The 114,468-nt window shown below is 40.4% G+C and overlaps 1 protein-coding gene across 2 annotated transcripts; it reads left to right on the top strand.

The window, feature by feature from the left end:
• The first annotated feature begins 4,562 nt into the window (after positions 1-4,562).
• On the top strand, positions 4,563-110,130 carry METTL15 (methyltransferase like 15). 2 transcript variants are annotated; one of them, XM_044425837.1, is made up of 6 exons: positions 4,563-4,617; positions 9,422-9,751; positions 45,918-46,054; positions 86,972-87,163; positions 89,448-89,626; positions 107,515-110,130. In XM_044425837.1, the coding sequence occupies exons 2-6, from the start codon at positions 9,488-9,490 to the stop codon at positions 107,958-107,960; spliced, it is 1,218 nt and encodes a 405-aa protein (XP_044281772.1). In that variant the 5' UTR covers positions 4,563-4,617; positions 9,422-9,487; the 3' UTR covers positions 107,961-110,130. The 2 variants fall into 2 exon arrangements, with proteins under 2 accessions (XP_044281772.1, XP_044281771.1); XM_044425836.1 differs by lacking the exon at positions 4,563-4,617 and adding an exon at positions 4,686-4,792.
• Positions 110,131-114,468: the final 4,338 nt, after the last annotated feature.

Below are 114,468 nucleotides of genomic sequence, written 5' to 3'. Positions count from 1 at the left end.
AAGTAAGGGATTCTTCCCTTCGCCTCCCCGAAAGCAGCTTCCGTGAGTTCAGTGGAAGTTATTCTCAAGAATGTGTAAGCATGCAGGAATAAAGATGAGGGGGAGGGAATCTTTCTAATGCAGTTTAAAATTCTCGAATAACGTAACATTCCCGTAAAAAGATCGACAGACAAGTCGACGAAAGTCCCGCGTATAAGCAGCGACATCATGCCATCGCAATCCCTTCCTAAGGATATTCTATAGAAGCGGGGCTTAAAATACTCTTTGGGAAATGCAGGCAGCCGGCCCTCCCATTCGTAATCCCGCAGAACTGGGAAGTAAAAGTACGTCCCTCCTCATTCCAGCAGCAGCGGGGCCCTCTTTATCCCATCGAGTTCAAGGGAGCTTTACTCTCTAGTAAAGTGCATATAATTACTTACCCAGGAGCATCGGAACCTTCTTTGTCGACCGCCAGCCTGCACCGCTTCCTAAGGCGTAACCGAGCTCGTTCGGTTCAGCCTGCTACCAAATTCAAACGCAAGCGGCTAGTCGTTCTATGGATTCCGATTGGCTCATGCCTGTGAAACGTCATAAACAGTAGCGGGCCGCTGGTGCGTTAAGGAAGGTATTTTGGTCTAAACGCGGACCCGTCCTCCTTCCTCGCCTTAGTAGGGTCTTTGCGGACTTTTAAGTGGAGGAAAAGCGAATTTTGATGTTCTATTCGGGGCATCGTAACAGGCAGGCAGACGAACGGGCGGGCTCCCTCGCCCCTCAGGGCTATTCAGACGGGAGAGGATACATCTGTTCGAAGCAACGCGGCTTTCTACCGTTTTTGCAGCGAGCTGGCACGAAAATAGACCATGTCTGGCAACTCGCAAAGAACAAACAGAGGATGTGGTGGCATTTTGGGGAGCAAATTTAGCAAAAAGATTATGAAGTGAGGACGTGCTGCCATCGCGTAAATTTCAGATTGTAGTAGACGGGCATCTCGTAGGGTACGGCTTTGACTGTGGCTCTGAGGCAAAGGTTGATCTCCTTTCATTCGTTTCGAGACGCCTCATTTGCACCAGCAACTACAGCATAGTGACTCGAACCCAACCCTCCTTGAACTCAATGGAAATTACTCCCGACTGTGCGCATGGAGCGTGGTAGCCGAATTTTGCTTCAACGTGCCCCTGATGCCAACTGCCTGGCTTATGGGCTCGGCGCCTGCTTGTAGACGGGGCTAACTTGGACTTAAAACTTTTTGTCAACCACCAGCTGAGGTGGCTCCTGTTTCCTTAGGAGTTGGACGTGCCGCCGCTCAGGCTGCTTCGTAAATAATGCCTTTAAAAAATCCTTCAGTAGCGATGAGCGCATACGGTCAATTTTGATCCTTGCGCAAAACAAGGGTTCATGCTTTTTTGTTTGTTTTTGAAAATACACATGCTCAAAGTTACACGGTTGAAGCCTTTGTTGCTGCAGCGGCGGATATATTAGGCGTTTCCTCGGGAGACTCGCTCATAAGCCTTATAAAGGATGTCTGGTTTTTTGTTTTAGAGATAAAATGAAAAAGCAGGAGGCGGCGGCTGCGATTAGAAAGGCATCGTGGATTTAACCCTTTGCCCTTTACTCGTTTTCAGCTCAAATCGTCCGCCCTCTTCACTCCCACTCCCCAGCTGCGCTTCTTTCGAAGGGGTGGAGGATGCAGATGTTGTTCAGGTCATAATGTACAACTGGCAGGGAAGTTACTCTGGCATTGAAGTGGTGAATGGAATATGGAAAACTGAACGTCTGTGGACCTTGCGATTCCCCAGGGCTACTCCCATCGAGTACAGTTTCTCTGGGAGACTGTGTAAAAGCTGGAATGGTCCCCTTATTGAAAACAACCATGTTAAGAGACACCTGAAAGCGATGTTTTAGGATTGAACTTGCAATGGTTATAAGTAACCTCATCCAGAATAGATTGGGCAGGAATGCCAACTTCCAACTGAACCAAACCAACGAATTTCACCAATCATACATGACTAGATGGGAGGGATGTAGTAAACTATGGAACTTCACAGAAATGATTTTCCTGTACCTTTCCCAGGCAATCAATATTCAGAGAAACAGTCTGAAACACCAATTTCTGAGTGAACTAAACCAAGAAATTAGTATAGTTACATTCTTTAATGCTTTGAGGATTAGGCCCATAGGATGCAAACCTGTGTATGAGAATGTATACATACTTACGCAAATGTGGAAACAAGTACAGTAAAACCAGCCAATTTCTTTGCCAAATATTCTGAATGAATTATTTAATTTGTACTCCCACATCATCCCAGACCAGTGCAAAGCAGTTTTCCTTCCTCAGCTTGATTCTCTAATTGAGAAAGCTTTTGTTACCTCACTGGGGAAGGGGAGAGAGTTAACCCTTCCCTCCTCACTTGCAATCCCTCTTGAAAATCGCCCCTAAGCTAAGTGGCAAAGAGCTTCTAGTAATACTAAGAGACACCCACAGTTCTGTGGAATAGGTATAGGGCCCTAAGAAATAGATTCAGAGCAGAATCTTGGTGATGACCCTGCTGGAAGAGCTGTCAGAACCATGATAATTACACATAAACCATCTTCTGGAGGTAGTTCTAAGCAATAAATTGTATTACTAGGAAATGGTCTGGAATATCAACCACTGAGTGAGCCAGATCAAAAATATTCATGAGTCACATAGAAATGGATAGGTGTAATGCAGTCAGACATTAAATGTCCAAAGAAATAATTTCTGTATGTTCCAGGCAAAAACATGGTATTCTGGAAAATGGCCCAGCATTTTTGCACTAGCCAAACCAAATTTGCATGCAAAATGACAAAAAAATCTTCAAAAAACACATTCTGGTATTTGTTGTAGGCAATGTACTATATTCTGGAAAAAAAATCTGGAACAACAGTTTCCTATATAAAGCCAACAACATGTATTAGACTGAAAATTATCTATGATTTTAAATTGTTTTGGATAATAGGCATTTTAGAAGGTCTCTTTCATATACATCATTGCCATTAAAACTGACATACTCAAATAGGAAAAAAAACTGCCTGAAATGTTCAGGATTAAAAGCTTCCAAATATTTAAACTTACCACCGTCTCATGTAGATACCCAGAAAAGGATTAAGGCTACACACTGCCTTCATTTTCAGCAGTACATTAGTTGGTTTTAAAATTTAATTGATGCTGATAAATCTTATCTGGTAAGGTCAAGAGTTGAAGGTGCATTTCTGTGAAAATTTTAGAGCTGATTCTGTTATTGTAATAGACATTAAAGATGGCTATTTTAAAAAAGAGTGGCAGTATTTTTCATGGCTTCCTGCATCACATAATCATATTTAACTGGTTAATTTGCTTGGTCTGTCTCACTCAGAAGTTAGTGTTCTGGGCTGTTTTCTGGAATGTGGACTTATTGCCTGAAGTGGGTACTGGAAGTTGGTTTCCATGTAAATTTCATAGTTTATTAAATCATTCCCATCTAGTTAGGTGGGACCAGTTAATTTCATTGGTTTGACTCATTCAGAGGTTGGTGTTCTGGGTCATTTTCCCTAGATACTGTTTATTGCCCAGAAGAGGTACTGGAATGTAGTTTCTGTGGAAGATTTGTGGGTTATGCTATCCCTTCTGTTTAGTCACACATTACTCTTGAACTGGGTGGTTGACTCATTGGGAAGCCTTTTGGTCAGTTTTTGGAATGTAGACTCTTGCTTAGAGCAGGTTTCAGAAGGTAATTTCTGCGGAAGTTTCATAGCTTATTATATCATGTGTGACTGGCAAATTTGGTTTGATTAGGATCACTTAGAAGAGGTTATTCCAGGTCACTGTGTTCTGTCCTGGATGGTGTGCATGCATTTAAGGCCTAAAATCTTATTTTCCAGTCTCTTTAACACATGCCTCTGTTTCCAGCATGGTCATTTGAAATAAAAAGGACCATATTTCCAGCATGGTCATTTGAAATACCAGCCCATTTGAGTCTGTCTCGTCCTTTAAATCATCCCAACACAGATGGCCATTGAAGAATCTTCTCCTTCTGCCAGAAAAGGACAAATACACATTTTCTTTCTTTTAATGCTTCAGCATTATTGATGCCCCTTGAAACAGATACCACTTGCTCTGTGGGCTCTGTCTCTTAGTGGTGAACAGCAAAGATGGGATAGCTCCATTAAGTAGAAGAATGAAAGGTGTGCGGACTTGTATAGATAATGGAAAAAGGAGACCCCCTGCTCCGTCCCAAAAATAAAAAATCCTGTCAGTATTACTGGGAAGTTTGTGTAGCGCGGTGCTACACATACTTTGTTCACTGATGCTTATACCTACCCAAATACATATGCGGAACTGCAGCTTATGACCCAAGTCTGTTGAAACCAAGGCAAGCGCGCTGTCTCTTTTTCGGCATAGATTCAGCACTTACCAGAGGGGCATTGAAGAAGGGTTAATAGGGAACAGTGCGTCATAACGTGTGGGTCTATTTCACCCAGACCCATCCCTCCTCGCATTACTGCTATCCTTAGGGAAAAGGGACCTGAGCGGAACTAGAAGCGGTGGCGCCTGGTTGCAGGGGGGAAGCCTATTGGCGGCGCTCCTGGCGCTGCGGGCGGCAACGCGGGACTTGCGCGGCAGCGGCCTTCTCGAGCGCTGTGAGTACCGCCTCAGACCGAGTGTCCCCAACGCCGGGACAGGGGTGGTCAAGTGAGCAGTTGGGGAGGGGAGGGCTCGTGCTGTTCTCCGGATACTCAAACTTCCAGGCCCTCAATAAATCGGCTTCTCTTGTGCTCCCGCCCACGAGGAATCCTGGTTGCTAAGGAAATGGAGGTGATGGTCAGGTATTCCCCACCCTCCTCTTCGCCTCGTCCTCCAGTGTAAATGTTGGGCATTGCTTCTGTACGATTACGCTAAAGGGCTGCTTTTGGGAGACCTTGTATGCGCAAATGCAAAATTAAAAGTCACTTTAAAAATCATAGGAGACGTAGGCGGACATACAGTTGTGTCCAAAAGGTCCTTAAGCCGAAAACAATGAACTCCCCCTCCCTCAACCTCTTCCGTTTGTGTTGTCTTTTATTAATTGCATGATAGGTTTCGGGTGTGACAGTGCTGCGCAGTGTACTCAGCTGTGGGTGAGATGAAGCCGATTTGGCAATCATTTTCGAGGCTAATGAATATAAATCAGATTTAACTTAGACGTAGAAGACAGTTGACACAACCATGAATAAACCATCCCAGCCCTGCACAAAATGACCTAACTTGTAAGTTATTGATAGCATGGCTAGGTGAATAGTTGCTTCTGTCATAGCTACTGCAGTCGTTCAGTTCCTGTTGCTGCTTGTACACTTTTCTCCCTGCCCCCACAACATCTGCTTTGTCCTTGTAGTGTTTTTCCTTAGGTATCCTTTTAGTAACTTTTGTAAAAGAGAGCCTTTTTGGCTAATTAATTAAATAATAAACTTCCTTCCTGATAACAAGTGAATAACTCCACCATCTTTCCAAATATTCTTGGAGCCTCTCTTCACTTGGCCTGCCTTTGTTGACTTTGTTGGATTTGGAATTGCATTAAAATTGCATTCCTGGAGAGAGGGAGGTCTACTGGAAGAGTGCATGAGGATCCATACAACCTATAGGAAAGAATGCTGTGAGGTATGATGGGATGCTTTGTTGCTGGGATGATGTTTATCGGAGTTGTGGGAAGAAATTATTATTTGTGCTTAGTGGACACTGAATGCAGACAGCCTATCTGTTTTCTCCATGCTTGAAACGTGAAGATTTGAAGGGGAGGGAAAACCTGGAAGAATGTCACAAAGCCTAGAGGTGACTACATTGGAAGATGAACATTTTGGTCCCTCAGTACATCTTACTTCTACAGAAGACATGGGGCAACTGGAGGAGCCTTGGATGTCTCACTTGTGGTTCCATAGCTTTCCTGTGGTTCCTGGCCTGTTTTGCTCCACTGTTTCTTGGAGCAATAATTCCAACAGAGTCTTTCTTTACTGCAATAATTACAAAAGGCACTGAATATTACTGCTTTTTAAAGCATTGCTTGCCTTTTTCCCCTTTGATGCATCATAGGCTATTTTATTGGTAAACAGTTCAGTGTATTTAAGCCTGTTTTAATTATTAATATTATGCCTTTAAAATATTTATCTGTCAATAAAATAACATAAAATCACAAAAAATAGAACACAGCTAGAAGTATACCAGTGTAATATATGAGCCAGGACAAATATTACTAATAAAAATTCTTATGGAACAAGTGTGGAGCTGCCACAGAGAAGTCCCTGCCCTTGATACCTACCAATATGAATTTTGCTAATGATAGATCAGGAAGCAGGGCTACAGCTCTAACAGCTCACTTAGGTTCATAAGGAAGCAAGTGGTTCCTCAGATAACTCAGTACTAAGCTGTTTAGGAGTTTGAAACTGAACAGCAACATTTATATTAAACCTGAAAGCAAAGTACCATCAGCTGTGATTTGTGTACTATATGTTGACTGTTGTGCTTCTAAAAACATTCTGGTACTTGTGTTTGAAACAAGTTGTAGTTACTGACCTTACTGTAAGGCTGTCAAGTGTAAAGAGCATTATATAGATGTAACAATGCATGGGTGAATGATGGTAAGTTTGCCTTCTTCAGACAGGGTTGTACCTGATGAACCAATTGATGTTGGTAAAAGGTAGTCTCTCAGATGGCATACTTGCAATTCCCTGAAGAATCAGTTTGATCTAAAACCGATGTATATGTCCATCCAGATCTACAGAGTCCCAGCTGTGACAGCACCTTATATTTGTCTGAATTAAGTTTCAATTTGTTTGCTCTCATCAACATCAAAACTTTCTGCAGGCACTGATGCTGAGTGTCTCTTTCCTTTAAGAAATTAGTTTATAGAAGTGAGAGAGAGTGGAGTTCAAACATTTTGATGACACCTCCCAGCAGTTTTCTGTAGAACCTACAGGGCACGGGGGACAAGAAAGAATGCTGAGGCACACAGTGTGGTGAAGACTATGCAGTGCAATAGTATCATCGTGTGGAAAAGTCCTTCCAGAAAGGACTGGAACCATCAGAGCACCATGCTTTGAAATCCCACTGTAGTGAGATGACTTAGAGAATATAAAGTTGAATAGAGATCCAGAAGGAAAAAAGGGCCACACTCCCCCTTTCTCTGCAGGATGTTCATACTGACAGAAGTCCACTGGCACAATGGAACTTACTGTCTTGCAGTCCTCTGTGCTGCACTAGTGGATTTTCTAGCCTGGGAAGGGAGAAAGGATCTCCCTTTCAGATCTTCTGATAGAAGCAGAAGAGTCTACAGTGTCTCCATCCATGGAGTCTACAGTGGAGTGCATATAAACCAATGCATTTGTAAAAGGCATGGCAAACTCATTACCATGGATTTTTTTATTTTTATTTTTTTATTTTTATTATTTTATTAAAACATTTTTATGCCGCCCCATTCACCGAAGCCTCGGGGTGGCTTACAACAATAAATTAAAACATCATAAATAACATTTTAAAATATATACATTAAAATAAAATACAAATATACAATATAAAATAAGCCGCCCTGGCCCGATAAAATTCAATAATATTAACATTTAAAATGCTGCTTAAATAAAAAGGTCTTCGCCTGGCGCCGAAAAACAAATAACGACGGTGCCAGGCGGGCCTCTCTGGGGAGCGCATTCCATAACTTAGGCACCACCGCTGAGAAAGCCCTCCTCCGAGTAACCACCCTCCTAACTTCTTTCACGGAGGGCTCCCGGGGAAGGGCCTCTCCCGCCGATCTCGGGGCGGCTGGGCATATATGGATGTAAGCGCTCCTTCAGGTTTGTCAGGAGATTCCGATTTTCTGGATATGAATGCAGTAAACCTCTTAACTGCTTGAAAAAATCTGCTTGCTAACACCATGTGGATGTTATAGTGGTGGCAAAATGTGTGCAGTGAATCATAGTTGAGTGGTAAACTACATGCCTTGCATGTAGAAGGTACCAGGATCAATCCTCAGCATCTCTAGATAGGACCGCAAAAATTCCAACCTGAAACCTTGGAAAGCTGGTGCCAGTCCGTGTTGACAATACTGGGTTAGATGGACCAGTGGTCTTGACTCAGCTTTTTGTGAGGCTGCTTCCTATGTTACCGAACCACAGAGAAGCCCCAATATGGGATCCACCCTGTATTTGTTTGGTTTTATCATACTGTCTCCTTGTCTGTGCTCTCTAGCTGGTTATCCCCATGTTTAATTCTCATTCCAAAGAGAGACAAGAAGGTTGGCAGGATCACCAACAGTATCTATAGAAAAATTCTTCATAGGTGCCAGGACACCATCCTTAAAGAAATCACTAGACTTAAGTGCTCTAAGTATCAGTTGGATTGTGACCAAAACAATTTTTTGTTTTAATTATTCCTTTCTATTTGATATTTTCTATTTAGGAGAAATTATTTGAATTAATTGTGTCCTAGTCTGGCTTTTTCAAAAAGGACCTCTGTTCATGCAAGTTGTCTGATTGCTCTTGATTTGCACTGTCCCATGGCAGCTCCTTGCCCCACATCCTAGGCTTTTCTTTAGGGTCTTAGAAGTGGATTTGGGGGGAGGAAGGCTCAGGTAATTCCTTTTGAATAGGTCCTTGTGTTTGTGCTTCATTGGCTGCAACCCAAGGATTTCAGAAGAGGTTTGAAATGAAAAAAGTACAATTTATGGTTGAAAAATTGTATCTCTTTTCAAGAACAGTCATGTATAATAGGAATGATGTGTATGGGAAACAAGGATGTAAACAGTTAAAAGGCAATTATTTTACAGTTTTAAGTCAGTGCAGAACCTCTGGCCCATGGGCCTTGCTTGGTTCTCCAAGTAGCCTTCTGTGCCTCTGAGGTTCCACAGATGGTTAAGACTGCTTTCTCCTTATTGCTGTGATTTGGTGATTTCTTGCCTTATGGCTATAAAGTTTAGTCTAATGGAGACATTAGAAATTGTAGAATGCAATAATGTTTTTAATGACATATGTCACATAGCATCATACAATATTTACAATGTAATCCCATATGTGTTTATGCACTGAATTGAAGAGTACATATTCCCAGATAAGTTAGGACTGTAGCTTGGTGGTACTAAAATATTTTTATTGTAAAACAATTGCTGTTGGTTTCATTATAGGTCTCCTTTCTTCTTATTATTTTGCATTTATATATTGCCCCTTGTCTTCTTGTGAAGAACCCAAAGCAGCTTACATAGCTCCATTTTATCCTCACAACAACCCTGGGTGATAGGTTAAGCTGAGAGTGAGTGACTGGGCCAAAGTCACCCAGTGAGTTTGATGGATGAACAGGGACTAGAGCTCAGATCTCTCAGGTTTCCAGTCCAACAGTTAAAACACTACATTACATGGGCTCTTCTGGTATTCTACATATCAATTTGAACATGCTACATTTGACTTGTGGTACATTTTTCTTTTACAGGTTGGCTTATTTGTTGTTGTTTTTTAAAGACTTGCACCCTGTCCTTCAATCAAGCTTATCTACAACATGTATCAACTTTCATATTCATGTAAGATCTGCAAAAAAAATGTTTTTCACAATGTAATTAGATCCAGTGCAAATTGCTTAGATACATGGGTCAGAAAAATCCACTCTTCATTAGTAAACAAAGGTGGAGCTGGAGAAAAATCATTGCATTCGTATGATGATGAAAATGTAAACTACAAAATAGACGATGAAGATGGTCAAGAATTGCACATACCTGTTATGCTGACAGAAGTTACTGATTTTTTAGCACCTCGGAAGGGACAGGTAAGCTTGAATTTCTTTTCAAAACAGGTAATATGTTTCTTAGAAGTTATTTGTTAGAGTTCTAAGGTAATAAATCATAGGCAACTAATGTTTTTTAACATCTGTTGAGGTTCTTATTGTACTGGACTGATTTGTGATATTAAAGTCTTATGTTTGCATTAATAATGCTGCATATATTGGTTCATTTTTATAAGGAACAGATTAAATGGAAAACAACCTTGAGCTTAATTTTGAGTGAAGCCTGGGATGTGATGTGATATGTAAGTGAAAGCAGCTCCAGAAAATTCAGTATGGTCAAAGTATCAAACATTGCTAAAAGTCCAGCATGATTAACAGGGAAGCTTTTTTAACCTAGGGTGAGGAAAGAGATCATGCAGTTGGCTTTTAAAGCATCTCCTGCTGTGTCCAAGTTGGAAACTGGCTTGAAATTGATAAAGGATGAAATGTTTTGTTACCCAGGAATGTATGGAGATGTTCAGTTACTGCATGTCCTGAAAAAGAAGAATAGGAATGGTCCTACACTATCCAGTCCCTTTGAAGTATTTGATTATTTTAAAGTAGGCAGATCACTGCCTCTTAGTACTGGGAAAATCCTACCCTCTTCCTGGGATGTGCTAATTATCTGAATCAGCTGCCCATCAATTTCTTCTTTGCTGTCTTTCACTGGCCGGAAAGTGCAACCATCCTAATTTCCTATGGTGCATCTCATAGCACTTGTCCACTTCCTTGAAGAAGAACATATCAAGTTGGTTGAAGCAACTGCAACCATCAATTGATTCTGAAACCCCCAGTGTGATTTGGCACTAACAGTGGCTTCTGAGAAACTCAGAAAACCACAATGATTTGTTACTGAGAACAACAAATAGTTCCATCTTCTAGTAGGCACATCTTGGGTTATTATAACCCCCATGCCAGATGGAAGGCCTCAGCTGGACTCAATTTCACTGATGCAATATTGGTGAAGAAGAAAGATGACACGGCGGCCAGAGCTGAATAGGTTCCTTGGTATACCTTGAAACTGAAGGAAAGGAAGCAAGCCAGATGTCAGCTGTTACACAATTGCAGACAGGCTTGTGTTGACTCTAACAAAGCATGGTTATTAAACCTGTTATCAAGCCTGCTCTACAAGTAAAGGTGGCAAAAAATAAGTTCTTTTCCACACACTTTGCATCTTCACATTGTTGTTTGACAGCGTGCTTTTGGGTGATAAAGAGATTGTTTTCATCACTTTGAAGGTAAAATTGCAAGTATCCAGCATGACTTGGACTGCAGTATTAGTGCAGTCCCATTAACCTCTCTACTGGAAGGGATTCTGTGGTTGAAGCAAGAAGATGCAGACAAATTGTTTGGATGATTTCAGTCAATGACTTGTATGCTTGACTCTTGCCCTTCTTGGCTTATTACATCTAATAAGGTGGGAAATGGCCAGTTGGTACAGAAGGCTATAACTTCTTGAGAGAGTGAGCAGTACCAGTCTCTTTGAACAGTTATCAAGTTGCTCTTGAAGAAAGCAACCTAGACCTAGAATCAGAAGGCCTGTACAATCTGATTGGTAACATCTATTTCTTGAGCAAAGTACGCAACCATATGGCTTCAGATCAACCTGCATTCCCTCCTGGATTAAGTAAATTTTCAGGTACCTAGGTACCAGGAACAACTTTTATCAGTTGAGGTTGATATACCACAGGAGTCCTCAAACTTTTTCAATAGGGGGCCAGTTGAAAGGCTGCGGTAACCATTGCGGGCTGTTGAGATGCCAGCGGGCGCGCGTGCGTGGCAGCATCGGGCGCACGTGGCAGTGGCTCGCTCGCTCGCTCAGGGATCTCCCAGTGAGTCCAAAACCATCTCCGAGCAAGCCACCACCTCCCCGTCTGTGCTACGGGGCAGCGGCGGCTTGCTCACTCGGAGACCAAAATTATGTAGAAATAAGAACTTTAAGTAGGGATATGGAACACTGGATGTCAAAGGTGTAAAAAAGGTTATAGAAGAATGATGGGGTCTACAATGAACTTGATATTGTAGGTGCTATATATTTGGCTAACAGAAAGTTTGCATGTAAACTTTCTTTTTTGTGGGCATTCAGACAGCAAGCCTGGCCATGTATGTACGAAAAAGTAATGTATCTTCCTCAATAAGTTACCTTGTAAAATCTTGAATTGTTATTGCATGATAATGTATTAGAGCAAGTTCCATGGATTTCAGTGAGATTATGATGAATCATAACTATATTGCTTGTTTATTGTTGCAATGATAAACCATCCTATTTGTGTCTACTTAGAAGTAAGTCTCAAACTAAAAACCAGATATGCAATGCACCAGAGTCCTAAACTGGTTATAGGCCAAGATAAACAGATGAGACTATGAAGCTTGTTTGGAGACCTATAAGATTAGTGGGCACATAGATTAGTGGGCACATATAGGTTTGTAGCCTAAGTCTCACAATATGTGCAGATTTCATGGTGAAAGCATCTGTAGAAATACTTAGAAACACAAACACACACACACTTGAATAACATGGGATTTGAGCATCTTGTTTCTTGGGATGGATGAAATTTCCGTTTACTTCTTGGTTCAGTGTTACTGTATACCACCACAATCTTATGTGTGCCTATGCAGAAGTAAAATTCAGTGGAGTTCAATGGAATGTATTCCAAGGTAAGTGTGAAAAGGATTTCAGGCTAAGCTGCAAAAACTTCTCTTTACAAATAGTTAATTGTTAACAAAGCAAATTGTGGGATTCCAACTGGCAAAAGATCACCAGCATTTTAATTACATCTATCCTTTAAACACAAATAATGTCATTATTTTAAAAATGAAGTAGTATTATTTCCTTCAATTTCTTTTCATTGTCTGGTATTTATAGCATTCAGGAATGTTGCTTTCATTCTTTGAAATTTAAACTTAAAGGGATACTTAAATGTCTGTGGTCAAAAGTCACCGATTATGGTCAGGTCAGAATTGTTGCACTTTAAAGTATCTTATGGCCACTTTGCGGTATGGTTTCAGGATGACCGTTAGCTGAGAGACTGCTAGTTTGCAACTTTGAATGTTACTTCATAACCACAAATGGCTGCTGCTTTTGCACTCTAGGTAAATGATAGTATCTTTATTACCCACTTGTAGATTTTTCTTACGCCTTTTTCCAATATGGTCCTACTGCTGTGACAATGTAATAGGAAAGCTGATGCTACTTTTCCATTGCCATTTAATCATGCTACCTTAGGAATGGTTATAGTGATTTCCAAATGGAAGGGAGTGTATGTGGATAGAGTTGCGCCACCAGCCATTATGTTGAGCAAAATGTTGCATTATTGATATTATTTGGCCAGAGTTGAGATCTTAGGTGAATGGTCATCATTCTTGCCAGTTATAGTTGCTTGCAGCAGTTCTTGCCCTTTGACTAGGATATGAACACGTCAGTAGAACAAAGGTTTTACTAAATGTAAAATGATTCTTTTATATCAGAGAGAGGTGGAGCTTGCAAGTTTCATCCATTTCTTCACCCCATCTAGTCTAGTTTAGTACAGTGTTCCCTAGGTAGAGAAGCGGCTTTATGTACATTGGCCCTGAATAATCACAGAACAGCATTTGGGCCGGAGGTTGATAAAGGTTGCATTGTCTAAGAAAATGAGGGGAGGGAGGATTCCTGACTGGTTCAGATGATGGGAGATATCTAATACAAAGATTATCCTATCCTCATTCTTCTTGCTTCTTACCTGTGAGAAAACTGTCACTTAGTGATAAGGGATGGTTTTCCAGGCAAACTGTTAAGTATCTTTCCATTGCTTTTGAACACTTTTTCTTGAATTCCTTTTGTGCGGTATTCTCCTAAGTGCATTGTATAAATGAGTCACTTCCTTTTTAGTACATTTTCTTTTCAATGAAATGCCTGTTGCAATAAATCTGCAGAAACTTATTTTCTGTAAAACTTGTTGTATTAGCTAACTATCATTTTAAAGTATTTTTGGGTATTTCAGTTCATGAAAGGTTTTGCACTGATATGTCCATAAATGTTATAAATTACGCAAAAGGTCACAGAACATGACCTTTAATACTCCATGTCTAGATTAGTGCCTCTTCGTCACTTTCAGTCATCTGGAAGGTCCTATTGCTAAATTTTTGCAGGACATTTATTTTTATTTTTTGCTGTGATAACAGAAAGTAATGGGAGAAGTAAATAAGTGTAGGAGGGCTGCAAAATAATTGATGAAGTGTAGGCGTGCTGAGACTGAAAAAGGGCTGGCAACATTGGTCTTACAATTGTACAGCCTGTACAATGAGATGCTTATATTGAAGACTCTTGACCATTATTTATTTCTCCCCCAGTGTTGCTGTTAACAGAATGACTCGTTTCTCTGGGAGGAAACTACATGTGGTCCTTAGTCACATGTAGTTTCTTCTTGACATTTTGTTTGCATTTACAAAATGCTGCTGGGGCAGCTGCAGTCTTCCACAAAAGACCAAAAGGGGTGGGGAAAGTTTCTTAGATCTTTCCCCTAATGGCATCCATTTTGGTGAAAATTACTTCCACTCCCAAAGCTGTTCCTACTGCACAGGAGAAAAAAATACAGGTAGCAATCTCTCCCCACCCCTTTCAGGAGAAGAAATGGAACTAGGGATCTTTGGCAGCTTCTTTCTCCAGATCTTGTATTGCAGGCAAGCAGAAAAGCCTCACATCTGGTCATTTGCTTTCGTATATACTTCCCTTTGCTTTCTCCCAACTGGGTAATAAGTTCTAACTTTCTGAAAGCACCAGTCATCTGTGAAGCAAAACCGAAGACTGGAAGGAGCAGCAAATGCAGTGGCAGACACATTATCTTCTACTGTGTTCCGTATCTCCTGGACTGTGATGAAACTCCAAAATTTGGATACCATTGCTGCAGTACATAGACTGTATTCCAGATGTGCTTCTAATTGAACTAGAGAGTGTGTATGAATACTATACACTGCAAGAACTTTTGGGAGTTCCAGAATGAATTATCAGTTGACATATCTTTATCTTATTTATTCTCCAATTAGTTTATACAAGTCTTCATTTGTGTATCAGTCAGTGTAAAAATGGTAAAAGATCTAGCTTGGTGCACATGAATTTTGAGGGGCTGTACTAGATTCACATTGTTACACCATTTTGCAATATAGTGGAAGCCTTCAATGTGTACCTGTAACTTTATTTCAGCAGACAAAAGCTTGTTTTTTGTTACAGTTTTGTTAATAGTTCCCACCGGCTCTCTCCCCATGTTTGTTTCTACTGAAGGAGAGCTTGCAGTTGTTAGAAGAAAAGAACAGTATGGTACTTAGTTTGACTGCTGAGAGCCATGCAGTGTATGCACCAGATCTCATTTTCCTTTGGTACCAAGTTAGTTTGCTGCTATCACTATGTATCACATAACAAATGATAGTATTTCTGGAGCCTATTTAAGGCACTACATTATAATAAAAAAGATTCAGTACTTTTGGGTGACTCAGCTTGTAAACGACACTGTGTACATTTTCCTTCTGTGTTATAGCATTATTCTTTTTGCTTCTTTAGCAAAACTAGTCACATGAAAGTAATCTATGACCTTTGAATGAGACACTGGTCCCAGAAGTAGTGATAGAAATAAGCAGTTATATACTCTTCCTTGTATTGGCTAACTTTATAAATATTTTAATACTAGTTTGCACACAGTGATTTAGATTTTTAGTTTTCTGTTGCACCAAATAGTATTGGGGCATTAAACTTATGTCATGATGGTAGATGACATGGCTATCTCTTAAGTAAAATGATGCTAGAATTAAAGCAGTTGGAAAGTACACCTGAGTTCATGATAGCTATGTTTTTATAGCTAGACAGATTTTCCAGTATTGGTGTGATCATGGTGCAAGTAAAGTCATTTGTTGTTAGGTGTTTCTTATTCCTTTATATTCTTTCTCTTGTATTGGTTAAGATTGAGATTCGTGAGTCATTCTTTCAAATCCTGGAATAGGCTTAAAATGCATGAAAAACCTGATGAGTTAGAGATGGAGCTGCAAAGTGTGGAACTGCATTAATTCAGTGGTACTTAACGTGGTTTATGCAAGTGAGGGTAGTGATTTCTGTCAGTTCCCCCTCTTTCTGCTCTAGGAGATTGAAGACTCTAGAACAACCTGTGAGATGGTGTTTGTGGCTTCAGCGTGAAAATCACCACTTTGCCTGCTTTCTTTGATGCATTGTGTTTTGCTCTTCCTGTAGAAAAGAGCCCTTTTGGTAACAGAAGGTCTGGTTTGGACCCTGCCAGAGTATGCTGATAATTCTGATATATTCTTGTTTGGCTTGTACTTTTCTGGTCCTTGATTACCGTATTTTTCGCTCTATAAGACACACTTTTTTCCCCCTCAAAAGTAAGGGGAAATGTCTGTGCATCTTACAGAGTGAATGTGTGTGTGCCTGACGCCCGGGACACTGCCAGCCGCCTGTACCACGTGACACCACCTGGCCGGCACGTGCTCGGCGCATCCTGTGCCGCTCAGGGGGAGGCGTGCGGAGGAGGAGGAGCCGCGGCCTTTAACCCGCCGGCTGCATGGAGAGCACGGAGAGACGGACTGCTCACCCCCACCGCCCAGGAAGACCTGCTGCTGCCACTGCGCCGCCTGGAAGACCATCGCCGGCATGCTGCTGGCCGCCTGCACCACATGGCACCAACTGGCCAGCACGCACTCAGCGTGCCCTGCTCCACCCCACCCCTCCGGCGCAGGTGAGAGCTGTGCCGCTCAGGGGGAGAGGTGTGGAGGAGGAGGAGCAGCAGGCTTTAACCCGACGGCCGCACAGAGAGACAGACTGCTCACCCCCACCGCCTGGGAAGACCTGCTGCTGCAGCGCCCGGAAGACCACCGCCGGCACGCTGCCGGCCCCACGTGGCACCACCTGGCCGGCACGTGCTCGGTGCGCCCTGCTCCGCCCCCCTCCTCCGGTGAGAGCTGTTAATCACAGGTCGGTGTGTGTTTTCAAATGGCAACCCATCTTTTAATGAACCCCATGGGGAAGTGATGGGCAATGTGCCTGTGATTAGCAGGAAGCTTTCCATGGATCAGTTATCTGTTAGTTGATCAGACACATCTTTTTTAGGATCAGTGGATATTTGAACAGCATTACCTTCGTGTATGAAGTTTATTCTTCAAAGGCTACTTAGTCCGCAGTGTGTTTGATTTACCGTACAATATCTCATCTTTTGTCAGAAGTTTTTTTTCTATTATTTACTAGTAGGGCAGCGTGGACATTACTGGCTTTTTTAGATTTCTTATTGAATTGTCTGCAGCAGCTCTTTTATAACTGGTGTAGATTGTGGATTCCTTCAATAATTCCACTACTGACTAAGAAAGTGATGTCAGTGATTGTGAGCAACAGAGCTTCATAAATTCTGACTCTAGTGATGATGAGTTCTATGGGTTCAACGAAAACTAGAAGAGTACTCGAACTTTAAAGTCTCTCTTTTGTTAATGACAGTGATGATGGTTCTTAATGCCACTGTTGACTGCTGTTCACTTTACAAGGTTGAAATACGGTATTACTGTATTCTGTTATAGTTTATTAAATAGTTTAGTAAACCATTTGATTCAGAATATTTTTTTTTTGTTTTCCTCCTCTAAAAACTAGGTGCGTCTTATGGTCAGGTGCATCTTATAGAGCGAAAAATACGGTACTTAAAGGTATGAAACTATCAAACTCCCAGCCAGTGTCACTGGAAGCAATTTTTTCCAGTGTTTATTTTTTATCTGAGATTTTTCTCTTGCTTCTCCAAAAATGGCTTACAAATAGAAACTTAATACAGTAATTAGGGAAGTATTTCTAAAGCATCATGAAACTTCCATTCTACAAACAGTGGTTAGAAGAAAAGCATAACTTCTCAAGTGACTAGTAAATAATCTTATATATACCTACCTGGAAGTGCATCCCATAGAAATCAGTGGTATTAACTTCTGAATAGATCTGTGCAGGATTGCAATCTAAATCTTTTAAATTCATAGACACCTCACCAATTGTCATACTCTAAGTAGCTTCAGATAGCTAAATATGTAGGTTAATATTTCATAAGTGATTGTGTAATGCTACTTACTTGGGAATACCCTTGTTAAAACTGTAATAGTATTAAGGATGAATACCAACATTAGTGTTTCAGTCTTTAAAGAAATGGCTACCAACTTAGTTACTTTTTCAGCTAGGTGATACCTTTCTCTTAGTTTAATAATGCTTACCACCTCTTTTCCATGAAAATCACACTTTTGTCATGGTAAACATGTTGTCATCCTTTAGGTGGGATGTAAAGAAGGAACAGGGTGACAGCAAGTCTCTTCTAGTGTGTGAGGTTACCTGTAGTTTCTGACCAGGGAGCTTAGATTGATGAGGCTTGATCAGTATGGTAACTTTGTAGCATACCCACTGGACCTCAACTTCCACTTTTTTCAAGTGCTTTTTCTTTTGAATCCATGCCATGTTCACTGCTTGAAGTTGGCCCCATGCTGTAGTGCTAACTTAGCTGATGGTTTCCTTCTTTCTGGATACTAACATGCTGATTCAGTAAATCAGGGTTAGATGAAGTTCCCCATCTAGGCACTATCCAGACCAAACCTAGTACTTTCACCAGGTTGCTGTATCATGTGACCTGGGAACATATAGACTTCAAATCAAAGTTGGGAACCATTTGTAGCTTCCAGTCCCTTGGAAGCCTGCCTGCTTTTATAGCCCTTGCTAGTTTCCTCCAACTCTTACACAAGTTATTGTACATCTGAGCAGAACATAAGTGTTGCTTGAACCAGAATAGGTACTTTTTCCATTAGCCTAACACTGAATACAACCCAGTGTTCTGGTTGTGCTGAATTTATTTTTAAATATTTCCTAAATGAATCTGAAAATATGCAATGTAACAATTGATTGTCACCCATGAAAATAAACTAATACAGTACAGATTTGTATGGTTAAGATAATTTAGGAAAAAAGGCAAAGGGTTATGGTAAAGATTGATCAAATTAGGCATAGTGTGGAGAAATCACCCCCCCCCCCCCGTAACGCTGGAACTTGGGGTCATCCAATGAAACTGACAGGCAACTCATGGCAGACAAAGAAAGTACTACTTCAATCAATACAGTCAAATGAATTAAATATGTATGTGGAATTTGCTGCCATCTGCTCTGGTAATTGCCTCTAGATTCCATGGCTTCAATGGGTATTAGACAGATTTAGGGAGATTAAGTCTATCAAAAACTACTAGTCATTTTGACTTTTCTGTAACTTCCAAGTTTGGAAATAGTATGTCACTGGATATTAGCTGCTGATATGAAAAGCAGGGAAACACTATAATCATCAGCTCATGGGACTCTCATTGGCATCTGATTGACTATTCTGGGAAAAGGAATGCTGACTTGGATGGCTGGTTGGTTTGCTGATCAGGACTTACCTAGTTATGGTGGTAAGAAAGCATCACCATGATATTTTCTCTCTATTTTGGGCAATACATGTGTTTATTTTTCTCATGTTTTAAGCTATGAAATGAGTATAATACTATTTATGTGAAATTGTTTAAGATGGGACAAGGTGAAATATAGGAAGGGATGTTACTTAATTGGTATGGTTAAAGAGAAGAGCTGTGGCAGTGGGGCTATCATATTTGCAGCACTAGGTAATGTTGGGAAATATATAGGAAATATGTGAAAAGAGGTAGGAAAGCATGGTGGCAGTTCCTTATCCTGTTAAATGGGATTTGGATTTGAAAACAATATACCTTCATATAAAGAACAATTAAAACAAGTTGCCTAAAAACAAAATACTTCCATGGGATTGTCAATCAGTAATCTGAGCTGACAACTCTGCTTTAATTAAATTTGAGACTGTTACCAATTAGTCTATAGCACTACAGGCTTCAAGCTGACTGTGACTCAGTGCACTGACTCATCCAGCAAAACTTTTCTTACTAAAGTAATATCCAAGCATCCACAAGGATGAAAGATCAAAAGCAAGGCCGGTTCATTGACCTTCTTTCAGAAACCTTTTTATTAAACTTCAATTACCAGAAGCATACAATGTCTCTTCCCACTCCCCTCCCCAATGTAGTTTAGTGGTCAAAGCAATAGCAGAAGCATTACTTCTTTATTACTGAAGAGAATATATTTCATTTTGGCTATATATTTTCCACCAAATTCCAATTATTGTTAATATTTGCTTTTGTCCAAAATGAAGCTCAGTGGCTGGTAAATGTGCTATATATAGTTTGCTAATATTTCCAATTACCTGACCATATCTTTTGCACTCTTAGGTGTTTCTTTGTCAAGAGTGCCACCCTTTGAGAGTTCACTGGGGGAGTATGATAAAAAAAAACATTTACAGTTTATTCAGACATACAAGAAGTACATGCAGCGTGAATGCAGTCCCTGAAGAGACTACAAAGGTGGAATCTGTAATATGCTTTTGTTACCTATTAGTTTAATACACAGTTTGGAAGGGGTTGGGGATCAGGTGGGGGATCATGTACATAATATGCTAAAGGCACATTAGAATAAAAGAAATGGGATTAAGGCAACTACAATACAAAGAGAACCTTCAGGACAGGTAAATGTCAGCATGTCTCTTGCATGTCCAAAGGACAGGCAAGCATAAGCATCTCTAAGGTGGATGTGGGAAGCAAAACATAGAGACCTGATTTGATCATGAATTTCATCTTAAGTCTAAGGCTGTTCTTACAGTGTCAGGCTTTTAGCAGCCATATTATGGCAAAGCTTTTGCTCATTTTGGCCTGACTTCTTATCCTGGAGAAATAGGTAAGATACTGCTAAATTTGTTAGTACATTTCCATTTAAATTACATGGAAACTTGTTCACTGCCTCCTTTCCTTATGCTCTTTATGGGTCAATATGAAAAAGAGACAGAAGGTTCAGAATATTATTAACTACAAATTTAGTATCATATATTAAAATAAGTATGTCAAGCCTGACTTTTCATTAAAAATAGGATCGAATTGGCTGGCTCTGGGCCCTGCTTGCTTGTACAGATTTATTTTATTTTTATTTCATATATCCTGCCTTTGTCTTGCAGGGACCTAAGGTGGCTTTCATAATCCTCTTTCCCCTCCCCATTTTTATCCTTACACCAACCCTGTAAGGTAGATTAGGGTCAAAGATAGTGAGTAGCCTAGAGTGATCCAGTGAGCTTCCTTGCCAAATGGGGACTAGAGCCCAGATCTTGTGAGTTCAGTCCTCTAACAACTATACCATACTGGCTTTCTTTGCATTGAATTACTACTATTTTGGCCCTATACAGAAACAAGGCTTAACTTGTTTGTGTGGAAAAATTGGTTGTATGCTAATTTTATTTTAATTCCTCAGCCCTTTATTCCTCTTACAACAGGGGAAAAAATAAAGTCTCCTTAGGAACACCAGCAATATTACAGTTGTTGAGGTATATATTTTAGGCATGGGATGAACAGATATGTGGAAGATCAAAAAAATAAAATTGTGTGTGTGTGTGTGTGTGTGTGTGAGAGAGAGAGAGAGAGAGAGAGAGAGACTATGCTTATAGTATATAAGATTGGATTTCATCCATATGTTTCAGCACTTATGGTATTAAACACACCCAATCACTTTAAGAAATGACTCTATATCCTTACTCATCTCCTCTCCCCTCCCCCCAAAGCCCCCACCCCTATGTCAGCTATTTTCCTTAGCTCCACCTCAGCTGCTTTACAATGACACACAGGAGTAGACTTGAAGTATGGACACTGGTTCTGGAGTTACTAAAAGGATGCAAGAATAACCAAGTTCTCTCATTTTTAGGGTCAATGAATCCTTAGTTTTGTTTTATTTTGTTTTTTGGCAGCTGATGTCCTTTCATCAGCTGCCAGTTTAGTAAAGGCTCACTTTAGCTTCCCCTGGTCTAGGACTTGGGGACCAGAACACAATTAACAAGATGTCACAGTTGCCACATCTGAAATTAACTTGCTTCCTGAGGCCAGCTGCCTACTATTCTCCTTTGGAGCAGGAAAAGGTATCAGTGATGTGTCGGATTGGCCTTGCACAGTCACAGCACAACAGGTTCCCTGGCAGTGTAACAGCCAAACAACCCCTCGCTTTCTTCCTAACTGTGGAGCTGAGTAATGGCAGTGGGAATCACCATACCTCTGTGTGTAACCATAATATTGGGAGAAAAATGGGTTCACCAGGGGGTGGTAGCAGACTCACCAGAACGACCACACCTAAGGGGAAGTTGTTTTTCCTTTGTTCCTTATGAGGAAGATGGCTAAGAACAATTTTTGAGTTTGTGGATATAAAACAGAAAATATTTAGTGTGCTAATTGTATTTAACATTATGGAATATCCCTGTCATATAGTTGCTTATCCTACAATATGAATTTCCAGTTTTAACAAGTAAATTGGGAACTTTGGCTTACTGGCTAATTCTTGGCGACTGGAATATTTAATTCTAGATAATGTGATGATAGTGATCTGTGGTCCTAGACAGAGGATAGGATGCTTCAAAGTTCCAGATGCAGCACTGGAAACAGTGGTTGAACCTCTAAGCTGGGCACTGCACTCAGTGTTTCCTCCCCAGCTTGAAGCCAGCGTGCAAAGAACAGTGCCGGCTACCTCTCTGAAGTTGGAAACTCAGCCTTGGAGAGCATTTAAAGAAGCATTCCAAGAGGCAGGAACGGACTGCAGAGGACATTGGATACGAACTCAGAGGCTGACAATCATCCAGTGCAGAGCAGGCGGAGTAGCAGAAGCAATTTTCACCTCCCTGTTCCTCCACTCAGCATTGACAACCCTGTTCAACCATCTTCCAGGGACATGTTGGGGGAAGGAAAGGAGACTGCAGAGGACTGGCTACAGTGTACCCTGTGTTCTCTACAGCTTTCTTGCCTCCCCTTGTCCCATCTGACAACCCACGTCTGTGCAAAGTGGGAGGAACAGGGAGGTGAAGATTGCTTCTTGCTCCTCCTTGCTCTGCATTGGATGATTGTCAGCCTCCTGCCTCATTTGGATTGCATCCTTGAGAGTTTATTTGAAACAAACCAATGGAAATCTAAATGCACACTTAATATTATAAAGTGCAGAAGGAATTTTACATAATCTAAACATGCTTTTGATAAATAGATATGTGGATTGTATAAAGACATACAGTATTTCTCTTTGTCCTCAAGATGACTAAGGCTAGTGATGACTAATATGCCCCTCAAGGTGTTTTTGCTCATTAGTTTATAATGCCAAGCTCAGTTTGCAGACTTTTACCCGCTAATTTGAAGTTTAAGAAAATGAATTTGAAAGACTAATTGGAAGTATGCAATTTGCCTTTAAATTTGTACTAGGAGTAAGCAAGGCTGAAAAGTTAGGAAATATTGTGCAAATGGACTGCAATTACTGTGTCACTCAAAAGTAAATAAACTAGCTTTAATTTGCATAACTGGTATGCTCATTGGAAGAGCGTGTTTTGAATTATGGTAGGTGAGAAGTTTATTATTTACAATATTAAAGATAGCAAAACATCTGAACACAGTAAGTCAGATGAGCTTTTTTGGCATGTGTTTGAAATATTTGAGTTGGAGTAAAAAAAGTAAACATTTAATAAACTCTGTACTTTATTGGCTATATATAAGGAAGTTAGCTTGTTTCCCAGATGCTGTATATGCAAGGGATTCCAGCTGGATTAAGATACCACAGGAAAATTTCTTAATAATTTGTTCAGATTTGATCTTTCAGTAAGTATACCTTGTAAGTACAACTTTATAACAGGAACCAGCCATAATGAAATTAGTTCTGTTTATGGTCATGAAGTAGAGTGGCCCATGTGCCTTTAAACACAATCAGAGCTTAAAAGCAGCACTGCAGTTTGCATGGTACTTCTGCAGTATATTTATTTTACCTTTGCTCTCACATTATAAGAGATCACATAGTTTGCTTGTATTGCAACAAAATTGTCAAATGAGATATGGCATAGTGTGGAAGTGTCTACGTGGTTCATGTGTCTCACCTAGTACATAAAGTATATGCATTATTATTATTATTATGACATGGAAGCTGACCTTGGCGAGACTGCATCAGACATGTAATACAACCCATTTGGAGTTAAATCATGCTTGTCTTTGGAGCTGAAGAAGACTTGCATTTATGCAGTGTCAGTTAATATAGGAATTGCCAAACCCAACCATTTCTAATAATCTCTATGTATTTATATGCTGCCTCTCAGGTTAAAGACCTATCAAGGCAGTTTACCTGAGGTAATTACAACCATAAACAAAAACAACAATCTACTTGTTCCTAGTGCTTAACTGCTACATTCCAGTAATTGTTCTTTGGTGTTTGTTTACTTATGTGTATATGGCTGTGTTGTTATAATGTATCTTAGAAATGGGTGGAAATGGTCAAGAAATCCTTGAACTTTAAAAGCTTGCAAATACTCACTAGGGTAGAGTCAGTAAAAAACATTGCCATACCACATTTCTTTCCACGTGAATACATTGGAGGACTTTAAGTGGATAAAGAAAAAGCTCTTCACATTACTAAATGTAATTATGTACTTAAATTTTAATTTTATACAAGGGTTCTGTAGAGGCCTTAAAAAAGACATCCTAGTGCTTTTGAATTCATGTTTATATTGGCTCATTTAGAAGCCATAGCTGTAAGCTGACAGAAGTGGTTGGGAATAACTAATACTTCCCGGACCAATTGAATACTGAGGCCATAAAGCAATAGAGTACAGGTGCTTGTATCAGCAGGCAATAAATGCTCTTTTATGATGTCATGAGGCAAAATATACTCTCCCACTTTTTTAAACTGCTAATATTCTGTGATCTGATTATTTTCTAAACTCAGTGAAATTTGATTCTGTTTTTCATACTAAAATTTTGCTGTTAAGGAAATAGTGTCAATTTTTGTAATGTTCCTATAATAGATTTAAAAAAAAAACCCTCTCTTTAATCTGATGAGTCATTCAGAATTCCATTTCAAGCCAAATGTTAGCACTGAGATGAGGAGCAGCAAATACTGACTGGAATTCCAGATTTAAATAGATCTCAGTGAGCAAATTCTAGTAGCTTGCATCTGGTAGGAACATGTAGTTTGTGAACAGAGAGAGAAGGTTGGTATAGGGTTGGTATGGGGAACTTCCAGCCTTTGAAGTTTCCCTATCTTTTACTATGAGAGGATATCTGCTTTGATCTCCAATCACTATGCAAGATAAGAGCAGGTATCCTTCTTCTAGTACTGGGTCAGGCAATAAGGGGTCACAGATAGCAATAAGACTTTCTTCTTGCAATGCTAGTGAGAGGTTCCATTTTTCTGTTGTTGAGAGGAGTTGTTCTTTTTCTGTATCTATTTTTTATTATATCTATAGCCTGCTTTGTTTTCCTTCCAAGAAACTTAAGGTGATGTACATATTTCCCCTTCTCCTATCAGTATTATCCTCACAACCACCACCACCCTGTGAGTTAGGTTAGACTGGGAGTCTGCAACTGACCCAGAGTTACCCAGTGAACTCTATGACTGAATGGGGACTGGAACCAGACCTGTACTCTTAACCACTATACCACACAAACATGATTGCTCCGTGCTTCTCTCTGCATGAAGAAACGGACCACTAAAGCACATCTGTCAGCAGGTCTTTCAGAGGGGGACGTTTTATTCCCTGCTATTGCCCAGCCCCTGGGGAGGTGAGCCAAAAATAATCCAACCTTGGAACAGTTTCCCTCCCTGTTCAGCAAAATTCCAAACTTTCTCTTAATTTCCTGAACCAGGCCGTAGTTGTCTTCAATATTTCAGTTCCGCCTACCAACTTCAAGTTGATCCAAAAGCTGAAGGAAGAGAAAATTCTTCTTAAGAAAATGTTAAGGTGCCGTTGGGGTAAATTAAATTTTGCTTACTCTGGCTAGCTTTTATGCTCATGTTTTTAAAATAATGGAGATGATCCAGACCTGAGTGTAGTTTTAATTCTTATTTGGATGCACTGAATACATTTCATGGCTGAAAGATGATGTGCAATACTACTCTGTGGTATTCCTTATCAAATTAAGCTTATGATACCAGACTGCTTTGAAGACTGAAGAGTAACGGAAAACATCCACTAGCTTTCAGATATAATAGCTTTACTGAGATCGTTTGAATGCTTTGCCTTTTTAGAGGTAAATATGCTCTGTTACAGCTCCATGGGATTTCCTTTCAAATAACTGTTTTGCAATAAGTGTATACAGATATAATCTGGAGCATTTAGCCTTTTCAGAGAATGAAAAGTACATGTTTGGAAGTAACTAGTATGCTGGGGGATGGTGTTTTGATGATGATGATGATGATGATTATTATTATTCACAAGTTGCAGACTGGCTTAGGCTCAAACAGCACATTATACTGAGGATTATTCTTGCCTTCATATACTTTTCTTTAAAATCCATGACCAAAAGAATGACTACATAGTAGTTGGTTTTCAGCTAAAAGTTTCTCCTTCTAACTGTCCTTCACTCCCAAGGGAACAGATATAAGTGGCCCTTTCTGTTACAGGTGACTTCCGGGAAATAGATTTGAAGAAGTCAGGCGAGGTGCAGTGGGCACTGCATGACATTTGCAAGGACAGAGAAAAACACTGATTCTCAGATATTAATCCTAGATTTGAATGTCAAAATCAGGCTTCATGGATCATGCAAGAAAATAAACAACTATTATTGTTTGTTAACTGGAAAGTAGTGTAACTTAAACTGATCCATGTGTAATATAGTATCATCATTCAACTCAGCCATACTGGAGCATTTCTACCTAGTAAATGGGCCTAGAATATATTTCGGGATAACATAGTGAGTGTGAGTGATGACAAGCTGGAAGTTTTGCTTTTGGGCAAAAGGGGATTCTGGGTTCCTGCATAAGGGCTAACAAATTTGATTATGCAACACTTCAGTCACATATTTCAAATTTGAAAGCACTTTCATGATATATGCACTTGGTTGGCATAAATGCACTATTGTATTGTCACAGCCTCTTGAATATCAAGCCTTAGTAAAGAGCAGACAAATACATTCTGTTGCAAGCAGAATGAGCCATGTTTCTCTGCAAGTATTTTTAAAGCTCAAATTATTGGTTCAAAACCAAGGATTAGCACAAAACAAGATTGGATAAATTTAAGACTGTGTGTGTATGTATGTATTTAAATATAGTAATATCTTTGCTAGAGATATAAGTAATAATAGTGGTGGTATTGGTAAACTTATAGACAAGTTTATCATATATCAGTTTGTTAAATTCTGTCATGTGCTTAAATTCCTCATTTACGAAGTGTTGTATGATTTGTTACAGATGTTGTGAATCTTGTGCGTGAAGAAAAATACTTTGTGGATACTGAATGACAAAGTAACCTAAGTAGTTTTTCAAGGATTTGGCTTCTGTGGATCCCTTCTGTGCTATATTCCAGTGTAGCTATGCTATACAATTGATATTTCTACACTAGCCTTTGGAATCTTTAGATATCTGTTAGTGTGCTAAATATGGATATGGAATAATGGTTCGTTTGTAACTGTTGAATATTGAATTTTGTATAATTCAGTTAGGCCAGATATTGCACACTTTTTCATCTCAAGCAAGTGCTAACAAAGGCAAGCAAAGTGATCTCATCAGTTTGCAATACGATATCACAGATAGGGCTTGCCTTAGAAACTGCTGTCAAAAAGTGAAAGACTAGGTAAGCTGCCTTCTGTTCTCTGGTTTTTGAGAAGGCAAATGATATGATAGTGTCTTTATTATGTTGAGTTAAAACGATAGGTTAGAATGCATACGTACTTTAGAAAACCTTCTTTAGCAAATAAGTTGAGAATGCAGTGGTAGATAGCATTCCAAAATATGCACTCATGTACTTTGAAAGACATCTGATTTATTCGAAAAGATGTTGTGATATACCCTTATTTGAATAGCTTATGATAAATCTAACAGATGACAAAATGATTTTCAAACTATGTCTGATAAGTAAAACTTGAATGTCTTTTTGTTAGGGGCTACATAATTACTTTCCTTGGAAAACTAATGGAGACAATGCTTTTCTGTTGCACGTATTTCTTCTGTTAGAAAGTTCTCATTTGGAAACTTGTGTTCATTTGGGAACATTTTAAAAAGTTATCAATTTGCGTAGTTTGGGCCATCTTATACAGTGTTACCTCTGTTTTAATATACATGATATATCTACTGTATTTGAACACTTGATGCAGACTCATTTTTCATCTCACTGTCAATATGTAAGATTTTAATATTTTCAACAGAGCGTTTGTTAGTAATGATGGGATTATTATTTTGTAACAAATTTAAGCTTCTGTGGTAAGAAATTAGCTTAAGAAATTAATTTTATTGACTTTCCCTGTGAATCTGAAATATTCTTCTTTTTATCAAACTGACCTCACATAAATATAAATCACAATAACTGCATGTTTTTTAATTATGTATTAGTGTATTGTACCTGCTATCTAGATGAGAATGTGAGCATCTCAAATTACATTGTTTCAGAGGTCATTATATCCTCCCTTCTCAGTGATGCTTACAAGCATTGCATTTCTAATTACTAAAAATGTACTAAATATTCAGTATTCACTGTTACTTTGTTTAGTTGTGGTGAGATGATCACCTAGCTTAAATTTGCACACACATTTCTGGCATCTTAGGAAGAGCATGATTGAAAGGTACAGAGCAAAGAAGAATTGGCATAGTGGCAAAAAGAGCAATGGTTCAGTTACTTGAAGACATGTTGGACAGCCTGATGGTGCTACTTTGATTTACTGTGGTCATTGAACATTGGATAGTATTTTGTGGAGTTACAGCTATGTCCTTTTACTACTGTTCCCTTTCTCTTTCTTTGGCCAAATTCGCACATGGATTTTAAAGGCCACCAATAAATAACCTATGGGCACACTTCCCTTGATTTTGTAGTGTTGCATGTGAGCCCAGTTTATCTCCCTTTTGACAAACTAAAGAAATAGCCTGTGTTGCATTCTTGAGTTATTTTTACAGATGAGTTAGTTTTGATGTAATGATGAACAATCCAGGGATGCCTTTTATACAGCAACCGTGGGTTTAAAAAAAACCCCAAAACTGGCCTGGTGTATAATGTGAACCAGAGCTTTCTGGTTAGCTTAGAGTAGAAGCTATAAGCTGGGGGTGGGATGGGTTGTGACACACACACCTTCTTGTGTAAACTGCATTTTCATTGGCAGTTTAGTTGTGATCCTATTATACAAACAATTGTTGTGAAAGCAAGATAGACAGTGTTGTTTAACATGCCACATCTTGACACCAAAGATGGTTACCTTATGTATCCTCAGGTATTGCTTAGTGCGGTTCCAATAGTTAAGCAGTCAGAAAACCTTTTTTGCCTCACCAGCTGACTTCCTCACTGATGGTTGGAACCATCTATTTTACAATAGAAAAATTTACAAAAATAGATCACTTACTGACAAGCTTGTTTGGGATATTATATAAAAACAAAAGCATGAGGAGTGATGTAGCATCAAAGCCTGTGATATGTAATATTTCACTGTATTTCCCATTATGAGCAAAATTACAGTTCTCCAGCCCATATTGATTAACATTCTGGAAGGCCATGAGGAGCCAAATAAAATTATTTTGGGGCTGTTCCTAGATCTGAACTGCCAGTTAACTACTTTTTAGCTATGCTGTGACCATTAGAGTGATTTGTTTTATGTATACATAAAGTTGTTACATCAGTGCAGTTATCTAGATCCTAGCATAGACAATCACAGGCTGAGTAATATGGCCATCCTTGGTACCTCTGCTACTGTAAGACTGGTGCTGCATGACTTAAATGTCATATGTTGTTGTAAAAACAAGGTAGTTGTACAGGTGCAAATGAAGAAACTGCAGAATATTAGTATAAGTGGATTTACATCTGGTCCCATTCCATTCATGCTATTTAGTCATTTAAAAAAAACCTGCTTGTTTAAAACAGATAAAACTACCTTACATTGGTCCAAATTCCAAAAAGCCAGCTAAGGCTGGTGCCCTAATTGACATGACTTCTGATTATATTTTGTAATGCCACAGATTGTGCTTGTTAACAATCAACTCTCCATACACCCTTGCCCTAAATCCAAATGGGGAGGATAGAATGCCTGGAACCAGTGAAGTTGTCTTTGTGTTGTCTTGGTCCTGTATTGCCTTAGGTAGTATCTGAGCCTTTCTTTACTGCTAGAGGAGTCCTGTGAGCTGACCCATGCCTCTTCATTGCTTGCATTAGTAGTAATGAATGTGTCAGTCCTCTTTTAGCAATCATCATCATCCATTTACAATTTCTTTGTGGTACTGTGGTAACACTGAGTTACATAAAAGTTCAAGTTTCTTAGTCAAGTTTGTACCGTGATGAATGAGCATAAAAATTACTGACCACCACACTGAGATTTCCACTGACATGAACATTGTTAAAATATTTGGTGTTGCTTTGGAATGCTGGACCACTCTGTTGGGAAAGATGGATTTGGGATATGGAAGAGAAATGCTCATTCTCTACCACATGAGATTGACACCAGCATACATGCTATAGGGTCTATGTAACTGTTTGAGTCTTGAGATGTTTGTTGAGGGTAAAATGGTTAGTGTTATGGTTTTGCATTAAAAAGAAATTATAAAAAATGAAGGGTTAAGAACCTTCTTCCAACACACTAGTTGTTTGCTTCAGATTACATTCTTGCATCCTTACAATATCGTTTCACACCAGAAAAGATGTGTGGGCTTTGGTATATGAGCTTAATTTCTAACTTCATTCTCTATGTAAATCTCTGTAAGTACCTTTTGGGAGGGGAAAAGGCTCTGGTCTACAGATGCACTTTAATATAAGTAATGAAACAACTCCTTCTTGCTTGAAATCAATATGCTTCCTACCTCCACGCTGTCAAGATGCACTTTTCTGAGGGTGCCTCTTGAAAATCTATGGAACAGGCCTTGGTCCCCCCCCCCCCCCAAACAAAACAAAAATACAAGTAACCATGCTGCCAGTCCCATCAGTCACTAAGATACTGGGAAAAACAACTACAAGCACTCCAAGTCATTACTGGTAGTGCCACTCTCAGCCCTGCTGCATCAAAGAAGTTCCCCATCTTTCACTGTCAGCCTACTCAGTAAATGCATGGCTGAACTCATAGAATAATAGTATGAGTCAACTTACAGGAGGATTCCTCTAGTAGTAGGGGAAGGCTCACATGTTTCACAGGACAATATAAGACCAAGAGAGCACCAAGTATCTTGCTGGTCACAGGTACTCCGTCCTGCCCACCTGGATTTGGATCTGAAAGACCAAGAACCAATGTGGGTGCATGCAGGGTAAGCTGTAAACAAACACAATTCCTGTATTGCACAACATCTTCTCTGGTTATCGAGTATGTCAGTTAAGGCATCAACCTTAGCTTCCAATTTCCTGGCTTTTTAGAGTTCAGACAAAGATAACTGTTATTGTTCCCTTTTAAACAGACCGTGCTATCCCAGTGATTTATTATATTTATATTCCACCTTCTTTCTTTTGAGGAACACAATATAGCTTACATAATCCTCCTTTCCATCTAATCCTCACAACAACACTGTGAGGTGGGTTAAGCTGAGAAGCAGTGATTGGCCCAAAGTAACTCAATGAGTTTTGTGGCCAAGCAGGAACTTAAAGCCCAGACCTCCTGGTTCCCAATCCAACACTGTCCACTATACTACACTGCATATCATTTTTATCATTAATCATCCTTTGTTTTTGAAAGAAAAGTTCCTCCCCAGCACATTACCTTTTGGATTTGCCACTTGAGGCACTGTATGAACTGCTGTATCTCACTGATTATGAGTTCAAAGTATCTCTGCACAGCACTGCTAAAGTGATGCATTGATCATGTGTATAAAGATTTCACATATCTTTGTTTCATGATCATATGATTTAATCTAACTGATGTGCTCATCACCTTTTTGAATGTGCCATGCTGCAGTCGTATCTTATTGTGCTCCAGAAACTGCCTGGGAGGCATGGGGTGGTGCAGAACCCCACCATGACTCTAAACAGAGCTAAGATTGAAGAGGTAGCTCTGCTTGTGGCACGTGCACATTCCTAAGAGATGTTAGGGTATGTTGGTAGGAAGGCCAGAGGCCAGAATCTTCAGGATCTTAAAGCTTCTCCATTACCTTTCGCACAAATCAAGAAATAAGTCATCTGAAAGATCAGAGAGACTTGTCTAGCTGTAAATAAAGAAAAGAAGGAACAGGTTAGTGTTTGTTTGTTTGTTTGTTTGTTTGTTCTGCTTCTCTTCTCCTCCCAACTAGCCTGGACATAGGATCCAATTCTGGAAGCTTCTGTCAAAAAGCAGTTCCTTAGGACTACACTTGAATGATGCAATCTGTGGCCTCCTAACATGGTCTTGGAAGGCTGTAAGATAGGTTAAGGTTATAATTGTGCCATCAGAGAGAGACTTGGTGGTTAGAGTTGATACTCTGACCTCAGATAGACTTCCTTTTCTGCTCACAGTTTTTTTCCATGATGACTGGGCATTCAAGACAGAAGACAGTCTTCAGAACTGGCCTGGATACATCATGGGGCAGCCAGGAAGAGGAAGAAGCATAGCAGTGTCTCAGCCTCTTGTATTCACAGGGAAAGGAAAAACATTTAGATGGCCAAAACTGGCTGTGTAAATGTTTTGAAGTGCAAGAAGGAACATGGAGCCTAACTTCTGTGCTATTCCTGCCTTCCATTGCCTTCCACAATGGATGGCCACATTGGCTGGAGACCTGTATTACATTTTGTAATACTTTAATCTGAATTCCTGTCCAGACTTCATTCCTAGATGTAATAGCCTTTGAAAGAAAAGGGTAATACATGCTATCTCAGAAACTAAGCGGAGCATTCTTCCTTGTTTTTTCCAGAGAAAGATACCACAAAGCACTGCTGCTTCGATTTCTCATTCATAATTTCTAGTGCATGAATACATATACATTGAATATTGATTTTTAAAGAGCATGCTAATTTGGGGTAGGTTATATCCAAGATATTCATAGAATAGTATCTATTTTGAGAGCATGGGTCTGATTGCATGATGAATTTCTCTCTCCTTCTCTTCCCATGGAGGTTTCAGGGAGGAGGGACAATCTGTATACCGGACAGGTACCACTTCTTTGTAGGAAGTCCTTGTCATGTATGCTAGTCAGATACTTTTTAAAAGTATTGATTAAAAGAAGCCTCTTTAAAACATTTCCTATATTTTCAAGTGATTACACTTGGCTTTAAATATTACAAATTTGAACATAACAAATTAATCTGCTCTCCTGCTTCTTCAACGTATGTCATAATATAGTTAAATCACCAGTATGCCTCCAAACTGATAATCTCATTTTTCCAGTTTGGACAAAAACCATTTTGTAAATATTTAGAAAATATAATTTATGTTTTGAACAATTGGTATTAAATTATCATCCTAATTTACAGGGCATGTATCTGACAAATTGATATTGCTTTGAAGAGCAGATTAACAGAGAGCATGTATTTGCTCAGGTTTGCTTTCCTGAAAGTGTATTTATCATTCAGCAGAGAGACTGTTATTTGCAATCATGATCTCAGTGTTCCAAAGCAATGTACTATCATCTGCTGATGAAATTTATGCTATGATAACTTTATATATGTTGGACTCAGCTGAATTGTAAGTCGAGTCCAAACTTGAACTTTAGTTGACAGGAAAAAGACTCCATATGTGTCCCAGACGAAAAGTGATACCGCTTCTATTAGTCTCCTTTAAATAGATTGAGTGTTGCCATAATAAGTCATTCTACAGTTGACACTGACATTTAGAATTAGACTTGTGTTGATACTTGGATGCAGAATAGCAAAATAACCTGCATAGAATAGTAAGAGAATGCACATAAATTCAAGTTTTCATCAAAAATAGCTAATTATAGATTAATTCTATTTAGATGATTTGCACATTCTGCTGTGCAAGTGAATAATAGTCTGTTGAAACTTTTGCTGCATTTTATCTTCAATAAACAAAGCAATGGAAAAAGCAACAAATGATAGATATTGGGAAGATTTGTGATTGTGTTAATAGAAAGGGAAGCTGAGATGTCTCTTTTGACTATTCGGTATACTTTGAGCACCTTTCCAATTATTTAGACCTAATATTTATATTACAGGTTTTGTTATCTTCTGGGCTATGTTGTTGCTTAGTATAACTATTATATAAGAAATTCTTCTTATCTGACTTCTGTTCTTCAGATTCTAATGGTCTCTCACTTTTTCCATGGGATATTGGAACTATGGGTTCCTCTTATAGCCAAGTAACGTTTGGCCTGTAATAGAAACAAGAGGGTCTTCTAGAATCTTTTTTTGAGAAATTTTGAGTTCCTAGGCATGTTTACTTGCTTGCTCTCATCACACCTTGGAAGGGATTATGTGACTTCCTTTGGGCTTCTTTTAGGGTTCCTTGTCCCTCTTCTTCTGCATACAACATTGATTCACCTGCTTAGTGTGAAGTCAAACATTTTATATCCAGCTTCTTTTACTGGCTTCCTCTTTAATATTCCTAGTCTTCAAGAACCCATCCTGTCTCATTGAAAGTCTCTGTGGCTGGCATACCTGCTCTCTGGCAGAAATCCAGTATTAATCTTCTGCCTGTTGTCCTCATCAGACATCTTTTGACAGCCTTAACTGGCTTGCATGTTTGTTGCCAGCTGACTTTCAGAAAGTTTATTGGCCTACTCCAGATTTTCCAATGCATTGCTCCTGTGATCTATTTCTATCTCTTCTTCAAGGTACCAATGTAAGAATGTAACTACATACCCTTTTAAATAGAGAAATATGGTAAAAGGTGTCAACAAGAATTACTTATGCATTATTTTTAGTTGTACAGGTGTTCATTGGTAACATTTAATGGCTTTGTAGAATACCAGGAAAAAAATAAATTTGGCATATTTTCCCATACAAATGTACAGTATGTTTTCCATTCCATTCAAGGCTACCTGTGTAATAAAATGGAACATCTCAATTCACAGCTTTCACAGTTGAACAGTTAAAAATACTGCATAATGCTACAGTGCGGGATAGATGAAAGCATCTTCCAGGGAATTCCCCAAAGCCCTGGACTGTCTATAACTAGGTCATACATAATAATGAACTTAGGGCACAATCCTGTGCATGTTTAGAAATAAAAAGATGTACAACTTCCAACATCCCTATAGCCAGCCATGCCTAGGATTGCAGTCTTAGTTGCTCAAGGGAATAATTGAAGCTATCTAGGAGAAAGGTGGGGCTCTACTATAATCAATTATTTTAAACCATTGGCTTTTGCTCCATTATGCTTGTTTAATTGTATCATATCTTCATGTTGTTTGTTTTGTTTTGTCAAGCAGTTCAGTGCATCCAGAAAGGTGAGTTAGCAATCTTTTATGTAAATAATAAAACTATAAATGCTCTACTTTACTCCTCTTCTTTGGAGTCAAGAATTCCCTCTTGTTCAACCAACAAAGGTCCCAACCATAATATAAACCTTTGCGGCAGAAAGCATGTTTCCTAAATTGCACTTACCTGAACTCTGAAAGTTGGTGTGGATAGCCTGCTGCTTGCTCCTTTGAAGCTTAGCTTCCCTATGGGATTGGAGAATTCTTAGACTGGGAGAGGAAAAGTGAATATACTAGGGTTAAATATACTAAGTTATAGGCTTGGAAGTTAGTAGCTGCTCACAGATGAAGGTATGAGGTCATCCCATAAATTCTGTTATCCATGGAGAGGAGTGGATTGAATTAACAGTAGAAGCAGAGAGTAGCAGAAGAAAGGCAAAGAGTTGATGGAGAACTTCCTTCCACTTTCCTTCATGCCCTGTCTGTCATGGATTATAGTTTTATACATTTACCTATGTTTAAACATGTATTATAGTCAGACATGACTGAACAGCTGAACAACAAGACATGTATCTTGTTTCTGTGACCGTTTATTCCCCACTGTCATAATACTTACTCTTCCTTGTAATTATTAAATCTTTATGACCAGCCCTATGTGGTACCCATGGAGCTAAAGATGCGGTAGTTTCATATACTGTTCTGGATAGTGGTGATCACAATGGTGTTGCATTGAGAACAGCAAGAGTTTAACTGATAGCACTGTGGGGGTTTTCAGACTTACTCCCCACTTGCCATGCTCTCTTGCACCTTCCCTTTAAAGTCACTCTTGAGAGTCCAGTGACATTTGAATGGTGTGGATGCAGTCCAGGGGAGCTGCAGTAGGAAGAACAGAAAGAAATTGGAGCAGGTTTCTTGTGTGAGTGGAAGTGCCTTTGTGCCACAGTTTTGGCTGGTACAACAACTATGCCTGTTCAAGAATTGTGATAGCATAATCACTGTAGTCTGTGTGCTGGTAACCACATGATTAGACTATTGTAATGTGGGCTGCCCTAGTTTGAAAGCTGCAGCTAGTGCAGAATACAGCAGCTAGGATGCTCAGTAGCATACCAAGTTATATGCATATTATATCTGTATTAAAAGAACACTGGCTGCCTATTTGCAACTCAGAACCAGGATACCTAGCTGACCACCTTCCTCCTTGCACATCCAGCCAGTCCCTGCATTCTTCTGAGGAGAACTTATTGGTCATTTCATTACACACAGCACGTAAGTGAGCCTTCTAAATAATGGCACCCAGCCTCTGAAATGACTCCCATGCATTGTTGGAGCGGCAGAAAGCATGTTACGCTTAAAACATCTCTTGAGCTCGCATTTGTTTATCCTGACTTGTAATGGATTATGACAGTGCTCTGTTTTACGATTGTCGTTCTGTTATATTTATCTGTATGCATTGTTTTTCTTGTCCTTTCACTGATTAAATGTTGGTTTTAAATTGAACCTTATATAGAAATAGACTAGGGATGGTCTACTATAGGCAAGTCTTCTAGAACTAGCTAGGCATCAGTGTGTGAGGAGAAATATAAATTGCTTGCATGCTTTCTTGATTGCTTATGACTTAAAGCCTATAAATTCTTAAGGCTTGGGCTTTTTCATTTGTAGCTCTTGTCAGCTCAGGAAAATATATAGGAGCAATGGTTCACAGAATAATTTCTGCAGGATTCCTTATAAAGTTACTGCTTCCATAGTCCCTTGCACCTGCATGCTGTTGCAAGCATGACAGATAAATGAACAGGGAAAGAAGAGGGGAAGTAATACTTGGTCTGTGCTCCTTGAGAAATGCCACTGCCATTACTTGTGGCACCACTACCCAAATAAGGGAAGGAGCAGTACATTTTGGGGGTCATTGGGGAGCAGAGGCAAGTTGGGGGCGACAATGGTTTGGTGGGCCCATTTTTTGATCCCTTCTGTTGGGCTCAGGAGGTTTATCTGGGTTTCTCTGGGTTTTCTGGGAAACCCAGGTATATCCAGAGCCAGTTCAGAGAGAATCTTAAGGCCTCAAGTAGTATGCAGTTTTCAGTGAACTCAGACGAGATGAAGAAGCATGGAAGGAACTAAATTAAAATTAGGAAAATAGTATTAAAATTATTTATTTTCTATAAATGAGCCTGACAGTGTGATCACAGATTACATTGCTAAAAAAGGGGCTATGCCAAAGCATTGACATTTTGCTTCTGTATCTGATAAACATAACACTTTTTAGATGTGAAGAAAGTAATTTGAAGGAAGAATGCCCATTTATTTACTGGATGCACTTCAAGGTCATCAACATACAGTATTTGCATCTCAGCAAAATGGCTGCCACTATTTATTTATTAGATTTATATTGCATCCTTTTCTGATGTGCTCAAAGCAACTTACATCATTCTCTTTCGCCTGCTCTTAATATTATCCCCACAACAACAACCCCATGAGGTAGGCTGGGCTGAGTCTGTGACTGGCCCTAAGTCACCCATTTGGTTCCATGACTGGGCTGATTCCCAGTCCTGCACTCTTAACCACTACACCACCCTGGACTTTATACTGTTTACTCTGTTTTTGGACTCAGTCCCCTAGTCTTCAGGCAGGTAGGTGACCAACATTTTTAACTTGTACATCACTAGCCAGCTGTGGTGTACTTCATGTATTTAATGAATGTTATTATGTCCTCCTCCTGTGCATGGTCTTTTTCTGTCATTACTCTGATACCAAGAAATTGAATTCATGTAAGAAATATGTGGCTTAAGTTATCCTTGCATAAATGCGACTGATCTAAAATATTGTTAAGTTTACCAAATTAAGCCAAAGGAGTGACTGACTTTGGCATACATGATAGCTCTGTCTGCCTAGCAGTAGCAATCTGTTCAACAAAGGCAGATGCAACAACCATATATCCTTGTTTGAAACTGTATATGAGAAAATTGATTGAAATTGCGCATACTACACCTACACGTGTTATGGTAGATCCCATGGTAGGGGTCTGTGCCCATGGTTCTAGTTGGAAGGCCAGGACCATATTAATGGTGACTGCTCCAGAATAAGTTGATTCCCTCCATGATCAATTTTTATACAGATAAAATAATAGAGTGAACTCAAGTTCGCAAAAGCCATGTCTTGATCTATTTCTTAGTCATCCAAGATGTCACTGCTCCCCCACCTTTTAAAAAGAGATCAGTTGTAGAAAAGGTATATTTCACCACAGTGGGAATTGGGGAATTACAAATTCTTTAGCAATGTCATTTCTATCTCATGTAGCAGATGTTGTGTGGGAGAAGGGAGAGCTTACATTAAAAACAAGAAGCTCAAGCTGGATTTAACTAAAAGCCATAAATATGAATCCTACACAATGTGTATATGTGGAGATTCCCTTAAGAAAATATTGTTAGAAGCCTCAAACAATGTAATCGCTAACATTTTATACTACGTTTGCTACTGTACCTGAGTCATATAAAATACTAGGCAGAGCAATCATATGGCCCGGACACCATGTCTAGAGGGCCATAGGAAGCTTTGGATTCTCAGCTCTGAAGTCAGAAAAGAACTCCTCCCTCAGATCTGAGGATTCACACTTAAATACCTCTCTTCCACTTTGTAGCTGTCATGGAACTGGATAAGACTTGACCTCAGAGACAGGTAAAGAGGAAATTTCAGGAGGAGCGGGGAGAAGAGGGAGGGAGGAGATGGGGTCCACCAGGCTACAATATATCCCAGTGGCATTGCAGCCTCATTTCCTCTTCCTCCAAAGGTAGTCACGGATAGACATCTGATATTGGCCACCTAGCTGATTTTGCCAGGCAGGAGGAGTGGGAGAGTGAAGAGAACCTCCATGCTCCTCCTGCCCTTTCATAGAATGCTTGTACTGCTCTGAACTTGTATCATCCCTATTGGAGTGTGCCCTAAGTAAATGAATATTTGTCATGTACAATGATAAACTTAATGTGACAACATCTTGTAGAAAGCCATAACAAAAATCTGTGAGATGCCAGTTATGAAAAGGTGAACTATTTAATCTAATTTCTGTGAACTAAGAGTTTAAGTTTGAAAAGTGGCTGAAAACAGTTTCTACATTGAAGAAGGGCAATTTTTGCACAGTAAAACTTAATAGACTAAGTATTTGCAGAGTTGAGATAGGATGACTCATCCTAGTAACACCACTGATCTTGGTAAAATGGAGGGAAAATGAAATATATAGCAATGCATTGATTTGATTTATTTTGTATTTATAGCCTCTCCCTTCCTGTGGATTTTCATCTTACATAAGCCTGAAGCGTAGATACATCTAAGAAGTATGAGTTCTTGTATAGACAGCTACCCAGCAGTGCTTGCCAAAGAGACAATAAATGTTAAGTTACTCTTTTAACTTGGTTTGGGAACCAGGTTGATGACCTCAGTCAAGAGATGGATCCTATTGATTTGCTTGACTTTTTCACTGACTTTTGCTATTGTTTACCATGGTATACTTCTGGACCACCTGTATACACTATTTTGCAGCAGTTTCAATCTTAACTTGATTTTCTGTAGGTCCAGAAAATTGTGTTGGTAGACTGCTCCTCCCCCGTCCATCCAATTATCATGTGCAGTGCAAGGGACAATGATCTATGTGGAACTGATGGGTGAGGCCATTTGGGCATTTAGAGTATGGTGCCATCAGTATATTTGGTGGCATCCTATATTATCTCTCCCTTTCTTTAGGCCCAGTTGTAGTGGATCACTATCTAAAGAGGTGCTTGAGGACATTGGCTGGCTGGGTATAAACAAATTAAAGGTTACTTCAGAAAGGCAGTTCAAAATATCTTTTATATTCTTTGGTTCATGGAATCACATTTGAGGTTTGAGAGTACTTCTAGGCTTCTGGAGGCCCAGGTGATCTTTTTCTAGAAGTGGCTTTACTAGTTTGAATTAATATGAGAGCTGCACCATATCTAGAGAGAATAATCTGCATGCTGGCATCCATGTCATAGTACCTACCAATCGGCAATAGATCCAGTTGTCAGCTGGCCAGGGATAAGTGCATCTAGCCCTCTGATGGGCGAGATGCCCAGCACCAAACAGATCTGTATCCTAGAAGTCTAATTATTTTAGCGGGTAAGAAACAAGAATACCTTCTAAGCAGCAGCAGAAGCTCTATTCATTTCTTACCTGCTAAAATATGAAGCACAAATTAGAAATGACCTTTCCTTTCTGCAAAGCCCTCCATCCCACTGGACTGGGCTGGTGGCAACCACAAATGATGGTCAGCTATTAAGCAAAACCAACATTTGTCAATTCCCGCTTTGTACAATCCAAGGTGCTGGTGCTTACCTTTAACATCTTTCATTGAGTCCAGGGTTTGGTCTGGATTGGTTTGGTTTTTGTTTTGAGGGAATATCTTGTCCTGATTGAATCTCTTCTTAAGTATGTTGGTAGACTGGTAAGTGGCAATGAGGGCAGGATATTTTTGGTAGTAGAACCCCTCCGCCCCCCTCCAGGATTGCTGTTCCATAGCCCTAGTTTGCAAAAGCATTTTCTTGACTGGTTACAGTCATGCAGTTTGCTAACCCATGCTTCTATTAACTGTATTGCTTCTGTTCTAAGTTCAGTTACTGTTGAATTTTAAAATTGTAGTGTAATGGTTTTAATTATATTTTAGTTGCTAAAATTGTTAGGTGCTTCTTTTGGGGCCTAGTTTTTGTGGTTAGAAGGCACAACCACCAACAGTTGTGCTTAAGGTTGATTTGGCAAATTCATGGTTATCAATGGCTAGTAGATATGATGATTATATGTTGCCTCCAGTGTCAGAGGTGGTATGTCTCTGAATACCAGTTGTTGAGAGAGTGGATACTGCAGTGGTCATCTGATCAGCCACTGTGTAGGATGGCAACTCATACATCACAAAAAGAGGAAATACCTAACTCCAGAAGAGGACAAAAGATATAAATTTGCATAACATCTAGTAAGAATGTAGAGTGTGGAAGTGCAGAGGCAAAATGTACCTCTTCTGTTCCTCCTCCTCAAATCTCCTAATTTGGCAGCTTTGGGTCAGTGTGGTAGGATTGAACCCTAAATATGTAGAGTGATCAATTAGTTTGCAAATGTTTGTACATATTTACAGCACTGTACCTTGCATTTAGTGAGTTGGAACATTTGAATTCCATACAGGCAGTAGAGAAATGTAAGATTCCTAGGCAGCATCTCCTTGTGTGTAACAGTAAGAGGTAACAATATTATTATTGGTCCCAGAATATAAAATTGACTGTGGATCGACTGTAGCTTGCAATAACTAAACAAGATAATAATGGTTATTTCATTATCATGTTTAACATTCTTTCCACTGTGCTTTCAATGTAATTAGTAATCTAAGAAAAACATTTCCTCCAATTCTTAAAACGTGGGAGAAAATATTTAGAAAAGGCATATACTGTAAAAAAGAGACCACTGAGATATACTGTTGAAAGTGTTAAACAGTTACTTAAACTAGAAGCCACAAAATAAATTATGCAAAGTTCATTTCTTCTTCTTTAAATGCCAAATTAAGGTCATAGAATTCCATAGACATATTACTAAATTAGAAGAAAAAAAGGAATTGCTAACTTTATTTATTTTTCTGTGGACATCATAGAGAGTTGAATCTTTTCTAAAATGTACAGTCACAAACTGGTAATAAAATTCCTATGAGGAACTGTAACACGGTATCATAACTTAACTATCCAAGTGTGACTCATTGCAAGAAACATTCATATAATAATCCATTCTGGTATTTTCAGGGCTATGTGGATAAAATGTCATTTTGTTGTACAGAAAAGAATCTGGCAAAATGGAAAGTATGAGCATACTGTTGATGTCTCTTCTATACTCTGTGTTGAATTCATTATGTAATTAGTATGTTATACAGTGTTTATATTCAGTTCTTAATATATGATTACAGTGGAATTCTATACATCTCTACTAAGCCCTCTTGCATTCAGTCAAACTTACTTCCAGGAAACCATATAGGACAACAGTCTTAATATTCCAAAATTACTTCAATTAGACATAATAGTTATTGTAAATGTGTAGAGTCATACTTCCAAATATAGTGCCTGAGCGGTCTAGGTTGCAGGGTACAAAGCAAATATGTTCCTTGAATTTATGTGCTCCTTGCATTTCTTACTAATAAAAACCGGATAGTTTTTTGTTTGAAAAGTGTTATACATCCATTAAAATTTTGAACTGGGTGCTTCCAGACATCCAATCCCTTGCCTTCATTACATAGTTCTTTTTGAGGGGGTGGGGGGCTTGCCCTGAATTTGTTACCTCACCACTTCTTTCCTCACAAATATACTTTACAAGGAAAAGTGAAATAGCTGCACAATGTATTTTGATAGGTAGCGCTAGGAACTTGTTGGGATAAGATTAAGAGCAGAATTATATAAGCTGCTTTGAGTTTTTTGTAAGAAAAGGTGGGATATAACAGACAAACTGTTTATCTGAAGCATCCATGGATGAACAAAATGTAGTAATGCTAAGAATTTACAAGAAGGTTATGGTCTTAAATCTTGCCAATATATTTTTCATTGATCTCAGTGAGATGTTACCTTCTAAATTCATGAAGAATTGGATGAAACGTATTTGGTGTATACATTTATCTTCCTTTTTGTCTATCAAGTACTAATTATTTAGGCCAAGGCTTCTCTTGCTAGCTGTGTATGTAATCTGTATTTATTAAAATGTACAGGTTTTCCTAGCACTGGAAGACTAGTTGACTCTAATATATAGCAAGTTAGGGCTTGCCAGGAGTCCAGAAGGAATATTTTTTTCCATGGAAAAGCTGTTCTATGCTGAAAGACAAGATGCTTCCCTCTGGATGGCAAAATGTTGTAGCAGAAGGTTCCTAGGGTCAACCACTAGCACCTCTAGTTAGGCAGATTAGGATGTCTTAAAAGATGTGGAATGCCTCTGTTCACCTGCTGAGAAGTGAGAAAGGACTCAGCATGAAGAAGATTCTGGGTTCAACCCCAGGCATCCCCGAGTAAGGCTGACTGGAAGCAGCTCTGAGTTTTAGGCAGTGTTAACAATATTGGTAGATGAAATGATAGTTTGAATTGGTATCCCTGGCTGCTTCCTGTGTGCCTATGTTAGGAATGTTTTCTCCAGTGAGGTACACCTACCTCTTCTCTTTATGTTTTCAGTGCTGGGCAACAAACACTATTTTCCCAGGCCTTTTAGTTCTGTATTTTAGATGTTGAAATCCTACTTTGTCTCTGGTTCAGGAATGTCTGCATTCACTTTAGTGTATGGAAAGGTTCGAGGAAAATGTACCTGCTTCTATTTGATATTAAATGAGGGATTAAATTTGATGAGGTTGGAGAGAAGGACATACAATTCAAATGTATGAGCCACTTGAGTACATTTCTGAGTTTTCTTTACTACACTGAAGCTATTTTCAGCTCCTGTGTTATGCTGTTCTATCACTTTTAGCAAATTATCTTTCAACTGTTTCTTCTATTATGCCATATTAAAACTTATTATCAGGCTAGCAGAATAGAGCTGTTAATAAATGGCAGAATGTGTGAAATCACCAGAGTAGGACATCTCCATATGCAGTATAGTTATGTTGTAAATTAATGAAGCATGGAAAAATGGAAGATGTGATATTATTCAGCAATGGCATCTTTAGGACTGATTTACTTGACTATTCAGCTCATGTTGACCTTTACTGAGTCACTGACCTAGATTACATGACATATTGTCTCTTCCAGATTTACTTGGTTTCTGCAGGGTGGATTATTTTTCATGAACAAGTCACCCTGGAAATAGATGGCATGTTCTAGGGATTGTTCAACCCAGAATGGTTTGTTGTGTTCTCTAAACCTAGCAGGACAACTTTAATATAGGTTGTTGAGAATGGCTATAGAGCTGCTCAGCAAGAGTGGCAAAAATTCATCGCCACTCACTTCTGCAAGTGGCAACTCTTCCACCTATCCTGAGATAACACTTTAAAATTATAGCCACTCATTCTTTGGTGTATGTGTGTGGGAGGGCGGGGGTTATGTTATTTTTTGGAGCCTTAAAAAAGCACAGATGCGTTTATAATTTTCAGTCCCTGAAAATTGTATATTTTAATTTGTGGTTTGTTTTGTTTTTTCGGTTTGGTCCTGCATTGGTATGCACTTATGGATATCCAGTGCAAAGCAAGACTCTCTAGGCTAATTTGCACAGAATTTGCAAGGGACAAAGTCCCCAGCTGTCAGTGGGGACAGTAAGCCCTAACGTATGGAAAAAAAGGGTGATCCCAAAGAGGATGAACCCTGAGGGGCTATTGTAGCCCCCTTCCTTTCAGTTTTAACTGTTGAATTGACACTGCTAAGTGTCCTCCAGCTTTTCAACAATTCACCCTGACTGCAACTACTCTAGAAAGGGGAGATGTAAGCCCCCACACTCTTGGAGTACTTACTGCCAGTGTACAAATAATTTTTTTTATAAAGTTGAACTTTATTTACTTACCACACCTTATATCAGCACAAGTTTCTACTTAGTTTACTTCCCAGCCATCAAATTTGCCTATCTGCTAGATTTTAAGAATGCTCAGGGAACTGCAGTAACTGCAGGAGTACGTACTCATAACAGGAGCTGTGTAAAGAGGTGTGTGTGTGTGTGTGTGAGCGTGAGCGTAAGTGTGAGTGAATCCAACCTTTCTGCAATAGCTGGAAGCTCAGGGAGGCCACTAAGAACTGTCATTTGACAATTAAAATTGACAGGATTACATTGATAAGTGGGTAACATTGCTGCTGTCTTCTGCCGTTGTACCTAATTTCCTCACTTTTTCCTCAGTTGACATCTAGGCAATTGGCTGCTGGCACCTGTACACAAATTAGCCTACGTGCACTCACCTTGCCCACTGAAAGAGACAATACAAGATTGCATGTGTAGAATTGCCATAAGTGTACATTTGCTTACCTGCAAAGTACTACTAATAATATATTCATATATTTTTAAAATGTGCAATTCTTGACTCCAAAAATTATGACCCCAGTTGTGCCATTTTGAACCTCTTTGGGAAAAAAAAGGCAGTGGACAAAAAGGATAGTGTTTGCAGAGAGGAGGGGAAGACAAGATGTGTTCTGCCATGAAGGATTCTAGATTACTAGCTGGAAGACTAAGGGCAGTGGGGGAACAGAACAACCTACAGTGAGCTCTGTTGTCTCTTCGGTGTACCATGGATTGTTCAGCAAACAACCAACTCTTTGTGGCTTATTTGCAGAGTGGATTAGCATGAAATGTGAACCTACCCATTGTCTTCAGATAGCCTTATCCATTCTGGTCTTGTGAATGGTTCAGTGCATGCTCATATTACCAATAATATTTCCATATTATTATGGTAATATTACTTACCATAATACCAGTTCATATTACTATGTTCTTTAATAGTAATAAGTAAGTAATTATTGGCAGTCTTGGAAACACCTAATTCAATTCCGTGAGCTGGACACAGGAATGGTGAAAAAAATAACTCCACTTGAGTCTTTCAGGCATTTCTTAGAGTAAGTTGGAAAATCCTTGATTTGTTCACAGTTTTTATCATTGCTTATCAAATACTTTACCATACAGAGGATCTTTCCACTGCTTTTGAAGGTGAATATAAATCCATGTTCAAAGATATGAAGTCTCTGCTTCTTTTGCTTCTAGGAATCAAAGAACAATAGTTTGCACTTAAAGTGAAAAGATATATCTGTATGGTTTGAGTAAAAATAATTAACAGATTGCAAGCTAATTAGTAGTGGCTTATCTAAAAGCTTTTGTGTTTGTCTTCATTATTAAGTGAAGTAACAATATTATTTTTTTCTATCAGTGTATTCTTGATATGACATTTGGAGCAGGAGGCCATACCAAGGCGCTTATGCAGAAAGCAGCTGGCATTAAAATATATGCACTGGACAGAGACCCTACAGCTTACGAACTAGCTCAGCAACTTTCAAAATCTCATCCGTGAGTAGCACTCTTCTTTCTCGTGCCATTATTTTAGTATAACATGTCAGAGCAAGCACTTCTGTGTATGTGTATTACAGACTTCTATTTACTTACCAACATTTATGGATTCCTTACATTAGAAAGATACTTCTAAGTGATATACAAATACAATAACCCAACAGGCAGTTAGAAAATCAGGTGATCTCCTAAATATCCTAGCCCTCAGTTATTTAGGGGTCCAAAAGTACCCAACCCTCAAACCTGCCTCAGTAACACATAGACAGTTGGTGCTGTTCCCTTAGAATAGATGTGCTATGCTGGCAGTAAGCCACTTTTGTTGCAAACCTAACTGTGACATTTTGCACCAGTTGCAGCTTCTGGACCAGCCTTAAGAGCAGCCCCACATAAAGTCCATTTAGAGTTTTGAGGTAGCTAATCCATGACCCTGGTAGCCAAGTGAGTGGACATAGCTCTTCTATTAACTAAACCTGTTATAAAATACCTCTTAAGTATCCAACACCTGTGTTTGCAGTGACAGTGCATGTTTGATGAGCACCCTTATACTATGCACCTGCTTCTTTAGAAGATGTACAGCCCTGTGCAGAAGAGGCAAAACAGACCTAATTCCTGATATGGAAATCATTCACTTGCAGAGCCTTCATCTTGCCAGGATTAATAGTGAGTTTACTGGTCCTCCTATGTCCCACCACTGCATCCAGGCACAGCCTCTCCTGATTCAAATACTGCAGAGAAATGGAGCTGGATGCCCCTGGCATATTGTTAGGCACTCACTCCATTGTCCAATGACTTGATATATTTTACCCTAAATAATAAATAGATATTATTTATAGCACAGAGAACAGAATAGTGCGCTGCAACACCGTGCATCTTAAACACCATAGCTCCAATGATCATTCCTTCAAAACTGCTCTCTAAAACTGACGCTGCTTATAGGATCAGAAGTACTAAAGAACAGTGCTTTTGATCCTGATCTCACAAAATCAGTCTAGGAAGATATTGATTGTATCAAAAGCCACTCAAAAAGCCAGTAAGAAGAGGAATGAGGCAACATGCCCCTTTCCTGTTAAAAATCATCCATCAGAATCACCATTGACAATTCAGTCCAAAAACCAGACCTGAACCCAAGCTGACATCGGTCAAGATGAGGATGGTTGCAATTGCGTCACTACAACTCTCTCAATCTTTTCTTCAAAAAGGACTATTTATTTAAGTTGTTGTCAAGTACTTCAGGGCCCAGAGTAAACATCTCTAGGAGTGGTTGTACCACAACCTTTTTAAAAAGGTAGCAAGTATCACCCCTTTCTATAAAGAAGTGTTCAGCATACTTTGGACCCATATGCTCTACCCTCATCAGCTAGCTTTAATCTGCCATGAAAGGTTAAGGTTCAAACTTGTTTGTGTCCTCATGCTGCAAAAGCAAACTGATCCCATAATATGTGCTTAGGTGCAGCTTTGGATCCCTCAGTGAGAACTACAGTAAATGTGTGGTGTCCAAATTGCTGCAGACAACCATTTTGTCCTCAAAGTAATTTACATAAGATTTGCAGGCTTCTAAAGAGAGGCTAAGATTCTCAGCATGAATCTCAAAGTCTCCCAAGTTCACTGACTAGTTTCTCCAATACCATGCTTAAGACCAGCTTAGCAAGCTTGATCAGGGGGGCTGATTGACAGAAGAATGGGTGGAACATCAGCTGTGTCCTGCATCTGTCCCAATGGACCAACAGCACATGTGGGCACGTCAGGCTTGCCCCTAGATGGATAAGTCTCCTGGTGCTGGCTAGAATCATCAATTAGAAAAGGATATGAATTTCCAGAAGGCGAATAGCTGGAAACTATTACAGGGTTATAGGGGCATCCCCCTCCTCTGATGGTCTGAATCAATCAGGAATGGTCTAGTTCAGACTTCCCTTATTCCATTTCATGCCTTACCTCTCAGTGTGCTATTTACATCTTTCTGATGATCAGATGACTGCATGCTTCAAGTTCAGGCCAAGTGGTCTAGGTTGACCATACTCAGTATCCACTCTTAGTGCTCAGATTCTATTAGAACAACCCTGGCTAGTTTAGGTCACCTGTTCAAATACCCCATTCTGTTGCTGGCTTTTTTCCTTTCTGCTTGGGATTGGCAGTGGTATATCATTTACAGCCAGATTGCATATTCATGTTATTTGTGCTTTTAACATGGCCTGAAATAGTAACAATATATATTTTCAATAGGTTAAGGGCTTGTTGCATTTTTAATACATTTAGCTCCTCTCTTCTAGCTGTGAAGCTTTTATTGAAGATGCAGTGTTATTTTAATAAGAAAAAGAAATGGGTCAGGCCCTATTAGGTATTCAGTGTGGATATGAATTCTTTGACATGCATTCTGGGGAAGCCTACAATTTAGGAATTGCTGCAAAGATCCAAAACAAAATAAAATCCTGTCAGTAGCAATATATTTGACAAATAAAACTTTTTACACCCACTGAAAGTGAAAGGTTAGAAAGGTACCTGAAATCTACCACCCATCTAGTACTACTGCAGGCTGGAAAGGATATGATACTTACACACTGGAGTCAAACTGTTTTAATGCATTCAGCTCTAAAAGAAATAATATCTTGGATATAGGCAGAAGTAATTCAGGTCTCTCTCTCTCTCTCTCTCTCTCTCTCTCTCTCTCTCTCTCTCTGTGTGTGTGTGTGTGTGTGTGTGTGTGTGTGTGTTTGTGTGTGTTTGTGTGTGTGTGTGTGTGTTCATGACCAAATCAGCACACACACAGATACACACAGCCTGTCTAAAATTTTGGGTATTTTTTGTTTCAAGGTGAAATTAAAATTATTGTAAAAAGATGGACTATGTCTTGTAATCTTGTGAGGTGTCATAAAACATAACGGAGATCCAGACATCCACATAAACGAACAGCTCAGTTAATCCTTCTGCTGTTTTCTGTGTGCCTTTAATGTGTGCATATTTAGTAGACTGGCTTTAATCTTCTTTGTATAGATTTCAGTAACTGGTCTCAGTTTGGGAGAGTTGTTTACAAGCAGGACAAATGTCTGTACAAGTCTGGCACTTTCCTCTCTAATTTGCTTCCTCGCAGTGCCTAGACCTGACCACCACACTGATCTTTCAAAGTGAATTGTGGAGTTGGCCCTTTGAGCTGCTTCAGAAATAACCAGTGGGAAAGCCTTGGGTAGGCACAGATATAACTGCGTATAGGAATAATTCATTCTGGTCTGACAAAATGTGACCATCACCATGTAGGGGACAGCAGGTGGGGTATGCATGGCCTGTGGGCTGCATGTAGTCTACCAAGACCATTTGAGTGGGTTGCTGCTGCTGCTGCTGAAAATTCCTGCTGTTGTGCTGCAGCAGTTCTGCAGTGAATTGTTTCCCAACAGAATCAATGTTTCCACAGAAAAACAGGATGTGTGTTTCCCTGTTCACCTTGTTTGCCAGACAAATAGCTGTTTCTATGTGGAATGGGACTTCCTACACCCACCAAGCATTTATTTATTTATCTTAATGTTTATAAATGGCCCAATCCCACAGGCTCTGGGAGGTTTAAAAGAAATTAAACCTTTATTTTTTTTCTCTGAATTCAGGGGAACCCAATTCTGCATCCCTTGTTTTCTTGCAGAATCAGTGTAGCAAATTTCAGGGATACTGCAGACTGTTTCCTAGTAGTATTAATAGAATTATATACCAAAAAACTGGGGTTGCCAACTTCAGAACCAGTCAAGTCATTGGCCAAGATATTCTAAAGCCAATAAATGTATTTAGACAAAATGGGTTAGACTTCCGAATTGATTGCTTGTGCCATGAAAGTTTCATGCATGGACAAAAAGTTCATTCATATGTATCAATTTATGATAATAGCAAGACCATGGATTTCTTGAAATCAATACATACTTCATATTCCATTGATCTGTGACAGGTCAGAACAGGAAATGATTCTTTTGTAAGAATCTTTTGTAAGAAGATGCACCCCCATTAAAATGTGCTGAGTTTCTTTTCACCCCAGGAAATAAGAGCTCACATCTGGAACTCTGTAAATAATTGTTTGGTTCAGTCCTCATCTTTGAAATTTATGACATTTGAATGCTAATGGTTAGGGTCGTTTACAAAGAAAATACCTCTCATTGGGCTGAAAGCAGCAGAATGAAATTCAATATGGACAAATAGACTGAAAGCAACACAATGAAATTCAATAGAGACAAATAGCAAGTTTTACACCTAGGGAAAGGGAACCAAACACACAGTAACAAGATGGAAGATAACTTGACTCAACAATAATGCAAGTGAGAAATACCTTGGAATTGTTATAGATCACAAACTGAATATGAGTCAACAATGTGATGTGGCTGCAAAAAACAACAACTAAAAAACAAATGCTGTATTGGGCTACATTAACTGAGATTAACAAATCATACAAGGTACTGGTTACCTTTTATTCAGTACTAGTTGGGGCCCATCTTGAGTATTATGTAGAGTTGTAGGTACCACACTTGAAGAAAAATGCAGACAAGCTGGAAAAAGTTTAGAGGAGAGCAACAAAGAGAATTAGGAAACTGGAAACAATGCCCTACTGGGAGAGATGGAAAGAACTGGCATATGTAGCTTGGAAAAGAGACAACTAAGGGATTTTTCAAATACTCATAAGGTTGAAAACGAGAGGAGGACCAGGCTCTCTTCTCAGGAAACCCAGAGTGCAGGACATGGAATAATGGGCTTAAGTTAGAGGAAGCCCGATTCCAGGTGGTTATCAGGAAAACTTCCTGATCATTAGAGAACTATGATGATGGAACCAATTACCTAGGGAAGTCATCGGCTTTCCAGCACTGGAGACATTTAAGAGTAAGTTGCACAACCATCTGTCAGGAATGCATTAACTTGGAGTCCTGCAATGAGCAGGAGGTTGGACTTGATGGCCTTACAGGCCCCTCCCAACCTTACTGTTCTATGATTCTGTGATCTCTGAATAACCACAATTTGTTCCACACCTTTGATATTAAGAGGTGGGACTTTTAATCAGTGTCAGCCAGGTACAAAGCATACAAGAAATTAACCACTAGATATATTAGTACCCTAATTCCTTCCTATGAAATGACTCTAGATCCTTAGCTGTTCTATTTTAATTCTCTTAAAATATTTAGACAACACTCCCAAAATGAAAACCTCCCAGATGGGAAGCCTAGACTTTCATGAGTTAATTCTTTGTACCCATGAGATTACAGTGGTACCTTGGCTCATGAACGTTATCCATTCCAGGACTCTGGCCGTGACCCAAATTGGTTGTGAGCCACGTTAAATTTCCCCATAAGGTTCAATGTAAATAAGGTTAATCTGTTCCATAACTATTTTTTTTAATCAGAAAAATGTGAAGCAAAGTGACAAAGAACAACAAAGATCATGGCCATCTCCCCACCCCCCAGCATGACTGCTATCCTGCCCGTCATCCCAGCGCAGTGGGTGAGGGGAGAGATGGGCGCGATTCCGGGCACGCTGTGGGGGGAGAGATGGCATGAATGTGGGCTCACTGGGTGGGGGAGAGACGTGTGCGAATGCAGGCGCACTTGGGGGAGGAGACGGGCGCAATTGTGCTGGCAGAGGGAGATGGCCAAGATCGCGGTTGCACTTGTGCAGGAAAGATGGGTGCGATTTCAGCCACTCCCCCCCCCCCTGCTCCCAGCAGGATCGTGGCCATCTCCCCACTTGGGAGGGTGGGGAGATGGCTGCGATCACGGTCGCCACCCAATGCATTTTGCGACCTGAGTCAACATTTTTATGAAATTTTTGTTCGCAACCTGATTTGGTCGTGAACTGAGGCGTTCGTGAGCTGAAGTATCACTGTACTTCATTTCTTACAGTTTGTTTAATGCAATTTTTTCCCTTTTGTGAGATGTTAGGAGGTTTGTATTCTGAATCAGTTATAAATGTTTTTCCTTCCATGTCACTTTTTCTTCTGTTTTATTCATGTCATTAAGTGAATCAATTCTGGTCATACTTTTGTCATCTTCAGTCGATGAAGTAGCAGGCCACAAGCTATGTTGGATTTGAGAACAGCCAACTTAATATAATCTTGAAATCAGCAAACTCTTAATAGAAATATTCTTGTATTTGTTTTAAAATGAGGGCATCTCAAGAAGACATCACTCTCAGGAATTCAGGTATGGCCAAATATAGTTATGCAAGTTTCTTACCTCTGTGTAATGTTAGTTCCAGTTTTCTGAAAATAATAGTCTGAGTGTTTGTGTAACTTTTTCCTATCATATAAAATCTTTCACATTCTAATCTTAAATAAGAGCACACTGTAAAAACCTGTAGATTGCTTTAAAATTTCTAAAAGGATGTTCAAGAACAGCATTCCTGAAATAGGTCTTTGCACTTCTTTGACATTTGTGTGTGTTGTACCCTTAAATGAGGCTTTTTTATTTTAGTCATCAGTCCTTATGTACAGCTGTCCATGGTATCTGAGATCCTATCTCAGTGAACCAACAAGCCATTTCATTAGGCGGTAGATAGACATATAAGGAAAGAACATATTGTAATAGTTATTTGTATGTGAATTGTTGTATGCTTATTGCTCGCAAAAGATTGGAAATCTGGCTTTCTACCTTATTTCTTCATTTGATATCAAAAGTAGCATCACAGTGCAAATCTTAAGACTGTATTGATGTCTTTCTACTGGTGCACTGAATTGTCCTTCCTCCCTGCAGCCCTTATCTTAGGAAGCACCTGTACCCATATGTGCCTACCAGACCTTTGAGATTCTGGTTCTTGACTCCGAGCAGAGCACATCAAAGCAAGATGCCCCAGCTGGTCTAGGGCCTCTGGGATACAAGCAGTCAAGCTCCCAGGGAAAGCCAAGAGGAGTTTGGAGGGGGAAGTCTCTTTTTTACCCCCTGTTTTGCTTCTTTTCCTTATTTTCACCTTAAATCCCTTGCTGCATGTGGTGGTGCGGACAATGCACCAGGAAGACTCCACAGTGGGTGCCCTGCAACAAGTGCAGCTGCTGCACACTTGTACCCCATTACAGGAAAAAGTGAGAGCACTGGAGTGGCAAGTGTCCACCCTCTGGACAATAAAAGAAAATGAAGAGTTTCTGGACAGAGCAGAGGAGCTGCAAAATGTAGGTGTAGTCCAGAAGGAAGAAGAGCAACTGCAAGCAAAGGAGGCAGACGAGAACCCTGAGAGAAGGGAAAATGAAAAAACTCGCTGGAACATGGTGATAGACGCAGAAGAGCTAGAAAACACTCTGCACCCATGGAAGCAGTGGAACTCTCGAACCGCTTCAAGTTGCTTGAGGAAGGGATGTGTGAGAAACCCACTGTAAAAGAACCACACAACACACTAAATAACTCTTTCTCAGAGACAAAGGGCCAATCAAACAAGGAAAAGGACAGCAACATTTGCAACAAAAGGAGAAGAGTGCTAGTTGTGGGAGATTCCCACTTGTGTGGAATGGACAAATATGTATGTTGTGATGACCCAGAGAATCGCCAAGATTGCGGTCTTCCTGGCACCAAGGTTAAAGATACAACCAGCAAGTTCACACAACTCATACAACCTCTTCCTTCTCTTCCGCATGGGAACTAATGACACTGCCAGGAGAAGTTTTTCTGATATAACTTCAGACCTCGAAGCTCTAGGGAGGAAAAAAACAACAACCTGAGTCCCATATAGTCTTCTCCTCAATCCTACCAGTACATGGAAGAGGAACTATTAGAGAAAGAAAAATCCTTCAAGTGAATGACTGGCTGCGATGGTGGTGACGTAAAGTGAGATTTGGATTCTGGGACCACAAGCTAAGCTTCCTGGAAGATGGACTACTGGCAAATGATGGGCTGCACTTCACAAAGAACGGGAAGCAGGTGTTTGACCACCACATAACAAATTTCATCAGAAGAGCTTTAAACTAAGACCTATAATGGAGGGAGATGTGCAACATGGCATACCATCACCTGACAAAGATATATTTAAATAGAGCAAAAACTTCAAGCAGGGCCCAGCACCAGTCTCCTCAGAAACGTAGAAAGAAAACCAGGGCACAGCAAGAATGAACTTCGATGTCTCTACACCAATGCCCAGAGTATGGGAAACAAGCAACATGAACTTGAGCTCATACTGCATGAGGGCAATTATGATCTTGCAGGAACAACAGAAACTTAGTGGGATGACTCACATGACTGGAACTCTACAATTGATGGATACAGCCTGTTCTAGAAAAATAGAAAGGACAAAAGCGGGGAGGGGGGAGTTGCACTATATGTGAGAGACACATATATCTGCACAGAAATTCAAGAAGAAGAACTTAGTAGCCCCATTGAAAGCCTCTGGCTAAATTTAAAGGGAGCAAAAATTAAGAAAAACATACTTGTTGGCATATATTACCATCCACCCAGTCAAAAAGAGGACAAGAATGGAACCTTCGAAAAGCCAGCATTTCCAAGAAGAATGATATAGTCATTATGGGAGACTTCAATTTCCTTGATATATGCTGAGAGAGAAATTCTGCCAAACATGGCTCCTCCAAGAGATTCCTGACATGTGTTGCTGACAACTTTCTCCAGGAGAAAGTAGACAGAGGTACGAGAGGATCAGCTATACTCGGTTTAATACTTACAGGGATGGGCTGGTGGACAAAATAACAACCATGGGAACTCTGGGAGATAGTGACCATGTTATACTTGAATTCTTAATTATGAAGTAGACAAAGGGTAACTGGAGCCAGAGAAGCATCCTGGACGTCAAGAAAGCCAACTTTAACAAACTCAGAAAAATGATAAGCGACATGCCATGGCAACACACCCTTAAGGGGAAAGTAGTCCAAGAGAGATGGAAAATTTTGAAAAGGAAGATCCTCGAAGTTCTGGGCACCAAGATTTAAGAAAGATGCAGATAAATTAGAAAGGGTCTGGCAGAATGATCCAGGGTTTGGAAACACTGCCCTATGAGGAGTGACTGAGGCAACTGGGCATTTTCAGCTTGTGAAGAGAAGACTGAGTGGGGTCATTATATCCCTCTATAAGTACCTCAAAGGCTGTCACAAAGAGGAAGGTCAAGAAGTCTTCTTGCTGATGCCAGAATGTAGGACATGGAATAATCAATTCAAGTTGCAGCAACCTAGATTCAGGCTGGACATCAGGAAGGGCTTCCTCACGGTCAGAGCAATACAACAGTGGAACCAACTGCCTAGACAGGTGGTGGGCACTCCCACACTGGAGACATTCAAAAATAACCTGGACAGCCATCTGAGTGGGATGGTGTAATGTAGTGTCCTGCAACAGCAGGGGGTTGGACTTGATGGCCTTCATGGCCCCTTCCAACTCTTCTATGATTCTATCTCTCCAGGGGGCCCTTGTGTGTGAGCCATCCCTTAAGGAGGTGAGAGGGATGGCCACTAGGAGGAGGGCCTTTTCTGCAGCAGCTCCCCCTATTTGAAATGCTCTCCCCAAGGAGATTCAGCTGGCCCCTTCCTTATTTTCTTTCTGGCACCAGGCAAAGACCTTCCTTAAAAAAAAACACAGTGGTACCTTGACTCGTGAATGCCTTGAGTCATGAACAAATCGGGTCACGAACAAACATTTCTGAAAAAAATTGACTTGGGTTGTGAACTCTGCTTTGGGTGGTGACCAAGATCGCAGCCATATCCACCCCACTCCCGAGTGGGGAGATGGCCACGATCGCAGTTGCTTTCGTGCAGGGAAGGCGTGTGGGATCAGAGGCGCACTGCTGCAGGAAAGACTGGCACAGCAGAGCCGCGGGGGAGATGACCGTGATCATGCTGGGGGTGGGGGGGAGATGGCCGAGATCTCACCCATCTCTCCCAACCCCAGCGCGCTGTTTGCACCCTCCCTTCCTCCCCCAGTGCGCCTGCAATCACGCCCGTCTCTCCCCCTCACCCCCCAGCGTGCCGGGATGATGGGCACGTGCAGGGATGACAGGCGCGATCTCGGTCATGCTGAGGGGGCAGGGAGATGGCTGCGCTTGTGCTCGGGGTGGTGGGGGGGGAGATGGCCATGATCTTTGTTGTTGTCACTTTGCTTCACAGTTTTGATTTAAAAAATGGTTACAGAATGGATTAACCTTATTTACATTGAACCTAATGGGGAAACTTAACTTGGCTCACGACCAGAGTCCTGGAACGGATTAAGTTTGTGAGCCAAGGGTACCACTGTAATAATAATAACTAATTGCCATAGACTTTTGTTTTGTATGTTTTGCTGTATCTTATTATTGTTTTAATGTGTTATGGTTTTTATTGTGTTTTATCTTGTGTTGTGAGCTGCCCGGAGGTGCTGTGGCACAGTTGGGCAGCATACAAATGTTTTAAATAAACAAATAAATAAATTGACCTCTTCCAGGTCTATTCCAGTAGCCTGGGTGCATTTGCAGATTTGGCACTGGCATATGTTCAGGACCTGCAGGGAAAGGGAGTGGAGGAAAGAAAGGAGATCTGCCCATTGTGTAAGCAGATGCCTGTTACATCAAAGTAATCCAAATTACTGTAGGCTGAAATATGCAAATCCAACAATTTATGGTACTAAGGAGTAGCCATGCTTGGTTGTTACAGCGCTTGGTTGTTCAGTCACAAAATTGTGCCCGACTCTTCACGACCCCAGGGATAACATTCCTCCAGGTTCTCCAGTCCTCCACCATCCCCCGAAGTACATCAAACCTCACACCCACCCTTCCAGTGACCCCATCCAGCCACCTTAACCTGTGCCATCCCCTTCTCCTTTTGCCTTCAATCGTTCCCAGCGTCAGGGTTTTTTCCAATGAGTTCAATGAGCATTTAAGCTTCAGCTTTAGTACCTGACATTCTAAAGAACAGTCAGGGTTGTTTTCCTTTAGAATTGACTGATTTGATCTCTTTGCAGTCCAAGGGACTCTCAGGAGTCTTCTCCAACACCACAATACAAAAGGAGGCAATTCTTTGGCGCTCAGCCTTCCTTATGGTCCAACTCTCACAGCCATACATTACAACTGGGAAAACCATAGCTTTGACTATATGAGTGTTTGTCGGCAGGGTGATGTCTCTGCTTTTTAGTATGCTGTCTAGATTTGCCATAGCTTTCCTCACAAGGAGCAAGCATCTTTTAATTTCTTGGCTGCAGTCACCCTCTGTGGTGATCTTGAAGCCCAAGTAAATAAAATCTTTTACTACCTCCATTTCTTCCCCATCTTTTTTTCAGGAAGTGATAGGACCAGATGCCATGATCTTAGTTTTCTTAATGTTGAGTTTCAAGCCTACTTTCCTCCTTCACCTGCATCAAGAGGCTCTTTAGTTCCTCTTCACTTTCTGCCATTAGAGTGGTATCATCTACATATCTGAGGCTGTTGATATTTCTCCCGGCAATCTTAATTCCAGTTTGCGATTCATCTAGCCCAGCCTTTCATATGATGTACTCCGCATATAAGTTAAATAGGCAGGGCAACAATATACAGCCTTACCATACTCCTTTCCCAATTCTTGTGGTACCTTTAAGACTAACATGAAAGCGAGTTGAGGAGGGGTAGATAGCACTCAAAAGGGAGGTTTTGGAGGCGAAGCCTTGACAATATCTCTAGTCAGTAAGGTGGGGAGGCAGAGGAGAGTGCCACCATGGATGCGAAAGGAGGTGGTTAGAGGGATTAGACGAAAGAGGAACCCCCGTAGGAAATGGGTACTGGGGCAAATAGACAAAAGGGTATACCGGGAGAAGGAGGCCCATTGCAGAAGGATTTTTCGCAAGGCTAAAGCTGATTATGAGCTGAGACTTGCCAAGAATATCAAGAGCAACAAAAAGGGCTTCTTTCAGCATGTAAATAGGAAGAAGAAGGGGAGACAAGTGGTGGGACCACTAAATAAGGAGGAAGGGGATCCAGTGACTGATACGAGGGAACAGGCACAGATGCTAAATGACTATATTGCCTCTGTGTTCTCCCCAAAGCAGGACGGGGGATATCTGCATAGGAGATTAGATGAGGCTGGGGACTTAGGGGCACAGATTAGAGTCACCCCCCCCCCCAGAAGTCAAGGGGCTCCTCAGGGCATTGGACGTTACAAAGGCGCCAGGCCCTGACGGGTTACACCCGAGAGTACTTAGAGAGTTGGCAGGGGTTCTCTCACACCGCTGGCCTCCATTTTTGAGGCCTCGTGGAGAACGGGTGAAGTTCCAGAGGACTAGAGGGTGGCATCAGTGATCCCAATTTTCAAAAAGGGTAGTAGAAGGGACATGGGGAATTGTAGACCTGTTAGCCTTACGTCCATTGTAGGAAAAACAATGGAAAGGCTCATAATAGAGAGAAATCTAGTGATGCTAGATAGGGAAGGGAGGCTGACAGCCACACAACACGGCTTCTGCAAAAACAGGTCCTGCCAGACAAACCTTGTGGAATTCTATGACAAGGTTTCGAGATGGCTAGATGGAGGGGATGCAGTGGATGTGGTATACCTGGATTTCAGCAAGGCCTTTGACAAAGTGCCCCATGATATCCTGGTGGAGAAACTGAGGAGTTTTGGGATACACCAAAGCACTGTCTGGTGGATTAGGGCATGGTTGACTGACCGAAAGCAGGAGGTAACCATTAGTGAGGAATCATCGGGATGGCGGCCCGTGACAAGCGGAGTCCCCCAGGGCTCTGTCCTGGGGCTGATCCTGTTTAATCTTTTCATTGATGACATGGAAGAAGGGGTGAACAGTCTGCTGATCAGATTTGCAGATGACACTAAAACTGGAGCAGTGGCCACAACTGAGGAGCAAGTACTCCAGATCCAAAAGGATCTGGACAGACGATGGAAGTGGGCAGGAGACAACAGGATGGCGTTCAATGTGGATAAGTGCAAGGTCTTGCACTTGGGGCATAGGAATAGGTGTCATAAGTACAGGTTAGGTGACAAGTGGCTGGAGAGCAGCACTTGTGAAAGGAACCTCGGGGTACTGGTTGACTGCAGGCTAAACATGAGTCTGCAGTGTGATGCGGTGGTCAAGAGGGCGAACGCCACCCTTGGTTGCATAGCCAGAAGGGTGGCTTCTAGATCAAGAGAGGTATTACTACCACTCTATATGACTCTGGTGCGCCCGCAACTGGGGTATTGTGCTCAGTTTTGGGCCCCTCATTACAGAAAGGATATAGCCAGGTTAGAGTCAGTGCAGCGTAGGGCCACAAGGTTGGTGGCCAGTTTGCAGGGGATGGGGTATGAGGTGAGACTGAGGGAACTGGGTCTCTTCAGCCTGGAGAAGAGGAGACTCAGAGGGGCTATGTTGGCGACATACAGGTATGTGAGGGGATGTCACATGGAGATGGGTAGAGATCTGTTCTCCCCTGCAGAGGAAGGCAGGACGTGCTCCAATGGAGCAAAGCTCAGGGAGCCAAGGTTCCATTTGGATGCCAGGAAGCACTTCCTGACAGTTAGGACCCCGAAGGTGTGGAATGGGCTTCCACGAGAGGTTGTTGAGGCCCCATCGGTGCGGGTTTTCAAGGATAGGCTGGATGTGCACATGGTGGGCATGTTGTGAGTGGAGCTGGCTGGTGCCGGAGATCAGATTAGATGGCCCAGGAGGCCCCTTCTGACTCACGCTGTTTCTATGTTTCTATGTCTGTTATCCAAGATAGTAATCTTTCTCCTGCTGAGTGCATTGCTTTTTCAGATTTGGGTTATCTTATGCACACTTGAATAAACATCCATTGGACACAGTGATACCCTTGGCTGAGTAGAATAAGCAATTGATTGGGCTACAAGACATATATGTTATAAAATAATCTAGGAATTTTGCATTTACATTTTATAACATGATAACTGTGGCATGCATATGCACAAAGCATTTAACTTAGGCTCCCCCCACCTTCTTTACAAAAAATGGCACATCTAAATCAGTAATTTGCATACCCAAGGTTGAATGAAGTATTCTTAAGGCTTTTAGTCACTGTAGTGGTAACACTGTTGCTTTTCTTTCTCTAACACTTTAGACATATATATAACAAAGAATGGAATACTAGATTACCTTGGAAACCTGGATATAAAAATTATAAAATAATTATGTTTTCTTTTAGTCATAAATAATGCTATTTGTGTTCTTTTAGCCGTATTGGTATTTTGACTTCTGTGAATCACACATATCAAGTGTACTAGTAATTATTTAAAAGACTGAAGTATGACCATTGGAACCTAATTTAATCTGGAAGAGTGCAGCATATAACAAAATGTTGAGGGTTATATGGCTTTGTGGATAGTCACCCCAATCCAGTCTTGTGTGTAAACAGAATTCCTGCCACAATTCTGATGAGGATGACTGAAGAAAGTTGATAGAGTTGTCTTTCTGGAGCTACCTCTCCTCAGCATGGAGAAAGTGAAAAGGGGTAGGGACAGGGTGATGATGTCAGTAGTTGTGGTCATGCCCATTGATGATACCCAGCAAACAGGGTTCTGCAGGGACCATTCAGCCCTTTATCTCAGTTATAATCTACCCCTCTGCTTTATGGCTACATACTGGAAGGGCAAGGTATGGAAATCTAGTGGGGTCAAAGGCTAACAGTACGATCAAAACAAACTGGTGACTAGGTTCTAGGGGGTTGATTTATACATTGCTTGAAGTGTATAATACTTTTAAACAATAGTTGATAAACTATATCACACTGAAGTGTGATGTTGAGTTGGAGTTTTGAATACTAGAGTGAAGCACTGTAGTGCAGAACTGCAAAATTAAGTAAGGTACAGGGATCCCATCAGTACAATAATAAGACAGAATAAGAAAAATATGTATGTAATTATGTATTATTCACAAATAGCAATTTTGCCATCTTCTTGCAATAACTTGTGTGGCTCGATGGGAGGCCAGTCTGCTAGTTATTTCATGAAGACATGAGCCCCATCATTCATTCAAAGAAAGTGGATGGACATAAGGTATGGGATTCAGGCTGGTTCCCCTGGCTCCAGTCCTGAGCAGCAAATTCTGAATGGTGAGTCTAAGTGAAACATAGTTGCATATTCCTGGACTCCTCCCTGTAATTGGGGAACATGCGATTTTCAGTGTAAACATTAATCAGGAAGAGTGCAAGCTTGTTCGGTTAAATGCATTTAGAACCCCTAGTTAAACCTTTCCATTCAATGTAGGAAGGCTGAGAATGAAACCAGTGAGGATATTGGGGTGGGTCTGGTGCATGTGCTATAACACCCCTTCCAGATGTTGTACCCGTATACATTTGTACAAATAGGAATATAGTTATGAACATAAACTCCACTTGTGAAAGGGTCCTGATGTATTCATTGAATATTGAAGTTAGTTTCCCCGCCAGTGTTGTTGCTTTATGTGGCATAACCTTTCAGAAATTTTGCAACATTCCCAAGAAAGAGTGGCCTGCAAAATGATAAATGTCCAACGGCCGTCTTAATGCAAGTGTGATACTGTACTGGAACAACAGTTTTAGAATTAAAGCTGAAATCTAGTGTTGCATAAGCAAGTTTCCTCCTGCTCGCCCCATTCCATTAGTCCCCTTTATGCATTCTAGATTTACTCCAGAGTGTTTCCTAGCCCTCCAGAACAGATTTAGGAGGCACTCTGGGGGCAAGGGCAAACAGTTTCACCAGCCATTTCCATTCCACTGGGGGACAGTCATGGTTGCACGCAACCTTCATATCTAAAATAGCTATTTGTGATTATTATCCATAGTGAATAAGGCTTTTTCACAAAAGGTGGTGCTTTTTCAGAAATCTTTTCTAAAGGTAACTGCTGGGAAACAAGCAATGAAAAAAAGTACTAATTGGTTAGTAACCTATAGAATAATGCTTATATTTAAATATTAACTGGTTTATAAATTCCACATAATTCCTACTGCTCCTAGCCATTTACCAAAGGGGAAGGTTTTAAGCAAACAATCAGTAAAAGAGGGTCCAGTTCATACAAGCACATAACTGAGTGATTACAAATTATAAACAAGAAAAGATCAAGATAAACTATGAAAAAAATCTAAATTTTCATATCATCTCTGATAGATGGTTGGATTGCCTCAGTTTCATATAGGCAGAGTACTGCTCACACAAGACTTTCCCTAGCTTTCTTCTCTACCCAGAGCATTTCAGAGTTCTCTCTCTCTCTCTCTCTCTCTCTCTCTCTCTCTCTCTCTCTCTCTCTCACTCACTCACGCATGCAGAGAGTGAGGAGCAATCAGTTCCATCGATGGCATCTGTTCAATGAGTGGACCAACATATCTGGATATAGCCCATTATATTCTTAATGTGAATAAGTTGAATAGAATTTCAGAGTTATTTTAAAAAAACCTTTTGTGCTCAGCTTCAGTACCCATTTTAGGTTGTTCCTGTGGTAGAACACTTATACCCATTCTGTGCCAAACTGTAATTTAATTTATGCACTTTGTAAACTTCAAAAGTAATGACTTGAAAAAGCTCAGTATAGCTCTGTTTTTACAGGCAGCTACAAGTCTAAGTTCATATATGGAGGAAAATTCAGAGAAAATACATTTAGTAAAAAATAATACCGATTGTAGAAAAAAATGTTGCTTTCAAAAAGTTGCTATTCATTGCATTTTCCTAATGTTTCATGCCATCTAGGAGCTCAGTTAAGTAATACTGGTCTGCCTGCTGCTGTATTCACATTTATTACATGGCTGCAGTGTCCTTTGAACATTGTGGGACTTACTTTCAAGTAAATGGTCAGAATGAGTGATTGGTTGGATTCTTTTTCAGACTGGCTGATTCCCAAAGAAAACTTCCGGGTTCTGATATTTTTTAGCACAAATTTTTACCACAGATCTAACTGGCAGCATCACATTTAGTTTATAGATTATCCCTATGTGAGACTAGTCTCTTTGTGAAAGCTCAGCTTAGGTACTAGGAGAATTTGAACCTTTTTCCCAACACTCCAGCTTCTAATATTTGTGTAGTCTTTTAAATGTAATGGTTTTATATTTATTAGTTTTGTATTTTCTTTACTACTTTTAAAGAAATTCTGCACAACAAAGTTGGTTATTCCAGTTCTTTTCGCAACTGAACAGCTGGCATTTAAAATTAAACAACCATTTTTTTAAAAAAAGGGTGCCCCTCCCCCTTTCTATAAATCACCAACTAATTACCATTCTTTTCTGCAGAACTGATGCACTTCTTGAGCTCTAAGGTCAGATCCTTTGAACACTTTAAGCCTGGATGACAATTCAAGTAGTTTCTTGAGGTGAAATGTATGATGCATCCAGTACTAAAACAAAATTCTCAAGCTTTCTGACGTCTTTTTGCACCATAATCAACTTAGGAGTTACAGCAGGTGGCTTGGAGGAAGAAGTTAGTTAATGATTAATAAGGAATTTTCACATCTTCTGCGTCACTTTTTATTTCTAGATCATTTACTAACAAGTCACCCAAGGCCTTGAAATCGATCAGGAAAATAACCAAAGGGATCCTGTGATATCATTCATGCCAATGATTAGAAAACCATTAAAACCTAGAACTCCAACTAAGAATGCCTTATTTCTTTCTTACCTGCATATACATGCAGTAATCTGCTGAGATTTTTTTAGAGTTTAAACAATATATGTTTGTTAGCTTTTTAAATGGAACTGTAAACACATGTTTTTTCATGTTTGTATTATCAATGTTATAGGGCAATTTGTAGAATATTGTCTGCTGTAGTTCAATAGTTTAAAATGTGTGTAAACTTGTAACATAATAGTTTCGTGTGTGTGTGTGTGTGTGTTTTGTAGTTTCATCTACAACCCTAATAGTAAACTTTTCTCAAAAATTGTTCAATTTAATACTAGAATATCTTTAAAGACTAGTATCTTCATTGTGATCTGTTCTTAGATGTCACGATAACTTAGAGTAGGAATCTAAATGTGTTGATAGAACTGTCTCATAATATAGTTTCACAGGAAACGTGGTTGGTAAAATGTCCATGCAGAAAATTATACATTTCAGTAGAAATGTTAGGCCATAAGAGTTCAAACCACTTTGAGTTTGCAACTCTTAATTAAAAATATGCATGCTGTTTAAAGATGACTGCCATAAATAGTTAATGAGGTGCATGGTGGCTAATGAATACACTAAATAAATTAGGCAATATGAATTAGCATTTGCCTTTTGCAGATTATTTTTAAAAACTGTTAAGTCTCTATAAGTCATAGTTGAGTTCTCTTGATCTAAATAATTATGGTCATATCTTATCATAAAATTGAGTTATTTTTGCCTTTCAAATTATCCCTATAAATTTCTTGAATCAATATTTAGGAAAGTGTAAAACTATAAACCTAAAACTATAATCCTACAATCAGTGTTTGAACAGTGATTTCAATACATTTTAAAAAAGTTATTTGGACCTTTTGCAATCCCTCAAAGCTTGTATAATAAACTTGAACCCATCCTGTATGAGGGATCCTGTGAGCAACTGGGAGTGAATGGGGTCCTGGACTGAATGGACCCCAGGTCTGATCCAGCATGGCTTTTCTTATGTTCTTAATAAGAGAGCATCCTGATCTTACTTTAACAGTGCAGAGATTAAGTATTGATTCCATAAGGAAGAAGGTTCATCTTTGTTTATGGTATTTCATATTTTTTTTTAAAAAAATCCATATTCCACATTACTGGTGTAAAATCAAGGATGAAATCAGGGACTTTTGATTCAAAAAATGAATCACATACTGGTGAGTGTGGGTGCTTCTTAACCTAAAGTACTGATACCTGCTTTTTCTCATTCCAGAAGGATACACATTAGTCTGGCTTTAGGAGTTTTATTCCTACTCTGTCTACAGTGCTGAGCCAGTTATCACTTTGAGACTGAGCAGTAGCCTTTCTTTTGGTGTTTTTAATGGAGAACAGTGAGAAGCAATATTTCAAATCTTTTGGCACCTTGAATACAGAAATCACTCTTACGTTAGGGTGAGAGTTAACATAGCAACTAATCATCTGAAAATCTGATAATCGAAACATTATGTCTCTGCTTCTGTAGATAAAAGCCCTAACGTGTGATATGTGTCTTTGCTGAGCCAGAATTATCACCAGACATAATGTGGTCATTTTTACCCCTCTATACTCAGGATGCAGAAAAGGCTTAAATCGTTTGTCTTATGGATTCTGTCATTTGCTTCTACTTTCTTGTCACAGAAGGTTTGGATAGAATCTATCAAAATCTCTGCGTTTAAATAGAATACTAGAGTTGAAAGGGGCCAAGAGGATCTCACATTCAACCCTCTGCTCAGTGCAAGACACCAGGTTAAACTATTCCTCTCAGATGACTGTTTTAGATGTATCTTAAATGCCTGTAGCGTGGGAGAACCCAGAATCTCTCTAAGCAATTGGTTCCATTGTCATATTGCGGTAACAGTCAGGAAGTTCTTCCTAATGTTCAAGCTGGAATCTGGCTTCCAGTAACTTGTTATTCCATGCCCTGCACTCTGGAATGATCAGGAAGAGATCCTTTCCTCCTCCTTTGCAATAGCCTTTCAGGTATTTGCGGAATGCTACCATGTCTCCACTGAGTTTTCAGTTCTCAGAGCTAAACATGCCCAATTCTTTCAATCTCTCCTCATAGAGCTTTGTTCCAGTCCCTGAATCATTCTTGTTGTCCTCCTATGAAACTGTTTCAGATTGTCTGCATCTTTCTTAAACTGTGGTTCCTAGAACTGGACACAGTACTCCAGGTCAGGCTGAACCAGTGCTGAGTAAAGGGGAACTAGTAGTTCATGTGATTTGGAAGTGATATGTCTATTAATGCAGCTCAAAATAACATTTGCCTTTTTTGCAGCCACCTCACATTGTTTACTAATAGGCAGTTTGTGATGTACAACAATTCCAATATCATTCTCACTTTCACTATTGTTGAGCCAAGTATCCCCCGTCTTGTAAGAATGCATTTGGCTTCTTTGTCTTATGTGTAGATCTTGGTATGTGTCTGTATTGAATTCATTCTGTTGCTTTCAGCCCAGCCTATCAGGATTACTTTTAATTTTGTATGTTCCTTCCACGGTATTCGCTAACCCACCCAATTGTGTGTCATTTCCAAATTTGATAAGTGTTCCTTGCACTACCTCATTGAAACTGTTAATCAAAATGTTGAAGAGCAGTGGACCCAAGACTGACCCCTGTGGTATTCCACTTGCTACATCCCACCAGTTTGAGAACATGCCATTGATGAACACTCTTTGAGTCCACTTTTGTAGTCAACTGTGGAGCCACCTGATAGTTGTTCAATCTAGCCCACTTTTAGCTAGTTTGCTAAGCAGGATTTAAAAAGCTTTGCTGAAGTCAAGATGTATTATGTTCACAACATTCCCACAGTCCACAATGAAGGTTATGCAATCAAAAAATGAAATCAGATTAATCTGGCAGGATTTGTTCTAATGCAGATGAACAAATGGGCACATGGATTTAAATGTGTACATGTGTACCTGACAAACCTGGAATATAGGAATCTCTTGCAGAAGCATGGTGCAGAAACAGCAGTTGTGTATTGATAAATTTTGAAGCGCAGACATTCATCCCCAAAGCCTCCCCTGTCCACCAAGAGTTTAAAAAAAAGCATGTATGTTGATCAACAACCAATTCTAGCAGTTATCTCCACCAGGAGTTAACAGGCTGAATGTAATAATACTGATAATAATTGCCCATTCAAAACCAAGCCACCTTAATACACTTTGCATTAGAACAGAGATCAACATATTGCTGCTGGAAAAATGAATTTCCCTCCAGCTATTGCAGAATTACAGCTAAGCTCAGAAGGAACATGGACTTCTAAGAAAGGGGTGGCAGGTGATATCTGTATCTGCTAAGAAAGAAGCACAGGCGTGGCATCCCTTTAAGCCTTGACTTTACTCCACCACTGAAATACGGCATACAGTGCACTGTGCTGACAAAAATGCAAGCACACACCAGTAAATAAGAAAGGGGAACTAGCTTCCTTACTTATAACATGAAGGAGAAATACAATTTTATCTGACTGTACAGGTATACAGAAAGAAGAAAGTTTGATTGATGGAGGCAGAAACTTATTGCCCAAATAAGGAGTGGGAAGGGTTAGGAGACACCGACTGTGCCCCTGCACTCCACTGAAACTGCTCATGTAACATTAACCAATATTTTCCTCATTTCTAAATCCAAAGGTTTCTATGTACTTCTCATTCTTCTAGACTCTCAGTCACCTTTAATACTGTTGATCATTCATCCTTGATTCCCTATGTACCCTAGGTTTCTGTGATGCTGCTGCCACAGTCTCATTTTACCTGTCTAATTGTTCATGTTTCCATAGGGGAAGTTCTTCTGCCTTCCCTCTTTGTTTGGGGGTGGGGTCCATCAGGGCTCCGCACTTGGAAACCCACAAGAAAAATGGAAATTTCTCCTACCTCCTCTTGATAGCAGCACATCAGAATGACACCACTGGATGTAACCCACAATGTATATGCCATAGATTAATATGGAGTTTAAAGCAAATTATAAAAGTGTGTATATGATGTTCATGGTTACTGTTCAGTCTGATGAAAATTATGCATCCTTTCTGATATTCTACCAATCTGAAGAAATAGGCTATATGTTATTTGGTCCAAATAGTCTTATTAAATTTCTATTACTGTCTATAGGGCTGCACCAGAGTTACCCATCTGCGAAGTGTCACCTAAGAGGTCCGCCTGGCGCCGTCGTTATTTGTTTTTCGGCGCCAGGCGAAGACCTTTTTATTTATGCAGCATTTTAAATGTTAATATTATTGAATTTTATTCGGCCAGGGCGGCTTATTTTATTTTACTGTATATATTTTAATTGTCATTGTTTTAATGTATTTTGTATTCGATGTTGTAAGCCGCCCCGAGGCCTTGGCAAGGGGCGGCATAGAAATGTTTTAATAAATAAATAAATAAAATAAGAGTGAACTTGCAAACTTTTGTCCTCACTATGAGAAGAATATTTGTTTACTCATATCGTGGAGCATATGAATGAGCATAGTATCCTGTGAATAGTTCAGCATTTCTGGATTCCCAGATAGCCAGTTTCGTAGATGCACAAATTCCCCTCAAAATAGCAGGCAACAGGCAAATTCTTTCTTATTTGTTTGGTGAAACAACCTTGAATATGTAAATGAAAGTTCTACTGTGTTTCAGTGTACTTTTGCAATATTTTATACACTTAGAATAAAAGTCAAGTTTAGCTGATTTAAATATTTTATACACTTAGAATAAAAGTCAAGTTTAGCTGATTTAAAGAAACCAGTGCTTTTGCCCTGCTCTAGCTTATAGTTCTGAGTTGGTATGCTTCTTTATAAATAAGAATGGTGGATCCATGTTGATTGAAGGGGGTTCAATATGCAATGCAAGTTGGATTAATTTGGAGGCACACTAGATCTGAAACTCTTCCCAGAAGGCTTAGTTAAAACTGTGGAATCAAGATACTATCCTGTACTGGAAGATTCTCTACCCCTGCCTCCACTCCCTTCCCATAGGGTCAACCCCTTTCCTGTGAGAGGGTAAGGCTGAGGGGTGAGACAAAAGCATTAGATGAGGAGAAGAGCTAAGGTAACTTCCAAATCATCATCACCCCCCCCCCCATATACCTTTCAGCCCAGCTATTTTTGGCTTGGCAAAGGAAGGTATGGCAAGAGATACTGATCCTGAGGCTGAGGCTGAGGAGATTGTAGACCCAACAAAGTAGAGCAGAATATTTGAACTACGGCAAGAAGGTGCCCTGCTCTAGCTTAGAAAATAGGAAAAGTGGGAGTAGACTAATACTCTATGCACTACTAGCCCCTGCATAGCTATGGGGCAGTATGTAGTACTTCTGCTGTATCTGTTGCAATAGCGGGATCCTGGTACAGCAGAAGGTTTGCACTTCCTAAAGCAAATCCCAGAAACGGGGGAACTCTAGCTTCTGGATGGGACAGGTGAGTGGCGATCAGAATGCAATCTCTGTTGACCTGGCCAATTTCTATTAGCATCAGGTTCTGCTAGCTTCCTGTTGTGTTAGTGGTGGATACTGCCCATGACTTTGAACAATGAAGCATATTGCCAGCTGTATTCTTCTTCCTCAGCACATGCAGCTGGTTTTTCTAGGGCTTTGTAGCCCTGTCCTAAAATCTCCAGTGGTGGAATGGGCATGTAGCATAAGGAGAATCACTGTGATGTCCTTTAGCTTAATAGTTCTCTGAGATAGGTTCAGAAGGAGTCAGTGTGGCCATAAAGATGTTCCAGTGGCATGAGTGGCTACTATTGGCTCTCTCTCACTCTTTCTTGCTAACCATTTCTGTGTAGCTAACCTAGAACCAGAAAGAGGGGTGGGGCACACAATGGAACAAAATCAAAGGTAAAATCAGTGAAAAGTGAAATGATAAACCAGCTTCCAGATCAGCTAGCTTGTTCTAAGCATAAATGTTCTTCCTTGGGGGAATCTGGAAAATAGTGACAAAGTCATAGAACTATGCAAAATACACTAACACACAGACAATGCATAGTACGCCCTCCCACTATAAAGGTAAAAGTTAAAAGAGCTGCAATTACTGCATTCAATTCCAGGTGCCAGTAGATTCATGCAATGATAATGACTTTCTCCCTGGTTTCTCCAAAGAACATTTATGTTTGAAATGCCTTGGGAATATTGGAAAACAGCTTGTTAATAAGCCTACTGATTTTATCTTCAGTTAATTCTATGTATCTGGTCAGGTATGTAAATGCAATTGTGAGAGGCTCTTATTAGAAGAGGAGAAAAAGAATAGACAACCACTTTCTTTTCTTTGGCTTGGCTACTCCATGTACTAAAGATTGCTGTGTATCCTCAGTTATGCACAGATTCACTCTGTCTCACTCTCCCCCCCAACAGAACGATATTAGATTTAATTTTTAATGTATTTATTTTCATAGACTGGTCAAAATTGTTATCTTTTCGTTTACAAATACACTTCTATTTTTACAGTAACTGTCAGCAACTGCTTGTTCAGTTTTTGCTGTAATCCTGAAAATTTAAAATGTTATAGTGTGTGCTTTGTGGGGAGTAGGTTAATCTAAAAACTGAGAGCAAGCTATGAGGGGAGGGCATGGGAAGGGTGTCATGAGCCAAATAATACTATTTTTGTATCATATACCTCCTTTCCAACCATTTATTGGGCACAAATTGTATTGTATCAGGTGGTATAATGACAATGTGGTTTGCCATGCATTCTATTTTTATATCTTTATTTAAAACTGACATGTAGCTTTCTGTACCTGAAACCCCAAGTGAGACAGTTATTGGAGTGTAACAAAGTTTTGACGTCAGAACTGCTATTTATTCCACTGGAAACCATTAGTGATGCATTACCCCTTGGCACTTGTGTTTTCAGAAACACAGTTAAATTTTTATGACTGGTTTTGGCCAATTAGAGTTCTTTCTCAATATAGAAAGAAGGAGAAGGGCTTTCTATCATCTTTGAAAAATGTGGCTTCTCAGCAATAGAATCACAGTAAATTCTACATCATTATAGAATTAATACAGTTGCCCGTGCTTCACATTGGTTCATTCAGCACACCTGTATTTCTATATTTATACTGATCATGTGTAACCTTCAAAGTAGGGAGTCAGAAATCTTAAAATACTGCAGTAAGACAAAATAAAATTTGGAGTCCCCACTCTGGATCTTGTTTGGCAATGAGGACCATATATACCCATAGCTTGAATGAAAAGGCCTCTTAGCTTTCATGCTGACCCCAGGTTTATCACTGCTGCTCTAGGGCATTCTCGTTCTTATCACAGCAAAGAGAAATAGGCCATCCTCATTTTGTCTCATCCCCTGATATGTGAAGTAAGGATAATTCGGGGCTTTAGACAGTGTATAAACTCCATTCAAAGTAAGGTAGGGATGCCATCTGTTCGCATTGGTGTTAAGGGAAGAGAGATTGTTTCTAAGTGTTTGCTTACCACTGCCAGTCTGTTTGTCTTTTGGAAATGAAGGATAATGCCATTGTGTCCAAATGTAATATCATCTGCAACTGACAGATTTTCCTGCTGCTTGGTTTTCCAATATCATCTCGCATTGTGGTATTGATACATGTACAGAGCAAACACCTACAATATTGGAATCCCCTGTCTGTCTAACTTACACAGCATTGGCTACATATAATGCTCTGCTAGGACAGTTTATATGTTCTGAAATGATTGGTCTAATTTCTAAAAGGAGTTACTTTAGTTTTTCTGTAAGAGGCAATGCAGTGTAGTTAGGAGTGCAGGACTAAGACTCAGGAGACTGTGTTCTAATCCTCACTCAGCCATGGAGTTAACTGGGTGACTTTGGGCTAGTCACGAACTTTCAGCCCAACCTACATCACAGGATGGTTGTTGTGAGAATAAGATTGAGAGGAGAAGGAGAATTATGTTAAGTTACCTTGAGTTCCTTGAAAGGAAAAAGGCATGATATAAATATAAGCAATAAAATAAATAATATGCTTTGAGCATCTTTAAGATTAGAAATGTATTACTATTGTTGAATTTGCGATAAAGATATGGCAAGATAAGGCTTGGTAATCTGAGAGTGATCCACTGATATAAGAATGTAAATGCATTTTGTATTAGTTGCCTACACAACCTTGCTTGCTTTATGTATTAGTGGGAGAGCTAATTGGGGAGAACTAGGAGTACTTGGTTCTCTTGTCAAGAGTCAGGGGAGCATATTCTAATCTGTTTACTGTCCTGCTCATCCCCCCATTCAAAACCTTCTGCTCGTCTAGGAAGTCTTCTTTTGGAGTGGTATAAATATTAATAATAAGCAAGAGAAATGTTCAGGCAAAAGGTGTTAAGTACACTGGAGAAATCCATGCGAATTTGTTCTTTACTGATTTACCCTTGTGAGAGAGAGGTTAAACCTGGGTTTGAAGATTGAGGTCCAAAATTTGACATATGATCTTAATTCTTGCATTTCTATTTGATTATGTTTTATTGGACATATAAGAATTCTTGATAGATTTCATGTTAAAAATATGCCCATGACTCATCCAGACCTGGCTAGTAAAGGTACCTTACAGGAGATTGGTAATCATTTTACTTCTATAGTATAATTTCCACATCTGTTTTTGTGAGATCCAGGAAGCAAAGAAACATATGTAGGCTGTGGGTCATAGTGTAGAAGCTTTCTTCTGCATATAAAACTGAATAGAGGAGCACCTGTGAACACAATTCTGGTGCACGTTGGTGCTCCTGGGTCATAACACATTTATATGAACAGAGTAATGGATTTTCTCACTTGCTAAGGAGTGAGAAAGGAGTTCACATTTGTTGCTTTGTGATGATTGCAATCTTACAGAGAAGGGAAATGGCCACAATTTCAATACACACAAAAGTAAGACAATGATAGGAAGAACATGTACTGGACACCAGTCTGAATAGGACCAGAATAACTATATTTACTATGTTTTCCTGTCTGAACATATGTTCCTTGATATATGGAATCATTTTGTGCCAAAGCAAAGGACTTACTTATTCCTGGATGAAAAAGGAAATGTTGTTTTCCTCACCGATGAAGGCAACCCAACAGCATGTTGATAAGGACCACTACAGGAATGTTGCATCCTCATCTGCCACAACACCATATGTTATTATATTTTGTGATATTATACTTTAAGGATGAAAATTGCCTCAGTATTAGACAACAAAAAGCCCTTTTCCTGCTTTTGGCTATACCTGAATGCCTGGCTTCTCTGTGGAGAACAGCATCCTTAACAGAGTAATATGTTTATTCAAAGATAGACAGAAGCTAGAGTGTTCATTGTAATTCTCTAGGTAGTTGATCTTTCTGTAATTTTTCCAGTTCATGCATCACTTCCTAATCAACTCATTTGACTGCAGTAGCAACAAAAAACTTGTTATTTATTTACAACCTTGTTGGAGAGTCTTCATAACAAAAAGCAGTTTTGTAAAAGATAAAACTGAAAACCTTCAGCTTTGTGGGTGCTTCATTTAGTTTAACCATGCTTTGTGAGTTCCCATTTTCCTCTATAAGGAAGTGGCAAATTAACTGGTCAGAATAAGAACACAGCTCATGTGCTTAGAATGCTCACCTTTCAAGATATCCAACAAAGCCCATGTGTTTGCATCCACTTGAGGGAATTTATATTTCTACAAACATTTATTTGATTTGTAACCTGCCTTTCTTCCGTTATAGATAAATGGTGCCCAAGACAGCTTACAATCATAGCTAAACAAAACTTCATCTAACAAATTTCCTTGCTCCCTCCTCTCCTCCAGCCCCATCCCAGGCTCCTAAAGCATTATCTTGATCAAATGAAACAACTAAAAAAGTTGAAAACTCCTGATATTTACAATAACAGCTTTAGAAATCGTGCGGTTAGTAAAAACTTTATGAGTTTTAGACTTCTTTTGCATTCAGCTAGAACCACCCCTAGCTGTTATGATTACACATAGTTTATTAACAGTGACAAGCTTATGCAGATGTACTGAGTAATGGTAGCAACAGAACTGACAAGGAAATAGTTGTGCACATTTGGAGACCTAAAATGTATGCAATGGGACAAAATGGTGTAAAGGTGTAATCCAATAAGGGTGACTATGACCCTCCAAACTTGGAGAATTACCGACATGCTATGCACACACAGGTCACTTCTGAGTTCCTCCCATTCTGCCAAGCACTTAGGCAACAGATTTTGTCCATCTAAGTGCAGTTTTTTGGAGGAAGAGGAAAGAAGGCAGAGGTGCTGCCAGGGTACATTTTATCTTGAATGCTCCAATCTCCTGCCCTCCTTGCTCCTCAGAATGCACCCTAACCATTCCCTGCAGTCACTGGTATGATGATGAAGAAGCAGTCAGAGCTTCTGGGGAATTCTGGGGAGAAGGGATCCAAGCACAGAGCCCCAGTTACAAGGTTAAGAATCCGTTTCTGATTTTATTTCTGGAAATCTGAAAAATCCTGTGGTTCTGTATAAGCTATCTAGCATCTGCAGGATTGTCCTCCCTGTTAGTTGATCTTAGATAATTTTTAAATGGTGACATTTCTTAACTAATTTTGAGAGATGATACAGATTGCTTTATATTATTCTGTAGTCCTTATAAATCTTAGAAAATGTAAATTCACTAAAGTGTGATACCATATGTTGAAGCACAATTTATCTGTTTATTTCATGTTTATACTGCTAAATAGTCAAGGCTCAGGTGAAGGAAAGAAAGCCTATTTTGACAGTACTCACTAAATGCATAATATTTCTTTTAAAAAGTAACCAAATCATGATTTATACCTAGACAAATACAGATGTGTTTTAATGAGTAGAGATTTAAAAGTTCATTTAGCAATATTAAATTGAATGAATGTGATAAAATGTATGATTTGTAATTCATGTCCAAAATACTTCCACAAGAGTGTGCACATTTCTGTTGATGAAATATTTGCATTTTTTCATAATACACACTTTTTCAAAGACATCTGGTTTATCTGAGGAAGCAATTCTAAAGTAGTTACATAGAAGTAATATCAATGGACTTGCTTCTGAATAATTGCTTTTATTTATTTTATGCTATACAAGCACAAACAATGCATTGCTTTTATTTTTAACTGTGTGCTTCTCTGAGAGCATATATGTGTTGAAGTTGTTAGATATCAAATATGAGCCCAAGATATTGACCCTGATTTGAAATAAGGAATGGAATTCAGTTTAACGAAGAGGTCCTAACCTACTGGATGCCTTAAGATTTCATGTCACGTTTATGTTGGATGAAAATGATGAGGCAGAAAACAAATATATCAAATTGTATTCTTGCACATTGTTTCCCAACATAAATGTAAGCATGTCATGATAGAGCCCTTTAACCTATTGCAGTAATGGCTTTAATTGTAAATTGCAAATAACTTACATTTAAGCGGCATTTTAAATGTTAATATTATTGAATTTTATCTGGCCGGGGCAGCTTATTTTATATTGTATGGTTGTATTTTATTCTTATGTTTACATTTTTAATTTATGATTATAATTATTTAATTTATTGTTGTAAGCCGCCCCGAGGCTTCAGCGAATGGGGCGGCATAAAAATGTTTTAATAAAATAAATAAATAATAAATTAAAGGGTTATTTAGTTATTTAAAACATTTCTATTCTGTCTGTACCAAAATATGTCTTAAGATGGCTCACAACAATAACAGCACAGTTAAAATATTATGTAAAACATATGATAAAATTTCCACCTATAAAAAGTCATCAAACCTTAAAATACTGGGTGAATAAAAAGGTTTTGACCTGGCACTGAAATTAATAAAGCATTGATACCAGGCATAGGAACAGGTTCCAAAGCCAGGGCACTACCGCAGAAAAAGCCCTTTGCTGGATAGCCTCTAACCTTCTTCAAAGAGGGCTTCCAAAGGACTCAGTGGAACATCTTAAGGCTGAGCCAGGTGTATATGGAGACGCTCTTTCAGATATCCAGGCCTTAAACTTTGGCTTTATACATCAAAGTTGACTCCTTAAATTGGGCCTGTACTTCAATTGGTAGCCAGTGCAGATGGTACAGGACTGGTGTTATATGGTCACATTTGCCAGCCCCTGTCAAAAGCCTGGCTACTCTATTTTGTACCAATTGAAGTATTTGCACCATCTTCAAGGGTAGCCCCATGTAGAGAGCATTACAGTAGTCAAACTAGAAGGCTACCAGAGCATGGTTTACTATTGCTAGACTTTGCTCATCCAGGTAAGGACGTAGTTGGTGAACCAGTTGAAGCTGGGGGAAAGTACTCCTTGCCACAGCAGTCACCTCAAATTCCAGATATAACTTTGGGGTGAGCACTGACAAACTATGCACCCTGTCCCTTAGGGGGAGTGCAACCCCATCCAGAACAGGGCAGATCACTCCCCAGGACAGCTGAGCCACCTCCCAACAAAACCTCCATCTTACCTGGATTAAGTCTCAGTTAGTTGGCCCTCATCCAGACCATCACACCGGTCAGACACTGATTGAAAACGGTCATTGCCTCACCTGAATTAGACATAAAGGAGCAGTAGAGCTTGGTGTCATCAGCATACTGGTGACACCTCAGTCCAAACCTCTGAATTACCTCTCCCAGCAATTTTATGTAGATAATGAATACCATGAGGGATAAAAATGAACCCTGTGGAACTCCATGGCATAATTGTCATGGTGTGGAGCCACAATCCCCCAGCACCACCTTCTGGAATTGGCTGGCCAAGTAGGAGTGGAACCACTGTAAAACAGTGCCTCCAACCCCCAACTTGGCCAGCCTATCCAGAAGGACATCATGGCTGATAGTATTAAAAGCCACTGAAAGGTCCAGAAGAACCAGCAGGGATGCACTTTCCCTGTCCCTCTCCCAGCACAGGCCATCATACAGAGAATTACAGTATTTGGAGGCTATGGTGTGACTTTACAATAGATTCTATAGGTGCTATAAATTTTTTTCTATGGTTTTTCATTTACAGTAGGAGGTCATGAACAGCAGTTGTTAAATCTGAGAATTTGAGCTTTCAGTTCAGTATATATTAAAAGCAATTGGACTTTTTTTCCTCATCCTGTCCTTTTTCATTTTCTTCACATTTGAATATTGATGGCTGCTGACAGAAACTGAAACAACAAAAAAGTTTAATTTGGTCTTACTTAAAAGCATGTGTTCTCTCTTAAAACGATGAAATATCCCGAAGCCTTAATATACAGCTTTATGTGATTTATGGGTAAATGTATTATATTCTCCCATCTGGGTCACAATGTTTTTCTTGTTTCAAATGATTTTACATCATCATATGTGCCTCTTCAATGGTACATGGTTCATGCTATTGTATGTCATTTATATGTCATGTAGAAATAATTGTTCCTTCTTAGAAGCACACCTTAACATAGTGAGAGGATTTTCAGAGTGTTAGAGAAACTGAGAGCTATGCCAGCACTTTTTGGCTACTCTGGTCAGGATGCGTCAGGATCTGGGCAGCTCCAAGGCTCTATCTGCTGGGCAAGCACCAGAATAACAACTCTGGTAGTTGCAGGATTGGTCCCAAACTCTGCTGCAGCTGCCAAGGCCCTTGATGGTACCACATGGGAGCCCTGAAGGAAGAATTATATAAGATCAGGCTCTACGCTCCAGAAGCTGCCTCAGCAACACTGGTATTCTGAGTGTGATAACCGGTACCTGCACCTTGTTGGACCTTTGCCTGATTCTGTTCCTGCCCTACCTTGTCCTGTCTTATTATTGTCCTGTCTTTACCTTGTCTGCCATGCCTTAGAAACATAGAAACAGAGTGAGTCAGAAGGGGTCTGCCAGGCCATCTAGTCTGACCCCTGGCTCTAGCCGGCTCCACTTACGACATGACTACCATGCCTTGTTGGTTCCTGAACCCTGTCTGGCTAACCTGTCCTTGTTCTAATGTCTTGCTGGTTCTTGATCTCTTACCTGTTATGACTGTACTCATGCCTCTTGTTACTACACCTTGTCTTGCTCCATGATGTACTCCTGGTTCTTGACCTTAGCCTGCTGTGTGACCATGACTTAGACTTGTTATTGAACTTGGCTATTGGACTTGGACTCTGTATTACCTTGGGTCTTACTGCTTGGGTTCTGGTGCATCTCTCTGGTTTCTTGCCACCCATGCCCTGGGTCCTGACACAGTGTCACCTAAGGTGGAATGGTCAAAACTGAGACACCAGACTAAGATGCTTCACATCAGCAGAAAATAATGGATTTCTTTATTAGTGATGTGGGAAGAGAAACTCGTGAAGAGGAGGCTATTGGGTAGCAGTGGTAGTTGAAGGTGATTGATACAGGCAGAGACACTCACGGACAATGGCGGCGACACTCAAGCTAACTTTAGTTTGTATTGTGAAGAAGAAGGCAGCGGTAAACCACTTCTGAATATTTCTTACATTGTCAACCCTAGGATGAAGCTATCCAGCAGGAAAGAAGAGATAGTTCCAGAAGATGAGATTCTGAGGTTGGAAGGCACTCAGCTAGCTACTTGGGAAGAGCAAAGGACAATTAGGAATAGCACTGTCATTAATAAGACAACTAGATCAAAATGGTTGGCATGCACAGAGGCAAAGGAGGAAAAAACCCTCTTCCTTGTGTTTGGGTAACATTCCAAATCATTTGAGATGCCACCTACTCTTGGAGACAAAACCAATATTAAATCCACTCTTCCAGAGAGAGGGGCTTCCCTGTCTTCCCAGAATATAAGAAAGAAGCAGGGTCTATGCAAAGCTCCTTCAAATTTTTTTCTACTTTTATTTCAGCCACATCTCCTTTTTCCCTCCCCCATATTTTATGGGCTACAGCCCTTCACAGATTGAAAGGGTGAGGTTACTAGCATTGTCATCCCTCCAATCATTCCTGGACTTTACTTCTGTGAGCTGTAATGGGCATGCTGGATAAGGCCAAAGGTCCATCACAACAAGACGTGCACACTGATGCACATTTGGGATCAAATTAGCAGCAGTAGAAAACTTGGATCTCTCTCATCATGTTACAGGACCGGCCCAAGATGGCACCCATCTCCTCTGCTCACCACCAGGGTTCATAGTATCCAAGACCAGTAAAATTATTTTCTACCTGAGCCAACCAAAATCCTGTAAGTGCTTTTCCCTGGTAATAAAAATACAACAACACGTTAAAAAACATCATGACATGCCAGAATAGCTGCCTAAAGTGGCCACATGACTGTTAATGGTAACAGTGACCCTGCTATCCTGTTTCAGTGGGTAATAAACAAAGAGTAATAGCTAAACAGTCTATGGACAATTACCAGGAGGTTATAAATCATGAGCTGAGCTAAGAAGTTCACCATGAGGGGCCCCTGAGCAGTACTATCAGTGCATTGTCATAGGGAATAGGAAGAAGGGTAGTCAACTGGCAGGCATCTCGCGTTTTCAAAGTGCCAAACAAACATGTCACGAACAAGAATGTTGACGTGCCATTTTTTTCAATGTCCGTTTCCCCCAGTTTTATACAGTTTTGGCTGAGCCACACCCTTCCAACGCAGCAGTATGCAGTCTGGTAGTTTGCAATGCCGTCACTGAGCATGGGGCTCTTTCAGTCTGCTGAGACCTTCGCTTACAGTTGAGTACTCCTCCTCCAATGAAGTGCCTGGATCTTCCTCTTGAATGGAAGTCTCTCTTGAGGGCTGAGAGGTGGTTCCTCTCTGGTTCTGACTGCAAGCTCTCCTGCTGTGAGGATGGAATATTAAAAGCCTGTTGGGGCATCCCAACTCTGCTGCCAAGGTCTGGCAGGCTGTGTCCTGAGATTTTTCAGGGGAGGAAGGTTTCTGGGCCAGAGATATGTTTTTCTTGACTGCTGAGCCAAAGCCATAGAAGTAAGCCCTCTTCTTTAGAAGATGAGTCTTCTTCGGAGGTATGGCACCTGCATTATTTTTTCTTAGAGGAGGAGGATGTAGCCACTTGCAGCTATGCCCCTCCTTTGCATCAGACTGGCTGCCAAAGTACCATCAGTCCTTAACAATGGTTCAAGAAATAAGGCTCCAAGAATGCATAATTAATGCTATGTTTTGATTTTGGTTAGCCTCTAGAAGCTATTGAAAACAGGGACCAAAGTATTATTTCTGTGGAAGGGAATGAAAATTCAAGGCACACCAGCTTTTTTCAAAAGCCCAAGCAATCCTAAAATATGTTTGTTTATTAAATGTATAGGCTTTCTTCCACTGCAAATCCTGTTCAGGGCAGCTAGCAATCAGAAAATGCAAATGAAAACAGAGTTTGGGTGAAAACATAAAAATTAATCCATTAAAACCACATATCTATGATTTTAGAGCAGGGGTGGTGAATTTGTAGCTCATCAGATGTTTTGGTCTGCTATTCCCATCATTCCTCACCATTGGTTATGCTGGCTAGAACTGATGGGAATTGCAGATCAAAGGCCTCAGGTTGCTTATTCCTGTTCTAGAAGATCCAAAAAGCAGTAGTCCTGAGATAAGGCTAACATTAACAACTTCGACTTATCTTGCTTTTCAAAGGTGTAAACAACATTCAACTGGCATCCTTGCCTTGTGGAATGTATAGGCGGTCCTCTTTTCCGTCTCACAGCTGTTTGGAAGCAAAGTCCAAGATAACTATGTGTGGAAGAGAACATTTAGAAGCATGCCTTTGACTTTGCTAAAAATGGTTCAGCTGACTGAACATTACTTAAAACACTGTTGGATGTATGGATTGTGGAATCAGAGACACTAAGGAATCTTTTATTTTCCATTCCAGAAATAGGGGTCTCTTGAGTATATCTGGGTTATTTTCAAGTTCCTGGCAACAAGATGCTCCAGGCACAGATTGTATGCTTCATAGGATGGGCCTTAGGAGACAGAATTTTCTTGCATCCATTGACTTATGTAGATAGACCTCTGCTGTTGTTGTTTCTGCACGTAGTTGAGAAGAACAAGAGTGGAAGATTCTCTTTCATCCACTCATTTATTGAATACTATTTCAGTAGTCTTAGGCACATATTTGTATACGTGAAGAGTATCAGCACTCTTCACTGCTACCTTCCTGCATCTGGTGTATTTTTCCTGATTCTTTTGTTGAGTATTCCAGATAATGCTGTACATGTTTGATATGAAGTTACCAGGGATCTCAGGCATTCTCTGGATTAGTGGCTAGCTTCATAGCATCTGTCCCAGGGAATGAGATGATGTACATCTGACAGAATGCTGATTAAATGCCAGCCTGTTCAGTTGAAGAACTTGCCTGGAGGACATGTTGACACAAGAGACATGGTTGCCATCATGCTGGTGGTATTAGTATTCTCAAACTGAATATTATTTATTTGCAGGAGATAAATCCTACTTATCACTGCAAGCACCTTCAGGGCAGTTTACAACAATACTAAGAATAATCCAATCTCATAAAAACAGAATGGGTTATATTCAGTGGTGGTATTCTGCTACTGGAAAGCAAAAACAATGCACAAGAGGAGAATCCAGCTGAAGTTCCACGTGAAAAACTGGTTATACATCTTAGGTCTACAGAATGATTGTACATCAGGAAAAGGCAGCAGAACTCTGTTGGCAGAGCAGTTTCTTTAACTAATGGTACATTGCATTTAAAATGCTATGAAACAAAATAAAGGCTCCAAAGCCAATAGATAAAACAGCAGCAACAAAGAGAGAGAGTCTCAAATATTATTGAAAGAATGATGTGTTCATGAAGATGGACATTATGTCACTGAAACATCACATTAATAGACAAGAGTTGATCAATTCCTACCTATTCACTGGAAAGCAACCATTATACTGACCTCCATTAAAGCAGAGCATCAGGTGGAAGCTTTCAGTATGTAGTTTGTGGGCCAGCCATCCTTTTGAGCTAATCTGAATCTTCTCCTCCTGAATTTTCTACTGACCAGTTGTTGATTTTGGGGGTTGTTGACACTAATTCTATTTTTTATTTTTAATTTGTATCCTACCATTCCACTAAAAATAGTGCTTAAAGCAGTTTGCCAGTGCTTGTGTACCTTGACTAGAAGCTTCCCAGAGGAAAAGATTCCCGATCCTTGTGTCCAGTGCTCTGTTTGCTCCCCAGTGTATTGCACCTGACTCCATAAAAGCAGTGCAGCAGTGATTGAAACAACTGGGTTACTTAATTACATTCAATAGTATCTCAGAGCCTTTTCTCAGAAGCTAAAGTCAGGTATGCCTTGGCTATCCTCACCATATTCGTAAAGAAGTGGCATTGATAAACTCTCCTACAGCGCAAGCAGGTTTCCTAAATGCTTAATGATCTGGGTTTTAATACCCTGTGTAAGAATTCCTTTAAACTTCCCTCTAGCATTCCCTTAACAGTCTTGAATCTAAATATCATTTTTCCTAGTGGTTATTTCCATCTTCAGTAGCAGATCACATCAGAAAATTACTTAAATGAATGCACCTAGATATCAAAGGAACAGGCTCCTTGAATGTCTCTCAGAACTGACACATTATGTGGTCATCTCATGTACTTAAACCTCCATAGTTGTTTTTTTAGTGTTGAAGAGTAGTTGAGAAATGATGGGCAAGGGAAATGCTTGTTTCCCTTTACCACCTTTCCCTTTTAATGTATCCTCCCCAAATATTTCCCCCCACTTGGGTTCTAGACCTATGTTTCCATAATAACATGGACCTGAAAAACATTGCAGGAAAAACATTGGTCAAGGTAAAGTTGTTTTCCACTGCTCAGGTGCTGATCATCTCTTCCACTTTGTGGGAAAGAAGTGGGTTATACAGTTTTCCTAGTCAAGGTGGCAACATCACATGTACTGTGCTAGTACAATTACTGATACTTGATGTGTGGAGGACATTGCCAGGATTGAATGCCCGAAAGCTGACTATATAGAAAGTATGATGTTACAGAAAGTATATTATTTTCATACTCCCCTGGACGATTAATCCATAAACTTTTTTTCCACAAAGCCTCCTCTCTTCAAAAGATGAATGTACATTTACCCCTAAATGGACCACTGATTTGCTCTCAACTTCTTTCTACCCCAATTTCACTTCCCAATTAATACCACTTTCAGAGCTTAATCCTGTTCAATAAAATTAGAACTACAGTTGTTCTTCAGAAATCTAGTTTCTGACAGAAGTTGCTGCACTGTTTTGAACTTATCTTGAATTACTAGTTATTGAGAACAATTACTCAACTAAAAAACAGGCAGGGAGGCCCTTTTTAAGCCTCTTTACAAGCTAGTGTCCTCATGAATTGTAACCTATAGGCATGCATGTTAACAATTCCATTACAACAGTTGGAGATTCATAATGTACCCACCAATATGAAGTTTGGTAATAAGATTCCTTTGGAAGGAACTTCTAACAGCTTCTTTATATTAAGGGCAGCAGTTTACTTGTTAGTACAGGCAGGTATCAGTGAATTATCAAGTGCATTAAAAAACAATAACTGTGATTTTAAACTTAGATACCCTTGTCACTGATCACTATTCATTTTTGAACAGCTCACCTAAAATTCTTTCTTTTCCTTCCAATTTCTGTATTTCTAAGGTAGAAATTGTGGTACGAAAAGATTTTACTGTTTGCATGAGGGCAGTAGCGAATGATGGGGAAAAGTGCCAGTTTGGATTGCTATAAAATGGCTTTTACTTTGTCCAAAGCGTTGACGTAGTTGAACTTGCTTAACAGGATGCAGATCAGTCTGGTATTCTGGTGTCTACATTGCCCAGTGGTTATCATCCATAAGCAGGAGCCACTGCTTCATCTGTTCCAGGAGCAGCCAGCCCCACCAATTATTCAATTATTATTTATTTATAATTGAATTCATACTCTGCATTAATCAATAGTCTAGCAGGACTCTCTGGGTGGATAATTGCACAATTATGTTGTTCCAATGGGGCAAACCTTTTGCACAATGACGATTGAGCACCTCTTACGTCAGACCCCCAAACAAGCAAAGAATCAAGGCAGGTCAGCAGAACTCTTATGTGAATGTTGCCATTCTGCCCCACTGCAGAAACTAGCATTTCTGCTAACTTTTGGGTACCCTGTGGAAGCACAGTGTACAAGTGGCGGGCCCTGCTTGTGCAAGAGAATCAGCTGGATTGGCCTTTTGTGGATGATCACTACTTAATGGTGCCCAGTTTGTGTAACATTTTTTAACTAACTGAATAGTAAATGATGACAAAGCACCTTGGGAAGAAAAGTTTCTTACAGTCATCCTCTCACCTCTTGTCAGACACACACCTTTAAATTATTCCTCATTGATACTTATACCACTGGCATGCCCCTGACAGTCCCCTGAATTGCACAGCACTCTTTCTTCATCTGTTACCTACATCTGCAACCACCTCAATTAACTAGTTAGGGGGGAAGTACCTTCATGTAGTCTAATTCAGATATTGATCTGGTAACAGTGGCAGGTTAGCTTATGAGTAGCCTTTCCATAGTTAGGTCCATGTGATCTTGGCACTTTTGAACAGTTTGAAAAAATTGAATGATCACTTGAGACAAGTATTGCTTCCCTTGATACTAGGACCTCTATGCAGCTGTAGGAAGCAGGCTGTGAATAATTGTAACATCTGTAGTCCTTTATTTGGCCCAAACATGTACAACATTGTTGGCAAGGTTTTGATATCTGTAGATTTCTTTGTAGGGCAAGATGGGCTGCCTGGGCAAGAGAGAAAAAGAAGGCTGACGTAATATTAAAGGCATGATTTAAGATGGAGTAGAAGAAAAGGAGCAGACCTAAGTATTATTTATTTGCTTCTACTAGGTGTTGTCCAGGTTACACTTAGGATTCTTGGTATTAATAAAAAAATGGATGTTTTCCCCATTTCTGAAAACATTCAGATTTGTCTGTAATGTGGATTTCAAACATTCAACTACACTCTAAATTCAATTTAAGTGCTTAGAATACTAAAATATCCACAAGTTTTTGCACACCCATATAAGATCAACCAAATATGTTCTTCCTATTTTCTACTGCTAAGTTAAAAATTTACAGATACAGATCCAAGTAAGTTGCTCTAACACAGATTATTTTCTCCACCCCATCCCACCCCTGCCTGGTTTTTTCAGTGCTTACACATTAAAAGAATGTATGAATTGTTTATTCTGACAAATCATGCTGTTGTTTACTTCCATATAGATATATTTCCCTTTAACTTAGTTGAGAAGGATTTTTACAGAAAACTTAGAGTGAGAAATAAGTAGATTTTATTACATATTTTTATAAGATCTGGTCAGTATTCCACGTGGGCCATTACACAAGAATGGCCCACTGCTGAGTCTGTTCCTCTTGTAGTGGCCACTGCTTGTGCAGTAGAGATTTTGCTTTTCTTCTAGGAACTGGAAATGAGCAGAGACACTAATTTTTAGAACAGGACAGGTTGACAAAGCTTGCAGAAAGGAGTTCTACTGACCTGCCCCAGTCAAGAAACAGGTAGTTTCATTTATTTGGGGTTTCCTAGAGGTGCAAGTGGTGGATGCTGCCTGCAGAATATAATCAGAGGTGGCTCCTAGTTGCAGAGTGGAATCAGAGCCCCCCTCCCCTTGCAGAGAAGCCCTGTGCATATTGCCCTCTGTATGCATGGAAAATACATTGAATAAACTCATACAAAAGGTCTTTATCCAGATCCCATCTTCTTTTTTAATGTCTAAATAGTTTAAAGCAGTGGTTTTCAACCTTTTTACATCTGGGGACCAGCAAAAATAGGAAAATTATTTCAGGGACTGAGGCAAAAATAAAAAGCATTATATACATAGTATTTTGTGTATTAGTTTTTAAATATAATACCAAAAAATTAAAATTATCTAAAATAACCAAAAACCAAGCAGTAAAAATGCTTATAAAATACAATATTGAAATTAAATGTAATTGAATAAAACTGAAATTTTTAGAGAGCAATATTTAATTTAAATAAGGCTACTGGGAAATCTGCTGTTGCTTCTTTTCAAGAATACGTGATCAAAGATTTACAACTGCAAAATGCAAAATCAATATAAATGCAATACTATACTCATAGCAAATACAACTTCAACCCCACACAAAGCCCCAGACATGCCAGCACAGATTAGGTAGGAGAAAACACACTCAACACAACCCTGCCTCAGCACAACACAGCAGAAAAAGCCCTGGTCTTTGGGACCCTGCCCAGAGGGAGGACCCTGTGTGGCATGGCTCCCGGCTGGCTCCTGTTTGGCTGTCTCTCCCCTCCTTGGCAGCACCAGCTCACTACCTGCAAACATAATGCTGAAGAAGAGGTGGTGAATGTGCAGGGAGAGTGCAGCTGGCCCCTGCACTGGTCTGCAAGCCGGGTGCAGCTCTTTCACGGTCTGGTGCCAGTCCATGGAGTGATAGTTGCAACCACTGCTTTAACAGATATCAGTTTAAAATATTGTGAATGTTTGGCATGGTTTTTAAAACTGCTTGTTTTTGAGACTGTAGTACTTTACTATAATAAATTACAAAATGGCCACAATGAAGAATTAACCTTTAGTACTGTAGTAGGGACGCAATATAACAAAACTGGTGTTATGATTAGACTAGATCAGTGAAGGTCAAACTAGAGAAGATGTTGGAGATCCATGACTGGAACTCCTGCCTGTTCAACATTTTTGTGAAAAAATAGCCACTGGGATAGGTTCAGTTAAGGCTTTGGTGGTAGGAAATTTTTCTCTAATGAAAACTACACTGCTCCAAGATTCTATATGACCCTTTGGATAAATGCATGAGTATCCCTCCAGCCATGCTGTGGTTCCAGGTTGAACCGACACCCCCATCATGCTTGACTTTTTAAAAAAGTACAGGTCTGCTCATAGAGCTAAATATCATCCAGTTTGTCCTAACTTACAAACTGCACTGTACCATTATGCATCTCAGGGATAGAAAGACACACTTCCAAAGCTATTGCCGTTTTGGGATTGCTTTGCCCACTTCCAGTAAAGACAGCACAATAGCTACCTGAAGTTATATTTGTACCCTGTAGACCAATGTTTTCTAAACTTCTGATACTGGAAGCACATCATTTTTAAAGTAAAATTAATTGTTATCCTCTCAATGGCTTTTAAACTATGAAAAAGTACAAATTACCAACCTCATGTTTCTCACTGAGATGTTATTCTGACTGTGCCTTTCATAGGAAGGAGGCAGAGTGAGGCAAGAGATGCAAAAGAGCGTGATTCTAGTGGGTGCAGGCACTTTGATTAAGCTTCCCAATGCATTTTGAGCATTTAGCTCTTCTCAGGGGAGCATTACATTTTGGAAGACTTCTTTGTGTGGGATCTAGAATGAACTGATCTGAGTAAAGTTATTGTAGGAGACAGTGTTTAGCAGCTCCTTCTGGAGGCGATTAGAAAGGGAAACATCTAAAAATATTTCTGTCTTTTAAAAGAGCTAGTGCTCAAAATGGTAGTTCTGGGACCATGCATGCCATATTGTAACTTTTTGATAGTGTTTTCCCTGATTTTGATAGAGGAACTGTTGTGTGCCCAGGGTTCCAGGAAGAAATCATTATTAAACATTGCTGTCATGCTACTGACTGTGTATATTTTTTCCTCTGATTCTTTTTGTAGGCAACAAGTCCAAGCTCTTCTAGGACAGTTTAGCCAAGCAGAAGACTTGTTAAGATCTGTTGGAGTGCAGCCAGGGAGTCTGGACGGAGTTCTGTTGGATGCTGGTTGCTCTTCTATGCAACTTGATACTCCAGAAAGAGGTTTTTCCCTACGAAAAGATGGCCCTTTGGACATGAGGATGGATGGTGACAGGTACTTATTGATAAAACATTTCTTCCTTCAACAAGAAATCAATAGCTCAACAGCTTGCTGAATTTAATTTCCTTTTCAGATTGCAGAGCTGGGATCACATCCCCATATGTACCTCTGCACATATGCAATACTTAGATCTCCTTTGGCAAAACAGATTTCTGAACATTCTGCATTTTCTCCTATATGCCATTTCTCCCCTTTGCATTGAGTGTTACAAAAGTTGGCAAGGTTCTCAATCTGGCATTTAAAATTGAAACTATGGGTAATGCAAAGCAAACTGTGAATAAGCAACACAAAGCTGGAATATTTGTAATAACTACACTGGAATATGGGTAGTGAGGTAATTCTTATATTAATATCTCACTTAGCCTTCAAATTTGACCAATGATAATTTTGTTCTAGGTTGCTTATAGGAATTGTAATGAAACCATTCTTCAGCTTGTGTATGAAAGCTGCCTTCCAAGCATTATTTATTTTAAAATTGTCCCATATGGATAGCTGTTGCTTACTAGTGGCTTTGTGACAAACACTTTAGTTTGCTTCACACATTTGAGTGGTTCATTATGTGCTTATATTAACAATATACTTTGTTGAATATAAGTATAAGCTGGCAAGTAAATGCAACAATAAATAGAGAAACAGTGTTAAAGAGATTTCTAGAGACAATGTCTCAGTGAACCTACTTTCAGATAAACCACTGCTGTGTAGTATCTAGCGTAACTAGGTAATAGATATGGAGAGCATGTTGGCAGAGCTTTTGTCCTTCATGTACACAGTAGCAATGCCCCAACATATAGAAAGGACAGAATTAAAAAATAAAAACAGAGAGGCCATTAATGGTTTAGCTGAAGAATCTTCTAATAAATTTGGTATATACATATCACTTTGGGCAGAGGTTAGCACTAAAAATCTAGTTAGTATAACCAAGAATCCTATAACCTAAGTCAAGGGCTATACAATTTGAAATCAAGACATCTTATTTCTAGCTGAGGAGAAGCAAATATTAAATCAGAGTGCGAAAGGACTTGGGGGACTTTTTGTAACTCAAAATATAAAAAAGGTACTGTAACCAAGTTGGAGTTGGTTCATTTGGTAGTGTAGAATACTAGAGGATTTTTTTTAAGAAAAAAGGAGGTCAAACAAAATAACTTGAATAAAGAGGCAAGAGAAGTAATATCTTTTGATACAATAGCCTCCTACCCTTGCTACTTTTGATAAATATAAGACATTTTCCTTATTACCTTTTGGAACACTGCTGGAAGCTCATAGTTTAAATAACTTGCCTGACAATTTTCCAAAAGAATAGCATCTAGTAAATCAAGGTGACTATGGTGCAGTCCTGTGCATATTTGCATAAAGGAGGTCCTACAAGCTGCAGCATGCACCAGCCAGCCATGCTGGTTGGGAAATACTGGGAGTGGTAGTTCTTTTTTCCATCTACATATGCATAGGATTGTACTTAAATTGACAATAAATCTCTGTTCAGTTGTCTGCATTGTAGTATCTCTTACGGATTCAGTTGCTCCAATATTTATATATAGCACTCTTGCCTGAAAGGAACATGCAGGACTCTGAATCAGAATCAGTGTATACATAAAAGCCCTCAAAAAAGCATTTTGTAAAGGCAGAGGAAGAAAAAAAAACACAAGTTCATGGTTACCATACCTGTATTCTGGGAATGTTATCCAGACTGATAATTTCTACTATCATCCTTTAGAAAGGTATACCATTTCTGTATCGTGAGACCTTTAAGTGATCATTAAATACCTCACATTTTCCTCACAGAAGATCATTTTTCATAACACCAGATGTGAGGGAAAAGGTCACAGAGATTAAGATTCTCTTTTTCTGATCAGGAAATAGATCAAGCAAAGTGATGTCTTGGAAAAATAGCTGCTTGTAAAATGAGTTCATGTCCTGGCATTATGCAAGCAGAGGCAGCCTTGGCAGTATTTTGTCTTTTTGAATTAGTTCTGAGCTACAGTGGGGGGTTTTAATCAACTTGTTATAATGTTAAAGTTTATGATGATAAGGCATCTCAACTATTTTTTGTAACTAATTAGCTGGGGTAGAGGGAGAAAGCCTCCATATGAATTAATAAGAGGATAATTGTACGATAGAAGCTATTTCTGCTTTAAAATGCTTTCTTCCTCTTATTGTAAAATCTCAGAAGCACTTGTATTTGGTGAGTGTGTGTTTGACTTTATGTCTCAATGCTGTGAAGCTTCACCCCTTGTCAATGAAAGCTGACGTCAGTGAACTAATTGGCTGTTCTTGTGCGTAGGTATCCTGACATGCCCACAGCTGCTGATGTTGTGAACGCTTTAGATCAACAGGCACTTGCGTCCATCCTGAGAACATATGGGGAGGAGAGGCATGCCAGGAAAGTAGCTTCAGCCGTTGTGCAGGCACGCAGCATCTACCCCATCACCAGAACTCAGCAGCTTGCCAGCATTGTTGCAGGTACCCTCATTAATTCTGAGCAATGTCTGAGAGAGAGAAAACATTAATCCACAAAGTCCCAGAGGGATCTATTTGTACTTGAAATCATGCAAGATCTAATCCTGTCTATCCTGCTCTGATGTCAGCTATTTTTCCACATGCTCTATCTTTTTATACTGCTGGATGCTGATTAGTTTAATAATAGACTTTACATGGAGATGTTTATAATTTTGCCTACCAAGGTGAAACCTGGGGTGACAAGAGCAGAGGGAATGCTTTATCCCTGCTGTTCAGAAGCCCTCAACTGTCCCAAATGACCAAGTTTCTGTCTTACCTTCAACTGCCTAATTTCGTTATGTGGCAAGGTGCCACAGCTGCACAACAAGTTAATAGACTGATTTCTCATTGTAAAGACAAAGTGATTAATAGGATATCTCAGTCACTGAGCTTAACAGGATGAGCTTAGCAGGTCTTACTGAAACATGATTTTGACTGCTGCTCACCAGAAACCTTGAAGATGGTTGAAGGGCCATCTGCTTCCACGTGAATGTGTTCAGAGTTTAAGACTGGGCTCAGAGAATCTGCTGCAAGTTCTTTCACCATCTGATGGTAACCAGAGATGGGGCATTTTCAGTAATGGCATCCAGCCTTTGGAATCCCTAAGCATTTTATTTTTTAACTTCTTGCAGTGATTGTGTTGATTGTCATTTATCATGATAGTATAAACTACTTTGGGGAAGCAGATAACAAACATGAGAATTTCAGGTCACTTCTCACAGATGCCTGAAAACATGGTGCTGGTATCTGGGTGCATGGTGACCTTCCAGGCACAAGGTCACCTTGCAAGTACTTCACTAAAGACATTTAGTCTTTAATGAGCTGAGTGAGTATGATTTTTATACCATTTAGCTGAAGAGAGATATCAGAGGACCTTTTCGCAGTTCACTAAGGCCAGTCATAAGCATGTTTCTAAGGGAATAGTGAATGTATATGTGAAAATGCCTTTTACTGAGTCAGACTGCTTGTCCGTTCGTCTGCCTGCCCATTCGCTGGCTCACTCACTTGCTTGTTCGTTTGTTTCATTTCATCTTTTTAACCACTCAATAGCCGAGGCTCTCTGGGTGGTTAAGAGAGGTCTAGCAGACCATCAATCTCATTTCCATCTACTGTGGATTACTGTCTATGAGCAACAGCTTCCCAGGGTCTTAAGCAGTGATTTTGCCAGTCCTGGAAATATATTTTTTTTAACTGGAGATACCAAGAATTGAATCTCGGATAGTCTGCATGCAAAATATACATATACCTCACAATTCCAAGAGAAAGCCGTTCCTTCACTGTATCCCAGGATGATACAGTTTACTTCTTCACTATAGTAAACCTGAGCCAATCTACACAAGCATTTTATCTTGGTATCCTAATGACTGGTTCAAGTATAGGACCCACAGTGTTGCTCTGTTTCTCCCTTAATATTCCATTGTTTCTCAAGAAATTTTATGGTGGCTACCTGGGACTTGCAGTTCCCAGATGCCACAAAGATATGCGTGTTCCAGTCTAGCAATATTGCATCTCTTACTAGTGGATATGGCTTTTAGACTTGGAAACCTGTTCTGTAACATTTTCCCAAACTTTCTCCATGTTCTCTTTCTTCCTCTAACCCTACCCTGAACCCATCCCTGTGCCTATAAGGCAGCAAATACAATTTTATAGAAGAGGTCTTGAATATCTCTGACTAGTGGCAGAATACTTCCCTGCAGACAAACTGTAGCAGTTGATGTTCCAGAGAAATTGGATAGGTATTGCAAAATTTCCTTATTACCAGTTCTGGAAGGCTGCACATTACACTTTTGATTTGCTTGCAGTAATCAGGATTGTTAAAAACTGAGGATGCTGGATCCATCAAAAGGTAGAGTTTGTCTTGAGGCCTTTTCTCAAACCCAAAGTTAAATGGCTCTGGCTGCAATGCTATACATATTTGCCTGCGAATGGGGCTTAAGTCTAAGTAAACACAATGATGTACAAGATTTTGTTGTGTGTATCAGTGATAATGTAGTAGCAGTTAAAAATGATCTACCCATTACTCTATAATTCTCAGTTTCTCTGAAAACATGCATTATAGTGCTATCTTACTATTATTATTATGCCATTTAGAAATGGCTAGAAACCCTTTTAAAAATCTTGTATGGTGCACTCAACACATTTTCAATATTAAAATTTATTTAGATCATCCAACAACCATTCAATTTATCTCTTTCCATTAACATCAGATTATTATCTGCAAAGATACACTAGTCTCTTCCAGCAGCATAAACTTTTCAGGACTCTTTGTTATCAGATGGCTAAAACGTTTTCTAAGTCTTTCTCTGTTACCTGGGGCAGAGCAAGAGCTATAGGCTGAACAATACTTAGAAAATACATTACCTCTATCTCTGGCAACTTAGCAGAGGTCTCGCATGGGAATACTGGGAGAATACAGAAAATCTTCTCCCAGTGCCCCAGCCTTCCCATTCAATGTCTCCTCATTCTTAGTGCACAAAGCGCCTAGCCAAGCAGACCCTTCAAATTGTCATCAATGGATTATGTGGCCAATGTGAATGTTTTACTGGCTGTCAGGATGCAGAGAATATATAGGTGCTCAAGCATTCAAAACCTTCTGAAGAATGGACATTGCCATCTGCTGGCAGATAATTTATCCCAGGATAGGAGGTGATTTGTCCTTTACATATAGGAAGTAAGATGCCTTCTTTGCTTGCTTCAATGTTTATGCATGAAGCCAGCTGCCTTGAAAAACCTTTACCTCAAGCTCTCCTCAAGATCTATTGGAAAGGTCAGTGCTGCACTTTTCTACATATTGATCATTCATCAGTTGCTTTGATAGATTTGTATCCCACCACTCCAGAACTTTGGCATGCCTTATAAACATAGATATGAAAAGCAACTGAAACTGTGCAAATACTCACAGAGTGGCAAATGAGAGCAATCTAGAGAGCCAATGTGATGCAGTGGTTAGAGGTGGACTGGTGGTCTCGGAGATCCAGGTTCTAGCCCTCCCTGGCCATGGAGCCCAGTAGTTGACTTTGGGCCAGTCACTCACTTTCAGCCAAACCTGCCTCACAGGGTTGTCATTGTGAGTTCTAAATGGAGCTACACAAACTGTCTTGCGTTCCTCACAAGAGGAAAAAAGCAGAATATAAATGCAATGTAATAATAATACTAGTACAATTCCAGTAGTCCAAGAGTATCAGCAATAAAAATGTTTTTATCTGGCACTGAAAGATCATGAGTGTGGGCATCAAGTATAGAAGTCTAGGAGTGAAGGAGAATTCCAAATATAGGGTGACACTACAGAAAAATCCTGTTCCCTAGTTGACATCTACTTGACCTCAGCTGATGATTAGCTCCAAAAATGTTTTAAGATACAGGCAGTCTGTGGGGTGAATCCTAACCCCAAAGATAGGGTTTTATAAGTGAACAGTGGCACCTTCAACTGCACTCAGAAATGCACCACAAGGCTTTGAACTTGTTCTGAAAATTATACAGAGGAATTCATATAATGCATCCTAGTTCTCAGCTGAAAGATCTCTATGGGAAGCCCCAGTTAGAACACATTGCAGAAGTGAAGCATGGATATTACTATTTGTATCTTGTGTAGGGGAGCTCACAGCCACTGGTGAACCAGGACATTGCTAAAAGTACGTTGTGTCATTTTGAACAGCAAAATAAAGGTCAGATGTCACAACAATCCCAAGCAGAAATGTTGTCAAGAAGAGGTTGAATGCTGCCACATAGTTAGGCAGAAGTCTCAGTATTGTAGGCTGTTCAGATCTTAACATTGTTATTACTACTGCTGTTTTGCTTTATGATTTGTTGGTTGCATTGGAGGGAGAACCTTCTTATGGTTCATATTTCAGTTAAGAGTGTGTGTGTGTGTGGGGTGGGGGGGTGATACAAGGCATTTGGTAATCCCTGCTAACATGCTGGACTAGGAGGACAGAATCTTTTATCTCATTCATTCTCAATCAAAAACTATAAAATGTCTGCTATTATCTAAACTGTTAAAACGTCAAAAAGGAAAAAAAAAGACCTGGATATCTCTGTGTACCTTTTGTATTCTTTCCTAAGTCTTTCTCATCTCTCACTTAGGTGGCCGATGTTCCTTTTTACCTTTTAGCTTTATAAAGTCATTTTGTTTTCTTGCTTTTATTTCACTTTGAGAAGATGAGATTATTTATTCATCTCAGCTTGCTGGGAATGGAAGTTTAGGGACCAACAGACTTTAAGAAATAATTTTGGTTGATAGTTTTACCCAGATCTCTCCAAGTTCATGGACTTTTAATTAACAGATTGAAATTTTCAATATTGCTTGAGTTTCAGGTAGAGAGAGAGAGAGATTTACATTTATTAAGAGATCCTAGACAAAAGGACATAGGCTGCGTCACTGAAACTTATTAAATGTGATTCAGATTCAACAGGAAATTCCTGTAAACAGTTGCCCACACAGAATTAATTTTTAAACCTGCCACACACTCTTACACAGGGGACTTAAATGATGCCCATTCACAGGCACAGCACGTTGCTAATTTCATTCAGAAACTTAAAATCGTGATGCATTTTAACATGTGAATCTATTATGTCTTAAATAGCATAACCAGCATCAGGGTATCCCAAAACCAAAAAAGTTAATTTCTCTCCTTGGGATTTTAAATCATTCATCTTGCCAGAAGCGTGGTATTTTTATGAATGAAATCCATTCTGCATGCTTCCCATACAAATTTTGTTCTATTATTATCTGTAGTAAAGCCTGTTACCAAGCGAGATTTTTCTTCCATTGACAATGTAATTTTCTATGTGGAAAGGGCAGAACAAGATGGACTTTTTGTGGATGATCCAGCAATATTTCTAGATTAAGTGACTAAGAATGAAATACTGTCTTACTAGGGTGGCCATCTGTTCTGTTTTGGAGAGGAGAGACCTCTATTTGAAGGGCTGCCAGAGGACTGTATTTTAAGATAAAGGACCATAAAAAGGAAGATCAGGGAACTTGACTTGTCCATAATTGGTTAGCACCTGGACAGCATATTGAAGAGGCAGGCGCACAGGTCAACTGGACACAGTTTGCTCCACTATAACATTTCATTTCTATTTATAACAAATTTTATTAAATTCCATTAACATGTGTAAATTAGAATATATTAACTTTATTTTTTTAAAAACCCCACCTGCTCCTTTGTGGTGATCTGTAAGCGGCCACCCTACTCCTGACTGGACTTAGTCAGTTGGAGACAAGGTTAGACGGAAAAACATCATTAAGGACACAATCATATACACATTAAGGCAAAAATTAATCCTACAGTCCCAGCCTGCCCCACACAACATTGCTGGCTGGAGCATGCTGGCAGTGGTAGGGCTTTTTTTCTGTCTAAACTGTACCTTAAATAAGAATTGCACCTTAAATAATTTCTGCCATTTTTTCCTGGAAAAAATATACCTAGCTGTTTATTTAAAAGCTTTCTCAGTAGCTGATTCCAAAGGCTACTATCTTGTGAACCAAGTTGTTCACCATCTGTGTTGAGCCAGTGGGGACAGTCCTTAGAGGATCTGAAGCAAAGGCCACAGCCTGCTGATAGCACACAGCATTGTCTCCTAGTAACATCTTAACTGGGTATGGCTGTACAACTCCTGGATCAGTGATGGCTAGATGAAGCTGAATCCTGACAAGATGGAAGCTGTGTCAGTGAGTGGTTCACAAGCCCCAGAGACAGGCTCATTGTCAGTTCTGGAGGCAACTGAATCCCTTTGAAATATCAGATTTGTAGTCTGGGGGTACTGCAATCCGTTATTAGATCCATTATTGTTGCTGGAGTCCCAAGTGACCATAGTGACTTGCAGTGCCTTAGTGGAATGTACTGGTTTGCTGTCAGTGGTTATTCTTGCACAGGGGTAGCCTGGCAATAGAGACACAAATGTTAGTATCCTCAAAACTGCATTATTGTAATACAATCTGTTTGTGGCTCCCTTAAGGCCACTCTAGGGGCTGGAGCTAGTGCCAAATGCAGAAGCTCACAGTTGTCAGGAGCATTCAACTCGTTTGCTGAAGGAACTGCATGGGCTGCTTGTTTGCTACTAGATCAGATTTAAGGTGTTTGAACCAGCTTATAAAGCCCTAAACAACTTGAGACCAGGATGTTTGAGAGAGAGTACCTTCTACCTTACCAACCTGTCCTCTTACTGAAATCATCAGGTGGCATCCTCCCTGGTGGCTTCAGTTGGTCCTTTGGAGTGATTGGAGTCTGCCAAGAGAAGAGCCTTCACTGTGGCAACTCCATTTCTGTGGATCGCCCGGCATCCAGAGGTCAGTCAGGCAGCAACATTTTGTTAGGTTTCAGCACCTCCTGAAAACATTCTTGACTGACCAGCCTTATTTTTTTATATTCTGTTTCAATATAGTGCTTCATGTCCATCTTTTCAAAATGCTGCTGCTGCTGTTCAGTTCTCTGGAATATATTTATATGTAGACCAATGTAAAGGTTGTACATAAATAAACAAATGAAAACGAAGATTGATTTGCAATAATCACTGCCACTGAGGAAGCCCTAAAACAAGTTCTAGCTTTCCTGATCAAACCTATTACAATTTTTTTGCCACTATCATTTTATTTATTCGTTAGAATAATTTGAATACTACCTTCCCAGAAGTGCTTGAGGTAGTTACTGTAGAAGTGATGCTAGCTGTTTCCTTACTGTCAGATTCCCAACCAATTTAGTGACAAGCTTGGCTTGACCTAACAGGAAAAAGTCAATCTGGAGCAACCATTTGCAGAAGAGTTATTCTGGATCTAAGCCATAGAGTATGTCTTTTGTCTGTAGGTAGTTTATTACTTAAATTATATTAAATTATTAATTTAAATTATTATTTATATTTGTTTCTGGCAGATCACTATAGTGAGGAAGTTGTTTTGTCCTTGGTAAAGGATGCTGTTGTGTCCTGTGTCAATCTAGGCTTCCTCAGAGGAGATGATGAGCAGGAACCCTCATTCTTTGGGTCTTGCTGAGAAGCCCTTCTAAATTAGACCCAGTGGTGCATCTAGTCCAGTGCCCTATTTAAAAGAGTAGCAGTCAGACGCTTGCAGAACTCCCACAAAAGCAGCACATGAAGGCAACATCCCTCCTCTGCCCCTCAGCACAAGGTATTCAGAAGATTACTGCCACTGAAAACAGAAGTCTCCTTTTGGTATTGTAGATAATATCTATTGCTTGGCCTATACTCCACGAATCTGCCCAACTGTAAGAATGGTGATGGTCTTCACATCTTGCGGCACTGGACTTACATAATTTAGTTCTTCATCGTGGCCTCTGTGCATCACACATATGGGTACTGTGCCTGCGCAGTGCCTATGGCCAGAAGACTGATAGTTAATGGTTTGGCGGGAAACTCTGCTCCCCTCCCCCCTAGCAGTATATACGGAGCGGAGTGTCCGCCATTTTCCAGTCTTTGCGACCGCTGTTCGTTGTGCCTCGTGCTGCTTTCGCTCTTGCTCTGACTATTTCTCGTTCTCAACCTTTGTGATTGTTTTTTCCAAGTTTACTGACCCCGTTTTTCGATAGTTCCTGTTGTTTCTTTTGTTGTTCTCTAGTTATTCACTTTCTTTCTATAAAAAAAAACCCCCAAAAATATATTATTACTCTCTGCACTATCTTCTCTTTTTTTTTTCCTAATGATGGCGCAACGAGCGGCCTTCTGCAAGTGTGCAGAATGTGGGTCTAAAATGTCCCCGGCAGATCCGCATGACCTATGCCTCCTCTGCTTAGGAGAAGGGCATAGGACGGACAAATGTACTCATTGCCTGGCCTTCTCGAAGCAGGCCAGGAAGAATCATGAGAACCACCTTCATAGGCTTTTGTGGGACCATGCACTCCTCCAATCGGACCCACTAGTTTCTCTCACTGCTTCGACTGTGGCTGCGGCTACTCGCCCAGCCCCACCTGCTCTGCCGGCCTCTTCTTCCAGAGCTGCACCCTCATGCCCTTCTGATGAGGGTGCGTCCACCTTGAGCGATCGACCTGCTTCCTCGCCTAAGAATAAGAGTGAAAAGCAGAAGCACAGCGGCTCCGATAAGCCATCTGAACATAAGAAGGCCAAAAGAGATAAGGCCAGGAAGCCGCCTCAGAAACCTAAGAACCCTGAGCATTCCAAGCACCGAGACACGGGTTCGTTGGCGCCCTTGGTCCCGACGGCTGTCACAGTACCAACATCACTGGGTCAGACACTCCAGGCGGCCATGAGGGTTATCCCTCTGGGGTCCCCTTGGCGGGTGGACGAGCCAACATCGGAGCCTCTCCAAGCTCCACTTAGGGAATCAATCTCCAATGGGGAGATTCGAGATTCCCTGCCCAGGGCTAGGTCCCCCACACCTATGCCCCCAGCCAGACTGGACGCAGAGATGAGATGTCTCCTCCTAGGAGTCGGAGAAGCCGCTCGTCTGAGAGAAGATCCAATTGGTACCATCCTCAGTCTTCATTCTACCATGGATGGGGGGACTACCATTCCGTTGGGCGTTACCTGGCTCCTGGAGGATACTCCTCTCCACCAGCTCCTCGAGACTGTCTGACATGTTCGGTCCCAAGATGTACCCCCGCGATACCGACCAGGGAGAGCAGTCAGTCCCTGTTGCCGGCAGAGTCTTCCTCTAATGCTCCCCCATACTATGGGGTTGATTCAGATGACTCCGATGTCGACTCCTCTGGATGTCGCGGTGACTTCGCAGGGCCCTGGGTCCCTCAACTAATCCCACATCTCCTTCACGGAGTTAATGTCGTGTCTGGTCCAGTCATTGGAAATTGATGGCATACAACGGCCTGGCCCCAGTACCAACAAATTTTATGATGTCGTCTGTGGAGAGCAGTCGACATCGATAGTATTGCCGCTTATTACCACCTTGCGGCAAGCTATGATCCAGCCATGGGACCTGCCCGCTCATCCTCAACCAACTTCAAGGAGGTGCAAAGCCATGTACCGGGTTTGGAAGGAGGACATTCCATTCCTCCTCCGTCATCCTAAACCGAACTCGGTCGTGGTGGAGCCCTCCCAGGGCAGGGAATCAAGGGGTCACACCGCGCCCCGAGATAAAGAAGGGAGAAAAATCGACTCTCTAGCTCGCTGAGTCTGTGTGGCCTCTGGACTCGGCTTGAGAATATCTAACTATGAGGCGACACTGGCGCGATACCAGTATTTTATAATGCAGCACCTCAACAATATCATCTCGGCTCTCCCGGATAACCAAGGCGACCTTGCTAAAGTCTTCGTGAAAGAGGCTATGCAGGTCGCGGTCCAACAGCAGTCCACCGCCCGACATCACATAGACACAGACTCCAGGGCCCTGGTCGGTGCCGTCTCCCTCCGGAGGCATGCTTGGCTAGACAATTGCAACTTTCCGGAGGAGATGAAGAGGTGCATAGAGGAGATGCCCTTCGGGTCCGGGCTTTTCCATTCCAGAACCGACCACAAGCTCAAAAAGATCCACGAATCCAGGATGACGGCTCGGCGGATGGAATTTCAGCCCCAAACCTGATGTAAGTGGTCTTGGACCCACCTGTCGTACCACCAGCTGTAGGCAGTAACCTCTACACCAGCAACAACAACAATGCCGCAGACAACAGCCACCGCAACGTTACCAACAAGGCCATCGTCGCTTCGAGGGCGACAGGAGACAACGTTGATGGGACGGGCGAACCTTTCTTCTCCTCCCTTCTCCACCCACCCCTCTCTCATTTGGGGACCGGCTGAAAGGCTGACTCCCCATTTGGGCGTCCATCACATCTGATTGGTGGGTGTTGTCCATCATTTAGCATGGATATCAGATAGAATTCAACATCATTCCTCCATCGAGCCCGATCTGGTTCACCCCATGCTCGCCGGCATTGCTCGATGAAGTTCAACATCTTCTCCGTAAAGGAGCTATTCGTCAATTGACTTGAACGGAAGGACTTCACGATTCTATTCGAGATATTTTACAGTCCCAAAGCGGGATGGTGGTCTTTGTCCGATACTTGACTTACGAAACGTCAATAAGTTCATCACAATAAAAAAATTCAGGATGACTACCCTTCAAAACATCTTACCATTGCTGAGGAGAGAGGACTGGTTCTTAAGGGACACCTATTTCCACATTTCAATCCATCCGTGTCATAGGCGTTTCCTCCGTTTTGCTGTTGCATCTGAAGTTTTCAAATTCACAGTGTTACCTTTCGGACTGGCAACCGCTCCAAGAGTTTTTACAAAGTGCATAGCCCCTGTCTGTGCCTTTCTACGACTGCAAGGTGTTCAAATTTACCCTTATCTTGATGATTGGTTGCTAGTCTCCCAAACCAGAGAAGGACTTCTTGCTTCGATACATACAACCTGTACCCTGCTGCAAGACCTTGGACTTTGCATTAACACTGAGAAATCTTCTCTTGTTCCTGTACAGATGATCACTTTCATTGGAGCCCGTCTAGATTCCACAATGGCAAAAGCCTTCCTCCCATGGGACAGACAGCAAGCTCTTGCTCAGCACATCCATCGAATGCTACGAGACAGTTCCTGCCCAATCCATCCAGAGACTCTTGGGACATATGGCTACGTCAGTCGCCATTGTCCCACATGCCAGACTTCGACTTCGTCCTCTCCAGCTTTTCTTCAACAAAATGTTCTGACTGCAAATCCCATCCTCTGTTCTTCATTCTCTGCTATGGTGGACAGTTCCAGCCAACCTAACCGTTGGGGTTCCATTCCGACCCTGATGCCCTTCAGTGACTCTCGGTACTGATGCATCCCTACTGGGATGGGGAGCAGTGTGTTCTGACCTATGCACTCAAGGCGTGTAGAATCGACAGGAATCTGGGAAACATATCAATTTCCTGGAACTCCTGGCAGTATTCAAGGCCCTATGCTCATTCGAGGACGTTCTTTGGCACTGAGTCATTCAGATAACCTCGGACAACATCACTACAGTCTTTTATCTGAACAAACAAGGAGGGACAAAGTCACCAACGTTAGCCCGGCTATCGATGCAGATCTGGGAGTGGTGCATCCCAAGAGACATTACTCCGATAGCAGTACACCTAGCTGGTATGGACAATGTGGAAGCCGATCTTTTAAGCAGACACATGTCCACAGCTCACAAGTGAGAACTGGATCGCCAGACATGCGACCTGCTATTCCATCGCTGGGGTCACCCAGACATAGACCTGTTTGCTACCCGGCAGAACAGGGTATGCGAGACGTTTTGCTCGAGAGCAGGAATCGGACAAGGGTTGTCAGTGGTTGCCTTTATGATCCCTTGGAACAATATGAACTTTTACGCTTTCCCTCCGATTCCCCTTATTATGAGAGTAATATCGAAGATAATCCACGACGGGCCACAGGACTGCTAATAACTCCATGGTGGCCGCACCAAGCCTGGTTTTTGACTCTTCTTCACATTTCTCAAGAAGAATATCTTCAACTCCCATCCATTCTATATCTCATAACCAGCGAGAGGGTACAATTGCCACCCGGATTTAACATCGCTGAAATTGACGGTCTGGCGAATTCGATAACAGCCGATACTGACTCGGTACCGATGTCGTCTGCACTTTATACGGATCCTGTCCCCGGATCTGACATGTTACTCCATGTTTCGAATCCTTCTGCCTTCTCTGCGTCCTCAGATCCAACGAACGTTCCGTCAGGTCCGACATTTTCTCACCCGGACATTTAACGCATTCTCGATTCTGCGCTAAGGCCATCAACTCGAAAATCATACACGGCCAAGTGGGGATGATTCTCTACCTTTGCTGAGTCTCACTCGTTTCTTCCACATTCAGCATCCATAGACCATATTCTCCAGTTCTTCTTAGAACTTCACCATTCCGGACTGAAGCCATCCTCCATTAAAGTGTACATGGCAGCAGTTTCCTATTATTGTGGTACAGTACAAGATTCCTCCATTTTCTCTCAACCACTGATAAAGAGATTCCTTAAATGACTCTATAACCTTCATCCGACAGTCAGACTGGTTATGCCCACTTGGAGCCTTTCAGTGGTATTACAAGCGCTAACAAGAGCTCCTTTCGAACCCTTGGCAACGATCAATTTTCGTCTTCTTTCCTGGAAAACAGCATTCCTTGTAGCAGTTAGGTCAGCTCAGAGAGTTAGTGAGCTCTGTGCCCTCAGGGTACACCCTCCGTATTTGAATTTCCATAGGGAGAAAGTAGTTTTGCGAATGGATCCATCCTTTCTTCCTAAAGTGGCTACCCCCTTCCACATGGGTCAAGATATTGTTTTACCTGCCTTTTTTCCATCTCCGTCGAATCCGTTTGAGAGATCCTTACACTCGACGTGCGGCGCTGCCTAGCCTTCTATAGATCAAGAACTGAGTCTGTTCGACATTCCAACATGCTCTTCGTTAAGTACTCTGAACAAAATCAAGGTTTTCCAGTTACCCCTCAGAGACTCTCCAAGTGGATAGTCCACACCATTACTCTCTCCTATCAGTTGGCTAAGATAGACTTACCTACAACCCCAAGAGGTCATTCTACTAGAACTGTAGCTGCTTCTTCAGCCTTTGCCTCAGGAGTTCTGATTGACGATGTCTGTAGGGCGGCCACCTGGGCCACTCCATCTACATTTGCAAAACATTATCGGCTGGATGTCTGTGCTAGACAGGATTGTTCCTTTGGCAGAGCTGTTCTTTCACCTATTCTTCATTGATAACATCTCCCCTCCTCCAGTCAGGGTAAGCTTGCTAATCTACCCATATGTGTGATGCACAGAGGCCACGACGAAGAAAAGCAGGTTGCTTACCTGTAACTGATGTTCTTCGAGTGGCCATCTGTGCAGTCACAAAACCCACCCGCCGGCCCTGCTCGGTGTCAATGGGTGGTGCTGTCTCGGTACCGTGTTATGCTTGTCATCGGTACCTAATCAGTATTTTCTCTCTTGTCGTCGATTCCGGCAACATTTTCATTATTTAGTTACAATTTGTTCTTTAGAGAGCGAACGTCCGGTCTGTCAAAGACTGGAAAATGGCGGACACTCCGCTCCATATATACTGCTGGGGGGAGGGGAGCGGAGTTTCCCGCCAAACCGTTAGCTATCAATCTTCCGGCCATAGGCACTGCGCAGGCGCAGTACCCATATGTGTGACTGCACAGATGGCCACTCGAAGAACATCAGTTACAGGTAAGCAACCTGCTTTTACATACATCGACAATCAGTGTTCTTCTACCTTGTGCATTCCCTAAGGGTCTTTTGATTGCATGTAACAACTATTTGAGTGGCATTCCTAGTGAAGGAACCATCAACAGTCAAACCAGTCAGGCGGTAACAAATTTGATTCTTTGTAATATGATGCCAGCCACTTGCCAAAGTAGAAATGGATGCTAAATTTCTTATCACATCCCTCACATTGCTTCTGAACTCCAGAAGTGCCCCTGCTTCAGCCACATTGTGTTCTAGTGCCTCATGAAGACATGTATTCTTGTGTACATGTGCTCACAATTATTCCTCTTGGATCCTCCTCATCTAAACCTTTTACAGTGCTATTCTCACAGGAGTGCATCCCTGTGGTCAAAGCATTCTCAGATAAGGGCTTGGCTGAGCTCCAGCCTAGGACTTTGGGAGACTTCACAAGCCCTTATTGTTGTCTACAGCTCACGACAAGATTTCTTAAATGTACTGCAGATGCAGAATACAGTAGTCTCTTTACTCCCCTCCCTGCGGGAGGGATGTCTATCCCTAATGCTGAATTTAGAGGAATTCCTGGATATGTCCAATTTTTATTCATCAAATATCTATAGCCACATTTAGAATACAACATACCAATCTAGTCTTCCATATCAATAATAATGCAATAAAGCTGGAAAAGAAACTGAAAGGAACACCAAAAGACTGTATTTTGGGATTTCACTACTTTCCCTGAAAGGAAACTTAAGGATTGTTGTTGTTAGACACGAACAACAACTTAAGGATTAGGGGCTTTTAAAAGTTTAACGAAATGCAAGTAGGGGAAGAGGAATGGTGTGGCATGCTTCATACACACACAGAAGTGCATATCATATTTCTGATTTTCTTGTATAGTCAGGTTTTAAGCATGCTGGTTCATCTGAAAATATCCTAAGAGTGATGCTGTTTATAGTTACTTGCTCATTTGTGAAAACTGTTTACTTTGCTTACCACAGTGATCTTTAAATTATATATGGAAGAATCACTTTTTCCCCTTGGTATAAGCTTCAGTCAGCATTAAGTTAAGGGACTTCACTTTCAAATGAAAAAATATTTTTAGATACATTATACGGAAGGAGAAGGCAACTTGCTGTGTGTTTAAGATCCCTTTGCTTCATTTCGGCTACGGTCTTTTGTATTCAGTTTGCTGAAGTTTCTTTTTGTCTGTTCCTTCCTTCCAGCAATATGAAATGAAAGACTGAATGCCACAAATGCATTCAACATAATAAACAATGTGTTAGCCAAAAGTTCCTGGCTGATTCTTTCATTTGTAGACAAGTGGTAAATGACAACATGTGCGTTCATGATTAGTTTTTTGTGGAATCCAAGGGACAAGGAAGAAGGCCTAGAGTGGAAGAATGACTGAAGATCCATCAGTTCCTTGATTTCTGAATGCTGTGCTGTCTTGGACAGACTGCTATGCCAAAGAAGAAGAAGCCAACCCATGTGATTGTGTAAATGTGGCTTGTGTGTTGTGGTGGACAGCAGCCATTGCCTTTGGTGAATACATATGTTCACCATATGCATGGATCAGGAGGCATCATTTCTACGTTGTTTAACCCATTCAAAAATTACTTCATTGTCATGGCTATCAGGAGAAACTGCTTCTGCATGGTTGGAGCTTCTTGCAGCTGAGATAATTGTTGAGTCTCTTTCCCCAGCTTGATCATATGGCCCCAGGTAATGCAGCACTGCTGTTGATGCTTAACATATGCAGTGGCCAAACTGAATTCGAATATTACAACCTTAAAACAAAGTGGCAACCACGTGGAAGTTATTTTAGCAGATGTTCCCAGACTCCTGCAGTAGTGTTTTGAATTAACCCTGGAATATTGCAGATATCATTGAAGAGCACAGGTGCTTTTAATGCCACCTCTTCTATTTAAAAGTGGCATCTTCACCTTAAGATGCTAGCACAGTATTGCAGTAGTATAGTTTAGATGGGTGCATTCTCCATGAGCTTGAGTTTTTAATAAATATGATGCATGGCACTTGCAGGAGGATGGTGAGACGGTTTTGAAAAGGTTATCACACTTGTCAGTGGAGACACAATGCCAGTGCCTGATATTTATAATGGGCTTGTGATGGGAAGGACGTGATAGTTTAAAGAAGGCTAAATGGAAGTGTGGCAGTAGCCAAAGAATCATTTTCTAAGCTAACTGAACATCTGTATATATTCTATTTATCAATAGATTGTGGTTTTGTCTGTGTAGCAATTAATATCCATATTCAGATAGAAATATAATTCTAACATGATGTTTGAATTAATGAACATACATTAACTTAAATACTGTGAGTAGATCTGGCTGTCATCATTCAATGTCAGTTGATGAACACTTAGAAATAAAATGAGGACAAACACTCTTAAACATTCATTTCAGAGATCACCATTTTAATTATGCCATCTGACTATGAGTGTTCACTTGCCCTCTCAAGAACTTCTAGACTGGACACACTGCACTTAGAAGAACCCACTGCTTCGGGAGCTTTGCATTCAGATCTTGCTTGGGTTGACCTTACATACGTGGCAGCAAAAAAAAAAAAAAAAAAAAAAAAAAAACACTAAAAGGTGTTAACCTTGAGAGTCCCAGTAATCAACTTGTATGTAGGGAGATCACCTTCAAAAGATGTTTGGCACTTTGAGAACTGGAAATGTTGGCCATGTCCTAGGCTGAGGCCCAGTCTCACACATAGCTGCTCATGACAGTTTTGATTTAGGCCATAAGTGTTATGTACCATTTACATATGCGGTGGCCAGAAAAAACCTTTTTAGCAAGTAGTCTTAACAATGCTTTGGGATTTTGTAAACTGTAAAGATTTCAGAAACTGATTCACTGACAGCCTAGAGCTGGGGCCCCTTGCATGGTGTCTGTGGGTAGAATGTGTTTTGCTTGGCTTGTGTGTGCGCATTTTTGTGGGGAAGAGGTTTTTCTCTGTGGGGGTGGATGTGTGAAGTGAGTGGGTCTTTTCCTGTGTCTCTCTACACAACCAGTTTACATGCTCAGAAATGCGTATTGCTATGCATTGTTGGAGCAAATACATGATTTACATTTACAGCTCAATTCCCCCACCATGACCTGTACTCATTTTCTTGGCCAATTTACTTGTCCCTGAGCTTACTCAATTTGCCTTTTTATGAAAGGGTGCTGGAGCAGAAAGCTGATAGTGCAAAAGGAAAATTCTGTGTTTGGGAGCTCAGAGTCCTCCTTTGCTTATTTTTAGGTTTTTGGACAAGTTACTTTTCTTTTATCCTCATCAATTTGCCTTTCCTGAAAATTATCTTTAGTGACTTGTGGCAGCCATTTGTGAGAACTCCCACTGGTTGAGGACCCCTGTCCTACAGTCTAGTAGACCACACAACTGGTACAGCTGGCATTATAAAATCCTGAAACTAGGGACATAGGGAGTGGCTAAGGCTGTCTTTTCTATGTAGGAGTTACCAGATGCAGTAACTGCACAGGTTTTACAGGTGAATATAGTGATTTAGGGGACTACAGGTGGCGCAGTGGTTTAAACCGCTGTGCTGCTGTGCTGGTTGAGCAAAAGGTTGCTGGTTCAAATCTGCACAACGGAGTGAGTTCCCGTTGCTCCATCCCAGCTCCTGCCAACCTTGCAGTTCGAAAGCATGCAAATGCAAGTAGATAAAAAGGTACCACTTTGGTGGGTAGGTAACAGCGTTCCGTGCACTTCGGTGTTTAGTCATGCCAGCCACATGACCACGGAGACTGTCTGCGGACAAACACTGGCTCCCTTGGCTAGAAAATGGAGATGAGCACCGCCCCCTAGAGCCAGGCATGATTGGACTTAATGTCAAGGGGAAACCTTTACCTTTACCTATAGTGATTTACTAGTAATTCTTAACATTTTGCATTGCATTGTTTGAATGAAACTTAGGCCAACTTGTATGCCCTTCATAAATGACCAAGTTTCATGCTTGATTTCCATTATTTACTGGGATGCCATTACAAGCAGCAGGTTGTAACCAATTGTGCCAACCTTCCATTTTAAGCTGCAGGATGATGGGATGACAATAAAATAAAATTCATGTAGAGCAATGTGAGCAGACTTAGGTTTTCAAGTTTGGGGGCACATCAGTAAATACTGCCTCCTCTCCTGGAAATCTGCAGTGGTTAGAGTGATTGTAATTCCTATTTCATGGTGTTTCCCGAGAATGCCAGAACAAGCAGAGGGAGCAGGTAAATGATCTGATTATTCCTGCCTTTCAACAAGGAGCCGGAATTAATCAGGTCCTTCTAACCCAAGTGTGTGTACACTTAATAGTCCTGATTATAATTGGAATTGATTTAGCTGGATACATAAGCTCACTATCATCTCTGCTAATGATATATGCAAAGACAAGTCTGAAAACAGTTCTTCACATTTCTTCTCATCCTTGAGCTTGACCCAGACAAAGACCAACATTGGTCAGAAAAGAGGATGAAATCTTGTATTTTGCCAAAGGCACTTGATTAATCAGGAGCTTCAGAAACGCTTCTCACCACTTTCTGATGATGAGTTTTCTAAAATGTTGACAACTATCATTAAATATCAGCACCTGACATTTACTACAGGAATAATAGTAATACAAAGGTATTAGTAATTAATAGTAATACAAAGGTGTTAGTGAAGGGCCAAAAAAATAATATTCTTATTCTCTCTCTCTCTAACAGGGGCTTTCCCTGATTCAGCTTTGTATTCTCGAAAAGACTTGCTTAACAGACCAACACATGTTGCAACCAAAACTTTCCAAGCCTTGCGTATCTTTGTCAACAATGAGCTGCATGAACTCTACGCCGGATTAAAGACAGCTGAGAAGTTTCTAAAACCTGGGGGTCGACTTGTTGCACTTTCTTTCCATTCATTAGAAGATCGGATCATCAAGCGTTTTCTTCATGGAATAGACATGTCACTAAAGTACAACCTCAGTATAAGAGAGAAAGTCAGGCAAATGAGAAAGAATTCTTTAGGAGAAGAGGAGGAAGATGAATTGTCCAGTGAAAATGGTAACTCCAGATGGGCACCTATACAGAAGAAACCCCTTAAACCACAGGCTCAGGATACTGCAAGCAATCCAAGGGCACGTTCAGCAAAACTAAGAGGAGCTATCAAGTTGTGAATTACTTTTTTTGTCCATGTTACAATGTAAAGGATGATGAAGTAATGCTTACATTAAAAAAGAGAATCACAGGTCTTTGTGGTGTAGTGGTGCATTGGATTTCTAGTAAAACTAGAATGCCCAGGAAGAGTAGATCACATAGTAGCATATTCCTTTGAACTTAAGGATGCAATTGGAAATATTCAGCATTGTCGCAGGATGATATTCTTCGCTCATGCAAATTAATGGACAGAAGTAAATTTAGTTCTCTTAATTGTGTATAACGGACAATATAGTGGTATTCACTAATTCCTAAAATACACAATCCATAAAAACACTGTGCTTTTCTTCCTCTGCCACATATGCAAATATGTACACACATGCACATTCTAAATAATAATGCATAGTGGTAGTAATAATTCAACATGCTGAGTTAAGGCTTCCATGCCTTGAACAGCAACAGAGATTCAGTGTGTCCATCCTTCATTAAAAAAGCCCAACAATCAATTCATCCCCCACTCTTTGACTTTTCCATTTTTTCTTGTTTTTGTTTTTCTTTTCCATTACAATCTGGAATTAAAATGGATTTAATTGGCATTGTTACCACTTGGTGCATGCAAGATACTCAGCTCTGTGAAAGTGCAAAATATTCTTCCTGTGATATAAATGTTAAGTAAACAAAAATAAGTTGTAAGTTATATAAATACCCTGCTTGATATGACATACCTCAGTAAGCTCTGGAACAACCCACTGCTTCCAGAAGTCATATATTGTTCTTGTAAGTAATTCAGTGGAGTCCATCAGTGGCCAATTGCTGGACATCATGGTCTCAGATTAAATACACTGCTTCCTGAAAGCCCAGGAGTTTGTTGGGGAGTATATGTAAACAAGCAGCATAACAAAAACCAAAGAGCTATCAAAACTATTCTGATACAATGTGTAGAAGCACCAGGCAGGGTTAAGTTATTTAAAAATATTCCCAACTCGACAGGCAGGACCTAGCAACAGTAATCCATGCCCTGGTAACCTCTCAATTGGACTACTGTAATGCATTCTATGTGGGGCTGCCCTTGAAAATGGTCTGGGAGTTAAAGTTGGTACAAAATAGAGCAGCTAGGCTGCTGATGGGGATAGATAATACCAAGCACATAAAACCAGTCCTGTATTAATTACACTGGTTGCCCATTGAAATATTGATTACACTGGTTGCCCATTGAAGTCTGGACTCAATTCAAGGTGCATGTTTTAACATATTAAGTCCTAAATGTTTTAGGATCTGAATATCTGAAAGACTGTTTTCATTCATATAAGCTACCCAGACCCTAAGACTGTCATCAGAGGTCCTTCTCTGGGAGCCATCTCTAAAGGAAGCTAGGAGGATGGCAACCTGGGGCAGGGCCTACTCAGTTGTGGCGCCCCATCTATTGAATCGACTTCTCAGAGATATCGTCAAGCACCATGCTTATATAAACATTCCAACACCAGACCAAGTCATTTTTATTCAAGGAGCATTTTAATTGTTGATTATTTTAGTTGGAATTTGATTTTAATTGGTAGTTAAAAGTAAAGTTTAGTGTTTGTAATTATGATGTTTTAAGGTTTTTCCAATTGGTTGTTAAACTATTATTTGGTGTTCCTGCTATGAGGGTGATGTTACCTTACTTTTATTATTTATTGATACTGTGGTTTTAATTGTTTATGTATTAAGTTTTATGTTGTTAATTTTTATTAAACCATCTAGAGAGCCATGTGCTACAAGATGGTATATAAAAGTGCTAAATGAATAAATGTAAATAACTATGAGTATCCTAGGAGCTTTGCCTTGAAAATATCATTTCCATGGTGAAGCGTGGTTGTGGCTGCATTATGTTGTGGGGATTCTTTTTCTTGGCAGGGACTAGGAAACTGGTCAGGATTGAGAACATGATGGATGGAGCCAAACACAGGGTGATTCTTGAGAAAACCGTTTCAGTTTCCAAATGGCCTAGGATTGGAACAAAAGCTCACCTTCCAGCAGGACAACGACCCTAACCACACAGCTGGAATAATGAGTGGAATGGTTTCAGAGCAAGAACCTGAATGTCTTAGGACAGTGGTGGCGAATCTATGGCATGCGTGCCGCAGCAGGCACACAGAGCCCTCTCTGTCGGCATGCGAGTCAAGTCACCCCAGCATCAGATAACAGCACACACAGAGGTTATGTGCACACTTGGAAAGGAGCAGCAGCACCGGGCAATGACGTCATGAGCCACGACTCGCTACCCGCGACTCATCCAAGCTTTCACATGGCCAGTAAGTGTGCTGCCAAGGATATATAAATATATCCTGTGAGTTTTAATACATTTGTTTTTATTAACACAAGATTTTAGCTTTGAGTTTTCTTATGAAAAATTGAAATTTAATGTCTAAGATTTAGCAAAGAGATGTTCTAATTAAGAGACTGAGATTCTTTAAATGTTGTGCTGTCCCCCTGGCATATTTGAGCCAAGGTTTGATAAATTATCAGCAAGCATACAACAGCAAAGATCACATGAATTGTGCAAAAGCACACCAAATGCATACTTTTACCTTTCAATAAAAAGCTGTTTGTATCATTGAAAGCTCTGTTATTGTGTTTTCTTTTAAGACAAAATAAATTAATGTAGGAGTTGTTTTTTCTAAACTACGTAAAACCTCAGTATTCAGGTTTTATTGCAGCATTGGGTTTGGGTTGCAGTTTGGGCACTCATTCTCTACAAGATTCGCCATCACTGCCTTAGGATTTCCTAGTCATAGACCAGACCTAAAACCAATTGAGATTCTGTGGCAAGACTTAAAAGTTAGTGTTGACTAATGGTCCCCATCCCATGTGACAGACCTGGAGTCATTTTGTCAGGAAGAATTCCAGGTGTGCAAAGCTGATAGAGCTTTGTGATTGTGATTGCTGCAAAATTTGCCTCTGCCAAGTCTTGATTCTGAAGGTTGAATATGTCATGCAATCGAGCAATGCCAACTTGTTTTTGTTTACTTAATTTTTACACCTTATATTTTTACAAAATATTTTGTACCTTCACAGGGTTGTGTATCTTGTAAATCCTGTTCAGTTCCAGGATGCAGCACAACAAAGACAAAAGGGGGTGAATACTTCTACAAGGCACTGTTTTTGTTGTCGGCAGTGCCATTAAGTCATCTCGGACTTATGGTGGCGCTATGAATATATACCCGCCAAAATAGCCTGTCCTTAACAGCCCTCCTCAGTGAAGTCAGGGTTGTGGGATCTTCTGTGGAATCAGCCCGTTTCATATTTGGTCTTCCTCGCAAATGTTCTGCCTTAAATATTCCATAGCATTAATGTGTTCTCCAGCACACCTTGCCTTCACAAGGTACTGTAAGTGGCCAACAAAAGTTTTTGCACATTACATAAATGAAGCCATATCATGTTTTCAAGCTAAATAAAAATGTACACTATTTTATTACTTTATTGTGTTGTTTATATCTTAATTTTAGATACAAAGGATATGGACATCACCCTCAATAACCCTAAAAACAAGCCCTGCCTAATTTGCAAGCAACTGCCAATGCCAGTGTTTGCACAACATAATAAGCTATGAGAAGCCGGGTGCATGTGAGTTCCATTCAAAAATGGTCCGTTGCACCTTAAAAGGCAGGGTATTAACGCAAAAAGAAAAAAAACCTTTCCTAAATATGAACAAAAATCCTACTCCAAATTTTACTACTTTCCTGTTTCATTGTATGTACTATTAAATATAGCCTAGTATCTTGCTTCAAATAATTCTATTTAAAAGAGCTGTCAGCTAGGAAACAACAAACTGTGTGTTAAATAGTTTCTTCTGAACATTAAATATGAATAAAGGTACTATTTTTGGATGACACTTCTCATTGAAGCATATTTCCAGTTCAAAGGCAGATTTATGATTCCAACAATTAAACTGAGCAGTGGTGGTAAAGGTTATATGAGGGCATACACTGCCATAAATGTTTCAGGGAAAGTTATTCAGAAGTGACATGCTTATAGTGGTGTTTCTTCTCCATTTAAATAATTAGTGGTGTATTCCAAAACACAGCTGTTCTTTCTAATTGGTTTTGCCCATTGATTTGATCCCATCCCAAAAGGGAAAAAACAAACTTTGAAGTTCTTACAATTTTTCAAATATAAGAGGCAGGCAGCATCTCTTGCATACCGATAAAGAAAATATGGGGGCGGCGGGGGGGGGGACACCAGAAGGTTTGTAGAATGAAGGAAGGTAATCAGTGGGATCCCCCAGGTTTCTGAATTAGGTCTGGTGCTGTTTTAAGTGATCATAAATAGTCTGTGAACTCTACTCCACCTCCATGCCTCCTACAGCAATAGTATCTTTTATCATTCTCATGAAAATATCAGAGATACAATGAAGTGTTGATCCATATTTCTCTGGCAGGCAAAGTAGGCAGAGATGGGATCCACTAGAGAGATGTAAACTTTTTCCATATAATGACAATGTGTCCATAATGCAGGAACAACTTTCTAAAGTTTTTCAAAAAGATATAAAAACGGTCTTGTTAGAATTTCCCAGTGAGAAGACTGGCATTACCAACCCCTGACTGTTGTCATCTCATTTATGTGCATGTAGAGCTACCAAGAGACAGTGGCAAGGGGAAAGTGAGTAAGAGCTGGACAGCTGAGCGAGAAAGCAGGACAAGAGAGAATAGGAATGGTGGGTATTCTATTCAGTGTGATTCCTAAATGGTATCTAGCTTGTTTACAAGCGAAGCACAATCTTACGGAGTCTGAGTATCATTTACGATTACAAGGAAGCGAAGATGTAACCTATTAACTGAGGGTTAAGGCTAATTGGATGCAGAAAGATAATCAGGAGAGGCTGCAGTTGAACTCGTGGTGGGCTCACTGCTATAAGCCTCCTAGGCTATGCTTCATTATTTGATGCAGAAGGCCCCTAAATTGCTTGCACTATGCTGCTTTCCTCCTTTCCTTGATAAAAAGATCCCCCTAGACTCATGGCCCTTTTGTGTATTTGACTTGAAGAGTTTCTCTACTTCCCTGTTTCCCAGCTGCTCTACTACGTGATACAACCTTAAACTATTCAGATGTCTCCTTGGGGAGAGCCTGGCATTCTTTTATATTCTACTCCAGGAAAGCCCTTACCTGTTTTAATTACTTTATTCTGCAAGTATATATGATGTAAAAATGTACAAACAAAACACAAGGGTCAGTTACACTTATGCTGTAAGAATAAGTAGCCAAGATTGTCAACAGCCAGGTAATTTATTTTCAGGTTCAGAGTAATATGATAGCAACAAGCAACCAGGGCCTTACCTTGGGATTCTCCACTGAAACAGGCACATTAAAAAAGCAGAGCAGTTCTGTCTCCAGGCACATAGGTAAGCTTGTCAACCAACTAGGGGCAGGATTCAATAGGGTCCTTTTGTTTGTGCTCATTCTTTTCTGCCCCTCCAATTCCGTTTTGCAAGCAGAGAGTCTGCCACTAGTGCTGGGACTAACTGCCTCCATAAAGAAGATTTAGCACTTCTTAGGGGAAGTCTTGAAATGAGTGGGAATACCAGATTCTGGAAGGAAGCTGGTCAGTGCAAGTTCCTTACATGAGCTCTGCTGATTTGCTCCTTTCAGAAGCAAGTATTTCTGCTCATTTCAGCATTTATGCAACATGGTTGTCCAGGCAGAAGAGAATGAGTGGAACATAAACATGCTGTTGGATTTTGCCCTATGAAGGCAATATGCAAACCTGGCTCCAGCAGCAAGCATGGACAGGGAATGCCCACTGGCAGGACCAACCAATGCAAACATAGCACATTCTATGCACTTGCCTAATAAAATAAGATAAAATACCTTTCCAAGTATTTGCTAGTACCAGCTTTTTAATTCCTCCAGTGCCCCTATGAAACAATACTCTGTCAGAGCCATTGTGATGTCTACTACCCCAGACACTACTCTGGGGCAGCCTTAGCATTTCTTTTTTGCCTGCTTGCTTGACTAGAGTGCCTGGAAAAAACCGCTCTATTTTAAAGGGTTCAAAGACCTCAAAATATGGTAGATGGTGGCTTCCCCCAGCTACAGGAGCAGTGGTGGGGTACTTACACTGTTTTGGGCTCCCAAGTTTGCCTCTGCTTTTGCCAGCTGCCCGGAGCAGCACGGGGAGCTGCAGTTCTCTTCTTTTGCTGTTCAGCTTTGCTGTTCCTCCTGCTCTTGATCGCCCAGAGAAGAGCAGGTGGGCACTTGGAAGAGCCTCTGCCTGTGCTCCTCTAGGTTTGTAGTCAGAGAATACCAAGCACTACTGCCTACTTCACCCAGGGCTCTCCAACTTCCTAAATAATATGTGTGTATGTGCACTAGGAAAAATAGAAGAAGAATGAGGGGGCCATAGCACCCCTTTATTGCTGGCTGCCTACATTAGGACAGGTGCAGAAACTCCATTCTATTACCCATCATGCACTATAAGTTGGCAGGTGTTCATGGGCAGCCCCAGAGGGCATCTCGGTCAGGGCTCCAGGCAGGACTCAGCCCTGGTGATGT

This window comes from Varanus komodoensis, unplaced genomic scaffold (genome assembly GCF_004798865.1).
Source record: "Varanus komodoensis strain SLA01 unplaced genomic scaffold, ASM479886v1 scaffold16, whole genome shotgun sequence".
NCBI lineage: Eukaryota > Metazoa > Chordata > Lepidosauria > Squamata > Varanidae > Varanus > Varanus komodoensis.
The sequence above is the reverse complement of the archived record's forward strand: the minus strand, read 5'-3'. Positions and strand labels throughout refer to the sequence as shown.

Excerpts from the sequence above, each read along its gene's own strand:
- METTL15 (XM_044425837.1), top strand. The coding sequence starts at position 9,488 with ATGTATCAACTTTCATATTCATGTAAGATCTGCAAAAAAAATGTTTTT. Across the intron at positions 46,055-86,971 it reads CAACTTTCAAAATCTCATCC|GCAACAAGTCCAAGCTCTTC; the intron begins GTGAGTAGCACT and ends TTCTTTTTGTAG. Across the intron at positions 87,164-89,447 it reads ATGAGGATGGATGGTGACAG|GTATCCTGACATGCCCACAG; the intron begins GTACTTATTGAT and ends TCTTGTGCGTAG.